This window comes from Lissotriton helveticus, chromosome 4_1 (genome assembly GCF_964261635.1).
Source record: "Lissotriton helveticus chromosome 4_1, aLisHel1.1, whole genome shotgun sequence".
NCBI classification, from domain to species: Eukaryota; Metazoa; Chordata; class Amphibia; order Caudata; family Salamandridae; genus Lissotriton; species Lissotriton helveticus.
The window spans coordinates 994,138,307-994,282,485 of NC_136063.1; positions in this window are offsets into that span (position 1 = coordinate 994,138,307).

Consider the following 144,179-nt stretch of genomic DNA (forward strand, 5'->3'; position numbering starts at 1 on the left):
CCGTTTTCTGTAAGGTGTACAGTAAATGGAAGAAAATCATTTAACTGAGGATATCACTTTTTCTCTTGATGCCTCAATTACTCTTTGCGGAAAAATCCTGCCACAGATGAAAAACAAAATTATGAGGGTAAGAAGGGAGACATGATACATTTAAAAATACATTTAAAAATACTGCATGTGTTTTTTTGAAGACATTCTTCATAACGCTTTAGATGTAGTGAAATAATTATAGTTCGTATCACGCAGTAGTTAAGTACGTGGATTTGATATTTGTCTGGGACAAAACCTTCAAAGGGAAACAGCAACTTCCCGACTAAAGGTTTCAAAACATCTTTTTAATTATTGACAATTGCCTATAGATCTGATTTTATTTTAGAATGAGTAATAGTACGCACTGTATATATTTTAAATACCATTAATCGAGGTTTAATTGGAAACAATGGAATCATCCTAGATTTTACAAAATCCACTCTTTTATAAAATCAAATAAAAAATGAAACAGTAAAGTAACACCGATATCAAACATTATTAAAAGCAATTTTCTTCTAAGGAGTGTTATTCTAATTTCACTCTGTTGACAATATAAATATATTAATCGTATGCCATTCGCCCAAATCAAATGCGTTACAGTGATAGGTACATTAGCTTTTGTAGAGAGTTTTGTGGAGTGCTGTGTGCCTCCTGTCTCTTACTTCAGAGTGCTGAGAGGCTTGAAGACAAAGGGGTCCATTAGGACCCTAACGGAGAAGTGGACCGCCCGCTAACAGTGCGGGGGTCCCGACAATGGCATTAGGATGCGCCCGCCACAGAGGCGAGCGCATCCTGTATGTTTACCATTGCGGCGGGCGGAGCAGGAATCTCCGCCCGCCGCAATGGTAAAAGTGCAAGTTGTGCTTTTCAAAGCGCAACATGACAGGCACCGCGCGGTGCCTGCCATGCTGCATTTTGAAATGCGGGGGGGGGGGGTCTCCGAATGCCTTTCCGTGGTGGCATTGCCGCCACGGAAATGCATTGTGCAGAGCCCATTGTAATATGGCGGGCGGTGTCTAAAAGACACCGCCACCATGTTACTGGTTTTCCGCCCCGGCCGCTAGGCGCGGTCCCTTCCCGCGGTCCCTCCCGCCATCCAAATCAGGCGGGGGGAATTGGGCTGATGATGTCGGGCGGATTTCCTCCGCCAGGCTGGCGGTAGCCACCGCCAGCCTGGCGGAGGAAATCCGCCCGACAACATAATGACCCCCAAAGTGTGAGTTTTCAACTCCTACAGTCTATGAAATAGAACTTCATCAATGGTTTTTCAGTTTCAAACTCTTTTCTGCACCGAAAGTAAGTTTGAAAAGTTGTGCTTTCAAAAGTTTTCTTAACTACATATAGTTCTGTTCAGCTCTTAGGGGCATATTAGCAATAACTTGCGATAAATATCGCAAACCGCGCTTAGCGGGATTTGTTTTATCGCCTCCTATCGCTGGATTTTATAGCGGAGATAATGCAGTATTACCAACGTTTATCTCCACAGCAATAAAAAATCCAGCGAATAGCGGCGAGTGCCATCTATAACGTGAGATTTCCAGCTATTAAAATCCTATTGCTAAGGCAAATCTCGCTATTAGGCAGGTGGGGACTTAGCCATAGAATCCACCTCCCATTGACTATTATGGCTAAGCCAGGTTTTTACCAGGTGTAAAATCCTGGCTGTAATCGTGGTTAGCGCGCGGTTTTGTATTGCATCGCGGGTATTGCTGATAGGCGATAGCTGTGTTAGCGACTGCTTTCAGTCGCTACTAGTTTGGGTACGCCCACTTTGCATGTAATTAGTGATAAATATCGCTGACATGCAAAGCGGGCCTCAAACCCGTCGCTATCGCCTGGAAGCTGTGCTAACTGCTGTTCGCGACAGCTTGGTAATTGAGCGATAAAAAAAGTGCTGCTTAAGCGGCGATAATGCCCTTGCTAATATGCCCCTTAGTTTTGTTCAAACTATTCTATACTGTACACAAATGCTTCATAGACTTTTGACTTCTTTGGACCCCACTGAAACTCCGCTGAAAGCTAAGGATCCAGGCCTATGCAATTTCCATGATTTGAACTACAAGCCAATTCAATAAAATACCAAAACAAATATTCACCAAATATAAGCAATATGATGTTGGTTTGTAAATTTACAAATATACAAAAATAACCCCTCTACCGTGGACCAAATACATAGACTCCAACTTATTGTTTGGAAGACGGTATCAATGGAGGGTGGTAGCCTCTACTTGATTTTTGTGGATCTGAAAACAGCTTTTGATTTGGTGCCCAGAATCAAACTTTGGGGGGTGCTAAGAGAACTGAGGATTCCCACCTATCTGCTCAGCATGCTTATTAAGCTGCATGATGCCACCTATGCTCAAGTAAGATGTGGCAAAGGAGGAGAATTAACCAACAGACTCCCAGTTGACAGAGGAGTGAGGCAGGGTTGTGTACTCAAACCAACCCTGCTTTACCTCTTTGTCAATGCACTCATTGCCCAACTTACAGAGGTTGAGGACAACGATGCCCCCAAGTTAGCAAACTCAAAGGTACCTGCATTGATATTTGCTGATGACACTCTCTTGCTGTCCATGTAGCCGATGGGCATCCAGAGGATACTGGACAGGTTTGTCAATTTCTGTAACAATAGGGGCCTGGTGATCAACACCATGAAAACTAAGTTCATGGTAGTTAATCCGCCCAAGACAACACGCCCGAATCCAAAACTAAATGGCATTGCACTGGATAGGGTGTCTGTATTTGACTATTTGGGCGTTACCCTTACTGAAAACATGGATTGGGCGCCCCAAATAGCCAAAGCCAAGCTAAAATTAGCCCAGACTTCTGGGGTATAGCTAAATTGTTAAGGGAATCGACTATCAAACCTATTGGCCCTGCCATTGAGATTTATAGGGCGCAAGTGAGGAGAGCTATGCCGTATGGGGCCAAGCTCTGGGGCCACTGTTCCTCTGCCTCTTTAAGTAAAGTTGAGGACAGTTTCCTTAGACAAATTTTGGGCCTCCCGCTCAGCACCCCGTTAAACCTTTTGCGGCTAGACTTAGGCATAGCCTCGATCGAAGATGAGGTTGCCCTACGACTCATAACTTTTTGGTGCAGGCTGTGGGTGACCCCAGAACTGGTAGAGTACCAAGCAGAAACCAAGGAGCTATTAGAAAAAAAAGTTCCTTGGTTTGCACATGTAAGGGATGAATGTGCAAGGCTAGGCAAACCAACCCTCTGGAGTAATCCTGAAGAAACTAGCTCCATAGTTTCCCAAGCCGAACTGCTGAGAACCTACCGAACCCAAAAGCTGGAGGCCATTCAGGAAAATCCGAATTTAGGGGCTCTAACTATACAATTCCTCACTGTAAAGGAGGAGTATAAACTAGAGCCCTTTCTGGATGACATCCTACCGTTCACAGCAGGGAGGAAATTATACGTCCAGTTCAGATATAGCACTCTACCCCTCCGGGCCTTCACTTCTAAATGGGCTGGAATGCCCCTACATGGGTGTCCAGCATGCAACCACCAGGAGGAGTCTGAACTGCATGTTTTATTCTTTTGCCCCGGGTACAAAGCAGCAAGGCAGTGCTGGCTTATACAACTGTGTCGGAATCTGGCGTTTGTGCAATGTAAGGCGGCATTTAGAGTTCTGAAGCACGACACCTCCAAGCCTATTGTCTTCTCTGTCACCCGATTTTTAAATGCAATGTGACGGAAGAGATGGGCATTTTTAGAAAAGGAAAAACAAATAAAAACCACCAGACAGATTACAGTATCAACACAAGCGTCCAATGCATAGACTATTTTACTGCCTAATAATGGGAAACAGCTCTTAAAATGTTTATGTTGGATGTAGTTGTTAAACTGAATCTTGTAGTTTTAATTATTTTTTGTATTAACTGCTGTTATGTCGTATGCATTGGGTTGATTTATACTAAATGAATTGATCTGCTACCTGGTATTCCTGCCCATGTATTGTGTTTTTTTTCTCTTCTTCACCACTACAGCAATGTTTTATTTTATTTATTTTTTTTTTTTTTGAAAACCTTTATTGAGAAAAAATAGGAGATACATGCGCAAGCCCACAACCATCATGGCCGGCCGCAAAGACAGTCAATAGAAACAGGAGAACCGTAGGCCAATCTATAATTCGGATATTACAAAGTACACCAGACGTGACTGCGGGGTGCGCAACACAGGATACAAGGTTTCATTTTTAAATTTAGAAGAAGAGAGGGGGCTGCAACAACCAGGACTGCACACCTTACATAAAGGGACACAAAAGAAACAAGGGGGACGCACCCCATTTACAATCGGAGATAGGCTATGAGTACAGCAGACATACAATAAACAGCCGCAGCGATAAGACTGGACAATAAGCAGCATTACAGAAAGCAACAGTTCCAAATATGATCCCAGAGAGCCCACCCCCAAGAACAGGAAACAAAGGCTAATTGAGATGCAGGAAAAGAAGAAAGAAAAAGAAAGAAAGAAAAAGATGCGAGACCCAGAGACAGCCAACCCTATTAAAGAGGAAAGAACCCTCCCGAAGCCGGAAAAGAGCGATAGGGACCATAGAACAAAACAAACTAAAATAACAAACCCCCCCCGCACCCTCCACCCTGCACCCCTGTAATGGCTACGGCCTAATCCACTAACAGCATGCCTGTCGCCCCGGAACTGCCCCAAAGTAGGGAAAAATATAAAGAGCGGAGGAGGAGGGGAACATACCCGCTCCCGGGCACCCGGTGCCCCCCGCCGGCAATCAAAACCTACACGTACAAGGGGTCATCATCGAGCAAGGTATGAACAGTCGGGACTATTGCGAGCGGAGCGTAAGCAGTAGTAAGCATGAAACAGGATTGACTATAAAACAGTACATTCCGCTCCCCAAAGCAGCAATACCCACTGTAGTAACAACGTTATGAAAGCAGTACCCCTTGCAACATAAGCCATAGACAAAAATGGAGAGCAAATCTACAGCAGTCCCTCGGCCTCTCCCTCACATAATCGTTATATCTGCACCGGATGTGAACTAAAGCAGCAAGAGTCAGACCAAAGTAAACAAGTCACAAGGCACAAAATCATCCCAGCGCAGCATGATATAAGGCGACGTGTCGCGCGACCCCCACAGCCCCCAGCACAAAAGACGAGGACCCGAAGGAGAGTCATTTATCCTTGTCCAGTCTTACGGATATCACCAGATCCAGTAACATTACCAAACTCCAGCAAGTGCGATGGGCAAGACCTGGCATGAGAACAGACCTTCCACACTTCAAGCAACGAAGTATCACAGGAGAACAACATTTCAATGTCCAAACACGGCAGGAGCAGCACCAGGATCTTCAGCAGCAGGTCGTAGGAAAAGAATCCCTCAGTCAAATCTAGTCTAGCGCCTCCAGACTGTCCAGTGCATCCAATAGTACAATCATGGAATGTCGCGAGGCACAGTGTTTCGGACCCTCCAGCTGAAGTAATGGGCGCCATCTTGAAGCATCTGGGCGCTGAAGACGGCGTCTCGCCATGTGGTAACGGATCAGCCGATCTCATTCGCTCCACCGCGAGGGTTACCATATCCAACTTGCCCCCCAGTAGTCGGGCGCCCTGCACCAAGGTGTCACGGAGGGCAGCTAGGGAGGCCATCAGATCGCCAAGGCGCAAGTCTGTTCCGTGCCCCCCGTGTACCATGTTCCCCTTCTCCATAGTAGCACGGGGCAAAGCAGGTCCGGAGCGAGGCTATGGCACAGGCGGCAAGGCAGCGAGCAGTGTAACTCCGCCGGCAGGGCCACCGAGATCAATTAAAAGTCGCCGCTGGAGTCAGTTCAGCTGAGCGGCGGCTCGCCGGAAATTCGGGAGCCTCCCGCCAGAAGCGGGACGAGTAACAAAACACTTCTCGGCGGAGAACAAGTGAAAATTGTGTCGCACTATCTATCTACACGGAGGCAGAGTGACAGTCTCGGTCCTCCCACGCGCCCACAGTCTGCCAATATGGGCCCGCCAGAAGAACCGCCGCCACACGCCACTTCGGAGCTGACCGGTCCCTCCAGGCCACCGGCGGCCGCTGTTATTCACTCAGGGACCAGCTTCACAGTATGGCCGAGTCCCCGGTCTCAGGGCCGCTGCGGGCCGCGAACGTCGCCGACCATATCTCGCCTCCACAAGCAGACACGAACCTCGGGACTTCACCCTCGGTAATCGGACGCTTTCATGTCCCCGTGCGCCCCGTCGTGCTGCGGTAGTTCATGCAGGATGTGGTCTCGGGAGGAGATGGTGATCGGAGCCGAGGGACTAGGCAGCCATTGCGGTCGCCGGCTTGGCTCCTCCTCCCACTGCAGCAATGTTACTCTACTGAGGGAAATTCTATGTTGTCATGTGTAGGCAAATTGCCTCTGATGGAATAGGTGTCCTTTTTACTGTTTGGTATGTTTTAAATTAACAACGTGACTTTTTTTTATGTCTGTACACTTTTATGGTCCTAGTGACCAAAATAAAGGTCTTTTAACTGAACTGAACTGAAATATACAAAAATATCAATTTAATTGAAAAGTTTCAGCTTTTCAAAATGTGTTTTTGTTTGTTTCTAAAAGATAAAGCACTATGCTAAACTCTAATACGTTGTTTTGTCTTTTTGCTCCTAATTTATGCTCTCTTTTAGTCAGCAGAATGCAGTGCTTCAATTGAGGCAAGCAATTATCTATACTAGATTCTATTTGCTTTATGTAAGCTGCTCTGACAAATCAAGCTAAGAACACTGTGGGGATCTGGGGCCCCAAAGGGTGCAGAACACAAAGCTGCGGAATACACGTGCGGTTGGTGACTTTTATTTCAGTCTTGTCAAAATAAACAAAGTTCATAACAGGGTTTATGGGGTGGGGTTGGAGTTCTTGTTCCTCCACCTTGTTGCCTTCTTGGTCCCTTGGTCGGTGGTCCTGCCTGGTCTCTGGTTTTGATTCCTGGATTTCTGGGCCTCAGAAGGGAAAACAAGAAGATATAGGGTCGGATTGTATGACTTAACAACTACTGACTAAACCACGACTTCTGGAACAACGAAGGCTAAACCACGACCATTACTTAACCACTACATTTTAAACCACTACTCCCTAAACCACGAAAAAATTTCAATTTTACAATTTTTAAAATCAAAGCAACACTCACATCTCCTGACATAAACTGGTAATTTAAATGTAAACTAATTTTTTTAACAACCATAACTGTATTTGAATTTTAACTATTACGATTTTATTCTTCACGTATATTTCTAACTATATATATGTTTTTTAATCGTATTTGTGGGGGGAGCCCCCCCACACCACCCATCTACCCTTTTAAACATTTTCCTAGCATGCTCCGGTGTTCTAAAAGTCGTGGTTCCGTCGTTCGTGGATGTTACCTTCGTGGTTCAGCCCCTCTACGTTGTTCACTCTTCGTTGTTCCGGTAAGTCGTTGTTTATACATCGTGGTTAAGGATGTTTCCCATGGGGTCGGGATTAGGCTGTGCTATAGTACTAGGTTAAGTGCTACCATCACCGGGCAATAGGTGAGGGGGGGTCATAGTGAGGAATGCTACCACAACCACCTGACCCACCTTTTTTCAAGTGCTCTACCTCCCACCTCCCCACACACCCCACCAAAACGCCCCTTGTAGCGGTACTTGCCTTGAGCCATGGCCCGTGTCTCGGACCGCAGTGTAGGGTCCTGGGGCCTCTCCTCCTTCTGCCGGCCCACTGGGTTTGCCAACGTTGTACAATACACTCCCCTGGCTTCTGCGTCCCTCAGGCTCCTCCGCAGGTACTCCCTCCGCTCCTCGCCTCTCCTCGCTCACCGCTCCTGACCTCTCCACTCTTCGGCTTTCCTCGCTTTCCGCTCCTCGCCTCTCCACGTTCTCCACTCTTCGGTCCTCCACGCTCTCCGCTCCTCGCCTCTCCATGCTCTCCACTCTTCGATCCTCCACGCTCTCCGCTCCACGCCTCTCCTCGCTCTCCACTCCGCCCTCCAGGTGCTTGACTCTCCGGTCCTTAACGCTGCACCCCGTTCATTCCTCTTTTTCCCTTTTTATTCTTCCTGCTTCCGCTTGTGGGCGTGGCTCCGCCCCCTCCAGCCGTCCGGCGACTAGAGTGCTGGTAATTTCCGAGTCTTGTGTTTGTGGCAATGAGGAAGTCCACAGTTGTTTCGCCCCATTGACGTCTTCCGGCGCCTCCTCCTCACACACACCAACTTCATTTTTAGCTATCAATTTAAAATTCCTTCACATTTACATTTTAGAATTGTCTACTCTAAATTTTCCTTTTTCTAATATCTATATACTTTATTAATCTGCTAATATTTAGTTTTCTAAATAGTCACAAAGTCCCTCTAGTATGTCCTTCTGACTACTAATCACATTTACCCCCCCCAAGGAAACCAAGGTTAAGACCCACTGCGCTAGAGCTCTGGACTCCCAACTAGATACTTGTACTAGACAATGACAATTAAACTCACGCCTTTCATACATTCAAAACCAAGTTCCCCTTAAAGATGGAAAGCCAAGCAGAGTCAGGATAATTCTAAACGTGAATGCCTTTTTCACTGGTGCTGAAAATATCGCCCATCTATGATACTGTCTATGCCAGAAAGAAGGCTTAACAACTGTACGCTCACTACTGAAATCTGCAGTGATTTAAGGCTCAAGGAAATTTAACATCTGGTATATTCATTACTTAGAAGAGACCAAATTGAGTGATGAAGTATTATTTAAAAAAGCATTGGTGAAGTCAATATGTCTGGCTTTAGTGCACTGTTGAGCCAGCAGTAGAGTTATGCCATTCAGCAAACCTTACTAGATGTTCCTGTTGAGCCATCAGCATAAAGGTGCAATATGAAAGGCAATTTCCCTGTTGAGTTGAACTTTTTTTTCAAACAGCACAAAAGGCATAACTGAATATGTTTCTTTTTAAAATATTTTATATACGCTTTACGAAAATCATAATAAACACAAATATACTTGTTTAATCAACTAAACCTATGAAACACTCTTCTGTGGACAAGGCAGTGCAGGTTCAGCCACGCCATACAACCTTCAGACACACAATTATATGTGCAACATCTGTATACACAGAATCATTTCCACAATTCCAAACACATTTTTACCTTCTCACCCAAAATTACACCCCTTAATAGCATTAAATACTGGATAACATTCTCACCTTTATCTGTCATATTGTTATTCTAAAAGAGCAAGGGGCATATAGATGTTCCTAAACCTGAATGATTCATAATTTTTCATATAAGTATCAGTAACAGAGAGGAAAGGAAATGCCTCTGATTCAGAATGGTTATTTTAGAAGGGGAAAGTAGTAGAATAAGGCACAAAACTATTAAAGATGCTTTTAGTGGTGAGTAATAAGAAAATATATTTTTCTCAGGAATTTGAAGATTAGGAGAGAAAGAGAGATTTTTCTACAGAAGAGATGGTGGAGACACCGCCTTATCAGAACATCGTTAGACCCATAATCCTATGTACAGTTTCTACATACCAAAACCCTTTCCACAAACCAAACAACATATTTTTCATTCTCAAGGACAAACTATATCCATTCCTTAACAGTATTAAGTGCTAGGAAATGGTTGCATCTATTTATGCTTTATTATATTTTGTGGAGGACCATGGTTCATAAAGAATCTTCTAATGCAGAGGACTCCTAATTTTCCTTATACGTATCCATTGGGTAATTTATATAAGGAAACAATAGTCATGTTATGCATTGCTCTCTTCCCAAAGAGGCAAAGAGGGTTAAATGATTTAAAAATTAAAGATGATTTTAGTGGAACATGCTTATTGCTCAGCAAAGGATCACTGCCACAAATGTTTTTGGAAACAGTAAACAGAGGTAAGTACATGCTGCCCTAAGAGTGAGACAGCAAGAAAGGACATTGCAGCACATTTGCAGAAGTAGAATCTTCTGTACAATATTTATATACTCAGAATATTTATCAGCCTCATAAACACTTATTTTCATTCTCCTTCAAAAAAAGAGTTACTTAACAGTATTTAGTACTTGGCTAGGTTTCCAACTTTGCTTCTCTATTGTGGAAAAGCATGGCCCATAAAAACTACTCTAGTAATGAGTGTGCCTTAAGTTTGCTTGTTAACATTTATTGTATATTAATAAATACATCATAAGTCAAAAGAATGCTTATTATTTAGGATGCTTATTTCCGAAGATAAAGGAACTTCCAAATAAATGCCGATTAACATTTTGAGATGTATGCGAAGTACTAGTATTCTTAGAATGGATTTTTGTTGCTGGCAATGGGAAACATAATCCTTACGTGACAGCCATTAATTCTTGATACAGCGAACTTAAATTACATACAGCAAGCAATATAGTAGAATTACATTGGTACATCCACTGGTGACATTGAAAAAGGAAGCCAGAGCATATATAACCAGAGGCTTAAAAGAAGGAACACAATGCCACATGCAATAAAGAAAAGCAATACAGGCCCAATGTAATAAGAAACCAGCCCATCCAACTTTGCGAATGAAGCAGGAGTCTGAATGACGGAGTGGCATAGATCATGAAGTAAAGTGTGTATATGCTGGATAATATTCATTAGTTGTTTTTTTAAACATATTTTTCTATAGCATATAGAAAAAATAAAACCTTCTTCATAAGATGGCTTATGTGTTAGCCAAAAAGCCCTGTCTACTTAGTGAAAACAAAGCAAATTATATATTGCAGTTGAAACACTTTGTATGATGTAGAATGATACACCAAACAGCCAATGGCATAAACTAAAAGATTTACACTCATACTGGTTGATCCAAGATTTTATTGACATTGTTTCAAAATTATATCCCAAGAATACTGAAGGAAACCAAACAAGATAGTGGCTGATGGGGCTAAACCACAGTCCAATCTTTGTATAATGGCAGGTAAATGACTGTAGACAGGAACGTTGTTAAGCCTGACCTAAAAACAAATGGGTCAGTTCACAAACTATACTTTGTAGTATGTTTATTAATAATGCAATAGTACCTCTCACGTACTACAAAATGTTATGCACAAACCTATGTGCAGAGACTACCGCCTTTTCCTCTCCTATCTACTCTATGTGGAGAGCTCAACCTGGGAAATTCATCTAAATACAAATAGGTATACATTTGTGGGAGGAATGTGGAGGAATGATTAGAAAATATGGGAAGATGTAGTACTAAATGGTAGGGAATTACAGCGAGGTAAGCAGGGGCTTAGGGAGAGCCAAATAGGGATTCAGGGAGAGACATGTTATGTTATGTTAAAAGAACTTGTACAGCGCACGGTCACCAGGCGGTTTCATGGCGCTCAAAACGGAAGGGCGAGAAACAGGTGCATGAGTTACTCATAGGCTTGTTGGAAGAGATGAGTCTTGAGCAACTTCCGGAAGGAAGCATAGCTGGAGCTAAGTCTGAGGTTGCTCGGGAGAGAGTTCCGCAACTTGGGGGCTAGGAAGGAGAAACACTGACCGCCGTGTTTTTTCCGTTTGAACCGCGGGATGACAAGCAGGTTGTAGGAGGAAGAACGCAAATCTCACAGGGGGGCATAGCGCTGGATTCTAGACGCAATGAATGCTGGGGCTAGATCAGATAAGGCCTTAAAGATGGTGCATCTGAGTTTAAACAAGCAGCGCTTAGCTACTGGGAGCCAATGAAGGTTCCTCAGTAGAGGCGAGACGTGTTGGTGTTTAGGCTGGTGGAAGACTAATCTAGCTGCCTGGTTTTGCACCAGCTGTAGCCGATGCAGTTGGTAGGCAGGGATCCCAACATAGAGGGTATTAGCATAGTCAATCCGGGAAGTAATTAAAGCGATAATGACGAGGATGAGCGCCTCTGTAGTCAGAAACCTGCAGATTTTACGAATCCTGCGAAGGTGGAAAAAGCAGGAGGAGGTAACTGCATTTATTTGAGGCTTCATTGACAAGTCACTACAGATAATTACGCCAAGACTTTTCACCGAATTGACAGGGTTGGGAGGGGAGCCAAGGGAAGAAGGCCAAAAGTTGGTGTTCCAGGGGTTGGCTGGCCCACCCAACAGAACCAGCTCCGTCTTATCGGGGTTGAGCTTCAGCTGGCTATGATACATCCACTCAGAGATGGAGAGCATGGTGGATTGAAAGTTGGCACGGGAGGAAGGGGCAGAGTCGATAGGGAAAACCAGCTGAAGGTCATCAGCATAGTTAAAGATGGTAACCGGGTTATGACGGAGGGAGGCTATGAGGGGCCGCATGTAAAGGTTAAACAAGAGCGGCGACAGGGCCGAGCCCTGCGGAACTCCACAGGTGAGGGAAAAGTGAGATGCTGAGTAGGTGGACAGGTGGACCGCCTGGGTGCGCTGGTGCAAGAAATATCTAATCCACGTCAGAGCCATGCCCTGAATGCCAGCGTTACTGACACGGTTGATCAGTATTTCGTGATCGACCGTGTCAAAAGCTGCCGACAGATCCAATAGTACAAGGGCCTGGGAGATGTTCTTGTCGGCACCTTTCCTCAGTGCGTCCATTACAGCCACGATGACAGCTTCGGTGGAGTGGGCCGGCCGGAAACCAGCCTGCTGGGCATCCAGAAAAGAAGATTCCTCAATGAACGCACTGAGGCAGCCAGTGACATGGGCCTCCAGAATCTTTCCGAGATAGGGAAGGAGGGAGATAGGCCGAAAATTGCTCAATACCGAGGGGCCGGCATTCAATTTCTTTAAAATGAGGACCACAACAGCACGTTTGAATGAGTCAGGGACGGTGCCTGTGGCTAAAGAGTTATTAAGCAATTCAAGCTGGGGATCCGGACAAGCCAAAAAAGCCTCCTTGAGGATCTGTGGGGGGCAGCAATCGTTGGGTGAGCCCGAGCTCACTTTGTTCAACAGGGATACAAAGTCAGTTGTGGAAATCGGGGGAATTACATCCAACCGGGAACAATTCACAGGAGGTAAGGCCGGGGGGGAGGGGGAGGAAGGAGAGGGAATATTATTTTTAATAGTTGCAATTTTATTAATAAAATAGGAATTGAGGGAATCGCAGAGAGCCTGTGTAGGCAGAGGTTGGGCAGTTACTCGGTCCGGTGAAGTAAGCTCATTAACGATGGAAAAGATCTCCTTGGCTTTAGAGGCTGAGTCAGTAATTTTCTGGGAAAAATAGGTGGTCTTGGCAAGCAGGATGGAATTTTTGTAAAGTTTCAGCAATACAACATAGGGGGATTTAAGTTCCAGGTCATAGTTGCGTCTCGAGCGGCGTTCTGCCTGACGGAGGGCCAATTTGTCCTTTTTTAGCTGCTCTGTAAACCACCGTTGGGCGTTATGAGGACGTTTAGTTTTTATGACATTCAGTGGGGCAACTTTGTTACTGGCGGACACCAGCCAGTGCTCAAGATGGAGAGCCTGGCAGTCAACTGGAGACTGGCCACTGGGGGCGGTGGCAGCCAGTATGGAATGGAATTCGGCCAGGTTGGCTCTTTTCCAATTACGGGTTGTGAGATTGCTGATCGGAATGGGGGGGTAAGCGGTACGTTTTTCAGGGAAAAGGAAATAAAGCAATGATCAGACCAGGAGCAAGGGGAGACTACAGGGGGAGAGATGTCGAAGTCAGAGGTCCAAACTTGGTCCAAAATATGGCCTTTACTGTGTGTCGCTACTTTAATATGTAGGCAGCAGTTCATACCGAGCAAAAGGTCGGAGAACTCTTCCGAGAGACGGCTTTCCCGGGAGTCTGAAGGCCAATAATAGCCAGCGGGAATGGCAGCGAGAATGTCTGGGGCAGAGTCGTCTGACAACCACGTTTCAGATAGAAGGAGAATATCCGTCTTATTATCCTCCAACAGCTGAAAAATCTCAAGCTGGTGCTTCACCAGTGAACGAGTATTGAGATAGGTCACCACAAAAGAATCCATCCCAGGGGGCTTGGTCCTTAGGGAGGGTGAAGGGGGTTCATTTAAATGCATGGGGATACTCGATGCAGGAGGACTTGGTAAGGGTCTCCGGGGGAGATAAATTCCACAGTCCCGAGCAGCGCTAACTGCGCGGGAGTTAGGAGGCCCTGGGTATTGGAGCTTGTGGAGATCAGCAGGCGTATAAGTGACCAGACGGACATTCTCACTGGCCCCTGGTCGCAGTTGGGCGCGGATGGGCGCAGACGGGCTTGCCGTAGGCGCGCCTTCAGCTCGCCGTCGGCCCGCCCGCTGCGCCTGCGCTTGGTCTGCATATTAAATAGATCAGGTGAGGAGAACAACTAGCACGCTAACCTGCGTGGAGAGTGTGGTAGGCAGGAAGTGGTGTGGGGCGTGTTGCTCGTAAGGAGACCCTCCACTCGATAGGCACACAGCCGCGGCGGAACGGGGTCAGGAGCAAGAAGAGCAGCAAGTAAGTTTAGTTTTAGGCAAGTTTTAAAATACAAAGATCCGCCCACAAAACAGTAAGGCTCTTGCTATTCACAAACCACACTTTTATAGTTACAATAGCCAAAAAGGACACAAAACCATTGTAAAAGCGGTCCAGTCCAATTACTATTACATATAGAATAGTACATCAGTTGTTATATTGATTTATTGATCCTGTGTTTCCGATAATTCAAAAATGGACACATCATTTTTCACACCAAACAAAAAATACATATGAACTACATCAAAAAGACAGTAGTCAATCTATAAAGGTCTATGTTTATGGTGACTAAATGAGTGTATGAGTGGTGTGTGCATGATTGGTTGTGTGCATGACTGGTGTATTGGACAGTGAATAGGTGCATCAGTAGTTGTGTGAGAGTCAATAGGTGTGTCAGTACATGTATGGGAGAGTCAATGGGGTGGATGAGTACAACATAGGTGAGTAAATGGGTGCATGAGTGGCTGCACTGGAGAGTGAATGGGTGCATGATGGCTTTTAAGGGTGAGTGAATGGGTGCATCAGTGCATGTGTACATGACAGAAGGGGTGCATCAGTGCATGCATTGGTGAGTGAATAGCTGCATGAGTACCTGTGAGGGTACATAAATGGATGGATTAGTGTGTGCATGGGTAAGTGAATGGCGGTATGACCTCCTGAATAGGAGATTGAATGGGTGCATCAGTGTATGTATGGATCAGTGAATGGCAGCATGAGTGTTTGTATGGGTGAGTGAATGAATGCCTGTATCAACCTGTGAATGTGCCCCTAAGTTCATGTATGAATGAGGGAATGGGTGCATCAGTGCCTGTGTGGTTGAGTAAATCAGTGTATCAGTGCATGTATGAGAGAGTCAATGGGTGCATGACTGCTTGTATTGGTGAGTGAAAGGCTGCATGAGTGCCTATGTGGGTGACTGAACTGGTTCATCATTACCTGTATAGGTGAGTGCCTTGCTGTGTGAGTGGTTGTATGAATGAGTGATAGGCTGTGTGAGTGGCTCTATGTATATGTAAGTGTTTGTGTGAGTTACTGAATGAATGTTTGCTTGTCTATAGTAGAAAGCTACTCTGAAACATGTTGTGGCGTTCAACTGTAACAGCTCTGGCAAAAGAAAAACAAGATAAAGATAAGTTAGTATTTGATCTTTATAGCAACATATATTACTTATACTATAACATTTATATACAAAAAAGTCAAAATATTATATTTTCTTTTTCACTGTTCTCAACTTTTATACTTCTGCACCATATACAGTGGTCTATATGAAGCATCATCCTTGAACAGTGGGGAAACAACAATGAATGAATTGGGAAACAAAATGCTGCCCAGTACATCACTAGAAATAAGTGGCAGTATGCAGTGTACTCTTTACAAAGAATTAGTGGCTTTTTCTAGACTTGCATGTTATAACATATAATCGCGACGTAGTATTCAATTTTGCAGATCCTTTTGAAAACATCCTCACTCGATGGCCAAGATATGTGTAAAGTGGGGATGATCCATGTAGATAAATTCTCACATTGTAGTGTGTAGAAGTTGATGGGGTCATTTTATTCACTTTTCAAGGCAGTTTTTTGTTCCAACTTAAGGCTGCTGTATTTGGACTATATCCATTCAGTTTTAAACAGTAATTAGACAGCATAATATTTAGACTTTATATAAACTCCTTGTTGTAGATATAGGGACCGTTCTATTTGGAACAACTTTTTGAAGACATTACTGCCAATATGCTGAATATTATATAATAAACCGATAAACCACAATTTAAATAACACTGTACACCACTTTTTTATCCATACATTGTCCTTAGAACTTTGGTTGTAGAAAGAACAGGTATGAGATTGGTAATCTCCTAGGTAGTCTTGCTTTATTTTAGAGATTGATGTCATTGTATTCTGTCCATCCAGATTGAGATCCTAAATAGACAGTGTAGTCTCCAGATGTTGAATGGACTCCTTGATGAAAGATAATAGCCAAAGTATTAAAAGTAGTCAAAGTCCTTTCTAAAATTGATATTTGTCCAGCTATGAAGTTTGTTATTTCAGTTTCCAATTGTGAACCATCTATTCTGCATCATTGAAGCATCAGTAAAATGTATTTTCCAGTTGTTTGTAGGAACAACGTAGATATAACTTCATATCTGAAGTTTGGACACTTCGTATTTCGATGGCCTTATTCAACAATTTATGAAAAGCCATTGTTTTAGAATCTCGTAACAACAAGAGGCTTAATCTTTCTAAATTAATGACAGTGCTGGGTGTGAATCCACAATCTTCACAGACATGGTCCCATTTCTAAGTCAATCCAAATAGCACATTAATATTTACTTATTCTTCCTCTAACACTCATAGCATCGCCATAACAAATTATTGTATGTCTTGCTGAATATTTGAAGAAAGCACTACTGATCCGGTACATTCATCATAAGATCTCGGATTCCTAAAGAAGAATGTATTACACTTCTGTCACTTAGTAAAAGTTGCATCAAACCATCTAGACAGAACAGATTCTCTTATATGTTGTTCGTCCAATTTGGTTTATAATATGTGGCAAATGGAACAGTACATTGAGGACCACATTCGCATAGTAGTTGACCCCTGAACTGTTGTTGAACTTGTAACCTACAATTCCTCCATCATTTAGCACTTTAGTCTTCTTTGGCCCTTGGGGATTGTCCTTCTCTCCTTCCTTTTCTCCGGCATCCAGACACTGTTTTGTTATTTTCAGCTTTGTAAAGATGACTCATTTCTCATAAACAGGGTGCAGGCTTAAATGAGGAGCATTTAGACTTCTTAACCGATTGTACTCTATTACACAGCTGGCATCAGCAGTACCCTTCTTCTCATCGAAGTAAATAAAAAACAAACAAGACAATGTTCTAATTTGCGACAATGCGACATATAACAGTCCTTCTTTGAATACAGTAGTACCAATATTTACAAAACTTGCATCTACAGTTAAACCTTGCAATTTGTGAATGGTACTGAATACCCAAGAGACAGCAGAAACTGCTTTGGCTGCAAGTAGAAGTCATTTATTGTCAAAAAACGTACAATGTATTGGCCAATCTGCTTGACACAGTCAATCTCATAAGATTTTATGACCAAGTATTACACCTCATATCTGTTTGGGTAATTAATTAAATTAATAGCTTTACCCATTTCACCATTTACTAACCCTTCTTCAATATTTAAATTCCAATGCAAAATTGTACCACAGTTTTTGAAGACATGTAACCACTTCTCTAACTCTGCAGTTTTTAATTCAGACTTCTTCAAATGATCCAGTTTTGATGGTAGTTTATCTGTGAATAGTATTATGACTCCCTGATGTTTCATTTTATCAGTAGCTGTAATTTCCAAAATATAATCTTTCTCCAGTTGCATTAATTCTTCATTGAATTGGGAACACTTTTGAAGGGTTGGCATTACACAAACTACAGACTTTTGGTCTTTAATGAAATTATACATTCGTTTTGCTGCTGAAATATTAGATGGAAATAGTTTTTTGATAAGAGGAGTCAGAATGGTAATCTCCTATTACACCAATTTTCCCTCTGATGCTCCATCGCTTGCCGGTTCTAGGGTCCCACTTTTAATGTTTGCAGACAACACTCTAATTTTGTCTAAAACTCAATCTGGTCTGTAATGGGCCCTAGACAGATTCACAGTGTTTTTGCAACGACCATGATCTGATAATTAATGTTAATAAGACAAAGTTCATGGTGCTGCATAAACAAAAAATAATAAAGGGTAGAGTTGTAATGAATAATACATCTTTGGAACAAACAGATACCTTTACTTACTTAGGAGTAACTATGGGTAGGAGGATGTACTGGAAACCCCAGCTAGACCTGCTAGTCCTCAAGCACAATCAGCTAGCAGGAGCTCTATTAAAAGAACACTGCCTCTCATACACTAAACCAGTGGGTCCAGCCCTAGCTATCTTCAATGGGAAAATTAGAGGATCTATAATCTATGGGGCAGAGCTGTGGGGATTCGACAATTTATCTCCCCTAGTTACTGCACAAAACAAGTTCCTGCAATCACTAACAGCCCTGCCTTAATCCACTCCTATCAAGCCCCTATTACTTGATTCAGGCTGTGCTCCGTTTGATCAGGATTCAGGATTTAGACCCATATCCTACGGGAGAAGGCTGTGGACGACACCAGAGTTAGCATCCTATGCCAATGCAGTAATGCATATTAAGAAGGCATATATGTCTTCGAAAATTGCATGGTTGCAAAAGATTAAGGGTAGCTCGTATGACATGGAGCTTGGCCACCTGTGAAATTACCCAATAGGGAACTCGTTTCCTAACAAAAACGAGATCAAAGCACTTTACTGGGACATGATCACTAGGAAAACCATGTCATTGGTGAATAGCAGCTCCCTAACCGGCATTTTTATGGAGCATAAGCTGGTCCAAAGACTAGAAGCCTATTGGAATTTTATCACAAGGCCTGGTGATAGGAAGCTATATCACCAATTTAGAGTGGGCACTCTTCCGTTGAAATCTTTTACGACAAAATGGAATGATGTTTTAGATATTTACTGTCACATGTGCCCCTCCAAGGTAGAGACTATAGCTTACATACTGTTTGTGTGCCCAGCATATATTGGCCCGCAAAACAGGTGGCTTAAGCGGTTGTGCTCTAATTTTGGCACCAGATCCTATGAGACGGCTCTGCGTATTTTGAAAACCAGTACTCAAGAAGACATAGCAATTGCCATGGCAAAATTTCTTAGCTGGACCTGGGAATTACGCAGAATAAATGTGAAGGCTTTCATAGTACCCGCACCCTCATCTTAATTATGTCCTTAGGAGCGGCTTGTGTTTATGATAGATTCTGTGTAAATTGTTTTATGACATTACATCGCCTGCTATAGCTCGAATTGTTAGATTCATATTAGGAAATTTTTGATAATGATGATATTTAAATTTTGCATTGAAATGTATGATTTTATGGCATGAACAAGGATACTATACCTTTTATTTTGTGTAAATTTTACTTGTATATATGAAAAACCGGTATGTTCCTCTTTTATCTCTTCTCATGCCTATATGATATTTTATGACACTTTTATGTTTGTATTGTGTCTTTTATGATTGAAATTATCGAATAAAGACTAACTTGACTTGACTTGATAAGAGGAGTTTACAAAGCACTTTTGCCTTCTTTTGTCAGCACTTTTACTGTAATGTTCTTTAGTATATATTCATATTCCACATCTGATGCTTGCTGAATATATCTTACTAAATTCTTTGTATTCAAAATGTAACCAGATAATAACGCTGCCAATACTTTCAAGAGAATTTCTTGTTTCATTATGTACAAGTGTCTTGAAAACAGGTTGTCCTTTCACAGATGTTAGTTGTGGTAGATTACCAAATACAACTGAAGATTTTCCACCAACAGTACATTGCAGTTTGTTTGAACACCTGCTGCATTCCTAACTGTATGAAGGCAAGCATTAGGTTGGAAACCATGCTTACTTTATCAATAATTCAAAGCTTCAGTTTTTTAATACTCCTGCTTCCTCATAACAGGCATCACTTGATAATTTCCGGTATTCCAATTTGTTGCCATGTTCGACAAGTAGCATAAATAGTTGTATGAAGAGTCATTCCTTTGATGGTAGGTACAGCTAATCCTGTTGGTGCAGTACCTACACATGACAAACATCTTTTGTAGTTACCTGGTGAGCTCTTTAATTCAGTAGTTTTTTCCAGTTCTGGCTTGACCACTTATGTATAGTAGAACTGGATTAAATGAAGAAAATTCACATTGTTTCTTGTCATGCAGGAATTCATGCTCTATTTTATCTTTAACTACATTAAAAATGTATTTCTGTTCATTATACAGTTACTGTACTAACTGTTGGAAATTAACAGTTTCTTCTCTTGCTTGCTGCATTACATTGTCTACCTCATTCATAGCTATTGCTGCTTTATTTTGTTTCATTGGCTCCCCAAAAGAACCTTGACTTCCTGGGGCAGAACTTTGTCTGCTTTGAGAACTTTGCATAGTTATCCCAACATCAATTGTTTCTTCATGTTGCAACTCATCTCTCAACATTTAAAGATAGGCTACAAACACTGAGCAATCAGTTATTTTTCATTTACAGCATTGCAAGAGTCTTCATAAAAGTCATAATGTCCATGTAATTCTGAATCTGAACACCATGGCTTGAGTAACTGCAAATGTGGCAAGTAGAAGAACCCTTTATTCTCAGGAGTTTGGCTACTTAGCTTCCTGTGGTTAATTAGATTTCCTTTGTTGTGCCTCACCATCAACTGTCACATCCAAGGCCTAAATATCTTCCTTCTTCATATAGAAATCGAGATTCAAGATGACGGCTCCTTCTTGGGTAGTATGTATCCAACATGTTAGTCTGCGGAATATTTATACTGTCGGGTTCAAATTCTGCAAGGTATAGTATTTCTGGGAAAGACTTACATACTCTATTACGGCTGCTTGCGAGGACTAGGCTTACACCACAGTATTCCTCTTGATTTCAATAATAAACTAGCCGAGTGTAACCTGTCTGGACATTTATCGGAAACTCTTTCTTAGTGGGAAAGCATTTTCAAGCTGAAACTGAAAATGTCTTGGTAAGACGTTTTCTTGAGAAATCTCCTCCCACGTTTCTTTCAGCTCTGTCTTCTCTGAATTTGTTTTATATGAAGTCACATTGCACCATATATGTTACAGGTTGATCCTGACATCAGATTATTGCCAGACTGATCTAGTGTTGCAATCTTGTTCATGTCATTATCTCAGTACTTCATGTTAAAATAGTACACACTGTAAATTACCCCATGGTCCCTGTACCTGTACATTCTATTATTTCCACTGCTTCTTTAATTGTAAAGGTAGCAGTGCTTGTTTCTTTGCAGAGCAGTCCTGGTCATTTGGTTATATTTAGCACATTTCCTTGCCTCTAAACACGTGGGTCTTGTGGAAACACCCCGGAATAACTGCCAGACTGATTCACGTGCAGTTTACTAGACACGTGCAACACCCATTGTCAAGTGCCTATAAAAACCCCGACCCGCTTTCCAACGGTGCTTCGCTTCGTTGCTTCACACCGCTGGAACCTTTGCTCCCACTTCCGCAGAATAGAAGCCCCGAGCCCCGCTGGAACTTACCTGGATTGACAGACACCTTCGGACCTCCTCTACTCCTGTTTCCTCACAAGGAATTCTTCCTGATTCCCAGAGAACTTCTGGAAGTCATCATTCTTCTTCCTGAGGTCGACAGCTCTCTCGAGTACATTCATCAAAGCCCTGAAAGAAAAGAAAGCGAGAGAAGTTATTTTCGAGTTTAAATAACCGCCAAATTCAGTAGTAAGGTTAAAAGACTGACATTATCCGGTAAGAATATTTAAGCATTTAAGTACAATGAAGGATTATAATTGTTGAAAGCTCAGACGAAGGATATTATTTTGACTTTTAAACTAAAGACTTTCCAAATACCAGACATTATTTGCGTTTAATGAGAGAGACATTTTATTATTGAGCTGAGAAAAGAAACACAGTGTTCTGAGTGTTTATTCAAGTTGATTTTAAGCAGCAAAGGAAGGTCTCTTTGTGAACAGTATATTTAAAGTTCCTAAATGAAAATGGGTATTAAGGAGATAAAACAAGTGGTGTGCATTGACAGCACATTTTGGTTTTGGGTTGTTTTCTTCTTATTTATCTTTTTAGAACCCCTTTTGGACACATCATCTCTGAGAATAGGAGGTATGATTTTTTTAAACACAGAATAACTAGAAAAAGCTAACATGTTAATTACTAACAGAACTAATCTTGTGGAAAAGTTTATTGAAACGACTATATATGAAAGTAATTGTTGATGAATATTATTTATTTAAGGTGATAATGGGATTCAGAAAAACATTTTCAAACCAAGTGTGTGCATGGGCTCTCCTAGATTAGGTAGGTAAATGAACCCAGTGTTAATTTGATATTAGACAGATAACCAAGAAATCTTTGCTCATACTTTGTTCTTATTTTGAAGATATAAGAGAAGAGGAAGGCCCAGAGTCACTTCTAGATGAGAAACTGATACGTGACTTCCAGAAGAAGGAGTCCAGTGTTTTGTTTGTTTCTCTTTCCAATTCCCCTTTCCCCCAGGGATCATTCGGACTGACAGGAATCATTATAATTTTGTAGGTTCGATTGATTCAGGAAGGATTTTGGAACACACAGCACCAAGAAGGAAACAATCGGAGACTTGGAAGGTTCTGGTGAGTGACATTGTAACAAAATATGCATATATGTACATATGCAGCGAGCAACAGCAATGGAGTTTCTGCAACAAATTGGAGTTCCATATTTGCATTCCACATCTTCAGAATTATATGGTTGTAGTCATTGATATATTTGGAAGCTTCTGTTCTTTTCAGGTTGTATGTATTTTTCGGTGATCTCCTTTGTGAGATAACAAGTCATGGGAATCCAAATTGCATCTCATGCAAATTTTTCATTTGGATCTGTATTTTCAATGGCAAAGTTTCCCAAATTATGATTTTGAAATCGCTGAACTTGTTGCCTCAATGCCTTGTCACAAGTATCTTTTGGTATGGCACACGTGACATTCTGCTCTATGAAAGACAACAGCTGTCAGCACTTTGTTTAACTTGGCAAATTTGCTAGAGACTAGTTAGAGAAGGACTCCACGCCCTTTTGCTTTCGTCGGGGGTTCCCTGCATTACCTCTCGTGTTTCCCGCTCCGCGGGAAACGCTCGCAGCTGGGGGACAGAGACACCGTGAAGAGGGGCGAACTACAAGGCCCACAGTCCATCGGGGCCAGCGAGGCACACCAACGCCAGGTCACGCCCCCCACAGGTGTGCACAAAACCGGACTCAGTCTCCCACAACACGGGACGCCCGCGAGCAGTGCCGGGAGAAGCCCGGGACAAGGGCGGGACCGTCTGTGGCTGTCCGGGGACGGCCTACCCCCCTAACTTCGTGATACCTATGCCTCAACGGGACTTTGTGCTTACTTAAGAGTTCCACTTGTCTGTACTATATTGTGTTAAGGGGGTTCAATATTTTAGATACGGAAAAAAAGGGTGTTCCTTTTATATACATTTTTATTTCTCCCTCTATCAATAATGAGCAAAACCAATCGAAGGGGCGGTGGTGCTGGGACAATGGATGCTTTTCTTAAACGGGCTTAAGAAGAAATCAATAAGGAGATAGTACTAGTAGAGAGAAAGCTCTCGTTAGAATCGCTACAATGCCCAAACCTTAACCTTGATTTAGCGATGGCCCCAGATGCTTCTGACAATATCTGTCCCAACCCCGATTCCCCACAGGTGCTGGCACTGCTCTCATTGGATAACAGTGCGCCAGTTCTGCCCATTTCAAATTCAGATGGCTCACCTACATTTATTCCTTTACCCTCCTCTCCTACTACACGTACTAGGCAGTCACGAATACCTCCTGGGGCTAGAAAGAAAGATCAATCAGTGAAGAGAAAAGCCTATGGTCCCCCAAAAGGTAGCCGCCAACAAGCAAAGGTAGCAAAAAATAAAAATTCCGAAACTGGGTCAGGTAAAAACTTAGAAAATTCTATCCCCAAAATGTTTTGTCCAGCGCCCAATTCCAGGTCTGATACACAGTCCCTTCCCCCAAATGGCCCCACTGAAGGAACTACGCCCAAGCTGATTGGGCATATGGAGGAGCTACTCGGAGCCTTTCTTCGTCCTGTAATGAAGAAACTTGAGATGATAGAACGCAGGCTGGAACATATGGAAAATCATCTTAGAAATGACCGCCTGCCTGATAAAGGGGCTCAGAAAATATCAGCACTAATTGCTAATATTCCTGTTCCCATAAGTCTAAAGCCCAATGACCGAGGAAGTTCGAAGATCACTAGTACCAAAGCCCTTATAGCCCCGGAGCTACCTCCAGTTACACTAACCAATAATCTCCCAGCAAAGTCCCCCACCAAGGGCCCGAGGGGGAGATTATTTTCAAATGCGAACAATTCCTCAAGGGAAGTTACCCTTCATTTACCTCCGGAGACCTGCCCCTACACTGTTATTCTGGCCAATGTCCCCAAGTTCCCAGAAGGTGAGGTAGAGCATTGGTCAGCATTGAAAAATAAAGGCCCTACACTTCCTGAGTATCAAAACAGTTCTCGGAGAACATCTATATGCCAATTTCAAGATGGTTCGCAGAGTATCTTGGTTGGGACATTCAAACAAGGGAATGCAGGGGGACTGTGTTATTGTAATTTTTGGCTCACCGGAATTGATCAGATTTATTCTTAGGCAGACTGGATCGTTTAGGATTCATCATGACTCTGTAAATGTACTTCCACTGGGCTATTTCTATCTACCACGTCCCGATTTAGGTATACATACAAAGGGTCAGGGCTTGCCATTGGTTGTTCACATAAGTAGCACTCTTCCACTAAGCAATAGATTTGAGATCTTTAACTCTTTAGATTGTAATGACTGACTCTTTAGCTGAGGGGCAGGACTACGAGGAATCATGGTCTCTCAGAAATTATATAGAACCTTCCCCACTGGCAAATATGTTGTCGGAAGATCCCATCCTCTCTGGGAATGATGGCTTAGTAAAGAATATAATCGATCCAATCCATGAGTTAGTAAAGGTTAGTAATGGTGGGGGTATAACATCAAAGGAGGGTAAGGCGGGCACTGGTTCTTCCGTACACTCTAATAGTACCAACCACCCCATGTATCCACTTTGGTCTCATGGATGTGGCAGGGCTGAGAAGTAAAGTAACATCCCTGGATTGGCTAGCCTTTCTAGATACCAGGGATATAATTCTTCTCCAGGAAACATGGCAGGTAACCCCGGAATTTAAGCAAGGATACCTAAACTTTTATATTCCAGCTAATCCCAGTTTGCGGGGGAGACCAAAGGAAGGCTTTCTCACGTGGGTAAAGCAGGATAATAGGTTTTCCACTTCTCAGGTGGCTACCAACAGCCCAGATATTTTGTTAATTAAACTTAAATGTCCCGATCGTAAGGACTTATTTATTTTTAACATTTATTCCATGGGGCTCCCAGGTGGTAAATCTAGTGAAGTAGTTGATCAATTAGACGCTCTTTTAGAGCGCTACTGCACAAAGGGTAATATTATTGTAGCAGGAGATTTTAATTGTTGCTTTGAACCTCTAGACAGCCATGATATAGATCTAACAGTGGAAGAGGATTACACCTGGAACATCCCTCAGTTGATAATACCACCTATTAAAAGATGGTCAGAGGCCGCGTTGCAACTTAAAGTCCTTTGTGTAGAGCATGGTTTACGTGCCACAAATGGAAGAACGGGTTCTGATAAACAGGGCGCCTCTACCTTTAACAACGGTGTATCCCAAAGCCGTATAGATTATATCCTCATTAACAAAGAGAATTGGGCTAGTATTGAGGATATGTGGATAGTGGTATGGGTTGAGAGCGACCATGACCCATTAATCCTATCAGTTAGGCAATGTGAGTTATCTAAAAGTGAGGGCCAACACGATTGTGTAGAAATAGCCCTCTTAAATGACTATAGACGAGTAAGATGGGCTAACTGTGCAATGAATGAAGAAAGTATTGCTGCAATGAGGGATTTGACTGTCCAGGCCATTGTAGAACTACAGAACAATTCCACTGAGGAGGAAGTCGTATCAAATGTTGGGCTGATTCATGATAAATTTTTTAATCAGTTAAGATGTTTTTTTGTTAAAAAGGTGACCAAAAAACAGAGTAGGCCTTTGAGGAAGGAAGACCAATCATATGGGAAGTCTTGTAGGATTGCGTATAAGGCCCTATCAGATGCAGTAAAAACCAAAGATATAGCTAGGATTAAGATTGCCCGAGTCATGTACAAAAAACCCCAATATAAGGCAAAACGCGATTGGGACGAAGAATACTGGAGGGAGTTGCTGAGCGCAAGCAGAGAAAGATCAATGTGCTCCTTTTGGGATATGGTTAAATGGGGAAGGGGGGTTAAAAGGGGCGAACCTACCAACTATGTTTCGCCTAATGCATGGGATTCTCACTATGCATCCCAGTTTGCGCTCACCGATAAAGATGGTGACGAGCGTGAGGTTTTTTCTAATCTAACCCAGGGCACAAAGAATCTTTCCTTCACCAGAACAGATGTCATTAAGACTTTGAATAACATCCCAAAAGCTAGAGCTCCAGGCCTAGACTCAGTTCCAGCAGACTTGTTTATGCATGACAAGGAACTTTGGGCTTCCTATATCCACTTGCTAGCCAACGTCATTGCTATGGGCTCACCTATACCGGAGTCCTGGAAGGGTGCCGAGATCATCTCAATTTTTAAGAAGGGGGAGTGCTCGGACCCAGGAAATTACAGGCCAATTAGCCTCATAACATGCATACAAAAGGTGGTGGCAAGGCTTTTACTGCAGCGTATCCAGGGTTGGATAGAGGCCAATGATGTCTTATCGCCTCTCCAGGCTGGGTTTCGCAGCCATATCAGTACGGTTGACCAAGTTTTTAGATTTGTTTTAATATATTGGTGTGTAGTCCTATTAGGGGGGGTATGCTCTTTGCAGCCTTTGTTGATCTTAAATCAGCATTTGACTTGGTGCCATGTGCAAAATTGTGGGCAGCCTTAAAAGATCAGGGCAACCCATTAGATATCCTGTCCCTCTTAATCAGACTACACAATGACAATTTTGCCCGAGTGCGCTGGAACCAGCAGGGGAGTGTAACTGATAAATTTCCTATCGCAAGGGGAGTCCGCCAAGGGTGCGTACTAGCCCCTACACTTTTCTCTCTCTACATCAACAGGGTGATCAGCTACTAAGAACAGCAACCAACTGATGCCCTGAAGTTGGATGGTAAGTTGATCCCCCTGTTGATGTTTGCAGATGACACGTTATTAATCTCAAAAACACAGCAGGGCCTCCAGTAGGCCATTGATGTTTTTGAAGTCTTCTGCAATGACCATGAACTTGTTATTAACACAACTAAGACTAAGTTCATGGTCTTACACAAAAATAAACATGTTAGAGGGAAGGTGGTTATGGATGGGGTTCAACTGGAACAGACCCAAGTATTCACCTATCTGGACATTACCCTATCATCTAATTTAGATTGGAGACATTACACTAACCAGCTGGTTACAAAGCATGCACAACTGACGGGAGCTCTTACAAAGGAATTTTACTTGTCACACACTAGGCCAATTACCCCGGTTCTAAAGATTTACGATGCCAAAGTTGGAGCGGCAGTCCTCTATGGGGTGGAATTGTAAGGTACTAGTAATCTAAGAAACTGACGGGTGCGAAAAGTAAATTCTTGCGCAACATTACAGGCCTTCCGGTTTCTACCCCACTGATTCCTCTACGCTACGATCTGGGATCTCACTGCCTCGAAGATATGGCAGATATAGATCAGCTGCCTATTGGAGGAGATTATGGGTTACCCCAGAACCCTCCCAGTACGCCCGGGCCTTTCTCGAGGTTAGAGATGCCGATAGGGGTAACAAAATACCATGGTTGAGAGAGGTAAAAGCAATATATATGGCCATGGGTCTATCCCGATTGTGGGATGACCCAATAGGGAATTCCTTTCCACCAAGAAAAACATTCAGAGACCTGTACTGGAACATACTTGAGGTAAAGAGATTTGGCCGTTGTATTGAACCATCACTTACGGCGGAATTCCTAGAACTTTAACATTCTCCACCCCTCGAGGGTTACTGGGACTGCATTACTATTCCGGGGGACAGGAAGAAATTCCACCAGTTCAGGGTGGGGACATCACCACTCAATGCCTTTACCGCAAGGTGGCGCGGGGGACAAGGCTCTGTCTGCCCCTTCTGTCCCACCCAGCGGGAAGGTTTGGGCATATATTATTCACCTGCCCTGAATATAAGGTTCCTAGGACATCTTGGTTAAAACCCATTTGTGTTCATTTAGGTCTCAAAACAGGTTCTGAGGCCGTCAGGGTCCTCCAAACTGATAATTCCCAGACCGTCGTCATAGCTGTGGCTAAGTTCCTCCACTGGATGTGGATCATCCGGGCTCATATAAATGAGCCTAAAATGACATTTTAGAGGTCTTTTTAATGCTTTTCCATGGGCTCATGTCACCTGAAACTATAGAATGTGTTTAATGATGAATTTATAGTTGTATACATTTTATAACAATAGAAATGGTTTTTAAAACAATATCTGTATAATGAAATTAATTGTATATTTATGATTTTAACTTGACTCAATTAATATTTGTTCATATGTATGCAATTTATTTGTTTAATATTTCATAAATGGCCAGCAATTGACGCGGCGTATAGTGGTCGCTACTAGCTGCTAATGGAGGGTACCCTTTTTCTTTTAAATTTTAAAGTCTTGCTGTAAATGTCTTTTATGATTCAAAAATCGAAATAAAGACTTATGAGTGTCTGTTCCAAACTTTGGGGCATCTTTTATCAATAGCAGCATGTAAATAGGTGGAGCACCCATTCCTTGGTACGTTTTGTGCCAAATAAATGAGTCACTTCCCTGGGAGGAGGATTAGTTGGCAGATGTAAGCCATCATTGCTTAAAACCTGTGGGGGAAATATATGCAAACATTTGCAGGATCCCCTGGACAGAGATTTCCTGGTGTCTTTAGGTTAGTGTTTCTTATATTTGAGTTTGCCTCTCACAAGAATTGAAACAGTTCATTCCACGCATACTGAGTGTCAGAAACCAAGTAGATGCTCCTAGGTTTCTCAACATGCATTTTAGTTCACCTTGATGATGATACCAATACTCGTTGGTGCCACGTTGACATGCCATGAGATTAATCAAGTTGCATTCCGGGTGTTCATTTTTTCCTTGAACTTTGTCAACAAATTCCCATTCTGATAGATTTTACAGGTTCAGCCCCGTTTTAAGAATGTGATTAGTGCATAAAACAGCTCAGATACGTCAACCGCAAATAGTAAGTGAAATATATGGGGAATATACTGGTAACATCTAGGGTCCTCTGAATAAAGTCTAGTTGATTTGTATTCAGCTGCTGGTATCTGTACAGGCTGGACATCATACCTACCACCTACTCCAGTGGGAAACAGTTGCAGGAAACAACAAGCTTATAAATCTTTCTCCCGAAAAACCTAAGGGAGCTCCTTTTGCTCATTTAATTTGAAACAGATCAATAGCATCACCCATGATCTCTTTAGGGGGTGGATGTTTAAATGTTCCTAAATTTCTTCTGATATAGATCAATCCACCTTTTCAATCTGACCTGATGCTAATGTATCATCCTCCATATGCGAGATATCTTAAAGAATTTCTACATCCCTATAGAAAATTTTATTTTATGCCAGATACAATGCTGCGGTTTTTATTTTACTCACATCTACTAACTCTTGCCATATTGTTTTGCTCTTAGTAAGGACACCATTCACCAGAATTACCAGTCCATATTCCAAATCTCTCCCCATTTCTACAGTTTGAATATTCTGCTTGAAATCAAATGACAAGTATGCAACTCTACCTCTAAGACCTTTCTAGAGCTCAGTTGAACGTAACTTCCCCGTCTTTGGCTCCATGCAAACTATAGCTCGGAATGGATACATACAATGGATAAGTATAGATTCATAAACATTCAAATCTTGAAGTACTTCAAGAATAGCTATTAATTCTAACTTGTTATATATTGCTCTAGCAGGCATTTTTCTTCTTAAATCTTATTATAGGAGTATTACCATATAACACATCATATGGACAAGTCAAACTGCTCTTCTACAAATAAGTAGACAGCAACCTTTTGCCACTTATTATTGTTCTGGGTTTCACTTTTTAAGTACCGATCAATATTATGAGTTTGACTTTTGTAGTGAGTGAGTCAACAGCTGATACAAACATAGTATGGTTGAACACACTGTGTTAAACGTTATAATATCTTCTTGAAAGGTACCCACTGTAATACTTGTGACCTCCTCCACATCACCTGCTGTTACCAAGTCTCTGTTTCCCCTACAATCCTGTTTGGGGCTTAAGAAACAAAACTCTACATCATCACAAACCTTTTCTACCTCTGCTAGCCTACCATGCAAAAGAGCTCCATTATTGTCGACTAAACATATTGCAGGTGTTTTCACATAGTAAAGCACCCTAACTAAAGTTCATATTTTTGAATGGTGTACACCTAACATTATGAAATGATGAAAAGTGCTTTGGCACACCTTCTTTGATAAACATGTTACTGAATGCCCCTCTAACGTTGTGTATTTCCTTACTTTGCTCAGATCTAAACCTTGCAAAAGGTCAATTGTCTGTTTAAGACTTTTGCATGGAAAAATACACAATACATTTCTCAATATATCTATGGATTGCTGTCAAACACTACTATAGTTCCATTTGTATACATTGTATATAGGGGCCTGTGTACGTCTTCCCTGTACCTCTTTAGCAATCTCTTCCTCTAAATTTCTAGCTACCATCACTTGTTTTGGAATAGGAGTACAATACTTTAGCCAATAACATTGTCCTGATTCATCAACTGCATGCACTAAGGTGTTCTCTTGAAAGTAGATTTCTTCATTGAAGAAAGGCTCAGTACTGGAAGTGTATATCCATTCTTCACTAAACATTTTGCAAAAGTTAGGTCAATTAACAGGTCTTTTCTTTTGGCTTCGTCTCGTCATAGACTACACTATTTTGTCTGGTGTGTTCATTCTGTTTGGAATCAAAATAATCTGCTTCCTCTTGAGAGCAAAGGCCTCATTAACTACAACCTCAAAATGTTCCTTTTGTCTGACTGCTTCTCTTCTTCTTTTATACTTTGTAATAAATTATTAATTACTCTACTTATAAACATTCTAACTCTGATTTCCCTAAACTGACTCTGCCTTTCGGTTAAAGTCTCTCCTTTTGTGCATTATTTTTTATTGTTCATATTACACTCATTTTGTCAATTTTTAGTTGGTCTTACATGTTGGCTTTTCTTTATTTGATTTTGTACTTTTTCATGTTGGTGACATACAATTTTAAGAAATGTCTTTGTCCTCTTACCAGCTGCTCTTTTCTGTTTTAGCACTTTTCCAACATTTTGCCCCTTTTGTTTATCAGTTGTGATAAGATAGTATCTTTGTTTCAGTTTGGCTTTTCAATAGCATTCTGATGGTCAATAGTAGTTTACAAATTGATGTCTGAAAAGAAAAAAAGAAACATAAGTAGTAAGAGGTGCTGAAGTACCATTATGAACAATTATATCACTACAATATGGCTACCATTACTCTATTAATGTTATGGTATTACTGTACCATTGGATCACTAATTGGGCACATAGCTCTGAACGAGTGCATATCCAGCAGTAAATCTTCAGATTATATGTGTTGCCTTTTAAGAACATAACACCAGGACCTATCTTTTAGCTGTAGCCTATCTCTGTGATGAGATGTACATGGTAGAACAGCAGTGTATGCCTTATGTAGACATTTTGGAGCTTGTCGTAGCAGTAAATGTGTATGCACAGGTTCAATGTTACCATTCCCGAGACAAGATGCAAGGGTTCATGTTTGCATGTTAGTCTTCATAATGTCAGATGTTAATAGATATTTGGATCAGCATCTCAGTCCCTATATGGGGCTGTCACTCCGTGTGTATATAGGTTAGTTGGTAAATAACTCCCTCTCCTTCTGACCACTATGGTTCTCTAAATATATCTGTAAGAGGCTGCAGGTTTTGGCTTCTAGGTGTGTTAGAGAGTACTGGGTTTGGGACCCTCTTGCCTTTTGTGATTGGGACCCTCTTGCCTTTTGTGAGACCTCTTTGTGGACCTTGGCGCTTCGTGGGAAGTCGGTGTACCCCTGCACGTGAGGATTTCGACAGCGCCTCGCCGGACCCGCTTCGCGGGTCCCGCAGCGCTTTGCTGACTTTGGGAGCTGCTGGCTGTGTGGAGCGCGGGGCAGGCGAGTGTGTCAGCGGGGCTGCGAGCACTGAAGCAGGGACTCCAGCGTCCAGGAGTCCCTGCGAGCCCAACCGGTCACACCTGGGCTGCTCTCCCCGCTGGCCACGCCCACCGCCTATCTGCACACCACGTGGGTGTGGCGGCATATAAAGGTGAATAGAGCTCCAGCTTCGCGGGAGCGAGCGGGAGCGCGCCGGGAGAAGCCCGGGACAAGGGCGGGACCGTCTGTGGCCGTCCGGGGCCGAAGGAGGCCGGGCTGGGCCTACCCCCTTTTGTTTGCTCATCCGATTCCTGGTCATATCTCCTGCCACAATCCCCGGCTGCATATAACTTTGTATTAGCATAATGCCGTCCCCGGCGAAGGAGAGCACTCCATTGAAGCCGGGAGGTGTCAAAAGCAGGACTCTGGAGAACTACTTCTCGCGGGCGGGTGGGGAGGGGGATAAAGAGTGTAATCTGTCTCGGTTAAGGGCAGAAAGGAGACGCTCAATAGATAATTTGAAAAATACCCCCCTTGGAGAGCAAACCATCACGCCGAGGGAGGAGTTGTCCCTAATAGACGATGTCCCACTCCTGCTGAGGGATTGTATGAACACTTCACCAGTTGAAACCATGAATATAGCTCCAGTTCCCAGTCCAAGCCCCACCAGGGTGACCATTGACTTAGTCTCTCAACCCTCCCTAGCCCCTAAGGCTAGGAAAGTTCAACCCATACCAGCCACCGTGCAAGGAGTACTTGGGCCTCCCCCTAATAAACGTAGGAGGAAATCGAAGGGAGCCCAGGGAAGGTGCAAACCAAAAACCTCTCATCTGGATTTTGGGAAGTCTTCTACTAAACCTCCCGTACTAGCTGCGAAATTACAGGCAAATTTACATCCTAAATTAGGTAGTCTGAAAATCCCGGCTGATCATCAGGGAAGGCATCCAGAACCCGCTCCCATTACCTTAGTCCCCCAACAGCCTGTAATGAGTGCTGCAAACATAGTCCCTCCACAAGCCGCAAATGCAGCGGTCTCGCAACAACCCTTAAGGAACAAGCCCGTACCTACTAAGCCCCTTAATTTTAACATTCCCATTCCCCCTCCAGGCCCGGTTTATCCGGCACAGCCGGTAGACAGTAACACACTGATCCCCCTAATGAAGCTTCCCTCGAGACCACGTAGGCCTAACCTACCCCCTGAAACTAATGATTTCACCGTAGTCATGGCAGGTGTTCCCCCACTCGACGTAGGTGAAACCGAGGATTTCTGTGCCTTGAAAAGTAGGGTCATTAAGTGGCTAAACATAAATAGACCCCTCCCGATACACCTCAATAATGAAATCATAATGGTAAGAAGGGTGCCATGGGTGGGGAGAACACATAAATCCATCATAGGGGACTATATATTGGTGAGTTTTAGGGACAAAGAAACAGTGTCCTATATATGCCAAGGGAAAAATAGGTCTAGGGAATCCACCATTCAAACCCTTCGGGTGTCTTTCTTCTTCCCCATCACTCCAGTCCCACTGCAGCCGCCACAAATGCAATACAACTGGGAGAGGGTTGCTAGGAGGGGGAGACACCAGGACTCTAATCCTAGACCTCTATTTGGTCGACCAGAACTACCCTTCCACTCCTATAATCGGTTCAATTGCCTGAACGACCTAGAGGGGGTAGATTGACAGAAGGATAATGCCTCCCAGGGTTATAGGGAAAAGGGCGCCCTGGGAGAGGTGTTGGTAGAGCGAAGCCCTCATGCTCAGCAAACTCTAATGTTTGGTGTTGGGCAACCCGGGTGTGCTGACCCTAAGGCTATAGCCATAGAATGTGTAGGTGGGGGTCATGGGCTGGCCATGCAAGGGATAACACATGAGATACCATCAAATCCACAGGAGGGGCTAGAAGGGAAGGGGGAGGGAGTGAGACTGATTTCCTGGAATGTAGCAGGGATAGCGGGTAAATTTAATAACAAGGAATGGGTTGAATTCATTAGGAAATTTCATGTTATATGTGTTCAGGAGACATGGGCTTTGGTGAACAATTACCATCTACAGGGGTACAAGTGTTTTTTTGTTCCCGCCCGAAAATCCAGATCAGGGAGAGCAATGGGCGGGTTGTCCATTTACGTAGATTTAGATCTCCCAGGTACCTGGTCTTCCCCGGATTGGAATTCACATGGGATCCAGGCAGCTCGGTTCCTTGGTAAGGGGCTAAGATTTTCTGTTTTTAACATTTATAACACTGAGACAGTAAACAACCACATCCCGCTACTAGCTGAATTAGACCAGAGGCTGGGACAAGAAACAACATTTCAAAATCAGGGGCAGTCCTATGGGCTACTTTTAATGGGAGACTTTAATTGCCATCTTTGTCCGGCATTGGTCAAGGCAAACTCAGATTGGTCACAATGCCCATTGGAGAAGGGGCCGCATTTCTCTCATACATCCACGGGGTCGGCTCTTGGTCTACTTCGGCTTAAGTATGACCTAGAACACACCATTAATATGATAGACCCACAGTCGGATGGCACACTTCCACCAACCTTTAAGGGTAGGGGTTGCTCATCTATTATAGATTACATCTTGACTTCGAGATCCCTGTTAAACAAAATAATCAGTGCAGGGATAGAATGGAGCAGCTTCAGCGACCATAACCCTCTCGTTTTGGTGCTCTCGTATAGGGTGGGTGTTGGAACTGGAGCCCATCGCACAATTGAGGAGAGGGCCACAGACCAAGGCAGGAGACTGAAATGGTCCAAAATAGACGGGGCAAAGTTTTTTAAATCCTTGGGCGACAAGGGCCTATTGGCCATTAACGATTGTCTAGACTTAGAAGTCCAGGGACCAAGGTTACTGGAAGCATTTGACCAGATCGCTAATCTGATCGATGGCCTACTTAAGTCCAGTGCGCCCACACGCAACCTGGCTAATCCCCGGTGGTTTGACAAAGACTGCTCTAAGGCACTAAGGGAGTTGAAATGCTGCCTTAAGCTAAAACCAAGGGACCTTCAAAAAATTAGGCTGTGCAGAGAAAAATATAAAAAAGAGACCAAAAGGAGGAAACTTGCCCTGCAAGCAGAAGCATGGGCAGATCTAAGAGAGGCAGGGGAAAAAAAGGATCTTGCGGGCTTCTGGAGAATCATTAACAGACCGACTTTTCAAGAAAACGATTCCCCGGATATAGGGGCTAACATCCTTCCGGAGCAGTGGGTTACACACTTTAGGGGCCTACATAATCATGAGCCCGGTACCCCTGTAGAGCCACTGGTAACCCTAAGTCAGGTTCCCCCGGTAGTATTTACCCTTAAAGAGATTACTGCAGGGATTGAGGGTCTGACCAAAAATAAAGCTCCGGGTCCGGACGGGATTCCTCCTGACTTGTTTCTTAGCAATATAGATTTATGGGCCCCACTGATGACCAGGGTCATAAATACTGCTATCTCTTGTGACCTGCCGCCATCCTGGTCAAAAGCGATTATTGTGCCAATTTTTAAAAAGGGCAACAGGGACGACCCCAAGTGTTACCGGCCGATTTCCCTGATTGACGTATCGGCCAAACTCTTGGGTAGGGCAATCCTTAACAGACTGTCCGAGTGGACCGATGAGAATAACATCTTCTCGGACACTCAATATGGGTTTAGGACAGGGAGGTCCACGAGCGACCAATGCCTGAACCTTTATATGCTGACTGCCAAATATACGTTGGCCAGTGATGAACCAATTTATATGGGATTCATGGATTTGGCAGCAGCATTTGACCACGTCAATAGGGGAAAGCTGTGGGACTTGATGTCAAGCATGGGCATTGAGAGTGGCCTAATCTCCATATTAAGGGACTTGCACAGCGATACCACGGCCAAGGTTCGATTCAACAGGGAGGGAGGTTTGTCTGACTCTTTTGCATGTAAGAGCGGAGTCAGACAGGGTTGCATCCTTGCCCCCTTTCTGTTTTCCCTTTACATTAATAATTTGGAGCAGTTTCTTTTGGGTTTAAAGGCAGATTCCCCTAGGGTCGAGCCGAGGCATATCCCTGTCCTGCTTTATGCGGACGACGCGGTCCTGCTCGCGCGAACACCGCGAAGCCTACAAATCCTGATAGATGGGTTCGTTAAGTTCATGAGCACCCTGGACCTATCTGTTAACCTGGGCAAATCCTATGTGCTCCTGGCCGGCAAAAAACCTTCCTCTAAATTTACTTATACAATAGGCACTCATATTTTAGAGGAGGTCAAAACGTTCACCTATCTCGGAGTAACCTTCGATGGCGCTTTGCAGTTTAACTCCTTGGTGGCGGAACGTTGCAGCAAAATGATTGCCTCTAATGGGGCAATAGCAGGATATGGCAGGAGGTTAGGTAGATGGAGTCTGGAACAGGTGGTGAACTTGTATTGCTCCGTATCATGCTCCAAAGTACTCTATGAGGCAGAAGTATGGGGTTTTGTGAACACCACTAGAATCCAACAGGAAGAAAACAAATATCTGAAATCTATCCTGAGGGTGCCACCCAGCACCGCTGGAATCATAGCCCATAGGGAGTTAGGGAGGCCATATTTGGATGACCTGTTAAAATTTAGGCCAATTGTGGCCTGGCTAAAAATATGGGTCAATCCAGATGCGCATCTAAGCAGAGAAATTTTATTGGACTGCTTAGATAGGTCTAACTGCATGCGCATCCCTTGGCTTAAATATGTGAAAAACACCCTTGAGGACTTAGGTTTTGTAAACCTCTTCACGAACCCTACAACAATTTCAGCCCAGCATAAGAAACAAGTAGGGGAAATTTTCCTTGAGCGGAAAATCCAATGCAGAGCTGAGGCTGAAAGAGTCAAAAAGTCTGTGAGGGCTCACAATCTGGTGAAGAGTGTGGAGGGTATGGAGCCTTATCTGTACCTCATGCACAATGCACAGGATAGATTTCTTATGTGCCGTTTCAGATTGAATTTACTTCCTTTTATGTTGGCTTCACCAGCAGGCTTTTCCTCGTCAATTGAGCAGAAGGGACCCTGCGGCTGCGACAACAGGTCTCCGCAGGACTCCCTCCATTTTGTTTTGCTTTGTCCCTATTATTCTATGCCCAGGCGTAGTTTTCTTGTAAATATTTTAAAAAATGCCCAACAGGAACATGCTAGGGATGCATTAGTCTTCTTGCAAAAAGCCTCCGACCCCCTTACCCTGTGTTGTATTATGAATTTTATTAAGGTGGCGGTCCGATTAAGGTCGACTAGGGGTCAGGAATGAAAGATTTTGGATTTTCGATTTTATGGTTATGGATTTGTAAACCGGTGTTCCTTTTACTTGTTTTAACTCTGTATAAGGATCTTGACTAAATGTTTAATAATTTTTTATCAATGTATATATATATAGGTGCTTTTATGGTGTTTTTTAATCACCGAATAAAGATTCTAATGAAATGAAATGAGTACTGGGTTTTTAAGTATGTGTCCAAGTGTCCCCATTAGCGCTAGATACATATCACTTGCCTGTCTATGTGTGTGAATGTTTAGGTGCTTCTGCCACAATGTTAGTGGGTGTTTCTGAGCATGTCTGCTTTTCTACTAAGGTGTGCCAGATTAAAGTCTGGGTAGCAGGATAGATGCTTAATGGAGTACATACGTTTATATAAATGCCCATACCTTAAGTAATGTTCAGAGCATGTGTTACCTTTTAAGCACATACCAACCTGCCCATGGCCTAGGTACACACTACCTCAAAGGAGAGCAGTTTATGACTTGTGCAGGAGTTTGAAATATGAAGGTTGACTTAGCAGTAAAACAGCATGCATAGGCTGAAGTATAAAAGGCCCAAAAAATGTTGCAAAGGCTACTTCTCTGCATATTTTACTTGAATGTGTCAACTGTTTAGCAGATATCAGAATAAGTGTCTCAGTCCCTATCTGGCGATGCCATTGCATGTATGTGTAACTTTGCTAGTAATTCCCCACCTCACTTTGTCATCTCTATGGTTTTCTAAATATATGAAATGAAATGAAATGAAAGAAGGATTTATAAAGCGCATGGCTGCCCGGAAGCGTCCCAGCGCTGGTGAGTGGATTGGCGGGATAGATGAAAGTTATGGGAAGAGCCAGGTTTTCAAGAGTTTACGGAAGGCAAGGAGGTTGGGTTCAGCGCACAGGACAATAGGAAGAGAGTTCCACAGCTTGGGAGCGTTGTGGGAAAAGAGGTGACCCCCTGTGCGGGCCCTCTTGATTCTAGGCATAAAGACTAGATGTTGGTTAGCAGACCGAAGGTTCCTGGAGGCTTTGTAGGGTTGAATAATGTCTTTTAGGATATGGGGGGGGGGGGGCCCTGCCACGGAGGATTTTGTGGGTGGTACATAAAGTTTTAAAGTGAACTCTCTCCTGTATAGGGAGCCAGTGGAGCGATCTTAGGGTGGGTTTTGCTGAACACCTATTGTTAGTGCCAGTTAGGAGCCTGGCTGCGGAGTTTTGGACAACCTGTAGTTTGGCGATGACTTTCTTTAGGGTCACCAAGATACAGGGCGTTACCATAGTCCAATCTAGACAATAGGAGGCCCTGGATTCGGAGCTTCCTGGAGTCAGGTGGGAGGAGGGGAAGGATTTTGCGGGTGGTCCGGAGGATGCCATAGCAGGCCCCCGTGGCTTTCCTGGCTTGGGTGTTGAACGTAAGGTCCTGGTCAAGCCAAATTCCCAGGCTCTTGATGTTATGTTTTGGGGTTGGTGCCGGGCCCATGCAAGACGGCCACAAGGTCTTGGGAAGGAAATGAGATTGGTTGCCCAGTACCAAAATCTCTGGTTTTTCACTATTAAGTTTGAGGTGTGAGCTGTCCATCCAATGAGTTATGTCTTGAAGACAGGAATAGAGGTTGTCAGGGGGGAGGTCAGACTGGCTCAGAGACACGATGAGCTGGGTATCGTCAGCGTAGGGCGGTTACAGTGCCCTGTCCCGGGTGGAAGCCCGTCTGGGAGGTGCGGAGTAGTCCACTGGATTCAAGGAAAGTCGAGAGCTGGTGGTTGACAAATGTTTCAGCCACCTTGCTGATTCCGGGCAGTAGAGAAATGGGGCGGTAATTACCCAGCTCAGAAGGGTCAAGATGTGGTTTTTTTAAGAGAGCTTTTACAATGACCCTCTTCCAGCTTGGGGGGGACAATGCCCTGAGAGAGGGAAGTATTGATTAATTTAACCATCCGGGGAATGATGGTAGGTGCGACAGTTTTCAGGATGTGTGGCGGAGCTGGGTCCAGAGGAGAGCCGCTTTTAATGGATTGGAGGATGGGAAGAAGAATGTCCTCCGTGATGGGAGAGAATGATTTTAGCCAAACATCCGTTTGCAGATTCTCAGAGGTCAGGGGTTCCAAGGGGCTGCACCTTTATGTCATGAGTGTTTTAGTGAATATAAGATTTTATAGGTATGTATGAAAGAGCATCCGCTAGCGTTACATACATATTACTTGTGCCTGTATGACAAGTGATTGTTTACTTGCTTGTGTCAGTACGTCAGAGGGTGTTTTAGAGCCACTCTGCTTTTTTACTTAGATATCTGAGATTAAAGTCTGGCTGGCATTGTGGATGTAACATTGGGCATGTGGTTTTCTAGGGGTGCATATAGGTCAGTCAATCTTGAGAATACATGTGTTAATTTGTAATCACAAAGCATCCTGCTCTATGTCCTAGCTACAGCCTACCCCAGGAGTGAGTTATACATACTAAAAAAGCAGTTTATGTCTTGTGTATGAATTTTATACATGAAGCTTGGCCTAGCAGTAGAATTGGATGCACACGCTCAAGTGCAGCAGGCCGAGACTTCATGCAAATGCTACTTTTCTGCATGTTTGACTTGAAAGTGCCAGTTCTTCACCGGATATCTGAATGAGTGTTTCAGTCCCTATCTGGGGCTGTGATTGCATGTGTATGTAAGTGTGTCGGTAAACGAGAGCCTCTCTTTTTGACATCTATGGTTCTCTATTTGTGTCTGTAAGGGACTGCATGGATTGCCTTCTGGGTGTGTTTGTGAGTATTGGGTTATTTAAGTGTGTGTGTGCAACTGCCTCTATTAGAACTACATACATATTAGTTATGCCTGTCTGTACAAGTGAATGTTTAGGTGCTTCTGTCACTATCTCACTGGCTGTTTTACTCTCTGTCTGCTTCTCTACTTAGGTTTGTCAAATTGACGTCTGGTTGGCAGGATAGGTGCATAATTGGGCACATGGGTGTCTAGGAGTGCATAAAGCTCAGTCAAACTTCAGAATACATGTGTTAACATTTAAGCACATGTCACCTGCCCTATGGCCCGGCTGCTGCCTACCTCAACTGTGACTTATACATGGTAGAACAGTAATGTATGCCTTGTGTAGGTATTTTGAATGTGAAGCTTGGCCTAGCAAAAAAGTGCATGGACGGGTTCAAGTGTACCAGGCCCGAGACATGATGGAAGGGTACATCTTTGCATGTTAGTCTTAAAACTGTCACAATTTAAGCAGATAATTGAATCACTGTCTCAATCCCTATGTGGGGCTGTCACTCCCTGTGGATGTAGGTGTGTTGGTAAATGACAGCTTCTCTTTCTGAACTCTATCATTTTCTAAATGTGTCTGTAAGAGGCTGCAGGATTGCCTTCTGGGTGTGTTACAGAGTACTGGGGTTTTAAGTGTGTGTCCAAGTCTCTCATTAGTGCTAGATACATATCACTTGTGCCTGTCTGTATGAGTGAATGCTTAAGTGCTTATTTCACTGTCTCACTGGGCGTTTTAGTAAGTCTGTTTCACAAATTAGATTTCTGAGATTGAAGTCTGGCTGTCAGAGTGGAAGTATAATTCCCCACATAGGTCTCTACGAGTGCATATAGCTGAGCAAATCTGCAGAGTACATGTCTTACCTTTCAAGCACTTGCCAGTCTTCCCTATATCTTAGCTACAGCCTTCCTCAGTGGTCTCTTATACATGGTAGAAAAGCTGTTTATGCTTTGTGTGGTAGTTTTAAATGTGAGCGTAGGCCTAGCAGAATAATTGCATGCACAGAGTGAGTTGTATATTGGGCAAAAAAAAAGTAAAGTGTCATGATTTGATATCGGAAGCACTAGTTGTGATAACGTTACACTGAAAGTGACATAATAACTACAGCTACCAGAAGGCTTAGTTGATAGGAAGCGTCGTCATCTATTTAGGTCTCTGCCAGAGGGGGCGCTGTGTACGTGATTTTGGTTCCTTGGATTTTGGTGCTTTGAACCAGTGGTTTCCCGCGTTTGGTAGTGCTGCCAAGCGGAGTCCTCTTACGAAGAATTACGGCGTGAGGCTTCCGCCGTGTGGCTGTTTGGCCTTTCCTGGATCCCCCTTCTCTCTCAGTCCCGGCTGGGGCTGGAGGCAGCGTTTTTGGCATCTTGGCTGGTGTCGGGGGAAGCGGCAGTGTTCCAGGCGGCTGCTTGGAAAGGCTCTTGTTCTCTCGGCTGAGAGGATACACAAGCAGGGAGCGGCGGCTTCCTGGTTAGGCGTGCAGCGGCTGCTGTACGCGGTTCAATCACCGGCTGGTGTTTGCCCATTTGGATCCTCGTGAGTAATAGCGTCTTTTTAGAGGCGCGTTCTAGTACTTTGGTTGCGTGCATTTGACTTTTCGAGAACACTGTTTATTTTGGAGTTTTCTTGGATTCTGGATTTAGAGTTTGCGAGACAGTGTTCTCTATTTGGATATTTTGGAAACCCTAAGGACATTAATCCTCTTATGGTCCAAGAGGAATTACCCTATGGATATATTTGATTATAGTAAAACCCAGGAAGGCTGGAAGGTATGCATGGAGGGAGTATAATTGTAGGAGAGCGTTTGGGGTGTGGAACCGCCTTATGTAATGCTGTTTTTGTCTTCTGTGTTACAGATTTATTTGTGTAGGAGAAAGTAGTTCCGTTTGCTACCTACCAAGAGGGAGAAGAAGAGAATACAGTTAGTAAGCATGGTAGGTGGTGTCATAGCGAGAATTACCAAGAGTAGTCAGCATTGTGTACAGATTACCAATTGTGTGTTCTTTTGTTTTTTCTCATTTCAGCCTCCCTTCCCGTTCCAGTCCCTTCCTAACCTTTCCCTCGCCTGATTTCCTTATGCTCTATGGTATTTGATATTCAGAGCTTAGGGCAGTCTGGAGGTGGACCCCTTATAGCATCGCCCTGATCCCGAGGACACGCGGTCGTGACACAAAGGCTTCTTTTTGACATATTACACTTAAAATTAAGCTCTGGAATTGGGGCATTCCAAGTCATTTATTAGACATGATTAAACTTTTATATACTGATACGTGGGTTCAGATTAAAGTCGGCTATGGCAGACATGCTACACGCCGGCTGGAAACTAATACGGACTTGAAGCAAGGCTGTGTATTAGCCCCCTGTCTTTTTAATATTTTTATGTCTGATCTACCATTTCATTTTAATGATGTTAATGCTCCCTCTCCAACTATATAAGGTAAAGAGATTAAATATTTGCAATATGATGACGATACAATATCACTGAGTCACACGGTCGTAGGTTTAAAAAGAATAGTTTATTCTTTTAATCAATATATTACTTTGAACGGTCTTAAAATAAATACTAAAAAGACAAAAAATTATGGCTATAGGAGGAAAGAAAGTTGGTTCAAAAGTATGGAACATTAAAGGGCTGTTTATTGAATCAGTAAAATCGTAAAAATACCTGGGAATTACATTTGATGAGAATATGTAATTTAGGCAGCATTATAGCAACCTTGAGGCAAAGGTAACTTCGCTATCATTTGCATTTAGAAAGTTAAGGGATAAGTTATTATCCCCAAGCTATGAGCACTTGCTGAAGGTCATGAAAGCTAAACTGATTCCATCTTTGGAATACGGTTCGATGATCTTCCGTGGCAAAGATGCAAAAATATTATATGGCATCCAGATAAAGGTTTATAAATCAGTTCACAGCATTCACAGTTATATAGGCCATGCCAACGTAAGATTAGAATTTGGACTAAAAAGACAAACTTTGGCTCGGCAATCTACTTATTTAAAATCTTTACTATCATTATCACGATCAGAAGAAGGTTCTCTCTCATGTCAGAGTTGGCATGAGATTCTGAGGAGTGATCATGCAAGCAGTTGGAGAACATATTTGAATGAGTGTTTACTTAGCTTAGAATGCCTAAATTTAGAAGAGGAAGTCAGAAGTAAACACACATTTAAAAGAACAATAAATCAATCAGTTAACCTACTGTCGACCATAACTGACAATGACGAGCTTAGGAAAAAGAACCATTCATGGTCAGTTGCTAATTCTTTTGGAAAATTGGAACCACAACCATATTTGCTGTCCTATTTAAAACCATTTTTTAAAAATAGGTTCATGTTAATACGGTTTGGGCGTTATCCTTCTAAGGATGGATTCCCAAAATAGGAAAAAAAATGGCCTTCTAAAGTATGTAGGCTGTGTGGATTATGTGATGAAACACTGGTTCATATTGTAACTTTGTGTCCCCAATTATTAGATGCGCGGAAATCTCTACTGAAAACCATTTTTAATGAACTGGGGGTAAGATCCTGTAGAAATGCCATCATCACATGTCTCACCGGCTTATCGCCACAAATGACTTTTCGCTTTGTTAAATTTATTTTATTAGCTGAAAAAAAACTATTATCTTGTGATGAGTCGTCTTATAAAATAAGCACCTACAATAATGTGGTTATAAGTATATTTAGAGAATAAAGACTCTGGAATTATATTGATATTATATTGCGATTATAACGTCAGTACAAATGTATTTTACAATTTGCTATCTTCCTCATTTGTCGACTTTACTGATATCATCTAATTTGCAGGCCTTTGTAATATATATTTTATCTGTTAAGAATGGTCGCCATTAACACTGCCCACTGATCATGCTTCTTATCATTTCTAAATTAACTGTCTTATGTGGTTTATTTGTGAATATATAATGATTATGTAAATGTTAACCTTAAGAAACTTTACGTTGTGGCTACTTAAAATAGGAATTGGACACATTTTATTCCTTTTTTTTAGTCAATTTGAAATCATAATGTTGTTTTTAAAGTTCATGTATGCTTTTTTATCGATTGTAATGATTTTAATTAATCAACAAATAAATATTTACTCACTTACACTTGAAAGTGTCAGTTGTTTAGCAGACATCTGAATATGTGTATCAGTCCATATCTGGGGATATCATTACATGTATATGTAAGTTTGTTAGTAATTCTCTCCCTCTCTTTCTGATGTCTATTGGTTGCTTAATGTATCTGTAAGGAGCTGCATGTTTTTGTCCTGGGTGTTTTAGTGACTCTAGGGTATATTGAGTATGTGTGCAAGTGCCTTCACTAGCGTTAGATACATATCACTTGTGACTGTCCGTATGAGTGAATTTTTATATGGTTCTGTCAGTATGTCAGTACGTTCAGAAAATGGTTGTGGTAGTTCATTCAATTTTTAGACATGTGAAGATAAACAATTCACCACAAAAACAATTTGCATTCTATTCAACAGAAAATAGAATTTATTTACATAAGTGAAACATTCATGATATGCTTTTGTGATTCAAAGGATTAATGTTACTCCATGTATCAACTTTGATATGTCCTTAGTACATGTGATATTTACAGTGCTCACAGTGTGACATAGAAGAGGAAGGTTTTTGGGGAATGGGGGTGAGTAGATGAGCAAGGGACACGGTAAAGGTATAGTGACATAGGCACATTTACATTAATATACAGTGAAACCTTTACAGTCTAGTTTCGGTCCGTAGTTCCCCTATAATCATAACACATAGGTACAAATTGATTTGGCTTGTTCTGTTCCTATGGGTTTGAGGGTGTATGGTAGTCTACATTTTGAACCCTGTATAAAGGAGGGTGGTTTGTTCCTCAATGTGGGGTCTTCATCAGGATGGGTTTGCGTAGAGAGCACCTGGAAGTAATAGACATAATTCAGTGCATGTAGTACAGTGTGGTGAAAAATTCAAGTTGGTGACCATGTAGGAACCTACTTGTTGTTGGATGTGCCAATCAATGGACGATCCTAGTGGGCATTCAATAGCTCCTTGGTATCTGTGGTGGAATGAAATCTCTGTGTTAGGAAGAGGAGATATTCAGGGAGTCTCATATACTTAGTGTGTGCTAGCGGGACTCACTTTACTGAACACAGGTCATCTGGGGTATTAAATCTCCTGATGTATGTTGGTCATCTGGGGTAATAAATCTCCCGATGTGTGTTGCAATCAGTCAACCGGACACGGTCTCTGGAGAAGGGACATATGGTGTAGATCTGATTATCAACAAAATGGCATGATGCTCACAGTTTGCATGGGATGGTGCTGCCAAAACTGCTAGGGTATGGATACTCATGAACTCCCTAGCAGTCGTTATAAGGTTACGGAGCTTAAATCTAAGGAGGATGCCTTGTTGGGCCGTGTTCTAGGGTGTTGACAGCTATAATAGAAGGCTTTAAGAAAATGCATTGCCCTCTCAGGGTTCGGGTAAAGGATGCCTAAATCGGCTTTGAAACAACCCGCCTTCTAGGAGAAGGACCGGGTATTAGTGTCCTGTTTGTCAATACATAGGCAGAATTAGGTAAGCTGTGCTGGAAAATTCTATGATTGTCATAGACGAGTCTCGCATCTTTCCTGTGAGTGATCCTACAGCACTGCAGCCGTATCAGAAGGCAAACAGTGGGAGCCCCGTTGGTTGAACATTTTGATACCCAAAATCACACCCCGGAAGAACTAAGATGGCTAGTGTTGGAGAAAGTAGCATTAGGTCAGAGAGGGGGTGATCTCAGCCCAGTGTGAATCAGTAGAAATTTAAACATATCTCAATATTTAAGCATACACTAACCTGCCCTCTAATTTACCAGCACCTATGCTAAAGAGTATCTAATTCTAAGCTTTCACAAGTTCCTTATTCATATATACCTACAATACATGTTTTAAGATTTCAATTTTGTCTGTTTTAGTCCTCTCTTATCGTAAATCTCGCGGTAGTGGCAGGTCCTCGCTGGTTTCAAGGGGTGAAGGTCTGCAGGGTGAAGGATGAAATCCACCCAACCTGGATTATTCTAGAAGGTGGGGGGAATGACTCATCGCCACTCCTTGCAGTGTGTTCTACTTTCCCCTCCAGCATTGCTCTCTTCTCCTGTGCCCCCAGCTTAGCCCAGTCAGTTTTTGGGCTTCCCCCTATGTCCAGCTGCTCCTGTGCACCTTTCCCCGGACATTCTCAGCTACGACTGGATTGCAGGGCCATTGCGTCTCACCACCGAGTCCCGCCTTTCTCGTGGCCCAGCTGCACCTTCCTTCAGCAGCAGTCTCAGCCTGCCCAGTCCACCGATCAGCGCATCCTCTGGGCCGTGGTGTGTCACCTACCCAGCAGCCAGGGCCCTCACGTCTCACCGCCGAGTCCCACCACTCTCTCCGCCTTGGCAGCACCCTCCTTCAGCTGCAATCTCAGCCTCCCCAGTCCGCCAGTCAGTTCTCTCTGGCAGCCGCAGGTGCACCCGGGGTCCACCTGGCTCTGTCCTTCAAGGCCAACCTCATCTCCTGATCCAGGTCTTGGCCACCATCTTGGCTCGTCTCTGATCTGGGTTATTGCCTCTCATTTCACTGGAGCTTCTGTCTTCCACAGTTCTCAGGAGCCCCCCAAAGCACTCTCAGATCCCACCGTAAGGGGTCCAGTTCCACTGACTGCTGATATCTAGGCCTGTCTGAGTTTTAGCAGGATTTTTGTCGGGCCAGCAAGGAGCAGTCTGCTCACGCATACGCCATCGGTAGAAGCCATGCCATGCCCCCCTTTAGTCCTCTTTTATAATGGAGCAAATAGGCCTACAATGCCCAGAATTCAAAGACAAAAATTCTTTCTGACCAACACATCATATATACACATGTAAACGTTCAAATCTCCTAATACATTGTTACATATAACTTGAACCATTAGGGTATAGTGTTTTTTTGACCATTTACAGAATAGAGTAAGCAGCACATGCTCAATATGCAGCTCCATGGCAACACATTGTCAACTAACTTCACAAAGACCTCGTCTACAGCTACCATAAACGGTGTCTTTGTCACCTAATAATATATACTTTAACATATTTACACTAGCACTCAAACAACATGTACATGTACTTTAAATATGTTTATGTTTATTTTAGGCTCCTGATTAAAAAAAAATTACACACACATATGACTTTTTAAATACAATATGTTATTTAAAATAAAATATAATTCACAAACCACACAATTGAGTTTGTTGATAATATACCTTTTTTTTGCTCTTATTAGATGGATGCAAGATTCTTAGGGTTTATGAAAACTTATCATAAGAATGGCACACCAATCTCATACAAAGCAACCATAAATGGCAAACTATTCAACTTTCCACTGTCTGATACTTCAGAATGCAGCAAATTAATACATTATTTTAATCTTTTCGTATTGTGACTCCACTCCTGAATGGTTAGTATGTGTAAACCCTTTCACTTACTATTACAAAGAACTTCAAAATGGATGCCTATTTCTCCACGATGGTCATGACGTTGCGATCATCACAACGATGTAGCAGAAATAAACACATATTAACCTTCATAGTTTTATATTTTTAACAGTACACTGCACTTTTTAAGCAAGTTCTCACTCTCACTAGGAAATCTAACCCTTCCTATAGTACATTGGGCCTCATTTATGAGGTTTTGCCGTAGGGAAGTGCAGCATCACTCATGACATCTCAAATGACATCACTCATGACATCACTGATAACAACATCCACAGAATCTCTGACACAGCCACTGGCACCCTATGTAACCTTTCATACACACACTGCAACTTCACAACTACCATTTTTGAAATCTTGGCAACCCATACCAGAACTTACATACCCACTCACTGATTCATAGGTCTACACACACATCCACTCAGTCACCCATACAGCCACTCACTCACTAATACATCCACTGATATGTCCACTCATAGAACCATACAGCTACTCACACACTGTAAGTCACTCATAGAGCTACTCAAACACCTACTCACTCACCTATAGAGTCAATTAGACAGCCATATACTCACCTATAAAGTTATGCATACAGCCACTCAATTATTCATACATACATATAATCAGTCACCCATACAGACCCTCAACATGTACTCACTAACCCACATAGCCACTATCACAATCCTTCACTCACACATACAGTCACTGATATACTCCAACACTCACATATGCTACCTTTTATTTATCCACTCACTCACCCATATACCACTGACACATCCATTCACTCACCGACACAGCCATAGACACACTCAGTCACTTATGCAACACTTCTCCTCTACTCGGTAACTCAGACACCGACTGATTCACGTACTCACTCATCCATGCAGGTAGTCACACACCCTCTCACCCATCACACAGACATGCATATTCCCATACAGGTACTCAGACAACCGATCAATCACCCATACACCCACACATGTACCCACTCACCAACCCATACAGCCACTTCGACACCAACTGACAGACTGATACAGACATTCAGACAACCTAGTTAGTGATCAATGCATTCACTGAAACACCTAATCGCTCACTTATACAGTCAGTCACGCACCTACTGAATCATCGATACAGGCACTCATACACCACTGATTCATCAATATACATATTTAACACTCATAAACATTTTTTTTAAAACACTCACAGTCACTAGATGATCAATGATGTCATTAGTGATGTCACTGACCATGTCATGAGTGATGTAATATGTGAGGTCATAAACAGTACATTGCAGGAGGCTAGTTATATTGAGCTCAGCTAACTACAACTGGTGAATTTCTCTGGTTTTGTGCGAGTGAAATATCAGCCTAACTATAATGTCCTTGTAACCTTTGTTTTTTCAGTGAATCTCTATTTTTAAAAAAAAATCCTATTTACTAACTATATCAGCCCAGTAACCTTTGGTTTTTTTCCAGTGCATTTCTACGGTTTTATAAATGCTAATTCCTAACTATAACTTACCTGGTTTCAGTGTAGCTACTTTTTTCCAGTGAATATCCATGTTTTTTTTAAAGTAGCAATGGTCTTTGCATAATGGTGTAGAAAGGGAGGAGGTCCTCTGACCACCTCTCAGAAATCCCGCAGTGTAGGACTAGAAGAAATTACCAGCAGGGCTTCTTGGTCGCCAAGGTCCTTTAACATCCAAGACAACTATATTCCCAACCAATAGTGTGCCAGGAGATGCGTTGGCAGAGTGGTGCAAAAAGGGTGTGTGGCCTCCGAAGACCTCTTTCCAAACTGAGTATATGGAACTAGCTGGAACTAGCTGGAGGTAACAAGAGGGATTCTTGGTCCCCAAATGCCCTCAATAGCCAAGGGGACTTTACCCCCCAACTAGTACTATCCCAGGAGGTGCGTTTTCAGAGTGATAGAGAACGGACATACTTGGTGATTGCACAGGGAGTACGAGTCTGATTCTATGAGTGCTACTTCCAAGGACAGACTGTGAATACTGGGTATTTTAACAAAGTGTAAAACATATATATACATAATTTACCTAAGGTTTCAGTGTAGCTACTTAGTAAGATACTAATTTAACTTTCCCCTTTATATTCATTTGTCGAAATGCATTTTCCTTCTTCACAGCAACACCAGAGGTCGCAATGAAGTCAGTAGTCAAGAATACAAATGACAAAGTGAAAAACATATTTATAGAAATATTTTTCACAAAGTCTGAATCTAGCTGTTTAGTAGCATATTGGTTTAACTTTCTTTTGAAAACACATTTGTAATAAAAGAACAGTTTAAAAAAATAACTCATCATCCGATCTCACAAATAGAGCATAACTACCAAACACAAATCAATCTACCCATTGTTACCCAAACTCACGGGGAAATAAGAACTGCTGCAAAACTAGTGCAATGCAAAATCTGGATACATCACATGACTGGGAAAGTAAGGAATATCATTGGATAATATGCTTTTCAGTAGAAATTAATAAAAAGTATACACCCACCCCCCCTTCTTGAATCTTCTTTTCCATAAGTTTATTGTGAGCAGGTGGTAGATTTTCACTGAGGCGTTTTTTTAGACTCATGTGGGATGATGTTGAAGGAAGTTGGAGGACCACCTACATCAGTGGCAGGAGCAATTCCCGGCCATAACGTCCCTTCAGAGGTACAGAATACTACAACAGATATGGTTCCAGAGTTTTCAAGAATGGCAATGTATTGCATGGACTCTAGTGTTGCTATAAGAGCCAGTGAGTAGTGTGTTACAGCTATTCGCATCAATGCCAAAAATCATACATGTTCATTTTTGTCCCTCTTTTATATTTTTTACACATTTTATAAGACAAATTCATAGTGAGCAGCAAGAAGGCAACTCAAAGCTGAAGGACCTTCGACTACAATAGCAGCACAACAACACCGAAGCAGAGAATCCATTCAAAAGTCCAGTCCCAAATTCAAGACTTGGCTCCACAGTTCTTCCCTTTAGCATCATACTGCATGGATTGTGGAGTTGAGGTGAGTGCTGGAGAGGAGTTCATAACGGCCCTTTGCAGCAGTAGATTTTTGGGAGGGGGACCTTCATAGTTTTTCTACATTAGCAGGTATTTTATTATCTTACAAAATGGGTATCTAATATCTATTTGATGTTCATTTTATTATCTTCTTAATTATTGTAAAACGACTTTAAATATAACTTGCCGTATAGACAAGTTAAACCATCCCTCTATAAATAAATACACTACTAACTTTTGCCAGTTATCGTTATTTACTTTTTCACTTTTTAAATAGAAGTCAACAGTCCATGTTTATATCTTCTAGTAAGTGCATCAACAACATTTCCAGACTTACTCTGCTTTTTTAGACACACTGGGGGCCATTATGATGTAGGGCGGATCGCCACAGCCCGACCGGCGCTGGCGATCCGCCCAACATCTTTCTCTGACCTCTAGCCATTTACACCCTGCCCTATTAAAATTGTGGGGGTCACAGTGGCGAATGGAAAGACCATCCACTGCTTTACCGCAGGCAGGCAATCGTTATGATTGCCTGCCTTGCGGTCCTGGCCCATAATATGGTGGGGGTGCCTAGCAGGCACCCCCCGGATATTATGATATGTGCCGATTTGTGCCTTTTGCCGTCATGGAATGGCATGCAGTCTTTGGTAATGGGGGCCCGTTGCTGGCCCCCAGGATGTTGGGGGGGTAGGGGAGCACATGAGGGGTACCTATGGTACCCCCTACATCTGCATGCACATGGTGGCAGGAACCGTGTGGTGTCATTCACGTTGTGCATGCAAATGCACAACATGCATTTTTTACATTGCGGCGGGTGCTGCTTACAGCACCGTCCGCCGCAATGTAAAAAATGTGGGATGCGACCACCATGGTGGCAGTCGCATCCTGATGGGCATGGTGGGAATGCCACACCCATGGTGCGCTGTCCCATTTGCCGTTGCGGTGGCGGGTGGACTGTTGTAATGATGCCCACTGTGTTAAATTGTATATCTTCTTTAAAACTATCAAATGTAATGTATGTATCTTGTTCTGCAACTTCTCCTCTTAACAACCCTTCATTTTGCCTAGAATCCTGCTCAGGACCAAAGAATCAAAACTTCACATCTACACAAACCTTTTCTATGTCTGCCACACTACCATCCAGAAGTGCTCTATTCATTTCTCCTAAAAATAAAACATGAGGTTTCACATAATACAGTCTCCTACCTTAAGTTTGCATTGTTGGGTGGTATAACTTATTTTGTGTGTTAAACGTTGTCATGGAAAGATACATATACGTTTTCCTAATATATCAATGGATTGCTGTCTAATATGAGAAACACTACTACAATTCCATTTGTAGACAGTACCCTGACTACGCCTTCTAACTTCTTATACGTTTCTAGGTACCATCACCTCTTTTGCTTTAGGGCTACCATTCTTCATTTCATAACACTGTCCTCTTTAATCAATAGCATAAACTAACCTGTTATCCTGCAAATATTTTTCTTCATTAAAGAAAGCCTCTGTATGAAAAGCATGTATCCATTCTCCACTAAAAACTGTACAACAGTTACTTCTATTCACTAATCGTTTCTTCTGGTTTTGTCTCCTCATGCACAACACTATTTTGTCAAGAGTCTTCATTCTATTTAGAATCACAATGAAAAGCTTCCTCTTCAAAGCAAAGGCCTTATCAACTACTGTCTCAACTTGTTCTTTCAGTTTCACTGCATTTCTCCTTCTACACTTTTTTTAATGTATCACTGAATTTACAAGGCTGTAACTATGCAATCATAATAACATTTGTGCAGAAGCTATGCAGCCATTTAAACACCCACTTAAAACCCATGCAGTCATTGAAATACTGAGGCACACATGGGAAACACTCAGGCTCTACTCGTACAATACATATCTAGCAAGTATTACTTCTTTCTAATTCACATATAGGTGGACAACATTGACTCATCTTTTATTTCTCACTACACTATTCCTGTTTAATACTGTTACTAAAAGTACTCCAACTCCCAAAATGCAAATAACAGACGTATCTCTTCTGCACGCGATGTTTAGACCTTTAAAACATTCTTAGTTTCTCATTGCAACTTTCCACAAACTATACTGTTATTTTTCAATAAAATACACAATGTAATAAAGAGGCATCAATTCATTTTTCTGTTACGTCACAAAACATTCACCACTAACCTCTTAAACAAATACCCTCTGATAGATACAGTTCATCACAAATATTTTTTCACATCACTGTGATACTCCTTTTAATCAAACTCCCATATACATCTTCATTTTTAATGTACATTTTTAAAAGAATTACAAAGTGTTCTAAATACCAGTGAATTGAGTCTGTAGATGATATTGTTGTTTTAGCACTTTCTGGATCGTTTTTGACACTGTTAATATGTCTAAAAACTAAGCACAAGATTAGTATACCACTCTCATACAAAGCAACTCTAAAATGGCAACCTCTTCAACTTTCCACTCTATCATCATGAGAAAGGCAGCAAATGAAATCAGGTCTTTCATCTACTGCATCTCCAGTTGTGAATGGTTAGCATATGTTAACCCTTTCACTCTCTTTCCAAACAAGGCTCCTGTTGGCACGTTAATAAAACGGGATTTCAAACCTAAATCTAGCCTCTTTTTTTCTGAAATTTAAATACTGCATAATAGTTTAGTTCATAGTCTTGATTTAGAAATTAAAACTTTGCATCGCTTACATTATGCCATCACTCCTCAACTAAAAGAAAATTCTGTCTTCCCCCCATATACACTCTTAGCTCAGTGTACCTTGCAACCAGTCACAAGTTCACAGCACATTCTAGAAGGAACATGCTTGTTCCAAATAAGATACAGCAGGTGTGCTTTATTCCACAGATTCAAAAGCATATGTGTTTCTTTTCTTGAACAAAAGCCAATAATAAAACTTCTTGCTACGGCATCCAACACACTACCTAATTGTATTCACTTTAAAGCCAACAGCATTCATTGAAATATATATCTTTTTTTGTAAATAAATACCTCAATTGTAACTGCTCCCATGCTCCTCACCTCATCATTGTGCACTCTGGTGGAAATGACATAGGCACATTGACTGGGGTAGGGCTGGAAAGCCTAATGAAAGACAATAGTGACTTTTCCATAAAGTCTATACCACATATCCACACATATAAGCATTCCTGCAGTACAAACAAGAACATCCTCTGCTGAATGAAATACTGCCTCTAGATCAATACAAATACATAATTTATATCAATGGATCTGCTCAGCCTGCCGTAGGGACACAACACCAATATTATGCAGCATGAGCAATCGTAAATGGATGCCTGCATGCTGGAAAGTTCAGTCATGAAAAAGCACACACCCAGTACCTAGGGGTCTGTAGTAGGCGCAGGCGGAGAGCTCTGCTCTGCTTCCGGAGTGTGCTGAGATTTGCCTACTCCGCGTTCCGTGGAGAATGCAGAGTAGGCAAATCTCTGCACACTGCACAGCGGAGCGGAGTTGACCAGCCCCCGCCAACACCCACCCTACTAAGAATTAATTAAAAAAGCATTAAAAGGTAAAAGAAAAAACGTACCTTGACTGCAGGCAGGTGAGCATGCGCAGATCACCCTGAGATGGCAAAGAAGAGGAGGATGACAGCCAGGGGACGCCGCAGTGAAGGCAAGTCTTTTTTCTTTTACCTTTAATGTATTTTTATTAATTCCTAATAGGGGTGGAGGTGGGTGGCGGAGTGGAGCGGAGCGGAGCGGAGCGGAGTTCCACAGAGTTTGTTCCCAACTTCGTGGACCTCCACGTAATCCCGCTCCACCAGCTCCATCCAGGGTTAGTCTGTATGCACAGATGGCAGAGCTCAAAGCTCTAATACTAGCACTGCAAAGTACGGATCACAAAATCCTCACACTTATAGTGTGTGATTCATCCTACTGTGTCCAGTCCTGTAATGAATATCTTCACTATTTGGGCAAAAATTGATATGGAGATTCCAAAGGTTGCACAATTAAGTACAAGCGTTTTGGGAACAAATGGCAAAGCTGAAAGAATGATTGCCACGGGCTCGTTTTATCCAGACATTGAGTCATCAACATGTTGGGGCTGACGTTGGAGGGAATTCCTTGGCTGATTAAGCCACTAAGGCAATAGTCTGCACTGCTGCAATCACTTGCTCAAGTACAAGAATAGAGAGAGGCATAATGGTGGCCGTCAGTGCTACTCGCAACAACACCCACCTGCCAAAAGGCTTTCCACTCAACTACTCCTACAAATTAAATTCACAAAACATTCTGTATGCTCAGATTCAAAAAGTGGGGGCTAGAGTAATACCCATCACTGATCTCAGATTGGAAATAATACTAGCTGCACACAAGGGCCTGGGTTCAGCACATAGGGGTTATTGTTACAGTCTTGTTACTGGAGCAGTGCTATTGGTGGCCAGGTCTAATGAAACAGACCAGGGACATTGTCCTCAAATGTGACATCTGTCAGGAAATGAAGGGTTCCATCATAGCAAGTCCTTCACAGACACCTCTATTGATTTCAGACAAACCTCTAGCGGCTGTTTATTTGGATTACTGTGGCCCCTTACATTCAGATGGGGATTACAAGTACATATTGGTAGCAGTGGATTCATGCTCCAGATTCCAGGGGGTTGGGCCGCAGCGGTCAGCTGATGCTCAAACTGTTATAAAGGATTTGCAAGTCTTCATCTGGACATACGCAATTGGCACACTACATTCTGACCAGGGTCCAGCGTTTAGCTCTCTGGCTTAAGAAGAAGCCATGGAAAGTTTGGGTTTGGCCTTGCAGTACTCCTCCCCCTACCATCCTGAGGGAAATTTGGTAGTTAAGAGAAAAAACATGATTAAAGCAGTCCTTAATAGCAAGGGCATCAAGCTTGAGCGGCAGCTGAGTCAATCACCTATATGCGGTCCAGAGGGCACTCAATAACAAGCCAAGAAAATCCCTAGGCGGACGTACTCCATATAGAATTCAGTCTGGTGTGATAATGTGGATACCAGACCTCAATCATATCAGCACAGTGGCAGGGGAAACACCATTTGACGTCAATGAACATTTGGCTGCTCTCCAGGAATAAATTCTGCGGTACCCAAAGCAACGTCCAAGTAAAACGCACCACCACTGGAGAAGTGAAGATCGTACCATCATGAACTTTTTAAGACCCAAAGACTGGGGACCTGGTCAGAGAATTGCGGACAAGAAATAATTTGGGCATCTGTACCTGTCCTGTCTATCAAAGGTATCAGAACTATACTTCTTCTGCCACTTGCCGCAGAGATAAAGGTTTTGTCTCCATTGATCTGTTCAAACGTGGGCTGCATATCTCCATTGATCTGATCAAACGTAGGCTGCATAGGCTCATGGGTAGCCACCGCACTCCTCTTGCTACCATTCAGGATGTTCATATGGAAGCTGAAATAACTACAGAAGGTTTGCCTTTTCAAAGCGAAGCTGTAAACAACAATGACGTTTTACTCCTTTCGGTTGGAGCAACAACAACTGTACATTCAACAAGAACAGAAACTGAAATTTCAATTTGAAAAATTGACATCTATGTGAATATGGCACACATTTAGTAATCTCCCTTGTCTACAAAACCTGCTGAGTTGCCAAAAATAGACCGGACGGCGGCTGGCTACTTCCTGGATTACGACAACTTTTCATCCGATTAAAGTGAAACTGAGCGTCCACCTCTGCCACGAGTATCTGCTCTCTATCTTTGGCAGAAATAGACATACTTTTGCCCCTTGAATACATCTCTGGATAACAATTGAATTACTTTTTCTGGTTCTCTTGACTGGTTTGAAACTGTCTTTTTCTTACTTCTGACTGGACACTATCTCCCAGGACCCTCTGAGAAACAACTGGTAAACTTGGTTCTGAAACCACATGCATCATTACAACCTGAACTACATTACAGCAGTTCCAGAAGAAATAGTGTGGGACAGGGTATTGTATGATGTATATCGTCCAATTCAACGTTTAGAAATACATTATTTGTTTAAAAGTTCTTTAAGTGATATCATCACCTCTAGTAATTTCTCTGATGATTGGGACATTGATACAGTGCACAATTTGCTTGCAGATCTAGAGCAATCAGCTGGATTTTCGAATGATGAATTGTATGATGCTACATTTAACTTTGGCAACATGGTTTGTTATCACCATTATGGTCACCATTTTTAACACACAGCTGGTATCCAACATGCAGTTTTTACAATGACACTCATTGGGAACACTGCCTAACACTTTCAAAAGGTAGTTCAAAAATATTTGCAAAAAGGTTTGCCTATTTTTCTGGTTTTGACACATCAGACCCAGCCTCTTAATATTATAGGCTTGCACCTAAACCTGCGAAGCAAAATGTGCTAACAAACAGCAAGCAGATGTATTCTGCTTTCTTTATTTCCCAACTGTCTGTACAGGGCTATGACTTTTGAAATGACACTATAGACACATTTGTCTAGGGCAGAAAGGACTGGCAAGTTCAGGGAACTGAAGCCTTCTTCAGAGCATGCCTCATACTACATTAAATCATTTTCCTGAATAAAACAGTGCAACAGGCTTCCTCTCTTGGGGGTAGCCAAGATGAAGGAATTGAGCAGAGCTCGCATTCCTGCATTCTCACGTTTTGAGAACTTGCAGCAATTCACACAATAGAGTGAGGATACACAAGATTCCATGTTATGTAATGGCTCTTTTAATTCATCAGCTCCCAATAGGTAAGGATGGATGGTTTGGTCTGTGGAAACAAATGGGTGTCAATCTAGATTAATAGGCAACACCAAAAGCTTTAGGATCAATAGGCCTGATCAGCGATATGTACAATCAGGACATTCTGGGGTGGTGACTTCATATAGTGTTGGGAAGTTGTGGCTTGATTGTCTAAAAACTTCAACTCTCTCCCAGGTGAAACAACACTTGTCCTTTATATCTGGTGACATGGATCTCAGGGATTCCTTACTAGGTCCATGGTACCCATGTCAAAAGCACTTCTTTTATGACATATACAACAAGCTGTGAAAATGTTTCTAGCAGAAAGCTGCTGAGAGACTGTGCTAGATCGATAGGGTTAAAGGAAAAGGCATTGGCTGTGGTTGAAAATGGCATGACCACATTAGCATCCAGAATGTATTCACTTGGCAACATAGTTTCATCTACTATTGGCATAGTACAGCAAGATATGTCTATTTCACAACATGGACAATGACAACTCTGGTCCATTGTAATATTAAGTCAGACTTTGTAAGCACTACATTTTGGTAATTTGCCATGGTGTTACATCAATAGTACAAGTCTGTTTTCCATATAAGATCTAACGTAAAGACAGATAGTAATGGCACAAAGGGATGCAAAATATAGTATGCTGCACATTGAAAAATTAGACAAATTATCATTCACTGTGGCTCAGTCACCATTCACAGACTGGATAATCCATGGTTACATCACCTACAGGTCACAACTTTCCATTTCCAACATTGTCTACAATACCAACAGGTAGGCAGATAATAAGCTCTAGGGGAAGGTTATGTGCATGAGTACTGGGAATTACCATTTAGGTTTAGATGGAGGAAAGGGGACATAGAAATATTCCTTAGTGGTTAGGACTATGGGGATGCTTTAAGTGGGTCTTTAGTCAGCAAGGACATTTCTCATCATGGGGCATGCAATTCTTCATTTGCAAACTTATCCTGTTATGTGAAGGGTTCCCCGGCTGCCGTGATTCATCCAGTATTCAGGATGCTCTAGAATGGGAGCTACTTAATGCTGAATGATCAAGCTTGCTGTGTAATGGATCCAGGCATTGTTTATCTGTTAACGGTTAATTCCATAGTCACTTGTGGAACACAAGTACTGTTTCCACCTGTCCCCACACTTAGGAAAGCAATGCTACAGCCTTCGATAAATGTTTCCAATTATGCTTTGGTTCTCCGAGCAAACTGAAAGCCATGCGTTTTCAAAAAGATGTGGCTTTAACTTCAGTCAGAAAGATGTTTGATCTCCAGTTTGCAAGGACCTCATCTGAGATACAGACGTGAGTTCACACTAACTTCTCACTACATTTGGGGAGCTGGTCCAACATATCTTTAATATGTCTGATACGAAGGGAATAGTGCACTTTTTTAAATGTATTGGCTCTGGACTGGTTAGCACCTTTCAAATGATTTTTGGAGTTAAACCATCTTTTATACACTCTGTGCTGGGAAGAGTTTTTTGAGGTCTTCCGCTTGCCATGCCACTTGTGTTGCCGGAATCCTGATTTTGAATTTTTCTGCTCTGAAATGGGCATCCCTGTTCAACCCGAGATGGGGACAGCACTGCTTGTTCAGTGATGCCGTGAGTGCATAGTGCGCATCTTCGGCAAACCTCAGCTTTGAGAACTAAATGAGCACTGGTTCTTGTTTGGGTTCTTTGCATACAACCTATATTACACTGTCTGCTTTGCAGCCATAAATGCGTATTGGATCTATGCCTCAGATCAAAATTGGTTGGTTGCGCCTTTTGACACTGAAGTACTGATGGACCCCTTAAAGGCCCATGGTTATTGCTGTCCCCAGCGTATTCCATTGCTGATGAATGCATTCTTCGAGGCACTTTAGAATGTTTGTCTCCCAATGAAATGCACACCAGCTATTCGATACGCTTACACAATGCCGGCCCATTCCTCACCGCTGCTGTAGGAACTGGATGAATTCACCTTTGCTCCATAAACATGCTTTGAGGTACGTTTCTAGAAATGTCATCTGCGCTTGTAGACAACAGCAATGTTGTGCCTACCACTCGGAACACATAAACAATTGGCTTTTTCGTGTGGTGGGAGCCATTTGGACAGTTTTTTTAAACCAAATTAATCAATCAACTTTTTGCTTTATCCTTCTAGGCACCATGGCTGGGATTTCAAATAGTATAAGACTTCAAAGCTTTTATGTGAATATTTTAAAGGGAGGCTTGCCTTTAGATGATTTTAAGAATAGTTTTTAAACCTTTTAATTTTGCATCATTTAGGCCTGCTGGAATTTAGGTAGTTTTTATGTATCAACCCTTAGTATGAGGAGTGGTTGTTAAGTCCCCAGGTTAGGACCATGTACAGAAAACGACTCATTTCTTACATTGTCCTATTTTTCACAATAACATTTCTACATTGTCCTTTTGCACATATTTACGTGCACGACAATGTTGAATTAGTCTCTCTCTTTTGTGAACACATCAAGCTTCGCACACCATTATCACAATGCCTCGAACATCATGTCAAAGGCCCTTCTACACACTATGTACAAATGTCATTCTATTTTCATCTACGGGGCAATAGGGCTGATAGAGCGCGCGAGGTCACCCAGCCAATGATTTCGCCGTTTCCGGCTTCAGGGCCCATATACTTTCAATTCACACTATTCATTGACCAGGCGACTTCACGGGCTACTACCAATTTGTGTGTTCCCTAATGTTATTACTCAGTGTACCCGACTTACCATCCACCGACACGGGTACCTATGAACTCAATGGATCAGGGGCCTAGCTGTAAAAGGAAAGGCAGCAAATGCAAATTCAAATGACATTCAATGCTATTATAAATGACCACGGACAACTGGAAGTTTTAAAAGCTTTATCTAAAGTTCGTTTTCATCAAGCATTAAACTTACAAGAATAAGGCAATCAATAACTAAGATAATGAAAAGTACATAACTATAGAGAAATAAAGTCAGGGTAATCATAGAAGCGCTAATATGAGAAGCAACAAATAACGCTATGCATTCAGGGTAAGGATTCTTTAGACAAATTAAGTAAGGCCGTTCTAGACCATATCAGAAAATGACAAACTGCAATGCAAAATATGATTTCTAAAAGGTAGGGTAACATGGGAACATATTAAGAAATATGCAAATGACTTTACGTTTCAATAGTTGCGGCAAAAGCATGGAAAAATCAACATATGCAAAGGTGTCTCTTTATTAAAGCAAAAGACAGAAAAATAGAAAGGTGCAAGTTTAAAGATTTTAGAGCAATATTTACCTAGACTGGTGTGGAAACCAAACCCTGGCCAAGGGTCAGTTAAGGACAGGAAACCCTCAAGGAAGGATACCCCTCAAAGGACAGCAGGTGAAGAATGGACACCCAGGACAGGACAGGATACCCTCAGATTAGGAATCAGGACAGGACCTCAGGACAGCAAACCCTCAGGACAGGACCGCTCAGGACAGGACCGCACCCGCAGTTTGGAAGCAACGCCTGCGCTCCACCCTCTCTTCAGTTATCGATCAAGACCCCGATTGGATCAGCGAACTCCCAGCAAAGTGCTTCGCCAGCACTTTTAAGGCTCAGTAGAACCTTAGTCTATGGTCAATTTCGGACAGAGTGCTCAGCAGCGCTCTGTATCTTCAGTCACCTATTGAGTACGATGGGTCAGTGACAGGTCAGCTAAACCAGACAAGTCGGACAAATTCCCTAGGTGAACCCAGGGTAGATATACTCTTTTGGGACAGGGTACCACCCCCCAATGTTGCAAAGTATCAAAATCCCTCAATTTGGATTGGTCCTAAGATAGGATTTGGGTAACACACCAATCATAACACACTATTTGGATGCTTCATTTACATATCTGGGTACCGCCTAGCGAGATTGGGGTTCCCATGAGAAACTGCGCAGAAATACAATGACAATTGTACAATGTATCGGAACAGGGACAAATGTCTTCGTCCAGCCGAGTTTGCAGGTCAGTTCTCAGGAGCATCTTGCCCATCACTGCCAACTGGCGGTGTTCCATCAGCCAAGGTTGTCGGTGCCCCAGAAAGTCGCACATGCGTAGAAGGAACCTCCAAGATGGCTTTCGGTACCGTCAGACCCCCATTCCCCGCGGTACATGAAAAGCAAGCGAAAACAAATTAATACATAAAAATATCATTATGAAAACACATCACAGGGCTTGTGCTTTCAACTTATTACTAAGAAATATACTTAGGCAGTCTAAATGTTAGCTACATATCAACAGTCACAAGAGCAGTGGCACGAGCAGTACCACGTTACGGGCAAAGCTATGTATTACGCATGCGCATAAATTTCCCTCCAACTCTGCAGACACGTCAGGACACGTGAGTGTGGCTGACGCATGCGCAGTAACTAAATACAAGCGGCGGCCATGTTAAATGACTCGAGTGAATTATTTTAGTAAAACACATATGCAAGCATCAAGAAACCTCGTTTAAATATAAAATAACGTTAGTAAAACGTACATGTGATTACCTTGTTACACATAGACGAGGTTCATGACTTCGGCAAGGTCGCAAAATATGCGAAGCTTTGCTTCATCAATCCCCTCTTTGATGATATTTACTATCATCACAAATTAAATGGAACCAGATGCCAACTTTTTCTCACACTTTATACAGCTCTATCTCTTCCAGCAGTCGCTCCAACTTTTCTCTTTCAGTTTTGGTAGGGTGAGAGTTCTTCACCTTTTTATAGATCTGATTATTCATCTCTTCTAATTCAAGCTCATCCACACTCCGTTTCACTCCTCTTGCATTCACTTCATGCTTCTTTGTGTGCTTACGACACTTGCAGCAGACAAATATGAAAAATAGGATGAGACCTATAATTCCAATTGGCATCAGTACCTTGAACAATAAGCTTTTACCTAAGCTAGCAAACCAGTGACCTACATTTGAGAGACCATCTACCAGTCTCTTCCAGGCACTATCAACCTCGAGTGGTTTGAGTTCCTTTGCCAAATTAGTAATGTTTTTCACATATCTTTTGATCTGTACACTTTTATCCGGAATATAAGTGCAACAATGTTGCGCCTTCAACATCCGGCAGACTCCGCCCTCCTTTGCCAATAAGGTATCAAGAGCAAGTCGATTCTGTAAAACCATTGATCTAATCGCAACCATTTCGGTATTGACCAGCAGAAATCCATGAGCTGTTTCAGTAGACAGCACATCCACTATAGTGGACAATTTGCAAATTCTGTGAGTGTTCAGAACCACTCCCACTCCAGGTATCAATGCACTGAAAATACTACCCATTATTTCACCTATACTTTCTCTTTTACTACGCACTAAGCCATTAGTATTTTCACTGCTTCCAGCAACTCCATTCACGTGGTATATTTTCTGGAAGACAATGCCAAAATAGCAGCTTCCATACCAGTGATCCGGCAATTTGAAATAAGCCTTGTCCCCACAAATATAATAAATTCCAGGAAACACAGGCTCTGACCCATTTTTGAAACCCCAACCTCCAATTACCTTGTAATTATGTTCGCATTCACTGGAACCAATGAAAATGTTATTATAATAGCTAGTCTTCTCGCGGTGAAGACATAGCTTGCCTTTTTTTTCAAAATCCAGCAACAGAGCAGGACCCGCCCCACCAGATGAGGTGCCTTCCATGTTCTCTGCCCATCTTGGCTTTTTCTGACTTTCGTCATTAGCCTTCTTTTGTATTTTAATTCTCCTTTTCTCTGCCATGTTCAGGAACATCTTTTCCTGCTCACGCAAAGAACAAGTCAAGTTATCTCTGTGTGCGTCAGCTATGTCGATATTACCTATAGTCAGAAAGTAGTCTCCCATATATCTTATTGTGTCACTTTTGGTATGTACAGGATTCAAGTTCCCACGTATAGGAAGTTCAGAAAAGATCACGTCATTGTTAGAGTAATAGTACTGTAACGGTCCTCTTTTGTAAAATAAACTAGCTAAAATGCTACAGGAGATTCCATATGTCAGCGGCAAGTGATGGTATGTCACGCCTTCAGCTACAGAGGTAGGTAGCTTCATGCAGACATAGCAATCTTCAATTTCCATAGTCTCTACATAGTGTATTAACAAGTTTGCAAAAACATTTAAGTGTGTCCGGTTCTTAACTCCATGAAAATGTAGTCCTCCTTCATCTGATGCTTCTAAGTCTTGTTTTGTTTGTCTCAGTGCTCTCTCATGTCTTGCTACACTCTGTGTTGTCAGCTCCTCACTGTCAGTATTTACAATTTCAGTAGGGACAATATTAGTATCTTTACTTACAGCAAAGGGAATGAAAATTGTTAGTCCTATCCAGAGTAATATCAGTACAACTATACTACAGACACATACTTTGCAGCATGTTTTGCAACGACTGCAACTAGGGCTACCATTTACATTTGAATCAGACATTTTGGCTTCAGAAGAAGTTTCTCGACCCCTCTTTGTGACTTTACACGAGTAGCTTACTTTGTGCAAATTCACGGTGGCTCTTCTTCTTCTTCGTCCGAGTACTCAGGGACGGGCTCTCCGTCGCTTACGTCAGTTATATCAAGATCTTCAAGTTCTTCCAACACAAGTGTCCATTCAGGTGACTTGTACTTCTTGTTTTGTCTTTTTATTCTTTCACTCCTTCTTTTGGAAGTACCTTCTTGTTGCTCTGCTATACGAGCACTTCTCCTTTCTTCTGCACGTTTTTCTTCCACCGTCTTTATCCTTAGTCTCAATTTCTTTACAAATTTAGGCTCAAGATGCTTTCTTTTCTTAAGTCTTTTGATTGGCACTTGGACTTCGTTTCCTTCTCTTGTCCTTTTGTTCTCATTAACTGTTGGCAATTCTGTTTCAGTTTCTTCTTCTTCTATCTGACTAATTCCAGGTCTCGTATCTGTTTCTTCTGCCTGGGTACTAATCTGGCCTTGTTCAGGTGAATTTTGTTTTTGCCTTTCAAATGTCTCTGTTTCTTGTTCCTGAACACGTTCTTCTACTTCTGTCTGATCCTGTTCGAGCACTTCGATCTCTGGACTTTCTTCTGCTCGAACTATTACGCTATGTCTAGTCTGTCCCTTCTCGATATCAGGAGTCAGTGGAGGAGTATCAATTTCTTGCTCTGTATTCCTCACTTGTTCAGTATCCTTCACTTGTTCAGCATCGGGCACTGGCTCCGTATCATTCACTTGTTCTGTATCAATCACGTGCTCTGTCCCTGTCTGACCTTCTCCTTCCTCAGTTTTGATGTGAATCTCAAGATCCTGAGGTTCTTCGCCTGTGCCTTTCCTTTCCTCTCTAGTCCACTCTCTACCTTCCCAAAGTCTCTCACTGGTTCGAATAGGGTCTTCAGTGAGATCAATCAATGGAATCCATTCCTCTGGCCATATGCTCGGCAGCTCGTCTTCAGCTACTTCTGGCTCAGCTTCTTGGACCCCTTCAGCAGGTTGGGCTCTTGGTAGTTCGTTGTCAACTATTCTTGGGCCAACATCTGCTGATTCTGCAGCTTGACTGGTACTGGGCTGTACGTCGTCAGCTACTTCCGGTCTGGCTCCTGCAGAGTCCTCTGCTGGACGTCCTTCTGCTTCAGGCACCTCGTCTGGTGGTACCTTCTGGGTATGGCTGGCGTGTATCCAACGCGGAACCCCTGCACACTTGACTGCTGTGGTAGTTACCAGGATTACCTGACGTTTTTCTCCCCACCTTGGCTCCAGGCAGCTCTTCCGAGTATGCTTCTTTATCTTCACCCAGTCCCCTGGGACCAGTTTGTGGAGAGGAGTCGTTGGATTGAGGATGGCGTCTTCTCCGATCTGGCGAGAGATAGAACGCACTTGGTCACCCAATCTTTTGCAGTATTCAAGCACCAAATCATCAGTAATACTCAACAGTTTGCTTCCTGGCACCCATGCTTGTCTCATCACTCTTCCCATAATGATTTCATGGGGACTTAGGCCTGTCTTGCGGTCTGGAACACTTCTGAGTCCCATCAGGACCAGGGGCAGGGCCTTCACCCAGTTCATGCCAGATGCATCACCCAGTTTTGCTAGTCTGTTTTTGATGGTTCCATTTACTTGTTCCACTATTCCAGAAGCCTCTGGACGGTAGGCACAGTGAAGTTTTTGTGAAATTCCAAAGGCCTTACAGAGTTCGTCGATCACTTCATTATGAAAATGTCGGCCTCTATCTGATTCAATAGTGCCTGGCATTCCGAACCTAGGTATCAGTTCTTTTAGTAAACACTTAGCTACTGTTATTGCGTCATTTTGGGGAGTAGGGAAAGCCTCCACCCACTTGGAAAATAAACAGACCATGACAAGGACATATCGCTTCCCTTCACACCGGGGCATGGTGATGAAATCAACCTGTATTCTTACAAAGGGACCCCCGGAACTCCCAATTTTCCCCAGTTCGACCACAGTTTTCTTTCCTGGGTTCATCCTTTGACATGACAGGCACCTCTGGCAGAGGGACTCTGCTACTTTCCTGAACTTTTTACTGTACCAAGTCTGTTGGAACACTAGAATCATGGCGTCCCTACCAATGTGTGATCCTTCATGTATCAACCTCGCCATTGTGCTAAGTAAGTGTCTAGGTAACACAGGCATACCAGTTGGGCCCAAAATGACACCATCCACACGTCTTGGTCGACACCCATCTTCCTTCCACTTCTCTCTTTCTTGCCAAGGTGCCGCCTGCTGCTACTCTTTCACTTCATCCCATGTAGGCACTTCTTCAAACACTTGAAGTTGGCAGCTGGTTCCTGGCCCCCCTCGTTTTGGATTTATGATATACCGATCTGGGGCGCACCATTGGGCCACTCGATCAGCAAAATCATTTCCCAGTGTTACAAGGTCAATGCCTTTCTTATGAGCAACACATTTTACCACTGCCAGTTCCTTTGGTAACTGGATTGCCTCTAAAAGGTCTTGAACCACTTTTCCATTTCGAATAGGGGTACCTGATGAAGTCAGGAACTCCCTTTGTAGCCACAATTGGCCAAAGTCATGCACAACCCCATAACAGTACTGACTGTCAGTATACACTGTTATGCGTAGGTTTTTTCCAATTTGGCAAGCTTTTATCATAGCGATCAATTTGGCTACTTGTGCAGACTTTATATGATATAGATAACCTGCTTCTTCAATTTTGTCTAAGGAGACTACCGCATAGGCAGCACTCAGGCCTCCTTGTTCATGTCTTAGGCATGAACCATCCACAAATAATTCTTTGTCATGCTCAGGCAATGGTGTTTCTTTGATGTCTGGACGTGGCTTGGTATTGAATTCTGTTAAATCAATGCAATCATGTTCATCATCCACCCCCCCTTCCATATCCTTTGGGTCGGGGAGTAAGGTGGCTGGGTTCAGAATACTGCATCTAACAATGTTTACATTTGCAGCACCCACAAGAATCTTCTCGTATTTAGTCAGCCGACTAGGGGTGAGATACTGAGTTTTGGTTCTGGTCAACAATATTACCACTCCATGTGGAACATACACAGTTACCGGATGTCCCATGACAATTGACTCACTCTGCTCTAAACTGGCACAGGTAGCAGCTACTGCTTTCAGACAACCTGGTAATCCAGCAGCCACTGGATCCAGGGTGGCAGAGAAATATGCCACAGGCCTTCTCGTTGTGCCATGATTTTGTGTCAGGACTGACAACGCGCAATTATCGCGAGTGTCACAGAATAGAGCAAACTCCTTGGAATAGTCTGGCATTCCTAATGCAGGGGCTGTACACAGACAATCTCGCAGTTTGGTGAAGGCTGTTAAGCTTTCATCATCCCATTCTACAATATCTGGGGTACCTCTCTTGGTCATTTTTATCAAGGGCCTAGCTAGGACTGCAAATCCCAGAATCCACTGCCTGCAGTATCCTATCACTCCCAGGAACATTCTGATCTCTTTCTGAGTACGGGGTAACTGCATCTTTTGAATTATTCTCACTCTTTCCGATGTCACTTTTCTGACACCTTTCTCTATCTGGTGCCCCAGATATTTCACCGATTTTGCACAGAACTGTAATTTGTCAGGGGCCACTTTATGTCCCTTCTCACACAGGTGATTCAATAGGGCAATGGTGTCAATCACACAATCCCTATGACTTTTAGAAGCCACCAAGAGGTCGTCAATGTATTGCACTAGGACAGAATTCCCAGGTAGGACCAAAGTTTCCAAACATTTTTTCAAGATCTGATTAAAGATAGAGGGGCTCTCTGTGTACCCTTGAGGGACCCGGTTCCAGCAATACACGTGACCGTTGAAGGCAAATGAGAAAAGAAATTTGCTATCTGGATGCAAGGGAATGGAAAAGAATGCATGACACAGGTCTATCACAGTGAACCACTCAGCATCCCAGGGAATCTGATACAGAATCACTGCTGGGTTCGGGACAATAGGGCAGCAGGGGACCACTATTTTGTTGACTTTTCGTAGGTCCTGCACTACTCTGTACTTGCCACTAGGCTTCTTGATGCCCATAATCGGGGAGTTACATGGGCTACTCATTACCTCTTGTATGATGTTTCCTTCTAGCAATTTCTGTATTTCCAGAGTAACACCAGCTTTCACTTCTGCATTCATTCTGTAGGGCTTAGTATTGGGGTATACTGCATTGTCCTTTATTGCTATTTGTATGGGGTCCACATTTTTCATTAACCCTACATCTTTCCCAGTAAAGTCCCACACCTCTGGCTTCACTGCTTCTTGGAGTTCTTTGGGCAAATCCTGTACAGTCATTCGTTTAATCTCTGAGTCCGGTCTGATCAGCATTAATTTATAAATGCCGTCTTCATCTGGGGTCTGAATTTCAACGCCCTTTGGTGTGCAAAAGATGGTACAGTTCATTTTGCACAGCAAATCACGTCCCAGTAAGTTTACTGGACTGGTGTCACAAACGACAAATCTATGCATTTCCTTAAAGTTTCCGATTGAGATCTCCATGGGCTTGGTAACAGGAGTACTAATCAATTGATTAGATACACCCACTACTTGGATGGCTTCTCCCGAGAGGGGTAGGTTTGGAACGTCCACTGTTCTCACAGTAGAACGGGTAGCGCCAGTGTCCAACAGAAAGGTGACATCATTTCCGTCAACCTTTCCTTCAATGTATGGTCCGGACTGGTCTACCGGCAAGGAGGCGCCAAGTACGCACTCCTCGTCCTCCCCTCTCAGGCCCCGTCAGTACTGATCATCACAAAGGAAGGTATCATTTAGTAGATACTGCGAAGTTGCTGCATTTCTGTTCTCATTGCTTTCCCAGACTTCTATCTCATCTCCCTCTGCTTGTTTTCCCTTGTATACTTGCTTTGGTGCTCGGGGCACCTGAACTGTTTTTACCTGTGGTTGAGTTTTTCTTGGTCTTTCTTTCTGCGTCTGTGGAGTTAAATCAGGTGTTTTGGGGTTATCGTCAGGCAAATAAGGACACTCGTTACGCCAGTGTCCAATTTCGCCGCACTGGTGACAGGGAAATTTCTTCATAGCCTCCTCCCTACTCATTTTGGGCCGGGGCTTACCTCCTCCCCCACCCCCAGGACCTTGGTTCTGAGTGTTTTTGACCATGTTACTCAACTGTTTTTCCTGCTGTTCTGCGAGCTTCACCTGAGCCCACATCACCTTCTCCTTGAGAGCCTTTTTCTTTTCTGCCATCTCGTCCTCGCAGTACTTTGCGTACCGCAGGACCTCGTCTACCTTTTTGGAGTGCCAACAGATTTTGTTATCTTTTATCCACTGACAAATTTCAGGTCTTAAACCGTTTACAAACCTGTAAATAAAGTGCGTCATATCCTTCATCTCGATGTTATCTATACCACTGTAGGTTTTAAACACCTGCAACAGCCTTTCATAATAGGAGTGCACTGTCTCATCCCTTTCCTGCGTTTTTCTATCTATCCTGGTCCAATCCGTTTCCTTTGCGGGCACCTTTTCTTTCAAGTGCTGAATTAACTGCTCATATTTTCTCATGACTTCCTTTGAAGGTTCCCCTGTCTCTTTATCTCTTGTGTACTCCTCACTAGGCCAAGCTATGGCTATTTTACACTCAGTCCATAGATCGACCGGGACCACAATGTCGAAAAACCCATCCAGGTCTTTCCACAGGCATTTTTGCACCTTTACGAACCTTTCCACTTGCCGGTACCATTCAACCGGCTTCTCGCGCAGTTTCGGGAAATCGTTAGTAAAGGACACAATATCCTGCCTGGACCATGGAACGTGCACATACCTCCCACCTGGTACTTCACGCATGGGGCATAATGTTTCGGGCTTGTCTACTTCTCTCAAAGGGAACTCAGGGGTAGCTTGTCTAGATCGAGCCTCATCTTTCTTTCGTGCCCACCTGCTTCTCCATCTTTCCACGTCTCCCCATTTTTGCAAAACTGCAAGCAATTCTTTAATCTGTACCTTCTTCCCTGACACATTCAGGTTCTCTAAATCCTTGTCTGAAAATTCAGCTCTGTAAGGCTTTTGTAGGGGCTTGGATCTTGAAATATCTACCCCCATACTAGCTGCGGTGTCTGTCAGCTTTTCGTGGAGCACCCTGGTACTTCTGGTAAGGCTTTTACACATAAACAGCAATTCTTCTTCAGAATAGGTGTTTAATCTGTCTAACCCCACATTTCCTGCCATCAATTCCTCTATTTCTACCCTCAGCTTGTAAAGGTCTAAAGGTTTCGTTTGCGGAGCCTGTTTTTCTAAATCACGACTCCAACTTTCAATCTCTTCCGGGGTTACCAAAGAAACACTCCTAGTACCTGTTGCTGATTCTAATTTAATTTCTTTCGCATCAAAAGGATCAAGCCTCTTCTGCACTCCCTTCCCAGTCTGTTTGTTTGGCAGGTCCAAGAACACAACTTCGGAGTCGCACTCACTGGACTGATCGTCTATCAATAGGGGCTCTTGCCTCGGCGGGGCCATTATCGGGTTCATAACTGGAGGGTTCAGACTTCCTTGACTATTCCCGTACAACGGAACTACTGGTCCGATTGTTACCGGAATAGTCAAAGCTTCAGGACTGGTATTTAACTGAGAGATTTTCTGAATTATTTCCGTTTTCTGTCTAGCTATGGCCTCTTGCTCCCTTTCATCTAGTACTCTTCCTAAGGTTCGGTCGGGTATTATCTGTGGGGTCAGGTGAGGAGAAAAACTCGGGGCAGTAGGATGCGTTTCACTTGGTCCCCCACCATAATTTGGTTTTGGGAACAAAGTTCCTGTGCCAAATGACCTACGCTCTTCCCCATATGGAGGCTGCAAGAAGGGCACTCCTGCACTTACTGGCTTTTCTTCGTTCTCATACAGAGGTCGGGGGAAGAAGGCTCTTTCACGGGAATATTTTTCCTCCGGGCTCACGGGCATACCAGGATATATATTTCGTACCTCCGCGGGTCCGGGAATCTCAAAATAAGGCAGTACCTGACCACCTCCCCCCCTACATAGGGATCTGTCCTCCTCCTTAATAGATGGACGCTGGGGATTCTCTCCTGCACTGGAAGGTCGGGTTCCCTCATTATAAGGTGGCGGGCTTCTCGTAAAGATGTCATCTAATAATTCATCGTCTGACTCCCCAAGGGCTCCCCAATGCTTACTCTTTTCTGTCCTTTTCTCTCCCCCAGAAGGGTTGCCTGCTGGCATCATGGGAAACAGACCCTCAACAATCATGCTCTGCCTCCACTGTTTCATCCTTTTATCCCTGGTCTCTTGTTTCAGCCTTGGGTACCACTTGGTCAGACCTTTGTCCATTCGGGGTTTCTCTCTTTCGAAAGCCTCAATCTCCCATTCCTCTAATGCCTCATACTGCGTTAGTCTCGGTCTGGTATGTAATTCATTCATTCGGGTCCTCAAATTAAATAAAATTCTGCCATTGAAAGTACCGTCTAACGGAAAAGCCAATATTCCGTCATCTTTTGTGTACTTCACCCAATTCTCCAACCACACACAGGTATTGTACCCCCGGTCAAACATCATAAATGAGGCGGGAGTATTCGGTGGCGGGACAATAACGCCCTCTCTAGACTTAATCGGTTTGTCCGTTTTAAAATAATTCTTTACCCTATTTACAAGGGACATCTTTCTCTTAGCTCCGTACATGATATCGTATCTATTAGCTTTCCACTGATCCCTTTCAAACCCTTGGTTTCTCGGATCGGGTCTAGTCTCTGGACAATATGAGTGCCACATACGATTTCTACGCTTAACTCTGTTTACAAAGTCACCTCCAATCAGAATGCGCCTTGCAATTCCGTGCGACCAATGGGGTGCACGCGTTCAAATAGTTTCGACCAATGGGTGCGCGGCCCCTTCGTGAGACAGTTCTCACTCCTCGGCGCTTCACCCCTCCTTTACAATTCCAGCCCCGCTACCCGCCCGCTGTTTCTACCAATCCCAGCGCGGCACGGAGTGACGTCAGAGGCGCTTCGCGACTGACTCCCTCCCTTCACAAGGTAACGGAAACTTTCTTTCTTTTTAAAGTGCTAGTGCTTGGTTTATTAACAACGAATACACATTCGCCACAGTGCTCAAGTGTCTAGACAGGACAGATTTCTTTTACTGCAAGTAAACTACTTCCATTTACTTTTCACGCGCTGCGGGTAGATCTCTTCCGCCTACCATTCACTCTAGCATCGGTGAACCTGTTATTCCCCTAAACTCATCCACTCTTCTGGGATATATCCGAGTCTAAGGTTTCCCAGCGGACCCCTCTGCTTTCACCCAAGCTCCGATGATCCTGCTACTCTTCCGATGTGACCCTTACTAGGTTACGCCACTATGGGATTTTTGCCAATGAACTTCGTTACTGTCATTTATTCACACATGTATTCAGAAAAACCCTAGTTAGTGCTTCCCGGTTATCCTAACCTGCACCTAACTTTCCTTAAGCCTGCGACCTCAGGACAATGGATTCTATTCACCACTTGTCCTTTCAATTCCCCGCGGAGTTCGGACAACATAAAACAATACGGTTTACAAATGCATGGATTAATACATATAACAATATAAGAACAAGAACAATAATGAAAAAACAATTCATGAATTTCAAAGCAGCGTATCCACAAGAGAATGATCAGCTCTCTCTGAACAGCCGCTCTTTTAGCAGCATTAACGTACTAGCAGCTACCGACTTAACTAGTCTAACTAGTCCTACCTAACCTTTAGCTAGTCCCTAACCATCCTCTGATCTACCAGAAAAACTGATAGAGCGCGCGAGGTCACCCAGCCAATGATTTCGCCGTTTCCGGCTTCAGGGCCCATATACTTTCAATTCACACTATTCATTGACCAGGCGACTTCACGGGCTACTACCAATTTGTGTGTTCCCTAATGTTATTACTCAGTGTACCCGACTTACCATCCACCGACACGGGTACCTATGAACTCAATGGATCAGGGGCCTAGCTGTAAAAGGAAAGGCAGCAAATGCAAATTCAAATGACATTCAATGCTATTATAAATGACCACGGACAACTGGAAGTTTTAAAAGCTTTATCTAAAGTTCGTTTTCATCAAGCATTAAACTTACAAGAATAAGGCAATCAATAACTAAGATAATGAAAAGTACATAACTATAGAGAAATAAAGTCAGGGTAATCATAGAAGCGCTAATATGAGATGCAACAAATAACGCTATGCATTCAGGGCAAGGATTCTTTAGACAAATTAAGTAAGGCCGTTCTAGACCATATCAGAAAATGACAAACTGCAATGCAAAATATGATTTCTAAAAGGTAGGGTAACATGGGAACATATTAAGAAATATGCAAATGACTTTACGTTTCAATAGTTGCGGCAAAAGCATGGAAAAATCAACATATGCAAAGGTGTCTCTTTATTAAAGCAAAAGACAGAAAAATAGAAAGGTGCAAGTTTAAAGATTTTAGAGCAATATTTACCTAGACTGGTGTGGAAACCAAACCCTGGCCAAGGGTCAGTTAAGGACAGGAAACCCTCAAGGAAGGATACCCCTCAAAGGACAGCAGGTGCAGAATGGACACCCAGGACAGGACAGGATACCCTCAGATTAGGAATCAGGACAGGACCTCAGGACAGCAAACCCTCAGGACAGGACCGCTCAGGACAGGACCGCACCTGCAGTTTGGAAGCAACGCCTGCGCTCCACCCTCTCTGCAGTTATCGATCAAGACCCCGATTGGATCAGCGAACTCCCAGCAAAGTGCTTCGCCAGCACTTTTAAGGCTCAGTAGAACCTTAGTCTATGGTCAATTTCGGACAGAGTGCTCAGCAGCGCTCTGTATCTTCAGTCACCTATTGAGTACGATGGGTCAGTGACAGGTCAGCTAAACCAGACAAGTCGGACAAATTCCCTAGGTGAACCCAGGGTAGATATACTCTTTTGGGACAGGGTACCACCCCCCAATGTTGCAAAGTGTCAAAATCCCTCAATTTGGATTGGTCCTAAGATAGGATTTGGGTAACACACCAATCATAACACACTATTTGGATGCTTCATTTACATATCTTTGTACCGCCTAGCGAGATTGGGGTTCCCATGAGAAACTGCGCAGAAATACAATGACAATTGTACAATGTATCGGAACAGGGACAAATGTCTTCGTCCAGCCGAGTTTGCAGGTCAGTTCTCAGGAGCATCTTGCCCATCACTGCCAACTGGCGGTGTTCCATCAGCCAAGGTTGTCGGTGCCCCAGAAAGTCGCACATGCGTAGAAGGGACCTCCAAGATGGCTTTCGGTACCGTCAGACCCCCATTCCCCGCGGTACATGAAAAGCAAGCGAAAACAAATTAATACATAAAAATATCATTATGAAAACACATCACAGGGCTTGTGCTTTCAACTTATTACTAAGAAATATACTTAGGCAGTCTAAATGTTAGCTACATATCAACAGTCACAAGAGCAGTGGCACGAGCAGTACCACGTTACGGGCAAAGCTATGTATTACGCATGCACATAAATTTCCCTCCAACTCTGCAGACACGTCAGGACACGTGAGTGTGGCTGACGCATGCGCAGTAACTAAATACAAGCGGCGGCCATGTTAAATGACTCGAGTGAATTATTTTAGTAAAACACATATGCAAGCATCAAGAAACCTCGTTTAAATATAAAATAACGTTAGTAAAACGTACATGTGATTACCTTGTTACACATAGACGAGGTTCATGACTTCGGCAAGGTCGCAAAATATGCGAAGCTTTGCTTCATCAGGGCTATCTACATATCCATAACATCACTAATCTATATGCACATCGCAAGGCTGCTTTCCATTATAAATGAAGAGCATTGCAAAATATTAGCAGAGGGGCTTGTCGCGGCAATGTGCTCTAGCTGGTTTCTAGGCCAACATATCATGCGGGGTTACCCAGAATCAGTAGAGAGACCTCACCCAAATGTTATGCTGTCCAACAAATGCACAGATACTACGGATTAGTAGGAACGACACAACAGTATGGGTGAGTGAGTGGCTGTGTAAGTAGATATATGGGGGAGTGAGTGACTGAGTGAGCGTTTGGTTAAGTGAGTTGGTGTATGAGTGGTTGAATTGGAGGGTGAGTGTATGTGAATAACTGGACCAGTGAATGAGCACATATGGGAGTACTTGTATGGATCTGTGATTGGGTAAGTGAGTGGTTGTGTGGGTGTGCGAGTGAGTATGTGAGTGCCTGTATGGGTAAGTGAGTGGCTGTGTTGAGAGACTATATGGGTGTGTAAGTCAGTGAGTGAGTAGCTGTATAGGTAAATACGTCTGTATGTGAGTAGCTGTATGGGTGAATGTATGGTTGTATGAGTGGCCATGTGGTGAGTGACTGGTTGTATGAGTGGCTGTATGGAAGAGTGAATAGTTATGCGAGTGACTATATGAGTGAGGGAGTAGATGTGTGAGTAGCTTTGTAGAGGAGTGAGAGGTTGTAGGTTGTATCAGTACTTGTATGGGTCTGTGAATGAGTATGTGAGTGGTTGTGCAGGTATGTGAATGGGCGCACAAGGGGTTTTAAGGGGTGTAAGTGGGTATGTGAGTGGCTCCTTGAATGATGTAATCAGTGGTGTCATTTGATATGTTATTAGTGATGTCATGAGTGATGTCACTGGCCATGTCATGAGTGATGTAATATGTGAGGTCATAAGCAGTACATTGCAGGGGCATAAGTAATAGTTAGCTCAGATAACTAAAACTGCTGAATGGTTTTGTATGAGTGAAATCTGAGCCTAACTATAATGTCTCTGTAACCTTTGTTGTTTTCAGTGAATTTCTAACTTTTTAAAAAAACTATTTCCTAACTATAACGTCCCTGTAACTTTTCGTTTTTTAAGTGAATTTCTAATGTCTTTTAATTCTATTTCCTAACTATTAAAGTCCTGTAATCTTCGTTTTTTTAGGTAAACTTAGATGGTTTTTTAACCACTAGGTGCATTTGCAGAGTGGTAGAAAAAGGGGACACCGTCTCTGACCAGTTCTCAGCATTCCTGCTGTGTGGACCTACTGCTGGTAACAGGAGAGCTTCTTGGCCACCAAGGTCCCTCAGCATCCAAAAGTACTTTATCCCCCAGCAAGTAGTGCACCAGGAGCTGTGTTTACAGAGTGGTCGAGAAAGGGGGCAGGCCTACGATGATTTCTCAGCAATCCCTATTGTGTGGGACTTCCTGGAGGTAACAGGAGGGGTTCTTGCCTCCCAAGGACCCTCAGAATGAAGAGGGACTTCATCCACCAATTATTATTGTACCAGGAGGGGCGTTTGCAGAGTGGTGGATAAAGGGAGAGGGGCCTCGGACAAATTCTCACTGTATGGGACTTACTGGAGGTAAAAGGAGAGATTGTTGGCCCAAAGAATCCACATCAGCTAAGGGGACTTCATCCCCCAACCAGTAGTGCACAAGAAGGCCTGTTTGCAAAGATGGGGTAATGGGGGCAGAGACTCCCACACACTCTCAGCAATCCCGCTGTGTGGGACTTACTGGAGGTAACAGGAGGGGTTGTTGGCCCCCAAGGACCATCAGCAGTCAAGGGTACTTTATCCCCAATGAGTAGTGCACCAGGAGATGTGTTTGCAGAGTGGTGGAGAAAGGAGGTGGGCCTTGGATGAACTCTCAGCAATCCAAATGTGTGGGACTTAGTGGATATAACAGGATGGGTTGTTGGCCCTCAATCACCCTCAGCAGCCAAGGGGACTTCATCCCCAACAAGTTGTGCACCAGGAGGCCCCTTCACAGTGTGATTGAAAAAGTGGGCAGGCTTCTGATGACTTCCTCTGTGGTCCAGCCTTTAAAACAAAATGTTTTATTAGGGCAAGAGAGGCTGCGGGACCTCCAGGCTCATTTCAGTGTCAGAGACCCCATCCTCTGGGCCAATCCTTTTTGCAATGTGGGAAGAGGGCCACATGGTCCCCCTCCCCAGGATGATTTTGGCCCTGGGGACCCTATCTTCGGGGTCCAGCCATTTAGAAATGGCAAAGGGGCTGTGTTGCAACTTACTCAATCCGATTTCAACCCCATGAACCCATTCCCCAGTGGCTGGCCATTTGTCCTGGGGGCCCCAGGGCACTCAGTCTATAGAGGGACCACAGGGGAATCCTGAAGGCCCCTGCTGACCCTACCAGCTCCCCAACTCCTGCCTGAGCCAACATTCCTTTATGACACAGGGAGCTAAAAATGCAGCTCCCTGTGTTTAAAAGCAATTCATTTGTTTTCCTGCTTGCTTGACAGAGGACAAGGAAACAGGCGAATATTCCGCTTCCAGCAAGCAAGAGCATTTTCACTGCTCTTGCTTGCTAAAAGCTGAGTGTTTGCTGTAGCTTGGTGGGTGTCGTTAAAGTTCCCACCAAGGTGCAGGAAACAGCTATGTCCCAGGAGTGGGCACCCCGGGACATAGCAGGAGCCAGTCCTCTGGTTTGGCAGCCCCCAGGGCCATATATGGCTCCACAAGGGGGCCACAGCCTCTCCATCATATAACATTGCACAGGGGAGGTGACAGTCCCTGGGCCAGGGGTCCACAAATGACCCCCTACATTCATTAATTTCATACCCATATTGTAGATTGGATAAAACCTCATTGTTTTTTACCCAGTCCATGACTTTAGCTAAGATCACTTTGTCAAATATTTTGACTGCAAAATCGATCAATGACTTTGGTCTGTAACAACGTGGATCCCCTCTCTGGGCTTTTTTAAAAACTGGTATAATTGTTGACAGGGACCAAGATGCAGGAAACCTCTGAGCATCAGAAGCATTAAAAACATTTGTTAATATCTTAGCCCAGAATTTAGGGTCACATTTAACCAGATCAGCAGGGACACAGTCAGGGCTAGGTGCATTATTACTAGATGTCACTGCTATCGCCCTTTCAGTATCCGCCTCCTTAAAGACCAACCTAGGTAAAACCCAAACATTTTCTAAGCTAGGGAAAGGGTCCGGGGTCACATTAGAAACATAGATTGCCTCAAAGTGAGAAAGCCACTGGACCTCTGTAATGTTACTTTCCAGAGCATTATTCTCTACGCTGGGAAATAAAGATGTATTAACAATAGCCCAGAATCTCAAACTATCCTTTAGGACTTCAACAGATAAAAGTGCATTCCAGGCCTCTTCTTTAATCTTGTTTTGAGTATGGACCGCAGACTTATACTGCCTCCTTACAGTAGCTATCTGTTCCCCGTCTCGAGGAGTATTTTTTAGGGCTTGAAATAGATTTTGGTGGGCCCGTGAGCAATTGTTATCAAACCATCTTTCGCCCTATTTTTAATCTGGGTTTGGATATCACAGTCAATTCGGATGCTATCTGTTCAGTAGTTTTGGCGATAGCAACTGGAAAACAAATTTGTATATCTGGGGACGTGGATTACTTACGGATCCACCAGTGGGTAATCCACGGATTCATGCACACTGGTGAACTTTTGATTGGCTGGCCACACCTTCACAGAAAAGTTGCACCCACTGTTTTGTTTCTGAGGAAAACAGTCTCCAGGGCTGAACATTTGTTTGCAAACTAAATGAAGGGATCAGGTGAGTGGTTTGTTAACCCCTTGTACATGTTATAAAAGAGGAGTGAGCATGTGTCCTTGGGTCAAAAATCAGGCCAAAATATTTTGAGCCACTTGCGAAATCTGTGGACCCCTCCCGATGCTCAGCATGGCAACCCTGTGTAACTCTATGGGGCATCTGAGGAGTTAGCGCGACAAAAAAAACAATATTTATAAATTTTTATACACACTCTTACTCTCATCCCATTCTTAACCACATAGAGATACTGTCACATCCAGTTACATTCCCATACAGAAACGTTCATACCCACTGTTATACCCATGCAGACACTGTCACAGTCATTCACATAGCTATAGGGAGACTGTCACACCCATTCTTATACCCATACAAACTTTGTGCCACAAACCTATACAGTCACAGTCACATTCATTCAGAGATCCAAACAGACAATGTGCTGGTGCAGCTTTTCAAAACATAGACTAGACAAGAACTCCCATTTAATCAAATTGTAGAGTCCCAGAAAATCTGTCACATTACTGTCCTTCACCCAATCATCCAATGACCTACAAAAATTATCTACACATTCCAACCAAGTGGATGCATCAGTTTCCCTACTGAACCTAAACTGATCCCTGCACTTGTCAGAAGTGAGACCATACCTGGTGAGAAGGGCTTACTTAATGTCAGCATAGGTGAGGCTCTGCCTCTTACCCAAAGCCACTAAAGTGTTCCTATCCTCTTCTGGGATAAGAGGCCACAAGCATGCTCCCCAATTCTTTTCAGTAGCCCCATTCATTGATATAGATGCCTCATAAAATGAAACCATCTTTGTATGTCATCCCCCTTCTTGAATGTCTTGCCTACATTCTTGGGGATGTGTACAATTATATTTGCCTGTACTAAGGAACTGCTGCAACCATCTGTGCTGGACCTACTTTTTAGCTCCAGCTCCTAAATTACACGCTCATGATCCAAGATCATCATCCTTTCTTCCATGGCTATCCTTTTGTTTGTTTCTGTTCCAGCGAAGTCCTTGCTTGGCAGTTCAGGCTGTACTTTTTCCATGGGAATCAGGTTCAACACTAATTTGCATATGGCTGAACTGGAGTGGTGAAGTGATTTAAAGAACGATGATAGAGTAAACCCAGATCTGTGACCGGGGTTGGGTGTCTGAAAAGTTTCAGTGCTCTATCATCATCTATTTGTGGTTGCTATCCTTTTGTCTTCTCTCCAGTTCTCCAGCCTGAGTTTTTCTAATTCAAACTTTCTTGTCACCTGCCTGTCCTCCAGCCTCTCTTGGGAGAAGACGCTGTTGCCTAGCCTGGAGGGTCCCCTCTCCCTAAAGAACATCCACCCTAAGAATAGGCTCCTCTTACCCCATACTGAGATCTCCAGACTGTCCACTGGCATGCCTGGCTGCTACCCAGGTCCTTATTGCCTTTTGTAACTCCTCTTTCCCGGTGGGCCCCTAATTTGGACTTTGAGGTTCTTGCAAATAGCCTTCAACTCCTTCACTTGGTAGGTTTCCAAAGCAGACAGTGGAATATAGGTTGTATGCAAAGAACCCAAAAAGGCCTGATGGATAAGAACCAGTTTCTAACCTCTCCTCATCTAAGGCCACTTCCAAGGATGCCACCAATGATATTTATGACTCAGGCATGGTGCAATAGAAAGTTCAAGTTAAAAAACAATGGGATCACAAAAATAGACCAGAAAAAAATAGTATGTAGTACATAGTGGTCTGCGATATGGTAGTAGCGTACAGCAATCACTGTAGGTCAAGTGCAAACTCAAGTCCTATCCTCACGGATGGCAACCAATGTTAGAAATGGGGGTTTCTAGTTGGCAATGGTTTGGCAATGGTTTGAAACTTTGCCCAAATAGGAATTCTTCATTCTAGTCAGGAGAAGAGTTTTACACTACTGAAATAACCCTGCCCAGTGAAAACACTATAAAAGGACACAATACCACTTTTATAAAAATAACCAATAACCAATATTTATTATTGCAAACTGGACCAAAACAATCAAAGACCAACATACAGTAATCAAAAATATGCGCTTTGGGGGGGGCATGGCCAACAGCCGAGTGAAATGGCTGTGTGAGACGAGAACTCCGTGGGTGAAGTGACCCCTTCAACGATCCGACATATAATCCGGTAATCTCCAAAGTCTCTGTGGACTGCCCCTGAGGCCCAGGACCAGGCGGCGTCGATCGGTGCTCATCCGGCGTAGATTCTTGGCCAGACACCGGAGAAGTTCGAAACGGCCGCCCAGCAGCCTACAACCAACTAGCAGCGCCGGCCCACAGTATCACAAGTGGCCGGGCGGAAGTGGAGGCAAAGCGGGCGCGGCGGACAGGAAGTCGGCCCTGACATCGACGCACCCGGTGCCCCGAGTGGGCTCTCTATCCTTCTCTGGGGTGGACAGGGTTGGAGACGGTAGCGGACCCCCTGGGCAGTGCTCCGGACCCGCTGACCGGCGGACTCTGGGCCGGGAACACACGTGAAACAGCGAAGATAACAACGCCCAGCAGCGCTGATGCAGGTAAGAAGATACCGCGTTCAGCATAAAGCAAGGCCCTTCTTACTGCAGCGCTATATCCGAAAGCAGAATATTGTGGGGCACCGTGTGTTTTCAGAGGACCTCCACAGTCTCAACAAGCGCATTCGATTCCTGTGCCGGCGCTGCAGCTAATGTGGCAGACACTGCTGACTCGTGCAAGAGGAGGATTGTGAAACTGTCAGAAGGTTACAAAATGCAGGACTGTGTCGAATAAAGATTATTATCTCAATAAAAAGGCCGTAACATCACGCAGAAGTGGGGGTTGCTCCTACAACTGCTCTCCCGCCCAGCCCACTTCCACCATACGGGGGGCCTGAAATGAAGAGCTGGTAAAAGTGCTTCTCGGCAACGTCACATAACGGCAGTCACGCCGGGGCAGGGTCATCACTGCATAAGGTGTAGTGCTAACGCTGACGACAAGAGCTCTGCAGGGTCACTCTACCTGCAAAAGGCACACGGAAAAGGGGGATATCGAAGAGAGACATACTGTCCAGATTAAGATAGCTCCTGCATGAAACGCTGGCCCTGCTAGGGTATCAGGCATTGAGATACTCGGCACTAGGCCCGCGATTTCCAGTGGAACCGGGGGAATCGCGCGCCGCCAACACCAAACGAACACGCCAGCGATGAATCCGGACAATCACTGCGGTGGTTAAGCACCCCAACACATGCGAGTACCGGACCCCCTCCCCTGGTGAGCCGCGGAGAGCCACTAAGACAGAATCACATACGCGGCCTACAACGAGGTCGCAGCCAGAAGGCATATCCGGCAGGACCTGGTACTAACCCCGACTCATTGGTGACCCACAACAGAACAGACCAGTCCACAAAAAGGAACGCTATGGCGGGCAGAGGACTGAAAACGCAGTCGGCCCAGGCTAGGCTGGACAAGTACGTATACATGAAACACAACCCACCAGTAACAGAGAACAGGACGCCCACGGGGAAAACGTCAGAGGGAGACGGAAATAAGAAAATCACACTTGAAGACGTGATGAAAGCACTGACACAGGTACAGACCACGGTGGGGACAATATCTACTGACATCACCCTGCTCCGAGCGGACTTTCACAAGATGACGGAAAGGATAAAGGAGGTGGAAATAGTCGCGAAATCACTTGTAGAGGATGTCTCAGAATTACAAACGGCAATGGTACGCATTGAACACGAAAATAAGCTGCTTAAAGAGAAGCTGGACAACCAGGAAGGACGCTCCAGAAGAAATAACGTCAGAATTTTAGGGATTCCGGAATCAGAAGGATCGCCAATGATGGATCTCTACGTGGAAGACCTGATGAAGACCAGACTACACCCTAGGGGCCTGTCACACTTCTTCTCTGTGGAGAGAGCACACAGAGTCCCTGGCGGCAAGTCGAAGCCGGGAGCGGCTCCGAGGCCGGTCCTAGCCAGGTTGTTTAATTTTTGAGACAGGGACGCGATCCTCCAAGCAGCTAGAATCTCTCCACCAATTCGGGTGCAGAACTCGACAATCGCCTTCTTCCCAGACTACACAGCTGAAGTCTCACGCCGGTGGAAGTGCTTCATGAAAGTCAAGAAGGCACTACGAGCACGGGAACTTCCATACTCAATGCTGTTTCCAGCGAGACTAAGAGTGGTTGCGGATAGCAAGACTTGGTTCTTTGACACACCGGAGGCAGCATTTGATTAGCTAGAAGGTTGGAGACAAACCGGGGTGCCTCGCCGCTCAAATAGGAATCCCAGGAACCAGCACCAGGGGGACCACACCGGTTCCCAGGCTTCGCGACATGGAACACCGGACAGCTCACAGAGGGCGACATCAAATGACGGAAAACACTGAAAAGTCCCAGAGGCACGCGGCGACTGCAGACATATCGATGGCCCACAACGCTGAAGATCGTGCTGCTGTTGGACACTGGCCTAGGGCGGGCCGAGGAGGGGTCACAGACTCTACAGGACCTTCACCCCGGCAAGCAAGTAACATGGGTTTCAATTGGGGAGAGCACTCTGCTAAGTGGGGGGGCGGGCAGTTCAAGGTCCGTTATGCAGGGAGGCAGGGGGGTGGGTGGGTTGGGGGAAACTGTTTTCAAAACTGTTGACTTGAAGTTTTAAGGCAGGACACGATGGACAAGACACACTGGCGACATCACTGAAGGGTAGGCCGCACGCTCCACTGCGCTCGATCCACTCTCATAAACACAACCACCATAAAAATGACACACGCCTCACAGAATGACACTCCTGTAGGAGGAGCTCCAGAGACGCAAGTAACACCACCACAGATAATGACGTGCAATGTACGGGGCTTGGGCGACAAAATTAAGAGGGGGTCAGTGATGCAGAATATAAAGCGAATAGGCCCGGCGCTGGTCCTCTTGCAGGAGACGCATCTTATGGCAAAGCAAGTAAGGCATTAGATAGAAGGGGCTACCACATGGCAGAACACTCAGAATTCACATCCGCTTCAAGGGGGACTGGCATTTTAATACAGAAAACATCCCCCTTAATACTTAGACACACCAAAACTGACGACCTGGCCCGCTTCGCGGCCGTCCAGGGACAATGGGAGGGCAGACCGCTAACCATAGTGTCAGTTTACATCCCTCCAGCGCTCCACTCAATCACACTGCCGGCGCTGGGGAAATTCCTCCTAGATTTGCCAGAGGGAGACCTTATCCTGGGCAGGGACTTTAACGCAGTTGCAAATGATATGCTAGATAGGTTCCCTGTCCGAACACAGACATCAGGGCCTTCCCGGTTAAGCGGATTCCTAGAAGCACTGGGTCTGACGGATGTATGGAGGCACATGCACAACAATATACCTATTATTCCGCAACGCACAGTAGCTTTTCACGCATAGATTACTTCCTGATGTTAAGTAACGGGCTCTTCACCATTGATGATGTAAGCATCAGACCCAGGGGAATATCAGACCACTCCCCAATGACACTGTCCCTGTCCTGCCAAGAGAAGACCCGCAAGAGGATATACCGGATTTATCCGGGATACCTCAAGATCCCTACGATAAGGACGGACCTACAGAAAGTGACCCGGTACTACTTCGCTGAGAACACGGCGACGATATCATCTCCCTCGGTCCTGTGGGATGCGTACAAGACAGTCTTGAGGGGGCAAGCCATAGCATCAATAGCGGGACACAAGCAAGCACAAAGACGGGAACTGACGGAGTTAGAATTGGCTCTTAATGCAGCGAACACAGCACACGCATACACTGCAATTATGTCAACGGCAATACAATGACCACGTGAAGCAGCGGACCATAGACAACATAGCAGCAACCACACATAGAATCTATGACGTGGGGGACAAGGCAGGGAAAATGCTTGCCTGGTTGGATGAGAAAGGGGGTGGCAATAAGAGCATAATGCAGCTAAGTGCTGCAGACGGGAAGCTCCTCACACGTCCTGCAGCTATAGTCAGCGAACTGGCAGACTATTTCCAAAAGATATACACCCCGAATGTAGTGGTGATGAAACAGGCGGCGCTGAACGCCCTCAACACAATACCGACGCAAACACTTACACCGGAAGCGATGGCAGACCTAGAAGCCGCACTCACGACAGATGACATACAATTGGCCATTAATGCGGTACAATCCGGAAAAGCACTAGGCCCAAATGGGATTCCCATCGAATGGTACAAGGCGATGGCGGAGGCATTGAGTGCGCCGCTCCTGGCAATGTATATGGACAGTCTGGACCTTGCTGAACTCCCACTAGACCAGCGAACAGCAAAGATCGTGGCAATCCCGAAGCCCGGCAAACCGTCAACAGAATGCACCTTCTATCGCCCAATCTCACTCCTAAATGCAGAAGCGAAGATTCTGGCGAAACTCCTGGCTAACAGATTAATGCCCCACCTCTCACAATTGATCCACCCGGATCAATCGGGCTTTATGCCGAACAGAAGTACCGCTTTAAACCTTCGCCGGGTCCATGGAGCGCCAGCACGTGCACCGCACCTTACGGCGTCGGCGGTAATACTGACCCTGGACGCTAGAATGGCATTCGACATGGTCGAATGGCAATATTTATTTGCAGTACTGACACACATGGGATTCGGTCCCAAATTTATATCCTGGATACAACTCCTCTACTCGAACCCACTAGCACAGGTCACGGCGAACGGTCATGTTTCGCACTCAATAAAACTGGCTAGGGGGACATGCCAAGGCTGTCCATTGTCACCCCTATTGTTTGCCCTGGTGCTGGAACCAGTAGCGACTTAAAGGGGATTAGCTGGGGGGAGGGATGGGAAGACAGAGTCTCCCTTTACGCGGACGATATGCTGGTCTATTTGATGGAACCAGAACGTGGTATTCCAGAACTCCTTGTGTTGTGCAACAGCCATGGGACAGCGTCCGGATATACAATAAATTGGACAAAATCAGTGATTTATGTACTGCACGGTCCAACACCAATATTGCCCCCTGACTGCCCGCTGGTGGTAGCAGGGTCCTCCTTCAAGTATCTCGGAATCCATGTCACCCAGGACTCGTCTGAATTCTACAACAAGAATTTGAAGCCGCCACTGGACCACCTGCGGCGCGATGTACAACATTGGGAGGCCCTCCCTTTGACGCTGCTGGGTAGAGCAGCGCTATTTAAAATGATGGCATTGCCACGCTTCCTTTATGCGCTTGAGAACACTCCTTTCTTGGTGTCACCGCGCTATTTTCAGCAGGTAACGGCCATGGTATCCGGTCTTCTATGGGGAAACCGCCCTGCAAGAAGTGCACAAGCAAAGCTGAACAGGAGTTGGTATGAGGGAGGGATTGCGCTGCCAAATCTACAGACGTATGACTGGGCCACACAACTAAAAATCATGAATCAATGGTTACATATACCCCAGGACGATCCAGCATATCGGACCGACCGAGCACACCTAGGCACACACAGTTTACTGGCGGCGCTTTACCACAAAGGACTGGCGGCGAAACTTATAGGACCCGCGAAACACACCGTTGCGTTGTGGCATACGGCGCAGGCGAAACTGAAATGGGGTGGCAGAATTACTAAACTGACCCCGCTGTGGGACGCCAAGGCACTGGGTCACTTAAGGCGCAGCAAGGGCTTTACGCAGTGGGACAACATCGGCATTTCAACGGTGGGAGACCTGTGGGCAGAGGGGACAGTGGTCCCCTTTGCCCAACTACAGCAACAATACGACCTAGGCCCAAATGAAACATATAGATATGTACAAATTAGGCATGCACTATTGACAGTAATTCCGGTGGGCACAGAGGTCCCCGAAGCCTCACCGATGGAAGATCGATTGCTTACTGACTTTATGCAGCATAGTGCCACCTCCATCACATATCGCAAGCTAGTAAACAAACTTCCAGACCCCACAAGCACACTGCGAGTGAAATGGGTAGGCGAACTGGGAGAAATGGATGACACAGACTGGAATGCGGCACTAGCGTCCCCAAAAGAAGCGGGCATTTCGGCCAGGTTCCGATTGGTGCAACTTAAGATACTGCATCGGATCTACTACACTAGGACCACCCTACACAAGCTCCACAGGGTGCCACATCCCTACTGTCTCAGGGGGTGTGGGGAGGAGGGAACTTTCCTACACACTATTTGGGAATGCCCCACGATAGTAGACTATTGGAGGCAGGTAATGCGCACCATCTCGCAAACACTAGACATCTCCCTACCTCCGGACCCCCGCACATGTCTGCTGAATGTATGGGACCCAAATGACCTAACGCGCCAGGGGCAGCTTTGGGCCACAATAGGCATTATGGTTGCTAAGAGGGATATAGCGCAGAAATGGGGGGCAGCGGATTCACCTACCTTAACGCAATGGTTTAAGAATATGGACATGCTAATGCTGATAGAAAGGGCGGTGTATATGACGAGGGCAAACCCACGTAAGAGGAATAAAATATGGCTGCCTTGGAATGGTTATCGGGGTGATTTATCTGACCCACTGACCGAAGAAGACATTGCCAGTTCAGATGACGAGGGAGAGGAAGACTGAGACGGCCCCACAGATAGATGAGAGAGGTAGTAACAGCGATTGACACACAATAGGGAGACGGCCTGCTAAAACGCCCCGGACGTAGCCAGTGTAAGCGAAACTTGATACGACTGTACAATCGCATTGTCAGTATACCGGTATATAGCACCGTGAACACTGCCAAGGTTTCTGTTTAAGTGTCTTTATTAATATCTCATTTGAAATATTTTGTTATATGTTTACTAGAAAACGAAAAAACAAAAAAGTAAGACAATATTCTTCTCTGAGTACGCAATGGTTTATTAATTGCTGCATATCTCCGATATCACGCCGCCGGACCTGAAGTTGTCGGCTAAAGGGCTGTGTAAATTCGGCAGTAAAGAGAGTTACCTTATATCTCGCAGCCGGCCCCCGGGTTGTAGGCTCATTGCTGTGTGATAGAATTTTGGTATAATAAAGGTCTTACAAAAAAAAAAAATATGCACTTTGCAACAATAAATTTTAAATGCAATTCCTTAAAGCCGGTAGCTCCACCCCGGGCTACTTTGGTGCTGAAAACAACTGAATCCAAGAGTTCTCTCCCACCGCGTTGATGCGGACCACAATCAGTGTGAGCAGACTCATAAACTGTACCTTTGGTCCTGGCTGTCCGTATCAGTGCGGGCTGATCATGGCAACCGTCAAAGTTGTGGTGTGAAGCGTAGCGGTGTAGCGTGCAGTGCCCTCAAGTTGCAGTACAGGCAGCGGCTCGGTTCCGGTCATCTATTGGCATTGGTAAGACCAGGGCTGCGGTGCGAAGCAGGCGGTGCTCATTGCCATGCAGACAGGTCACGGTGGCAGCGCCGGTTGATGGGAGCTGGCGTGAGTCAGCCCAGACTGTGGTGTGGGACTTACATTTGTGTAATGTACAGTCAGGAAAGATGTGTGGTATGACAAGCACAAAAGATGATGACCAAAAACATTTTAACCATAATGTTTCTGGGGATAAGATTAATGAATTACTATTTAATTTTGACCTTGCTTTTGCAAATGAGCTCTTCTCCCCTTATGACCTACGCAAGTGCACTTTTAATGGGAGAAATGCACATAGCATTATTGACCAGATTTCACAATCTATTGGGTGCGCTGCTCAGGCATTTACCTTTCCTACTCACTCAATTTCATTAAGTGATCATTTTCATCTGAGCATCAAATTGTGGTCAACTCTATACTTTAAGCAGCAGCACAATAATATTATTTCACAAGCAGAGGAAATTCATTTAGCAAGTGTTAATGGGTATACCCCTCGATGAACACAGATTGTTACCATTAAGGCTTTTTTTTGTCATTTGGCAGGGGGTGAAGGAGAACCTTTCAGCTGTAAACAGAAAAGCAAGACAGGAAAAAAAGGGTTGGTTCGATACGACATGCACCAGGGCCCATAAACGTTTAAAGGAGACTCTACATAAATCCCCCAGATGCGATCCTGAGGTTAAGACTTGTAGAACTGATTATAAGAAGGAAGTGAAGGTAAGGAAGTTACAGTTAATGGAGATGGCTTGGGAATTCTTATGTGAAGTGTGTGCCAGTAAGGACAATAGAGCTTTCTAGAAAGTAAATAACTCAGCACCTTTGACAGCAAATGAGGTTTCCAGGATCGATATGGCCATTATGGAAGAAGACTGGATAAAGCCCTTTACTAGCATTTATTCTCTACCTAATGCGACACCTGTATTGAAGCAAGGACATAGTCATATGTTAACAGCAGATTCCTCACAGACTACCACCTTGGTTCACTTTCATATGGAGGAAGTTAACAACACAATATTGGCTAGCAAAGGTGGTAAAGCCTCACGTCCAGATGCAATCCCTGTAGATCTGAATAAAGCAAATATTGCTATTTGGGGGCCCGTATTGACTTCAGTACTCAGGGCATGCTGCACAGCTAAGTTTTTACCAACATGGGCAGAATCAATCTATGTCCCTATTTATAAAAAAGAAGATCAATCAAACCCAGCTTGTTATAGGGCAATTTCTTAACTTGATTCCCTGGTGAAGATTGTAGGTCATATTATTTTAAACAGATTGCAAGATTGGCGGATACACATAACATCATTTCAGATCTACAGTATGGATTTCATATTGGGGTTGGACCAATAGAGCAGAGTCGCAATTTAAGTATACTACTTGAGAAGAAAGTCAAAATTAAAGAGGGGAACATGTACTTAGCCTTTGTTGACCTCTCTTCAGCTTTTGACTGTGTTATACATGCCAAACTGTGGACAATAATGAATGATCTGGGGGTAAAGACACCGATCATCAGTTTTCTGAAAAATCCATACCTGGGATGTAAAGCAAGGTTCAGATATGGCACTGAAGCCTTTAGAGTGGAGAGGGGGGTGAGACAGGGCTATGTCCTGGCCCCCCCTTCCTTTTCTCCCTAGATCTAAATAGCGTGGGTGCAGTACACTCTGCATCTTCTAAAGATCTCCCGCAAGTAGGAACTCGCGCTCTACCAGCCCTCCTCTATGCCGACGATGCCGTACTCTTGGCTGGTACTCCACTTGCCCTTCAGAACCAGCTTAAATACTTTGCTGAATATATGCAGGACCTTGGTCTTTTAGTAAATCAATCAAAAATCGTTGTTATGAAATGTGGGAGGAACTCCGCTAATTGTTGAATTACATGGCACAACTAAAGGCTTTACTAACAATTTTTCCTATTCGGGGATTTTATTTAATAACTAGCAGCCCGTCCCGACCTTGTCCGGGAGCAATCAGGCTTCCTGGACCCCCGCCCGCCCCGACATTGTGCAGCAGCAGCCCGGCCCCCCACCCGCCCCGTCCCGTCCCCCGCCCGCCCCGTCCCCCGCCTGCCCCGACATTGTCAAGCAGCCTGGGCCCCCGCCCACCCCGTCCAGTCCACCGCCTGCCCCCCGCCCCCGCCTGCCCCAACCCCCACCTGCCCCGACCTCCGCCTGCCCGGAGCCTTACCTCAGCCGCCGCTCCTCCCCCGCGCTCCTCATTTCACCGCTCCGCCGCTCCTCGCCGCTTACCGCTCCTCCCGCCTGTCCACCGGTCCTCACCACCATTCCGCCGTTTGTCAACGCTCCTCCCCCGCGCCATGTCCACCGCTCCTCTTCGCGTTCCTGGACGCCGCTCCTCCCCGCGCTCCTGACGTTAGCACGCAGGTCGCGGCCGGCGCTACTTCGAAGGGACTACTTTTTTTTATGTTAATTTTTTAAATAACACATATTTTTATACTTTATATAACCTATGTCCATCTGCACACCCTGACAATTACAATGATGTATCGGGTGTGTGGATTGGCACTGTGGTTCCCGAGTTTACCCGCCTCAAAGGTGCAAAGTTCTTCCTTTATAATAGTAGCATAGAAGAGTGCTTATGGAACAACACTATCTCCAATAGGAAACTACAAGTTGGTAAAACCTGTATGGCACTCAAAGGATCTGCCAGATGACTAGGTAATAATCCGCCAGTGCTGATGATGTCAATTTATAAAGTTAAATGTCTTAGTGTTGCAGTCCATGGGGCGGGTGTATGAGGACACAAGAAATGTAGTGACATATAACTGGTAGAGAACAACTTTAACTGACTGCCTTTGTAATGATGCGATGGCACAAAACATCAAGCATGTGGTGTTTTTCTGTAAACTGTATAATTATCAGAGGAAGTGCAACATTACGCAATGTCGACCTGCATATTTATACTTACAATCTCTGCCTTCCTTGAAGATTTGCAGCAGTATGGCATCTTTCTTGAGGGCTGTTCTCTACGCCATAAAAAAAAATGTAGTTAGCTCTTCTAGAGTAATGAGTAGGGCTGGGCGTAGTTTGCGAAGTAGCGCTACATGAAGCTACGCAAAGTGCACTTCGCGAGCTACACGTAGCACTATGCGAACTGCGTAGTACCCTGTTTGCACTGTGCAAGATGCCGTTTTCAATGATTGCACAGTGCGGACAAGCATCCGTGACTGTGCAATCATTGAAAACGGCATCTTGCACAGTGCGAGCTGTAGTTTTCTGCCGCTCAACTAGATATTTACTTGAGCTGCAGCTTTCTCAACACGGACTGGTAGTTTCTCGTCACGAGCGGTCGCGAGCATATGCGACCACTCGCAATGAGAAACCTGACCTCCCCGCGTTGAGAATCTCGCCGAGAGGTTTATTTTCCACGCTCGCAATCGGCAACTTGATGATGCTGATCGCGAACGAGGAAAAGGTCTCGCCGGGATGTCATTTTGCTTGCTCACGGTCACCAACTTGACGTTGAGGACCGCGAGCAAGCAAAAAATGACCGCTGCACTACGCTACACTACGCGAGTTTGCACTGTGCTACGCGTAATTCGCGTAGTGTGAAGTAGCGCAAACTTCGCAAACATTGCGAGCGTAGTGTAGTGCTTTGCCCAGGGTGAGTAATGAGACACAGTGTGAAATCTTTTATGGTGTCATGCTAGGTGGTGATATACGTTTTAAGTACACATTGTTTATTGTATTCTTATGCTCCTATAACTAAAAAGTTGTACACGTGTGTGCTAGGGTAGTTGGGCAGCACATGGCGGACCCAATATGAGGTTTTTGTTCTCCCTCTTCTCCCTCTCCACTGTAGTTCTGCTGTATTTCAGCCAATTATGCTATACAAAGTATGCACAAATGCCTGCGAAATAATTCTCCTAGATAAGATTGTGCTTTTTTCTATTTTTAACCATTAACTCTTGCACACCTGTCCTTTTATCATTGATATACTGTAGCATTATGATTTGCTTTAAAACTTCCTTTTACTACTGTGTTTTTATTGTATAATTAAGTGTATACTCTGACCTGGTCCTATGAATTGTATTTTTAATGCTTTTTATAACTCGATTGTATCTTATACTGCTTTTATGGATGGCTAATTGCCTCCAAATGAAGTTACTATTGTTACTATTGATTGATTGATTGACCTATGAGTGGTGCCCCAGTCCATGGTGCAGTCACAGGTGTCGAAGTCAGCATGCAGCGTCATCATCTGTGAGACCAGGGTGGCGGAGTGAAGAGAGGCAGTACGGAGTGCGGTGCCCACAGGTCAAGATGAAAGCAGATGCTCGGTGGAGGCAGCAGTTGTTGTCGGTGAGTCCTGGGTTGCAGTGCATAGTGCAGCACTGCCTTCTGCAGTGGCTTCAGGACATGGAGCCAGCAGCGGTGTCGGTGAAGGTGTCTGCTTCTTTCCCCCTCTGTGGAAACTGAAACCCACAGTTCCAGAGGTGGCACCCAGAGGAAAGTGAAGCCTTTGGTGTCTCTGAGACTACGTGAACATGAGGCAAGCTCTATTTCAAACCCTCGGACATACTCAGCGACAAGTGAAGAAAATTCAGTCCAGTCCTTTCACCACCCAAGGCAGAAGCAGGAACTTCAGGCCAACTCAGCAAAGCAACAACACGCAAAGGGGCAGTACACGTAAGGGGCAGAACAACCCCTGGCAGTTCTTCCAGCTCTTCATCTTTACAGGCTCCTCGATCGAAGCTAGTTCAAACTTTGTGGGGTCTGAGCCTCAATTGTTATACTTTATCTCTGTTCTCTTGGGCAGAGAATGTCTGTGCTCAGTCCAAACCAGTTTTGTCCGCTCTGGTCCAGCATTCTGGCAAGAGTTAGAGACAGCATTACCAAGGCAAACCTAGCCCATTCAGGTGCAAGAAAATCTCCTCTGACTACTCTAAATGCTGTTTTTTGTGTCTCTTTTTAACTATAGGTATGATTGGCCTCAGTCATTTACAAAGTGGAACATAGAACTACTGCTAATAACTGCACAAGTTGTGTAAGTACTCATTTGCTACATTGGTCCTCAAGAAAGCCCCATAGACCCAGCTGGGCACAGTGGGGCTGAAACATGTCGGCCTGATTTTTAATTAATAGTATAGAGGATCTAGTAACTTGATCTATAACAACACATAATATTCTTTTTATTTCCTGAATCATCTCTTTTTTGTAATAAATGACTACCTATTTAAGATGATCCAGAGAATTTTATTCACATTTTATTGAGCACTTAAAGAGACTGTCTCTGGACACTACTACACATCCAGTGGTTACCTCCAGGTGGAGGTTTGCATACAACAAATTAAAAGACCCTATGATGGTGCACTAACGCACCGTAATTGATGGAGAACCAAGATATACCGCCTTCTATCTACGTGCGTGTATGAGGGTTTTTTATCAAGGTAAAAAAAAAACTGGCTACGTAGTTACAAGTGGTCCATACCCCTCAATTGATTTTTGTTACTCTAAATGCGGCCCAGGTCTATTAAGCCCAGCCCTGACTCATCCAGGAGAGGCAGGATACACCTTGACCCCTCAGTGGCTGCCTGAAGGGAATGCACATCCCCAGCCCCTGTCACTTCCAAGTCAGACAGTCAATCCACATTCCAAGAAACACACAATTGCTAAGGAAGAAAATACCTACTTTCTTAAGTGGTATTTTGAAACACAGAACATAAAAATCATCTTTACTAAACGGTGCATTTCTACATTCTGGGTTCAGGCATACTAAACCCAATTTCTCTATCTTGTCCAAGTGGGAAGATATACTCGTAAAATGGTACCCAGTACTTGTCATTCTATCCTAAGTGACAGATAGCCTTTCAAATGTGAAAAACAATATATACTGTATTTCCCTATCAGGACATGTTGCACATACCAGTACATGTCCGACCTTTCAAATACACTGCACCCTGCCCTTAGTGCTACCTTGGGCCTACCTTAGGGATGACTCACATGTAATAAAAGGGAAGGTTAGGGCTTAGCAAGTGGGTGTACTTGCCAAGTCGACATGGCTGCAAAAACTGCATGCAGACACTGCAGTGGCAGGTCTGTGAACCCATTTAAAGGCTGCACATGTGGGTGACACAATCAGTGCTGCAGGTCCACTAGCAGCATTTGATTTACAGGCCCTGGCACTCTAAGTGCAGTTTGCTAGGGACTTAACAGTAAATCAAATATGCCAAACATGGAAACACCAATCAATAATAAAAATTACGACAGGAGCACTTGCACTTTAGCATTGAACAGCAGTGAAAAAGTACACAAAGGCACTTAACAAGCAAAAACCGAGTCAAAACCGGGAGGTCAGAAAGCAAAAAGACAGGGAAAACATGCCATAAGACACCAGGTCCAACAATTCACTTGTGAATGCTGTTAATTTAATTGGTCGTTGTTATGGAGTTAACCGCATGCGCGCTGCGGCTATTTTTGCGCTACGTGAATTTTTTCTAAAAGCCGCGTTACATGACGAGCTCAGTTCGTCATCAGCGTGCGAGCGGCGCAACTGATGACGAGCTGAACTCGTCATCAGCGCCGAAGGGGTTAATGATGGTAGCCCTGTTGCAAAAGAGGAAACAGCTTTTAGGAATGTAGAGAAAGTGATAGCTGAAGAGGTGCAAGAAAGGCATAGACAGGCCACAGTATGCAAATGGAATTGTAGTATTATGTGTAGTGTTCGTCAGGAATCAATTGATTTATTACAGAATTTCGTATGTGACTTTCCATGCAGAAGTTTGATAAAGAACATTTCAATTTTGCAAGGAATAGATCCATGCAATGCTTGAAAATATGTTAATTTACAGGGACTTTTCTTGGCATGTCTTTCAAGAAACATTTGTAGAAGTATGTTTCATAATTGCAGGATGTTAGCTGTTTACCACTCCAAAATACAAACTATGGTTAGAGAAATGTACTATGTAAAAACGTTTGCTTTACGTTTGGATAGAATGAATAGATGTTTATTGTATGGGACATTAGCAGAGGTTGAGAACTTTTGTGAAGATATTAAGCATTGGTTGTTTGGTCTAGAAAAAGAGAAACAGAGTTCAGGGAAAAGGAAGAGTTGGTAGCTGGAGGTGTAGAGGAACAATATATAGAAATTACAACTGAAAACTTTGCTCAAGTCATTGCAACGTTTAACACAGTTACTTCAGAAAGACCAACCTGTGTTTTTGTTGTCGACGCACTCACTCCATAACACAAACTCAGAATGTAGTTATTGACTCTAAATTTGAAAAAGATAACAGTAATAAGTTGTAAGAACTTGGTGCATATTTATTTGTTGAGGAAAGCTTTGATTTGTTTACAGCACAGATTATTTATAAGTTCTGTTATGATAAATCAGAAAATAATAACATGGCAACTAGAGGTATACATAGCAATCTAGAATTGGAATCCATTCCACAAGAGCTCAAAACATTGAATGTTTGTACAACACATACATCCTTTTCAAGCAATAGTTAATATGGAGCCAAAAACAGGGAAATTATTTCCAGCTGAGTTCTAGAGAGAACTAAAAGGAAGCGTTGTGTATTTACCTTTAGATTTTAAGAAGAATGGTTCGAGTGAACGGTTGAAGGCAAGATGGCGGCTGACTAGAGCGGCCGTTTCACTCCTCTCTGACCGCTCTCTGACCGCTGATACACATGGAAAATTGGCAGCGAGGAAGCTGAAGATTTGTGCAGTGTTCGCAAGCGGCAAGTGGCAAGCGGCAACGGCTCTGAGTGGTGAACAACAGTGTTTTTCTGAGAAAACCGAGTCGCGCCGACGGTGCTGTTTATGCTGAGTGTCCCGGTTGCAGGGGATGGATATCGTCGAGTCTGGGCAGCTAATCTTAAAGATCTCCCCAAAGCCCGGACCCGCCCTGCTGTTTTGCCGTGCGGAATTGGCAAGAACACTTCGGGCTTACCTGTGATCTCAGCGTCCCCCGGCACGGGAAAGGATTACCGCCTGCGACGCTCCTGTTCCTGCTAGGAGTACCCGGTGGTTAGGGCCCCAAAAATTCCCGTTGCTGTGGGGGCGAAAACTAAGACGCACCTGGGCTCGGGTTTCGGAATTTCTCCCAAAGTTAATACTGCAGCAAACCTGATTACTAACGTGGCTGCGGACTCTCAGAGCAAGCCAGGACCTAAGAATTAGACAGGAAATCTGCAAGCCAAACCAGAGGAAAGGACACCCCGACATGGAATACTGCCGAGCACTGAATCCACTGTTCTGGAGATGCTGCGAGCAACCCCTCAGTTTAAGACATTGAATGAAGACGCAGGTGCAGTAGAAGGTGAGCAGTTTCAGGGGGTGAGTATGGACAATGGAAAAGTCATCCGGGGAAAGCATGTATTGAATCTGCCAGCTGTAGATTTGACCCCAAATGCTAGTATAACCACTGACAATGCACTGAGTGTATCGCCGCAGCCGATACAAAATATCCAGGCTCTTGCTCATGATGAAACCCCCCCCTGTCTGCAGCTAGAGATACAAGCCTGTAGCATTGGGGGAACAGTAGCTACTATTAAGCCTACAGAAGCTACAGAAGACACAGAGACTTCTGAAATGCTTCTTAAACAAAGATCCAGCAATCCAGCCGAGGTCCAAGGGGGCTTAGCAGCAGGGATGGGAAACTATGCCGCATCTTCCAACCATAGCGAGCAGGATTTCTATTCATTTTCTGACGGTGTCTGGTCAGCATCTGGCTCTCCTTCTGGGTCTCAGGAAGATTCTAGCGATGAGAGCTCAGGTTCAGGCGCTGGGAAAAAAGACATGACTGCTACAATCCGCAAAACAATAAAAAGAACATCTCATCCAAGCCCACAGAAGAAAGACCTAAGGTGGGATTATCTGGAATCTGGGCTACTCAGTACAAGCAACATGAATATAAAGGTACCAGCAACGGTGGATCAACCCTCATTGCCCCCCCAACATTGGACACTGTCATTCAATGTATACTTTCTCATCAAGAAGAGACACGACAGGATAGCAAACGAGCACAAACAACAATGCGTAAAATCCAAGGGGCATTCAGAAAAGTTGCTAAATCATGTGTGGTAATTAACGAGCGACTCACAGCCCTGGAGGCTCGGACGGAAACCCTGGAGACTGATGTTACTACCACATGTACAGCTACGCTAACACATGAGGCGCAACTCGTCGATATACAGTGGAAGATTGAGGTCTTTGAAAATAGGTCACTTCGTAATAATCTACGCGTTTTAGGGGTCCCCGAGGGTAAAAGGAGAGGACACTCAGAGATACATGGTCGATGTCTTGTCTAAGGCATTCCCAGAGCTTGGGGAGTGGAATTGGGAATTGGAAATTCAAAGGGCGCATCGCATTCCCTTTAACCTTAAGTCACCTCCAAAGCCCGATACCAAGCCCGAGCAGTACTTATATACTTTGACAACTATCTGCTTCGTCAGGCAGTGTATGACAAGGCAAAACCTACAACAAAACGCAGTGGTGGAGATTATACCTTTTTTGTGCAACCAGATTATTGCCATTATACTGTTGAAAGACGCTGGCGCCTCCGACAACTAGAAAACGAATATACTGGGGCAGTCAGGCGAAAACAAGAGAGTGTTGAAAATGCAATTCGCCATAATTATCGCAATTACGAAAGCTGAAATTAACAACTATTATATTAAGAAGGGAGCAGCTATGTATCAAGCATATAAATCAGAAGGATATGAGTATGGAGAATCCATTGGCAAAGTTTTGGCTCTGCGGACAAAACAAAAAGCTGCAAAAAATAATATAACAGGAATTAAGGGCAGTGATGGGTTTTTTACAGAGTAAGCAAAGATATTATTAAAAAAATGATAAATTCTATCAGGACCTATATAAACAAGGGAATACAGAGGACATTTAAACCGATGCTGACGCGAGCGCGCAGCAGACGCGCCTAAGGCAAGCCCATCTGCGCCCGTCCGCGCCAAGGACGCACCTAGTGCCAGCCACGCTGCCCGTGGTCTTAGGGCGGTGGACACCGTCAGCGGGCACCAGTTGCTCGGTTACTCTAGGGCTGAACTTTGTCAACTGGATGTAATGGGCAAAGGTAGGGGGACTGTTTGTTTTGAGGAGTTGGCTTTGCCTCTGTCCGATTTTCTGGACAAGGGTCTCCTCTCTTGTGGGCTCCTAAATGTCAGATCATTACCTAAGCATAAGGCGGAAATTGAACTGCTGTTGGAAACTCATGAACTGGAGGTGTTGTTCATGATGGAGACCTGGACGTGCTCGGATTGTGATGTTGACCTGGGCCCAGCGTGCCCAGATTCTTCACAAACCAAGAGCCAAGGGAGGGGGGGGAGTCGGGCAAATTTACAAGGACACTTTAAAAGTGGCTACTATAGATGTTGATATGGTTCCAGGATTTAAACTTCTAGGCTTTGTCATTGAGGATGCTTCCACCCAGGCTCTAACTGGGATTATATGCTATAGACCCCCGGGGGCCTTTAGTCTTCAGCAGCAGCAAGTACTGCTGGAGACCTTCACTAATATGGCTGCTACCCACTGCAGATTGGTGATTTTAGGGGATTTTAATTTATGGCTTAATGGCCCTCTAGATGGGGGCTGTGCCAATATCCTGCAGTCATGTGAAGGCCTTGGTCTCCTCCAGCAAGTATCCAAGGTCACTCACAATGGCGGGTATATTTTAGATCTAACTTTTTTCAGAGGCTAATCATCTGGGGAAGTTTTACCTTTGGTCTGGACAGACCACTTTTTGGTTAAATTGCATGTGAACAGCGTTAGACAAGAGCCTCGTGTAGCTGATCTGAGGGGTGAATTTCTGAGCAGAGACTGGAAGACTCTGTTACGCAAAGGAGGGTTGGATCCACTGTTCCTGGTTGAAGACTGTTTTTCCTCTGATTTGCGAGTTGAGGAGAATTACTCGGCGCTCTGTTCTAAAATTACGTTGGGCCTGGACTCGTTAGCCCCTTTAAAGAAACATCGTAAGAGGGGTAGACCTTCGGCCTCCTGGTTCAATGAAAGTTTGAAAAATATGAAACTTGACTGCAAACATGCAGAGAGGAAATGGAGGTATGGGTATAATGAGGAGGACAAATGCACTTGGAAAATTAAGATGGGGGAATATAAGAAAGCGATTAATACGGCCAAGGATGAACATTTTTCCTCCCTGATCCTTAATGCTCCTAATAGCTCTAGAAGCATCTTCAACATCCTGAATAGTCTGACTAATCCAGATTGTGTCAGAAATGTGATCCCCCCTTCCCAAGAACTATGTGAGAACCTAGCGGGGTTCTTCCATAATAAAATTTAAACGATTATTGACGACCTTGGCGGGGCCTCTCCTCAACTTGAAAACTCTGGTGGGGTTTCTCCTCAACCTGAATCGGGAGAGGCTTTGAGAGAGGACACGCTCAGAACTGCGTTAGAGGGGGCAGGGGCCGCTCTAGAGGGGGGATTGGTTCACTCTCTATCTGAATTTCCCCCCCTTGAAGCAGTGGATTTTTATGGAATTGCGGAGGGGATTACTTCTGGTTCTCCCTTAGAACCACTGCCTTGCAAAATCTGGAAGGAGTTTAAGGATGAGCGATTTCCTACACTACATCAGATCTACAATCAGTCACTTACTGCTGGAACTGTCCCACCTCAATGGAAGCAAGCGGTGGTGACACCCTTGCTAAAAAAGTCGTCCCTGGACCCGAATTGTCCTAAGAACTACAAGCCCATATCCCTCCTGCCCTTTCCTGCAAAAATTGTGGAACGGGTAGTTAGCAGCACTCTCTCTCAATTCCTAGAACAACATGACCTATTGGAGGAGGTCCAATTTGGTTTTCGGCCGACTCATGGCACCGAGACGGCCCTGGTGACCATGATGGATAAACTTAGAAGGCGGTCAGACAGGGGTCAGTCAGCAGTACTCATTCTGCTTGACCTGTCGGCCGCCTTTGACACGATCAACCATGGAATTCTGTTGAGAAGGCTGAGTGAGGTGGGGGTAAAAGGGCTTGCCATGAAATGGTTCCAGTCTTTTCTACGGGACAGACAGAAAGCGGTGTCCCTTTCCCCTTTTCAATCTTGGGGACATGAGCAATAGCACGGAGGCACTTTCTCACCTGGATTGAAGCGGCATTTCCTGGACTCCACTTCACTACTCGCCGCACCCGCTCCGCGGGTGCCGCATCGCCTCGTTAGGCACTGGGGCATTTGTTGACGGACCAAGACCAGGGAACCGGGTGAGTGGGGACAGCAGGGCTGCGAGCGTGCAGGGGACTCCAGTACCCAGGAGTCCCTGCAAGACCATCTTCGACCTTCCGGTCCGCTCTCCCTGCTGCCCCGCCCCCCGCCCTTCTGCGGACTCAAAAACTCCCCTCACCTCTTCTCCTGCGGGACACGAGCAATAGCACGGAGGCACTTTCTCACCTGGATTGAAGCGGCATTTCCTGGACTTCACTTCACTACTCGCCGCACCCGCTCCGTGGGTGCCGCATCGCCTCGTTAGGCACTGGGGCATTTGTTGACGGACCAAGACCAGGGCACCGGGTGAGTGGGGACAGCAGGGCTGCGAGCGTGCAGGGGACTCCAGTACCTAGGAGTCCCTGCAAGACCATCTTCGACCTTCCGGTCCGCTCTCCCTGCTGCCCCGCCCCCCGCCCTTCTGCGGACTCAAAAACTCCCCTCACCTCTTCTCCTGCGGGACACGAGCAGTAGCACGGAGGCACTTTCTCACCTGGATTGAAGCAGCATTTCCTGGACTCCACTTCACTACTCGCCGCACCCGCTCCGCTGGTGCCGCATCGCCTCGTTAGGCACTGGGGCATTTGTTGACGGACCAAGACCAGGGCACCGGGTGAGTGGGGACAGCAGGGCTGCGAGCGTGCAGGGGACTCCAGTACCTAGGAGTCCCTGCAAGACCATCTTCGACCTTCCGGTCCGCTCTCCCTGCTGCCCCGCCCCCCGCCCTTCTGCGGACTCAAAAACTCCCCTCACCTCTTCTCCTGCGGGACACGAGCAGTAGCACGGAGGCACTTTCTCACCTGGATTGAAGCGGCATTTCCTGGACTCCACTTCACTACTCGCCGCACCCGCTCCGCGGGTGCCGCATCGCCTCGTTAGGCACTGGGGCATTTGTTGACAGACCAAGACCAGGGCACCGGGTGAGTGGGGACAGCAGGGCTGCGAGCGTGCAGGGGACTCCAGTACCCAGGAGTCCCTGCAAGACCATCTTCGACCTTCCGGTCCGTTCTCCCTGCTGCCCCGCCCCCCGCCCTTCTGCGGACTCAAAAACTCCCCTCACCTCTTCTCCTGCGGGACACGAGCAATAGCACGGAGGCACTTTCTCACCTGGATTGAAGCGGCATTTCCTGGACTCCACTTCACTACTCGCCGCACCCGCTCATTCTGCTTGACCTGTCGGCCGCCTTTGACACGATCAACCATGGAATTCTGTTGAGAAGGCTGAGTGAGGTGGGGGTAAAAGGGCTTGCCATGAAATGGTTCCAGTCTTTTCTACGGGACAGACAGAAAGCGGTGTCCCTTTCCCCTTTTCAATCTTGGGGACATGAGCAATAGCACGGAGGCACTTTCTCACCTGGATTGAAGCGGCATTTCCTGGACTCCACTTCACTACTCGCCGCACCCGCTCCGCGGGTGCCGCATCGCCTCGTTAGGCACTGGGGCATTTGTTGACGGACCAAGACCAGGGCACCGGGTGAGTGGGGACAGCAGGGCTGCGAGCGTGCAGGGGACTCCAGTACCCAGGAGTCCCTGCAAGACCATCTTCGACCTTCCGGTCCGCTCTCCCTGCTGCCCCGCCCCCCGCCCTTCTGCGGACTCAAAAACTCCCCTCACCTCTTCTCCTGCGGGACACGAGCAATAGCACGGAGGCACTTTCTCACCTGGATTGAAGCGGCATTTCCTGGACTTCACTTCACTACTCGCCGCACCCGCTCCGTGGGTGCCGCATCGCCTCGTTAGGCACTGGGGCATTTGTTGACGGACCAAGACCAGGGCACCGGGTGAGTGGGGACAGCAGGGCTGCGAGCGTGCAGGGGACTCCAGTACCTAGGAGTCCCTGCAAGACCATCTTCGACCTTCCGGTCCGCTCTCCCTGCTGCCCCGCCCCCCGCCCTTCTGCGGACTCAAAAACTCCCCTCACCTCTTCTCCTGCGGGACACGAGCAGTAGCACGGAGGCACTTTCTCACCTGGATTGAAGCGGCATTTCCTGGACTCCACTTCACTACTCGCCGCACCCGCTCCGCTGGTGCCGCATCGCCTCGTTAGGCACTGGGGCATTTGTTGACGGACCAAGACCAGGGCACCGGGTGAGTGGGGACAGCAGGGCTGCGAGCGTGCAGGGGACTCCAGTACCCAGGAGTCCCTGCAAGACCATCTTCGACCTTCCGGTCCGCTCTCCCTGCTGCCCCGCCCCCCGCCCTTCTGCGGACCTAAAAACTCCCCTCACCTCTTCTCCTGCGGGACACGAGCAATAGCACGAAGGCACTTTCTCACCTGGATTGAAGCGGCATTTCCTGGACTCCACTTCACTACTCGCCGCACCCGCTCCGCGGGTGCCGCATCGCCTCGTTAGGCACTGGGGCATTTGTTGACAGACCAAGACCAGGGCACCGGGTGAGTGGGGACAGCAGGGCTGCGAGCGTGCAGGGGACTCCAGTACCCAGGAGTCCCTGCAAGACCATCTTCGACCTTCCGGTCCGTTCTCCCTGCTGCCCCGCCCCCCGCCCTTCTGCGGACTCAAAAACTCCCCTCACCTCTTCTCCTGCGGGACACGAGCAATAGCACGGAGGCACTTTCTCACCTGGATTGAAGCGGCATTTCCTGGACTCCACTTCACTACTCGCCGCACCCGCTCCGCGGGTGCCGCACCGCCTCGTTAGGCACTGGGGCATTTGTTGACGGACCAAGACCAGGGCACCGGGTGAGTGGGGACAGCAGGGCTGCGAGCGTGCAGGGGACTCCAGTACCCAGGAGTCCCTGCAAGACCATCTTCGACCTTCCGGTCCGCACTCCCTGCTGCCCCGCCCCCCGCCTTACACGCCCTCCTATATATTGTCACACTACTCCCGCAGCGCGGGACGCAGCGCGGGGCGAAGACCGGGCTAAGAGCGGGCCGTTCGAGCACGGAGAGGACCGGACTGGCCCAACCCCCTGGCTCTTTGCCCGGTCACTTGGATGGTATCATTGTTCCCCTATTATTTGCTGAGGTGGGTTCTTTTTTCAGGTAACCATGTGTACCCGGGCAGCACGTAATAGGGCCATTAAAGGTGGATTGCAAACTAATGGCCCCATGGATGATTTCATCACTCGCACAAACTTAGCCATTGATAATGAAATTACCAAACTTCAGACTCGTGTCTCATTGGACTTGGCCGCTGCTAGAAGATTGTCCCAGGACTTTGCCAAATCCAAAAAATCTTCCTTGGGTCATCTAGCAGCTGCTGTTACTCCAGAGCGCCCGGCTAATACTTCCTGTGGAATTATGCAGCCAATTGTGCATCATACTATGATTCCACTGAGCCCAGCCCTATCCTTACATTCGGCTCACCAGATCGACAATCAGATTCTTCCTGTAGCTATATCCAGTCACCCAGCCACTACCTCTCCATTGGTAACTTCTGAAATTAGTGTATGTAATTCTACAAACGGTAATAGACGGTCTATTGAGGGAGCTATACCCGCGAACAATGTCATAGGAGAGTGTTCATCCTTGCCCCAGGCTCATTCAGAGGCAGTTGAAAAGGGAATAGCCTCTATATCTGTCAACACAACTGCCTCTACATTTGCTAATATCACTGATGAGGGAGATACCTCTCAGCTAGAGGGACATGATGGGAGGGACGAGGAATTCATAGGTCTAGTTTGGGATTCTCTAAAGAAGCTTCTATCTCCACTAGACTTGAGGCTGTCACGCATTGAAAATAATTTGTTAGAGATGGAAAAGAGCATTATAGCACTGGCTACCCTTGGCTTGCGAGGACTAGAAAACCAAGGTCTTATAGAGAAAGACCCAGTCCCGCAAGCCGTACAACCCATTTCTCCACCTCCAGCCCAAGTCCTACAACCCATTCCTCCACCATCAGTCATTGTACGGCCAGTTCCCAAACCGCGAACTATAGGTGCTGATCTAAGATTGGCTGATCCTCCAACTAGACAATCAAAGCCTGTTGTCACCCAAACCTCTGCACATCCCAATGTTGGTGCCCACTCAAGAACAACTGCTAGCAAAACAGCCTACCAACTGACCCAGGGACCACGCATTAAGAACAATTTTCGTGGGGGCTATATTGATCTCCCACCGGAGGCTAATGAGTTTGTGGTTGTGTTGACGGGTGTCCCCCAGATTGAAAATGACCAACACGAGAACCACTGGTCACTGAAGAATAAGATCATGCACTGGCTCAACGTGAACAGACCGATTCCAAACGGTCGGAAAGGCAATGTCCTAATGGTCCGTCGAGTTCCATGGGTGGGTCCCTCAAAGAAATCTAGTTCTGGGGACTGTATAGTGGTAACATTTGAAGATCCATATACAGCACACCACATTTGTTCATGGCCTACTGATGGTGAAGGCCTATCTATTGTACCTAGGCCACTGTCTTTTTTTTACCCCCCGCGCACCATGGATGGCGACTGGTCCTTGGTACGCCATCGGCCTTGGAGGGGGTACTCTAATAAAGATAAAGATCAAGAGCTCTCAAGACGCTGGCTTGGGCTCCCAACTATGAATAGGTTTGGCTGCCTCGAGGATGTCGATTGACTCCCAACACAAGTTGCTCCCCCTGTGCCAGAAAAGGCTTTAAATCCTATAGTCCTGTCGCAAGATTTTGAGGACTCTAATTTTATCGCACCCACACAACGTATAATTTCCCAACTGTTAAATGTGGGGACCTCAAATCCTTTAAACAAACTAGGAACCCAAGTAGCTCCACATGCCTCAGACGTTACCCCCATGATTGCAGTGCCACCGGATGTCCCGCGGGATGGTAGTCAACCCTCCATATTAGGGGCCCCTACCCGACCCCAGAGTGATCCACTCCCAAGACAAAATATAGCTGCTGTGGAGGCGATAGGGATAGAGTCTGATCCCAACATACCAGGTAGTGTGCCTAGACAGGCTACTTTAGGTGGAACTGAGCTAAAGATTCTAAGCTGGAATGTGGCAGGGCTTGCCCGGAATTTTGACAATCCAGATTGGAACTCTTTTTTGGATCCTTTTAGCATGTGTCTATTACAGGAGACTTGGTGCCTAGAACCCAGGCACAGGGTAGGCTTTACAACATATTTTGTTCCAGCCACCCAACAGCAGGGCAGTAAAGGTCGCCCCTCTGGCGGCCTTCTTATTTGGGTCAGTATTGCCTTGGGCTTAAGCGTAAAACATAAAACCACCCAATCCCCCGATCTCCAGAGAATATCAATATCTTGCAAAGGGGGGAGGAAATTAGAGGTGTTTAACCTATACTTAAGGGGGGCCAGAGGAGGGGTTTCAACGATACCATCAACAGGATTAAATAGCGAACTTGAATCCTGTAACGTTGATTCCTATGTAATTCTCGCGGGCGACTTTAATTGCTGCTTCGAGCCTCTGGCCAGTGAGGACATCCTGGACAACTGGGATGACGACACAAGAAGGGGTATTCCCACGCTTGCCCTAGACCCGATCCATAAATGGACGCAGAGTGCTTTAGATATTAACGCACTTTGCATGGAACACGCCCTGAGAGCAACTAATGGTCGCTCCAACTCAGATTCTGGGGGAGCGCACACTTATAATAGGGTGGGACACACCTCCAGAATAGATTACATTATGCTGAATTTCAACTTATGGCCGTTCCACCGAGACATGGAAGTTATATCGTCTTGTGATAGCGACCATAATCCCTTGTCTTTATCCCTCATTCCGCCGTGGCAAAACAGGAAATTGGATAAGGCCAACCTTGTATGGAAAACATCTCATGAGCTTGATCCTTCAAACTGTGGCAGGCGGCTAAAATGGGCAAAAGTAGCAGCTGATGAGGCCAGGATGGAACAAGCGAAGACTATAATGTCAGCAGTGGGGTTAAGTCTAGATGCTCCGGAAAATTCTGATGATACAGTTCTGGCGACATTTACACAAACCATTTCGGCCCTAAAAGAATTGTTTATTATTCGGCAAAATAGGCCTAGGGCCGCAACGAAAGGTGTCTCTAAGTCTAGAGACAAATGGTATTCTTCCGAATGTCGGGTTGCTAAATCGGATCTCATTCTCGCGGTGAAATCTAAGGACCCAGGGAAAATTAGACTTGCTAGGAAAGTACACAAGAAAACCATAGCCTCGGCTAAGGAAGTACATGATTTTAATTTTTGGAGTGACTTAATGGAGGCTAGTTCCAAAAAAGACTCTAAGGGGTTCTGGGACCTGTTGAGAGCCAGGGATAAGCCCATTGAGGCACAACTGACTTGTAACATCCCAGGAGAGTCTTGGTTTGCCCATTTTTCTAAATTATACTCTGTCCCCTTAGATGCATCACAATCTAATATGGTTTTGTCACTCAGATCACCGGATGCCTCAACAACAATTAATGACTGCCCCTTCAGTGTAAAAGAAGTAGAGAGGGCAATTAGGTGCCTTGTTTCCAATAAAGCTGCTGGCCCGGATGGCATTCCTGGCGATCTGTTGAAGGAAAATGCATGTGTGTGGAGTAGACTAATTGCCTCACTATTGAATGAGGCTGTTTTGGGTGGCTCCCTACCTGACTCTTGGAGGGGTGCTGAGGTCGTCCCGATCTTTAAGAAAGGCTGTCGGGACGACCCAGCCAACTACCACCCAATAACTCTGCTCGACTCAACCCAAAAGGTGGCGGGCAAAGTAATTTTAGGTAGGATTCTCCAATGGGCTGAAGAAAACCAGATAATATCGGATTTCCAGGCTGGATTCAGACCAGGAACAGGTACCATCGAACAGACATTTCGACTGTTAATGTTATATTGGAAAGTGGTTGTATTGGGCAGGGGCAGTCTGTATTTAGTCTTTATAGACTTGCGGACTGCCTTTGACCTGGTCCCACGAGCCCAACTATGGAATACCCTAGAAGGGTTGGGTATCCCCTCATATCTGTTGGGATTGCTTATCAAATTTCACGAACGCAGCTTTGCTAAGATTAGGTGGGGTGACCAGGGGCAAAAAACATCTTCCATTCCTGTAGATAGGGGCGTCCGCCAGGGCTGTGTGCTAGCGCCCACTCTGTTTACATTATATGTAAACGGAGTGGTTGAGCATCCATCAGATGCTTCCTCCCTGGCTGGCAGAAAAATACCCACGCTCCTATTTGCTGATGACACCCTCCTAATCTCAAAGACCCCTGCAGGCATCCAAAAGTTGCTTTCTAGCTTTAAGGATTTTTGTGACATCAAGGGCCTAGCTATAAATATAGGCAAAACCAAGTTCCTTGTTCTGAACCCCCCTAGGAAATCTGTAATCCCCCCTGTCCTAGACCTAGTCCCGCTTGAAAGGGTGAAGGAGTTTGATTACTTGGGTATACGACTCTGTGATTCGATGAATTGGAAGTCCCACCATCAAAAAATCTTTCTGAATTACAAGAGGGTTACAGGGGCACTGCTAAGAGAACAACGTGTCTCATCTTTAAAACCTATTGGGGCACTGTTGGATATCTACAGGGCAAGGGTGGTGAGCGCGGCCCTGTATGGTGCAGAACTGTGGGGTGTACAGAGGGTTAATACCTTAACATACCTTGAAAACAACTTCCATAAGGATTTAATGAAGCTGCCTCATAGTACCCCTACACTCCCCCTGTTACTAGACGCAGGTACACGTCCAATAAGTGACCAAGTCAGGTTGCGCCCTCTCTTATTATGGGCACGGATTTGGAATGTACCACAACTGTGTAGCTACGCTGATGCCCTAAGAGAACTCCTTGCCTTACCAGGCTGGTATAAGGTCGCCTGGCTTAGGGAGGTTAAGCGCCTTCTCTACGAAATAGGTTTGGGGGACGCTTGGGTTAACAGAACAGCTCCATCAAAACAGTTGCTCAAGAAACTTTACTGGTCATGGGCGTCCAATGCAAGACAGAGCAATCCCAATCTATGTAGATCAGCTGCAGAGTTTCTACTAATTAAGGAGCTCCCATGTAGAGAACCTTATCTGGACTTGATCTTTAACCCGTGGGATAGATCGCTGTATTTTAGATTCAGGGTGGGAGTTCTTCCTCTAGGGCAGCTAACCTCTAGTTGGAAGCCTCCTCTGCAAACTATTCCATTCTGCCCATTTTGTGAATCAAAAATTGAGTCCACTGCCCACCTGTTGTTTGAGTGTCCCGCATATATAACGCCCAGGTCCAGATGGCTGAAACCATTATGCAGGAGCCTTGGAACCAGATCGCATTTGGAGGCTTTAGGCATATTACGATCTGATGCACGTCCTGTGCTGGCCTGTTGCCTGGCGAAATTCTTGGGCTGGGCATGGCGGATAAGAACTGCAAGGAAACTCCTGCTTCAATAAATTGACAGTGGACTCAGCCCTTAACCTGCTTTTTACGCCTGAGCAAAAAAAATTGTAAAAATTGTATTAATGTCTTTTTATTGACTTGTAGACTTTTGATAATGTCTATTGTTAGATTTTAAATGTATTTTTATTCTCTGTATTGTAATGCTTTTATGATATGTTAATATATCGAAATAAAGCTATTCTAATTCTAATTCCTTTTCAATCTTCTTTCACGAATATTCTGCATGGTGTACCGCAGGGCTTGGCCATCAGCCCCATACTATTTAATGTCTACATGAAACCCCTAATGACGGTCATCAGAAAACATAAGATTAACATCATAAATTATGCTGATGACTCTCAGTTGATCATCTCTCTGGAAGGGGACCAGTCAACTTCATTGGAAGGGTTTCATAGTTGTTTGCGGGACACGGCATTGTGACTAAGGAAAACTCGCTGCAATTTCATGTTGACAAAACGGAGGTGCTTTACTGTACCACGGAAAGGCTTCCCCCAGGCTGCCAAGCAATTGTTGGCCCTTGGACACCCCGACCCCATTGCAGCCTATAAAGACAGTCCGTAACCTGGGTGTGATCTTTAATAGTCAGCTAACTTTGGAAGCGCAGGTGACAAAAACAGTGCTGTCTTGCATCATTAGATCATTGAGGAAGATTTTTCCTCTGCTTCCCTCCTTGGCTCGCAAATTGATAGCACGCAGCACTATTCTCAGTAGATTAGACTACTGTAATGCCCTGCTGTTGGAAGCTCCTAACTTTTTATTGGACAGGCTGCAGAGGATCCAATCCATGGCAGCCAAATTAGTCCTTGTCTGGCCTAGAAGGTCCTCTTCTTCGCAGGCATTAGCGGAACTACACTGGCTGCCGCTGAGAAATTCTCCTGGTATGTGCCCACGAGAACCTTGCGCTCTTCAGGGGCAACGATAGTGAAGGTACCTAAATTTAGGAAGGTGAGGTCAGGAGGCAGATCCTTTGAGGTGGCAGCTGCTAGGCTCTGGAGTGCCCTGCCTCTGGAACTTAGACAAGTTAATGAGCTTCTGCCTTTTAGAAAAAGGCTAAAAACCTGGCTCTTTCTGAAGATTTAGTTAACTGCTGTTGCGTTGCCACACAATTGCGCATCTCTGAAAGGGTTTAGCCCCAGGATGCCTGCAAGGTGACAGTGCGCTTTAGAAGTATAATAAATAAATAAATAAAATAAGAGCCTATGTTAGATAGTGATACTGAGTGTATCTTAGGTAGTCACCGCAGACTTACCACAGAAATGTGGCAATAGTTAGATAAGGAAATAACTGAAGCCGAGGTACTTGGTGTTTTGCAAGTAATGGCCATGGGGAAGGCGGCAGGACCAGATAGGATTCCCAGGAGCTATATAAAGCGATTCAAAAAGAAATAACCCCTATGTTATTAGATCTGTTCTTGGGGATACAATATAATGGGGTTCCCCCAGAGTCCTGGGAAAGGGCAGATTTAGTTGTGTTTCTAAAGAAAGGAAAATCCGCAAATAATCATGCCTCATACAGGCCTATATCTCTGATAAACACGGATAGAAAACTGTATTAAAAAATCTTAGCTACCCGCCTAGGAGGATCATAGCTCATCTTGTCTCTCCTTGGCAACACGGTTTTATACCACAAAAAAGCACTACTGATCATATTAGACGTGTGATAGCTTTGTTGGACATCACTGAGGCAGCAGGGGAGAAGATGGCTATGATCCTCCTATACGCGGAGAAAGCCTTTGACTGTGTCGCATGGCAATATTTATGGACAACCATGGCACAAAGGGGCTTTGTCCCTGGTATTGTAACAGCTATACAAGCCATGTATCATCGGCCATATACAAAACTGAATATTATGGGGGAAGAATCTGCTTCAATAACAATTACGAAAGGGACGAGGCAGGGGTGTCCTTGTTCGCCAATACTCTTCGCTATCTATATTGACATCTTCATAGAGCAAATTCTTCAGGACCAGACTATCACCCCAGTCCAGCGTAATATCTGTGAGACAAAAATATTGGCATATGCCGATGACTTGGTGATAACAACAACAGACCCAGACAAGGCGATAGTTCAAATCCAGAAATTAGCAGAAGAGTATGGCCGAAAATCAGGCTATTTTTTAAATGCAGGTAATACCCAGATTTTATGTAACATCAACACTTTGTGTAATGATCTTTGAAAATGAGTCGAAGTAACATATTTAGGTATTAAGATCACTAGGGATATAGATACTATCTGGAAAATAAATATGCAACCTATACGTGATCAAATTAGCATAGATCTTCAACGGTTGAACAGACTCCATCTATCGCTTATCGGACGATGCAACATCTTAAAAATGATCATGTTCCCGAAAATCTTATATTTGTTCAGATCAATACCAATTGCTATTGAAGAACAATTTTCAAGGAGAATAGATAACATCTTCATCAGTTTTGTTTGGAATTATTCTAAAATTCGCCGATCTTTCAAATTTTTAACATTACCGCAGGAACAAGGAGGATGGTCTGCCCCAAATATTAGACACTATTACTATGCGTGTTTTATGCAGCAAATGGCATATGTAATTATGCCAGGCAGCAGGGGCAGGCAATATAACTTAAACGATAATCTACCTTCAATTTATGAGTTAGCCGTAGGTAACATCACTCAAGGGATACTTTTTAGGCAAATTGAGCCCAGCTACTATAAAAAAACAAAATTCAAGATAATGTTTGCAGTTTGGAAGATCTGAAAAAGGATGCAGATTCTATTTAACATGCCTATATATATAAAATACATATACTCCATTATGGCGATCCTGTAATTTCTCACCATTGTATGATAGAACAGCTTGGCAATGGGAGGAAAAGGGAGTACTCACGGTGGGCGATTTATATACTGCTGAACGAAGATTGCCATTTTTGGAGCTTCAACAAAAATACGGTTTATCTGATAACTCGTCTTTTGAATATAACCAGATTACAAGCTATCTGAATAAAGTCCAAAAGAAGAGATTAGTGCTCCATAAGATACCCTTAATTGAAATCATCTTCAATTCACTGACAAGAATCAATAATATATATAAAGTGTTAATGGATACACTCCCAGACGATTTGATAGCGGTTGAGGCTAAATGGGCTATGAAGACAGGGGACTGTGATATTGATATATGCAGATCCCTGATTTTATCTAAGGAGATTTTTCTGGTGGCAAATCTAAAAGCCCAACTTTATTATACACTATATGATCTTTGTTTTACCCCTGAGAAACTACATCATTGGGGTAAAAGAGAAGACAATAAGTGTCCTAGATGCAAGCAAGGACCTGCAGATATGATACACATGTTCTATAGTTGCGATCAACTGAATGCAGTGATGAAACAAATGGAATCTTTTTTGACAGCAGCAGTAGAGTGTCCTATTAAAATATCTGCCACCCTAATGTTATTAGGATGCGATGAAAGTCTACAATGCGGCTGCCATGCAAGTAAATTTGTCTTTATGGCAATAGCGGTAATGAGACTCTTAATCTCTACTCATTGGAAAGATGCAGATCCTCCAAGCATGGATCGGCCACCTATTGGCTATATACCATCTGGAAAAGGAACTTTATAAATGTAAAGGCCGGGCTGCCCGAAAACAGGGTCGAGCAATGTGGGCTCCTTTTAAAAGATGGATTGCCGTTCAAACCACTGCATAATTAACCATAAGATATATAGCGATGCTTGGGGGATTGGACTGATAATAATATGTGGTTAGCCCTTTTTTTTTCTCTTCTCTCTCCTTCGGTTTCTTTTTATTTTTCTCTTTATTTTTTCATGCTGGGATTTTATAGTACTGTTTATGTGACTTAAGATATACATCATATAATATCCTAGTCTTAATCGCTGCACATGCCAGATACCACAAGATATATATTTATGGTATAATGATGAAATTATGTCTGTAAATCCTCTTCAATAAAAAAAAAAGATTTTTAGAAGAATATTGACACTGTACGAGTAGATTGAGAGATGGAAGAACCACTTATCATTTCAGTAAATGGGGCTCCAGCATATTAAAGAAAGATCTGGCAAAGTTAGTAGATGGTAATAAAGTTAAAAAAGCAACATTATACCTTGTTGAAAATAATTGTATTCTAGAAATGTAATGTTGATGTTGCTGAAAAGGAAATTTGCATCCAAGATGATGCCTTACCATCATGTTGACAAATTGAAAAAGTTGATCAATCTAGATCAGCAGAAATGTATAAACACTATAGCATCTTCCTTCTGCATTCTAAAGAAGTCATTGGTGATGCTATTGAATTGTTTCAAATGAAGCAAGCAATAGAAAGGCAAATACATTTCCGGAAAAAAAGCTTAGAGGCTGGTTTTCCACAAGTGTTTCCCACTGGAGTAGTTGGACGCTATGATGACCGACCTGTACAGATACCACCAGCTGAATACCACTCAACAAGTTTATACTCAGAGGATCCAAGATTTCTCAGTGCATTCCATATATATTTCATCTTATGCTTCTAAGACATGTGTCTGGCCTGTTATTTCACAAGGGAGAGTGGACATCTTTTTGTCTGCAGTGAGACATACAGTAACACGAAAGCCACCAAAAAACATACAATCCGAAAAGAACAGAGGCATATAAATACATTATTGATTACAAAGCATTAATTCTGAAAATGTGGATTGCAAATATAGACATACAATTTGTTGCAGGCAACTCTATTGTTATGTTAGGGCGGACTAAGGACGGACGCTGCAGGTTATCTGTCGGAGAAGCTGTAGTTTGTGACATAAGCCTTTTTGAAAATTAAAGTATCTTATCCAGAAGTACACAATAAGGGGTTTCTGTGGAAGATGTGAGAAACCATTAGTTGGGAGTACATGTGGCTTTTGCCGATTTAGAACATGTCCTACTTAGATGGAGAAACTGTGCAGGACATTACATACATCCTTTAGAAGTAACGTCGTTCTGAGTTTGTCGGAGAATATTTTTCCACATACTTATCGTTCGGAGAGTGACTTCCCAGTGACTTCCCAGTGTCTTTGTTTTGGCCCTAAGGAATGTTACCTGGGGTCAGTCAGACTTCCTTTCTAACGCAAGTGAAAATATATAACACTCTAGAACTTGAGAGCTGTATGCTGTAACCGCTCTTTGAGAAGGTGTATTTGGAGCCGTCGCATTTTTTCACGTCAGTTGGTATTGTCATATACCACAGTGGATCTACGTGTATAGTACCATTTTCCCGGGTGGAGTAGTTCATATCTGGCAGGTCCTGAAGAAGGTGGCGTTTCATCCATTCACAGCCACCGAAACGCGTCGACCACTGCCTGGATTACATCCTGCTATATGCAGTTTCTGTATTTGGTCTTGCCAATTACATTGTCACCTTGTAGTTGATTTCCCCAGATATGTGATGAATGTGAGAGTATGGTTGGGGTTATGTGAATACAGTGTGAAAGATGGTGTGTGAATATATTTCTCTACCTGGGTTTATACTAAAAATATTGCTTCTTGCTTTTTGTAATTGTATTTGAATTTATATTTAATTTTGATGAAATAAATTACAAAAAAATTATAAAGATGAATAACAGTTTTGAGAAAAGAAATTAAATGAAATAAAATAATATATTTTTTTATTTGTTGGAGTAGTTGTTGAATAACTTTGGTTTGGAGTCTCACATAAGTTAGCTCAGATTAAGTCGGTTGTAAAAGAAATTTGAGGTCTTGAGGGAGTTTTTTCTCTGTGTTGTCATTTCTGCCCCTCTTCTCCCTGACCTTGACTTGCCTTTTCAGAGGGGCCCCCATGCATTGCATAATATGGAGCCAAAGACAGGGAAATTATTTCCAGCTGAGTTCTAGAGAGAACTAAAAGGAAGCGTTGTGTATTTACCTTTAGATTTTAAGAAGAATATTGAAATTGTACGAGTAGATTGAGAGATGGAAGAACCACTATTCATTTCAAGATCCACGATTACTCAGTGTATTCCATATATATTTCATCTAATGCTTCTAAGACATTTGTCTGGCCTGTTATTTCACAAGGGAGAGTGGACATCTTTTTGTCTGCAGTAAGACATACAGTAACACGAAAGCCACCAAAAAAACATACAATCTGAAAAGAACAGAGGCATATAAATAGATTATTGATTACAAAGCAGTCATTCTGAAAATGTGGATTGCAAATATAGACACACAATTTGTTGCAGACAACTCTATTGCTGTTTCTCAATATGTAAGACCATACATTACAAAATTGGAGAAGATGGAGAAGAAAGAAATGTGTCAAGAATTCAGCGCAAAAGAGAGTCTAGCAAAAAAGTTGTACAGCTTAGATTTTAAAATGCTGTTGCATAGTTGGATTAGTTCTTATGAATGCTCGGATAAGTTGAGCTTGGCAAGTCTGTACTCTACGTCTAGGGGAATAATTTGGGTGAGTGTATGCCTTGCAAGTACACAAAATAGAGCGTTTAAGTATTTTCTGGAAATTCGGTATCCAGCACAGTTTGACCAGGTAAGCACAGACATGGTAAAAACAAACATGTTGGGGACATACAACCGAATAAGAAGAGTACAATTGGAAAACATGTGTCTATATGAAGTTCTTCAGTACTACAGGTACAGAACCAATGTAAAAGAAAGCATGGAAAAGGCAACTTTGCTATTCTCAGATGTGATGGTTGTTTAGTGAAACATGCAAAAGGAAATAGCATTAGCCACAGGAAATGAAGTTGCCAAACTCAAGAGAAAAGAGAGTTTTTCTATTTGGCACTTCTTTAACTTTTCAAACCTTGGCATACAGAATTTGAATTCCTTAAAGGCAATAATTGTTATAGAGATTCATTTAATGCTGTGAAAGGTAGTCTTCAGTATTCTGTCTTCCAAATGTATATGCAAATGTTAAGTGATGAGATTCAACTAGAAGAAGCAACAGCTGCAGAGGTAGCAAGGGACAGTTCTCAAAGCAGTCAACATTCTGCACCACTTAATCAAGATCTTCTTGGAGCACCTAATATTCACAATGAAACTGCAATAGAAATGAATGAGATGGAAACTGTAACGGAACAAGCTAGACAGGAAACTGAAGATCTGGAACAGTTAGCTGCACATCTCAACAGTGAGCAGAAAAACATTAATATATAGAAGTAAAAGAGAACGTAGAACAAGGATTTCTCCAGGACAAGAAAGAATACAGTTGCTCTTCCTTTAAACCAATGCTGCTATACATCAATGGTCAAGCTTGCACTGGGAATTTTTTTTTATTTAAGGTGCTGACTGCTTTACTACAGAGAACAACATCATTCATATTTTTTCCGCTGCAAACAATATTGAAGGAATTACTCTACATCGACTACTAATGCTATCCGTGGAACATGATAATCATCTGGAATACCTGAAGTTATCTGGTGAAGCATGCCTTGAGGTGGCAAGAGTTTTGAAGGAAATTAAGTGTTTAATCATTGATGAGGTAAGCATGGCCTCAAAATTAATGTTTGCTTTTATTCACCCATAAGTGCAATAAATATTAAGAAAAAAGTATGATGTTCTCTTTGAAGGAAAGCATTTAATTGTGTTTGATGACCTCCTGCAGCTAACTCCTGTAAAAGGAGAACCTGTTTTCAAGACACTTGTCCATGAACAAACATGTAACTCACTAGGAAGTATTGGAAATGTAAATATATGGCTGCATTTTCAAAACAAGGAACTGTTGAAAAATATGCGTCAAGCGTCTGATGTGGTACATGGAAATAGTCTAAAGGACACTAGAGTTGGAGTTCTTACCAAGGAAGGTAGGAGTACCTTACAAAGTCGATTAATAAAAAAACTATTTTCCTGTAAGAAAACACCAGCACAGTTAATGTTCAATTTAATTGAAGATGGAAAATCAATACTATGGGGCCCCTTAGGATGTTGGGCGGATTGCCCCCGCCAGGCTGGCGGTAGCCACCGCCGGCCTGGCGGGGGCAATCCGCCCGACATCCTCTCCTGAATGCCCCCCCGCCATATTAGTATGGCGGGGGTACCGCGGCGGACGGAAAGACTGTCTGCCGCTTTTCCGCCCCGGTCGCCTTGCGTCCGGGGCAGAAAAGGTTTAATATAGTGGCGGTGTCTATTAGACACCGCCAGCCATATTAAGATGGGCCAGGACAGATGCCTTTCCGTGGTGGCATTGCATGCGGTCTTCACTTTGGGGGGCCCCCTCCGGGCCCCCAAAGTGAAGGAGGGATGGGGGTGCACATGAGGGGTACCTGTGGTACCCCCTACATTTGCATAAACAAGGCGGTAGGTACCACACGGTGCCTGCCGCTTTGTTTATGCAAATGCGTCACAAGCATGTTTAGCATTGTGGTGGGCGGGGCTGAGTGCAGATCCCGCCACAATGCTAAACATGCAGGATGCGCCCACCACAGTGGCAGTAATATTTTTGCTTGTTACGCATTTGCATAAACAAAGCGGTTGGCACCACACGGTGCCTGCCGCTTTGTTTATGCAAATGTGTCACAAGCATGTTTAGCATTGTGGTGGGCGAGGCTGAGTGCACCGCCCGCCACAATGCTACACATGCAGGATGCGCCCGCCACAGTGGTGGGCGGGACCCCCGCCCTTATGGCGGGTGGTCCCATTCACCGATGGGATGGCAGGCGGACTTAGTCCGCCCCCCCATCCTAATGACCCCCTATGTGTCATGCCTACACTTCAAGAGTGCAGTAATTTCAATTAAATATTACTGAAACTTGAAAAAGGTAATTTTTTGAACTAACAGCTATTGACAAAATGGAGCACCGGGGAATAACTATACTGCTGACTGAAAAAACCGCAAGCAAAATTGGATTCTTTAGAAAGATCTTTTTCTACGACTGCTGGATTAGAAAAGTGCTTATGTGTTTGTAGAAGTAGGCGAGTAATTTTGCGGCAAAATTTAAATGCTGAGGAAAACTTAGTAAATGGAGCAATGGGTAAAGTAATTGATTTAAAAACAATTCTGAATAGAAATGAAGTTGAATATGTAGCTGTAAAATGTGATCATATTGATGGTGTGAAAGAAATTGGCCAGAGCGTTTTATGGTTTTTGTTTTTCAAACAGTAAAATAGAAGTTTCCCTTGGCAGGATTAGCTCATCAAGCCCACATGTTAATTTTGGACATTTACATTTGCAAAATACGACAAAACATGTATGTATATAAAAACTTGTATCAAATGTATTCTTGTGTTAAAAACATAGAGACATCTCACAATAAAAATAATTGTACCAAGTCACAATTAATACTAAAAAAAAAATTTCAAAAAAAATTCCAGTGTTGAATAAAAACAAAATTTATCAACATGAGATACCAATTTAAACCATAACTAACAGTGCCACATGATTTATCAATTACAAACACAACATGAACGAGAGACAAACAAAAAGACAATATGATTTGTCATTAGAACTTAGTACATCGAGTATCTTAATTTCAAACCGCCAAACCACATTTAATTCTTGCAATATACAGGATAGGCAGGATTACTCAATTGTGCAAATTGTATAGCGTCGACGCGTTTCGATGGCTTGTTTTAGTTCTGTGCCATCTTTTTCAAGACTGTATTTTTAGGTCTCTCTTGGTCAGCGGCACTGGGTGGTTGCCTTGAGGTTTAAGAAATCCTGTGAGTAAACATATTACTGTCAGTATTTGTTACTCTGTTGGTGGATTCGCATTCCTACATCTATCGGTTCATTTTAACATGTGTACATTCGATGTCATTTCATCTCAAACAGCATTTTATATTCAATATTTCCTACCAATGGATTTACACAGTTTACGTAGGATTTGGTTCGAATTGATGTAACATGCAGTATTAACTTATTGGTTTATATTACTGCGAAAGATAACCCTCATACGGTTCATAATACCTGTGAGCCATCAGTTCTATATATTACGTTTCTAAACATTACTTAAGGTCTGCAATTTTGGGTCAAAATTGATTTTCATTTTACTTCAATAGCATATACATTCTCATAGGACCTAAGTTCGCCTCAACATTTTCGGACATCCATATATCCAGCATTATCATGTGTGCTTTTGATATACATATTAGTCAACCACCCTTCCATAGACCGGGCCAATTAAAAATATGACAGAATGGTTAACATTCTGTGTGTTACATCTGACCTCCCTCCTTTTTCCAGGGCCAGTTAGATACATTATTATAATTGTGTAACAGATATTACCTTTTATCTCATGTGTACGGTACCGCTCTTCAGGATATTCAGCATCAACATCATAAAATTAAAGGCTGGTCTAGAAAAAATATAAGTTGTTCTTGTTTTTTTATTTGTCCTACAAAGGATGATTCCTAGTCATACCGAGTACTAATTAACCCTATTTTTACCTGGGTTGTTGCTATGGGTTTTTCTAATGCTTCCTCTTGTCCCAGTATGGTTGGGTCTTGCACAGGCATACACGAACAATATCTATAAGAGGAGGAGTATTTCTGTTTTTATTATACATACAACCATCCTGATTCTTGTCCTGCCTAACTGACATTTTATTGAGACATATAACTATCTTTTGGGGATTTACATGTTTGAGTTCTTGTTTCTTTTTAAATTGTCCGAGTCATATGGCTACTCCGACCATGCCTGCTTTTCTAAGGTGACGTTATTGTCTGTGCTCGAGTTTATCTGTGGGAGAGTAACATACGTTGTAAACTTGCTTAAATGATCCTTTTTTGTTGTATCAATTATTCTGTTCCATGTGTTTTATAACCCACCTCTATCCTCGAGTACCAGCGTCTTGAAGGGGTGGATAATTTACGTCGTACACCGATGTTTTATCATCTGTATGGGATAAAGTGAAGACAGGGGGGCTCGATTAAGTCTAAATATTATTACCCCCTGATTTTCAGTATTTTATATGAGAGCCGGGTGGCTCCGTAGTTATGCCGCTTCTTACCGTTTGCGTGTTACCGCTTTGGCTGCTCCACACCCGACCAGCGTTTCACTCTGCTTCGTCTGTTTTTTCAGCAAGGGCTCGAATTCCCTCCCCTTTCACTCTACCCTTATATACCCTTTTAGTTGATTTAATTATGTTTACTCAGCTGTTTACCATTACTTCCCGGCGGATTTTGTTTTGATTCAATTTCCGCTTCCTGTCATTACTCTGCGCTGCACGCCTCGTTTTCATATTATCAGCGTTGCAAGCCTCATTTTTATCCGCTATTGTATACATAAATCCAACCTAGTTTTTAATTAAGGACAAACCTCGATATGTTTAGCGTGGAACTAACACGAATAGAATATTCATCTTGTGAGCGCTTCCCGCTATTTTGTCCTCTATTTCTGTGTTAATTTTATGTTTGTATTTATTTGTTGAACCATAACGTGTTCGTCATCTGTAACATTTTTACCATTTTATTATCTTGAAGGTCCGCTTGATTTGGACTGGAACTTCATCTTTTACCGACTACTATATTTTCACATTGTCTATAGAGTTCGTGTTCTCATGTTGTTGTCCAATAGCTTTATTAATTTTTTGTCTCTGCCAGAGATATATTATGTCCCTCTGCTGTATGTCTAAATGGCCTACTTCAGTTCTTCAATTATTAGCAATAATTTTCATCCAATCTTCTTTTGAATTGAGCCCTTTTTCTACTGTAACTAGAAAACACATGTACCATTGTTCACGCGTTTTCCTAATGGCATCTACGTTCCCTCCTCTTCTACTGACATTTTTTCTTTCTAGGATGAACCATGTGAACTCATTGCAATCATGGTTCTCCTTTTGGTAATGATACGATAGGGTGCATTTTCCTTCTTATTTTTGATTGATGACCTGTGCTCCAATAGTCTTATCCGGAGCTCCCTACCTGTTTCCCCTACATAGCCTAGACCACAGGGGCAGACAAGCAAGTAAACTATATTTCTACTCCTGCAATTGTTCAGACTTTTAGGGATCAAGGTTTTTCCATTGAAAATCAATTTCTTTGTTACCATGCAATTGGAACATATTGAGCATGACCCACATTTGTGGTTGCCTATTGCTTTTTTGTTGTCCACCAAAGTAGTTTGTACATTGCTGGTCATATCTTTGTATGTTTTCACCAGGGCGTTCTTGATTGTTTTATTTCGCCTGAACGAAAACAATGGTTTTCGTATTGGTGCAGTTAGGCCAGTATTGATGATCTTCCAATTACGGTTCACTATATTTTTGATTTTGTTGCTAAGGCCAGAATACTGACTTTCAAACACAATCCTGTCTTGGGCCTTATTTGTCTTTATTCTATTTACCTCTAATAGGTTGTCTCTATTGTAAAATCTTGCCCGCTTCATGGATTGTTTCACTAATTTTTTTGGATAGCCCCTTTCACGTAATTTCTGATCCATGATTTCAGCGTGATGGTAGAAATCTGTCAGACTCGTGCAATTGCGCCGTAGTCTTAAAAATTCCCCGCAGGGGATGTTGTCCTTTTGGGATCGGGGATGGTTGCTCTGATACTGTAAGAGGGTGTTTTTGTCTGTTGGCTTTGTATATAGTTCAACTTCCAAAAACCCATTAACCTCTTTGACTTTTACGTCCAGGAATTCTACACTCTGGGCACTATAGTGAGCAGTACATTTTAAATTTCTGTCACCCAGATTGAGCCACTCCAAGAAAGTTAGTAGATCCTCACTGGCACCGTCCCAGATGAAAATAATATCATCAATGAACCGGTGCCAGTGAGAAACATTCTCGTAGAAAGGTGCCATTTCATTATAAATGTGTTGTTGTTCGAAATGACCAACATAGAGGCATGCCAGACTGGGGGCACAAGTGGCCCCCATGCTGGTCCCCTTCACCTGCTTAAATAGCTCATCTTTGAAGAGAAAAAGGTTATTTTTTAATACTAGTTCTACACATCCTAGGATGAAATCTTTGTTACCACCTCCAAGGTCCTCACCCTCAAGGATGGATGACAGAACTTGGATAGTATGGTCTTGGGGAATGTTAGTGTAAAGAGCCTCGATATCTAAGGTGACCAGTAACTGGGTCACCTTATCGAAGCTCCTCCCTTCTAGTATTGAGATGGTGTGTGCCGTATCTTTCAAGTAAGACCGTTGTTGCTGGACTAAAGGCCGCAAAAAGAAGTCAGCATATTTACTTAGGGGCTCCAGTAGAGACCCCAGGCTGCTCACTATTGGCCGCATGGGCGGATCAAGAGTGTTTTTATGGATTTTGGGCAACCCGTAGATTGCCGGGGTAATAGGGTTATTATTTGCAAGAAACTTATATTCATCTTCACAAATCCAATCATTGTCTCTGCCATACTTCAGGAAAGTGGCTACCTCTCGTTTTAGTCCCTCCAGCATTCTGAATGAAGCAGGGATATAATGTTCTTTGACATTTAACAGTGCTTTCATTCTGTTGTCGTAATCACCAGTATTAAAAACCACGACCCCACCACCCTTGTCGGTGGGTTTTATTGTTACGTGGTCGCAGTATTGTAAATTCTTCAGAGCTATTCTGTGTGACTTTGATAAATTGTTAGACTGTAGCTGGGTGTTTTCTAGGCTATTTTTGATCTCTATTTCTACTATTCTTTCAAACAATTCAACATTTTTATCAACCTGATTCAAGTTGGGAGTAAATTTCGATTTGGGTTTAAAGCCTGTTATGTTGTGACTGGGCTCATAAACCTTATCAACGAAGAACCTGTTAAGCCTGATTTTTCTAAAAAAAACTTTTGATGTCCTTCTCTATTTCAAATTTATTTGGTGGGGCAGTCGGGGCAAAGCTGAATCCCTATTTTAAAACCTCCTTTTCCTCTTTTGACAGCACTCTATCAGAAAGGTTTATAATAGGAAACTGGTTTACCTACGATATCTGGCATTCCTTGTCTTCAAAAAGTTGGGGGTGGTCTGATTTTGAGGTGCATGGTTCCTCATCGGTTCCTCCCTGGGGAAGTTCCGATATCCTCTCCGCCCTATTCCCCTGGTTGAGGGGGTCTCTCTCTTTCCAATTCAGTTTTGTTTTTCAAAGACTTAAATGTGAGGTGGCACCGGCTCCTACTCCCCCTTGCGTATGCTGTAACTATACACAGATCTCAGGGTTTAAGTGGGGATACAGCTTTTATTAACATTGATAGTAGTGTATTGAAAAAAGGTATGTCATAGGTTGCATTGACATGAGTTACAACATTGTCCGGTTTGTTTTTAGTTGATTTTGATTAAAACAAATTTGGGCTTAACCTGGTTGTGTTAGAGAGTATAATTGGTTGAGAAGTGTATATGCTCCTCATTTAGGACAGTATCCCATTTATGAGAAACAGACAATCTGTCCAAAATGGAAACCCACTAAGCAATAAATGGATGTTCTGCAAAAGATAAAGATGAGAATAAGTAGAATAAAAAAACAGCAAAATGAAAGAAAAATTGTACAGTTTCAGCTGGAAACTACAAATGGTATCAACTGCTATGCTAATGTAGTTCTGAATGTAGACTTTCATTTGTCACATCTAGTAAATGCAATTGAGCAGAAAGGAGACAGCAGGATCTGCTCAGAACTGTATCATTTGCTACAACATGTACTTAGTGATAGGACTGTACTACATTCTGACTCAGGAATAAGACATACAGTGGACACAATCAGTAGATCTGTACTATTTTCTCAGAACTCTCAACAAGATGCACAAGAGATTATTATGGTTATCCTTGTACTTTTGGAAGAAGAACAAGTGAATATTGAAAAGTTTTTTGGTCCAAGTAACAAATGGAATCATAATTGTGTGGATTGCTCTTTTACATTTGCTACTAATATAAATTCTGAAAGGTTCATCTATTTAATATGAGGAGATTCAAAAAGGTACCATTTGACAACCTGATAAGAAATGCAAACTAAAACATGACCTGCCCAAATTGCAGATCTGATTGTATTACTACATTAAAGATACACAAAAGTGGTAAATACGTTATAGTGATGCTTCAATGATGTAGAGTAGATAGATTCAAAATAGAAACTGAAATGCTAAACTTTAAAGCCGGACGAATTTCAATTCCTGGAAGAACATACACAACACTAGCTAGCATTTTTCATGAAGGGGTACATGTAAGTTCAGGACAGTATACAGTTTACAAAAAAACTCTGAGTGGATGGATGTAATGTAATGACAGTAACCTAATATTTAAACATAAACTGCCTTTCAAACTTTCAAATTCAAAACTTTTGTTTATGTAACCAAAGTTCAAATTTCTAAAAGGAAAAGGATTTTTATGTAAAAAATGGTTTACTGTGTTTGTACTGTAAGTATTCAATACATTGTTCGGCCTAGTAAGGTTTATGTCTTCAAAATGGGCTTTTACATTTGGATATATGTTACATCTATTTTTCTAAATGGAAAATTTGAATATCATACTTTTTTAATTGTTTATTTATATCAATTGAGTAAGTAGAAGTTAAATACATTTTAAACTTTTTGTAGTGAGTGTATGCATAGTATAGTATATTTACAGTGTTACACTGTGCAAGTCATTTTTTTCTACAATCCATATGATTGTTTTTTCCCTGCTGTTCATTGATGCGACTTCAATCAGTACATTGTTTAGGGTGTACCAGTATGAAACCCGAGCACAGCTGAAAAAATGAAATGTTTTAGATACATGTTTAATTGTTTCAGAGATTTGCAGCTCTGCAATGTTTTTTTATTAATTAAACTATATTGCAGAAACTTAAAGTTCACCATGTGAATCTGTACCTTATAGCTTTACCTATTCATTATGTTTTCTCTCTTTTATCACAGATCCAAGGTACTGATTTATCTCAGTAAAGAGGAGAAACATTAACAAAAGAGATAACAATGTCCTAATATTTTCAAATGATGTCTTTCAACAAGCACTATTCAAACTTCAATGCTGGTTGATAAAGTGTAATTTTCAGACATGATTGGCTGATGGTACATTTTCCTGCTTCTTTGTCACTTGAGGAACTTCAAGTTTTTTTAAAGAAGTATACGATTAGCACATGTCCTTCTGCATTTACAACATAACAGAAGAAACAAAAAGTCCCTTACTCCAGTGTCCCTTTACCTTCTCCAACATGATGATAAGGATACTGTTTTCATTCAAAACAAGTTCTTAACATTCAGAACACTGAATAACCATGGGGGCTTATTTACAAGCCCCTTGCACCGCAGGTGCGTCACTTTTAATATGGAAAAAATTAATGTTGTGTCAGCCCAAGGGGCTTGTAAATAAGACCCCATTTCTTTAAACTCTGGATAAGTTGTTGCAATGATGAGAATTGCAAAAGGTTGGTTGACCATAGATAACAGTCCTCTCATGTCAGTAGAAGATGTCATATTCTGCTTCAGGATTCTTAAATATTCATGTTCATGGTTGCTCTTTCATTGCTACCACAATGAGGATTCCGCTGGAAAGCTGTTTCCTATAGAGGTTACATTCAACATATTTGCCAGTGTTTTTTTCTCTCCTGAAGGTGCAATGAAACAGTTCCACAGTATGAGAGTGACTGTTTTGGGTGTGGTTTTCAGAACATTTTAAGTGTGGTTAAAAAGGAAGCACTGGAAGTGAAGGTTTTATCTGGTTTATTGAGTTACAGCTAAAATGTTTATAGTTGCAATATATCTATATATAGTTAAATAGAGTTTAAATCATCGTATGTAAATTATAATTTTTATCTAATTGTTTGGTTGAAATACATTTATAATTGTTATTTATATTTTGTTATCATTGTTACTCGTTTGTGATTTATTTTTCAATTCTATCTACTGCATTGTTTCATAACTTTTCCATATTGTTTCTAGTTTGATGTTATTGATTTTGTAGTATTTACAGTTCTATGAAATGTATTTTTCCATAAATGTAACACTTTCTCCTTTCTAGGCATACAATGACGTCTTCACAGACAGACCCATTTAAACACTGGTGCATACACTAACACACTCAAGTAGTAATTGAAGTATACACTGACACACCTAGTCACACACTGATGTATTCACTCACTTATTCACCCACTCACTCATACACACACTGAGATATTCTGGGACTCACTGATACATACACTGGTACACCCAAAAACACACCAATCCATTTAGTAACACATTCATGAACTCATTTAAACACTCCCTGACACATCCTAGGACTGGCTGATAGATACATTGACACACTCATGCACTCATTCATGCCTTCAAACATTCACTCAGGTTCTTGGTTTCTCTTGGTGTGCTTCCCCATCAACAATGTACCTTAACTGTACTTTTTTATAATACCTCTAGAAACCTGTTTCCCACACATCTTATACACAACATATCTAGGAGTGGCTTTCTTCTCTCCAGAAGGTATAACAAAACACTTCTGCAGAACACTACACACAGCTGAAAATGGTTATAATATATACATATATATATATATAGATATATATATATATATATATATATATATATATATATATATTTAATTAGAGTTACAAGAGTTATACAAGTTTAATGTAAGATATTCATGGTGTTTAATTGTTTTGGTAAATACATTTATTATTGTTGTCTATATTTTGGTCACTCTTTTGTCCTATGTTTTCAATTCTATCTACTGCATTGCTTTCTTTCGTTTCCATCCTTCTCACTCCTTTTACCTTATTGTTTTTGCAGTATTTACAGTACTTTTCCATTGCATTTTTTGAAAAGTGTAGCACTTGTACCTTTCCAGGCACACACTGATATATACACTAATACACCAAGTTAAACATTGATGCATACACTAACACACCCAAGTACTCATTGAAGCTCACACCCAGACACACACAAATGCATTCACTCATATATTTATCTACTCAGTTACACACACACTGAAACATTCAGAAACTTACTGATACATACACTGGCACACCATAAACACACTAATTCATTCAGTAATACATTTACACACTCATTCATACACACCCAACACACTCCAGTACTGACACATACGTTCATGCACACTGTCTTGCATTCATTGAATTGACTCATATAGTGACTCACTCATATATAGATAGAAGGGTATAGGTGCCTTCAAGGGAATTTGTTTAAACATCAATTGATAGTTAAGATTTGACTTGGAAGGATAAATCAATGATCCTTATAGAAATTAAATTCATCAAAATACATTAATAATTATAAATGAACACAATTAATCGAAGTACAAAAAGAATACATAAGATAACAAACACAAGCACAAAAGGTGTATAGGAAAATAGAGTTTATCAAGTGGTAAAACGATTAGATTTATATACAGATATATATGATGATTCCAAATTAATTAGGTCTGCCGGTATACAAACAATATGTTAATAGGTAACTCAACAGAACCTAACAGCACCTATCCAGAGTCAAAAATGCGTAACATAAAATATGGATAAGGCGAAAGTCGACGTTTCGTTCTCCTAGAGAGAACTTTGTGAGACCATCTTCAGGACTGATGTCAATTGGGAACTGTATAATAACCAGGTGTAATCTGAAACATAAATGTTGGCAGTTACACAACAATATTTCTAATTTTAGCATTTTAACTATAACACCTTTGTGACCAAACAAACATACATAACACTTTTAGAAAAAACAAACTACACCAAAAGACAATATATTTACAAAAGACATTGAACCATAAACAAAAATCATGTATGCAGACTTCGTTACTTTGACCAATACTAATGTTCACAATATTTACACGACTTGTCGTATCAGCGTAATCACATATGTTTCATTAACCACTATGCAACTGTGGTAACATCATGAGCTAGTATAGAAAACATTAATCTCATACAGTGGATATGCATCAAGTCCATATTATTAAAAGAACACCAAAGGATGTTGCCGTTATTCATAGTTGGCAAAGTTACACAGACTGCCAAATATACAAAAACACATTGATAATTCATTATGTACAAAACATATTTAGGAATTGTTGTTTGAAATGATCCACTAAAGCTGTACTGATCATACAGTTATATTAACCAAAACTCGAAAGTTGCGATTTTGTGGATGTTTTAAAGTCAGAAGAAAATCTGAAGTGGGCAACCATTTTACCTCAATGTAGATGCTTGGGCGACTCTGTTTTTCAAAAAGGACCACTAATCCACAAAACGGGTACCTAAATTTAGATGTAACATTCAGTTTTAATGGCAATGCTTATCGGTGTGGCCCAACTATGATAAATGATATTTATTACTTTTCGTCTTTAACTAATGCTACACAGAGGTCTTGAGCCTACTAAGTAACTGTTACATCTAAATGTAGGTACCCGTTTTGTGGATTAGTGGTCCTTTTTGAAAAACGGAGTCGCCCAAGCATCTACATTGAGGTAAAATGGTTGCCCACTTCAGATTTTCTTCGGACTTTAAAACATCCACAAATTCGCAACTTTCGAGTTTTGGTTAATATAACTGTATGATCAGAATAGCTTTAGTGGATTTGGAATCATCATATACATCTGTATATAAATCTAATTGTTTTACCACTTGATAAATCTATTTTCCTATACACCTTTTGTGTTTGTGTTTATTATCTTATGTATTCTTTTTGTACTTCGATTAATTGTGTTCATTTATAATTATTAATGTATTTTGATGAATTTAATTTCTGTAAGGATCATTGATTTATCCTTCCAAGTCAAATCTTAACTATCAATTGATGTTTAAACGAATTCCCTTGAAGGCACCTATACCCTTCTAACTAATTACCCAAGCCCTCAAGGGTATTTTGGGTTGCTCACTGTTCGAATCTCACTCATATATAGACTTAGGCAAACCAGCACACACTAATAGAACAACTAAGACACCCCTGCACACAGTAATGGATTAACAAAGTCACTAAGTAATTCAGTCATGGAAAAACTAAAACACCGAATGAGATATTAACACATAGACTGACATATCCGTTGGCACACTGATGCATATACTGACACAGACATAGACACACTGATGCACACACTAACTGACACAGGCATGTACTGCCACATACACTGACACACCCATGGACACACTAAGACATACACTGGCATATTCAGGCATATACTCATTTATGTAGCAACAGATGCAAATATATACTTACACATACACTGACACATGCAGGTCCACACCTACGCATTCACTAATACAGCTAGGGACACAGTCATACAGACACTGAAACACCTAGGAACACACTGATTGATAGAGTGACAGAGCCAGGCACAGACATATGCACATACACTGACATACCCAGACACACACTAACACATAAACTAGCATGCACATACATACACTCTTTCATTTAGAGAAAGACCCAAACACATGCTGATGCATAGACTGTCACACTGATATTTATACTGACAGATAGACTGACACACCCCTATGTGGTGCCCACCCCAGGGATATAGCTGTTAGCTGTGGCTTGGCTGGAGCTTTTCTGCCAAGCCACAGCAAACACTCTGCTTTCAGCTAGTGAGATCGGAGAAATGCTCTTGCTTGCTGGAAGTGGAGCATTTGATATGCCACACAGTGAGCTCCCTGTATGTAAAATTAATGCAGGCCTCCACAGAAGGTAGGGAGCTGACAGTCAGGGACCAAGAAGGCATTCAGGCTCACCCAAGGGTCCACAACAGAGATGCCACGCCTTGGGGGATGGCTGAAATCAATCTAGGGAGGAGGGCTGCAAGGCTCCCCTAACTTTTCACAATTAACACAAAAAAAGGCTGGGCCTTGGGGGATGGGGTCCCCGGGGCCAAATTCAGCCCAAGGAGGGGGGCCATGTAGCCCCTTCCTCTTTAAAATTTAAAAAAAGATAGGCCAGTCCTTGGGGGATGGGGTTCCTAAAACCAAAATTGACCCTAAATAAAAAAGAAAAAGAAAAAAGAAAGTCAGGCCCTAGTAAATGGGGTCTCCGGGGCAAATATTGGCCAAGAACATGGGTCACATGGCCCTCCTCCCATATTCAAAAGGCCTGACCCTGGGGTATGGGGTCCCTGGGTGAAAATCAGCCCAGAGAAGGGGGGGCTAAATGGCCTTCTTCACTAATAAAACTTATAACTGTAAAAAACTGAGACAGCCCTTCAATTCAGCAGAAGCCCCGCCCATTTCCCCCATCACTCTGCAAATGCACCTCCTGGGGGACTACTAGTTTGGGGATGAGGTCTCCTTGGATGTTTGGGGCCCTTGGGGGCCAACAACCCCTCCTATTACCTCTAGTAAGTCCCAAACAGCAGGACATGCACCCTTTCTCCACCACTCTGCAAATGGACCTACTGGTGTGCTACTGGTTGGAGGATGCAGCCCCCTTGAATGATGTGGGCCCTTGGGGCTAACACACCCTCCTGTTGCCTCCAGTAAGTCCCAAACACCGGCTGAGAGTCTTTAGGGGCCAAATAGTGAGATTGCTGGGATTTCTTTGGAGGCCATGCACCCGCTCTCCACCACTCCGCAAACGTGCCTCCTGGCACACTACTGGCTAGGGAAAGACGTCCCTTTGAATGCTGAGGGCTGTTGGGGGCCAAGAACCCTTCATGTTACGTCCAGTAAGTCCCACACAGCAGGATTGCTATCAGCTGGTCCAAGGCCTACCCCCTTTCTCTTTCACGCTACAATTGCACCTCCTGGTACACTACTGTTGGGAGATGAATTCCCCTTAGAGACTGTGGGTCATAGGGGGCCAAGAAACCCTCCTGTCACCTCTAGTAAGTCCCACAAAGTGGGATTGCTGAGAGCAGCTTGGAGGCTCCACCCCCTTTCTCCACCACTTTGCAAACCTGACTAATACATAAAAAAAATAGAAATTCACTTAAAAAACCAAATGCTACAGGGACGTTATAGTGAGGAAATGTAATTTTTAAATAGAATTAAAAAAAAACATAGAAATTCACTGAAAAAAACAAAGTTTACAGTGGCGTTATAGTTAAGCATTGATTTCATGTGTACAAATTATAGAACTTAGGCAGTTATAGTTACCTGAGCTTACTTTAAATTACGCCCCACAGCGCACTGCTTATGACCTCACATATTACATCACTCATGACATTGTCAGTTACATCGTTCAGACACACACTCAGGTACCCGCTCAGACACTCATGCATACACTCACTGACCCACAGAGACATTCATGTACCCACTCACATACCCAGTGAGACACTCATGCACTCACACACTGATTGAGACACTCGTGCACTCAATCTCAAAGTTTACAGGTTACAGTTAGCTAGTAACATTAAATAATCATATAAATTCACTGAAATCTTGAAAGGTTAAAGGGACATTATAGTTAGAAAACATAATAAAAAAACTTTAGAAATTCACTGAAGCAACCAAAGGTTACAGGGAAGTTTTATATCGGAAATATATTTTTTTAAAACTAAGACTGCCATTGAAAAAATCAAAGGTTACGCTATAGTTAGGCTTTGATTTCACTCGTACAAAACCATCGAAATTCAGGAGTTATAGTTACCTGAACTGACTGTAATGTATGCACCATACAATGCACGTCTTATGACCTTACACATTACATCACTAGAGACGTTGTCAGTGACAGGCCTTTAATGTTTTTATGTCCAAGGAATACACCACTCTGCTTTTGAGTATTTATTCTTGAAACTCAAAAACCTGGTTTTTGCTCTTCCCATATCCCCCACCATTTATACAGATGTTCCTCAAACATTGCTGCTCTAAGGTCTTTCATTCCAGACCTGAGCTCATTACATTTCAGAGCACTCTCACTCTCACGTTCTCTCACAGCTGCCATGTCCATAGCTGTCATGCCAAGTAACCACAGCAGAGCCCACCCAGGACACCCACACTGCAAGCATTGCTGACAGCTAAGGGGGCAGCCCCAGGGGTCCTGTGGTCACTATCGGCTCCCTGGCTAACATCCGTTGTGATGCTGGCACAAGCCGACACCCATCTCCTTTCCTCCTACCCAAGTGGGAGCATCTGAAACCACTATTCCCCCCAGGGCAGGAACAAAATAGTATTTTCATTCCAGAAGAGTGTGGGCAGAGTAGGCATTCATTCTTTCCGGCAGAAATCCTCAGTGTCCTGGGGCATGGGATCCTCAGTACACTGCTTAGCTCTGGCCCCAACAATTCGTTTCATGCTGCAACTACCCAATCAAAACACATGCTCCAGTGGGAGCCCTTACTCCTGCAGAAGCTCTCACTTCCGTGGGAGTAAAGTGACCAATCGGCCAGCCAGATGGCTCTATCTTTTAAATTACATGAGATCTGAGTGATAGGTCTGAAAGGAGAGCCCAGTTCATCCCCACACCCTACTACACATAGCCATCATCTGAAGAGGTCTGAAGGGAGAGGCCAGTCCCTCTAGAAGCCATAGTACACAATCTACTACACACACCTGTCATCTGAGAGAGGGATTTGAGAGGAGAGGCTAGTCCCTCCCCACACCCTGCTACACACACCCATCAAATGAGAGAGGGTTCAGAATGAAGAGGCTAGTCCCTCCTGGCACCCTAATACCTCTGGAAAGTAACTTGTGGCTGCCTCTGCTGAGGGTTATTGGAGCTGCTTCTGACACTTGTGTTTTATTTACCTGTAGTGCCGTGAAAGGGTACTTTTTAATCTTTTATTGTTTGGCTGCCGTGGGCCGATTCCTTGGGTACGGTAGGGGATTCCTCTGCACTCATCTTTCTCTGCGTGATACTTTTCCGCACTTCTGATTGACGGGGACCGTCTGTGCGAACGGTCCCGCCTTTCCGGAAGTTAGCAGTCTAGTTGGAGGGGCACAAGGATAAAATCGGATGTAAACGCACGCACGCAGCCTCTGTAAAGTAACTTTTGGCTGCCTCTGCTGAGGGTTATTGGAGCTGCTTCTGACACTTGTGTTTTATTTACCTGTAGTGCCGTGAGAGGGCACTTTTGAATCTTTTATTGTTGGGACTGCCGGGGGGAGATTCCTTGGGTGCCGTAGGGGATTTCTCTGCACTCATCTTTCTCCAGGTGATACTTTTCGGCTCTTCTGATTGGCGGGGACCGTACATGCGAGCGGTCCCGCCTGTCTGGAAGTTAGAGGTCTAGTTGGAGGGGCACAAGGATAAAATCGGATGCCAACGCGAGCGCGCAGCGCGTGCGCCAGCGGCGCGCCAAAGGCAAGCCCGTCTGCTCTCGTCCGCACTAAGGACGCGCTCAGCGCCAGCCCTGCTGCCTCTCCCTCGGTCTACAGTTACATAGATCCAGTAGGACGCCCGCTTTGTTACTCGGGTGCTGAACTCCACCTTATAAACAGAGGGGCTAGCTGTAGGGAAGCTCTTTGTTTTGCGGAGACCGCCTCTCCACTGTCTGACTATTTGGTTAAGGATTTTCTACCATGTGGGCTACTGAATGTTAGATCTTTGCCAAAACACAGGATTGAAATTCAGGTGCTTTTGTCAGTATACGAGGTGGAAATGCTGTTTGTGACAGAAACCTGGAACCGACAAGACTGTGAGGTCGACCTTGGTCTGGACTGCCCCCTTGGCTATAAAATCCTCCATAAGCCAAGATTAGGGGGCAGAAGGGGAGGGGTTGGGTTGATCTTTAGAGAGTCCTTGAACCTGGCCACTATCGATATTGATGGGGTTGCAGGGGTTGCAGGGGTTGAACTTCTTGGGTTTGTGAATAAAAGTGCTTTGGGCAAGTCCCTGACAGGCATTGTTTGTTATCGTCCTCCAGGGTCCTTTAGTGCGCAACAGCAGCAACTGTTACGGTAGATCTTCACCAATATGGCCGCTACACACCGGGGACTGATGATTTTGGGCGATTTTAATTTCTGGCTGAATGGGTCCCTTGACTCAGGCCTGGCCAACATCACTCAGTCATGTGAGGGTCTAGGCCTTCGTCAACAAGTATCCAAGGCCACTCATATGGGAGGACATATGTTAGATCTTATTTTTGCAGAGGATTATCAAGTGTATATTGGGGAAGTTTTGCCCATGGACTGGACTGATCATTTTTTGATCAAATTCTATTTGAACATGGCCAACTTGGATAAGCGGGCAGGTAACCGGCTGAGCGAATTTGTAGGCAGGAATTGGAAGGCCTTTATGCGTAAGAGAGGTAATGATATGGTGTTCCCGGTGGAGGACTGTTTCTCCCCGGAGGCCCAAGTGGAGGATAATTACTCCGCCCTCTGCAGGAAAATCACCTTGACTCTCGACTCTCTTGCTCCTCATAAGTACCTTCGGAGCAGGGGGAGACCCTCTGCCCCCTGGTTTGACGAGGAGCTGGAAAATCTGAAACTTGTTTGTAAACGGGCTGAGAGGAGATGGCGGCATGGCTACCTGGATGAGGAAAAGAGGTCCTGGAGAATAAAAATTGTAGAATACAGGAAGGCGATTAATAGGTCGAAAGCTGATTATTTTGCTACCCAGATACTTAATGCCCCTAATAGCACTAGAACTATTTTTTATATTCTTAACAGCTCGCTTGGGTTCAGGTGAAACAAATTATTACGCATGGGCTGAAAATTCGTTCCTCTCGCGGAATTTGCGGATTTTCCGCGATTTTGTGATCCGCGAATCCTGCGAAATCACGGTAAAATCCGCAAATCAGCGGGGACGAATTTTCAGCCAAGCACTTACAGGGTTACAGCAGCAGGTGCAAAAGTTGAAGCTAATTTTTTGTAATCTTTTACAAAAGGGTTACAAAGAAATGAACTTCAACTTGGGCACCTGCTGCTGTAAGCCTGTAAGTGCTTCCTGGTGCCTCGTTGCCTACTTGCAACTATTCTCTGACCCTGCTCTGACCCTTAAAGCAGGGTCAGAGAATAGTTACAAGTAGGCAATGAGGCGCCTGTCACGAAAATTAAACCTCAACAGGAAGCACTGACAGATATAAAAACAAGCATTTGCAATGCAATAGGTCTCGCATTAAGAAAGTTTGATCTATTGGTCTTGTAAATTACATTTTTTTTTATTTATGTGTTGGTTTTGAAAATAGCTAAATTAATAGCTTTGTCATTTACAATGCCAATAGTTATAACTTTCGCAAATGTGACACCTATAGCATTTGTAATGCAACATGTTTTGTATTTACGTGACTTGGCTGTATTGATATTACAAATTACAATGGCTTTTAATTTTTTTAAATAATTAATACTTAAATAAAAGTGATTTTAATTTAAAATGGCAATAGCTTAAACTTTTGTAAATAACTTTTGTGAAGATTATGTTCAGTGTATTTTATTGTGACGAAAATCCAAGAACAGAAGTGAAATATTAACATCTTTTTGTGACATTTGTAATAAAGTTTGAAACATTGAGAGAACATATTTGAACCAGTTGTTGTTGAATGATTGCGCAGATTGATGCTGGGATGGCGCTGAGTGGTGCTGTGGTGGTGCTGAGTGTTGCGGTGGTGGTGTTGAGTGGTGCTGTGGTGGCACTGAGTGATGCTGTGGTGGCGCTGAGTGATGCTGTGGTGGCGCTGAGTGGTGCTGTGGTGGTGCTGAGTGGTGCTGTGGTGGTGCTGAGTGATGCTGTGGTGGTGCTGAGTGGTGCTGAGTGATGCTGTGGTGGCGCTGAGTGATGCTGTGGTGGCGCTGAGTGATGCTGTGGTGGTGCTGAGTGGTGCTGAGGTGGTGCTGAGTGATAATGTGGTGGTGCTGAGTGATGCTGTGGTGGTGCTGAGTGATGCTTTGGTGGCATTGAGTGGTGCTGTGGTGGTGCTGAGTGCTGCTGTGGTGGTGCTGAGTGATGCTGTGGTGGTGCTGAGTGATGCTGTGGTGGTGCTGAGTGGTGCTGTGGTGGTGCTGAGTGATAATGTGGTGGTGCTGAGTGATAATGTGGTGGTGCTGAGTGATAATGTGGTGGTGCTGAGTGATGCTGGGGTAGCGCTGAGTGATGATATGGTGATGCAGAGGGCAGAAAGGCACAAAAAGCAGTCTACAAAGGGCAGAAGAGCAGAAAAACAAGGGAAAAACGAGTCTAACAGAGGGCAGAAGGGCACAAAAAAAAGTCTAACAGAGGACAGAAGGGCAGAAAAACAAAGGAAAAACAAGTCTAACAGAGGGCAGAAGGGCACAAAAAACGAGTCTAACGGGACAGAAAGGCACAAAAACGAGTCTAACAGAGGGCAGAAGGGCACAAAAAACTAGTCTAACAGAGGGCAGAAGGGTACAAAAACAAGGGAATAACAGAGGGCAGAAGGGCACAAAAACAAGGGAAAAATGAGTCTAACAGAGGGCACAAGGGCACAAAAAACGAGTCTAACAGGGGGCAGAAGGGAAGAAAAACAAGGGAAAAACGAGTGTAACAGAGGGCAGAAGGGCACAAAAACAAGGGAAAAACGAGTCTAACAGAGGGCAGAAGGGCACAAAAAACGAGTCTAACAGGGGGCAGAATGAATCCCGCCCTTCGTGTTTGTCCACGTAGATGCCACCTTTTTGTGCAATACCTCTACTCAACTGGAGTACTTTCTACTGTCTAATCAGTAAGTGCTCCCTCGTTGGCTAAATTTATAGGGGCAGATTTACAATAACTGGCGCATCCCCAGGGATGCGCCAGTTATTGTGCACCACAGCTCCGCCACCCATGGTGCGCCGCATTTACAATGCGGCGCATCATGTGGCAAAAATGGCACAGATGCGCCACACATCTGTGCCGTAAAAGCAGCGCATTGCTGGAGCTGCGTCACGCTTGCGACGCAGCTCCAGCAATGCTCTGGGGGCCCTATCTCCCCAATGCTGCATCAAGCCTTGCGCCTGCTTCAAGCAGGCGCATGGTTTTGACGCAGCATTGGCCTAAAAGTGACTGAGTGAAATCATGTAGATTTCACTCAGCCACTTTTAGGAGGCGTTCCTGCGCAGGAACGCCATCCCATGCGCTGGATCGCCTCCTGATGGCGCAGGGCTTTACAACGTGATGCATCTCTCAGATGCGTCACATTGTTAATACCCAGCACCATGGCGCATCTTTTGTGCTGCCGCTGCGTCACAAAAGGTCTAGGTAGAGGGTGGCAGTGGTGAACCAGAGGGTGACAGTGATGAACCAGAGGGTGGCAGGGGTGAATCAGAGGGTGACCGTGCTGAACCAGAGGGTGGCAGTGCTGAACCAGAGGGTGGCAGGGGTGAACCAGAGGGAGGCAGGGGTGAACCAGAGGGTGGCAGTGATGAATCAGATGGTGGCAGGGGTGAACCAGAGGGTGGCAGGGGTGAACCAGAGGGTGGCAGGGGTGAACCAGAGGGTGGCATGGGTGAACCAGAGGGTGGCAGTGGTGAACCAGAGAATGGCAGTGGTGAACAAGAGGGTGGCAGTGCTGAACCAGAGGGTGACAGTGGTGAACCAGAGGGTGGCAGTGGTGAACCAGAGGGTGGCAGTCATGAACCAGAGGTGCTGTGATGAACCAGAGGGTGGCAGTGCTGAACCAGAGGGTGGCAGTGCTGAACCAGAGGGTGGCAGTGCTGAACCAGAGGCTGGCAGGGGTGAACCAGAGGCTGGCAGGGGTGAACCAGAGGCTGGCAGGGCTGAACCAGAGGCTGGCAGGGCTGAACCAGAGGGTGACAGTGCTGAACCAGAGGGTGGCAGTGGTTAACCAGAGGGTGGCAGTGGTGAACCAGAGGTGCTGTGATGAACCAGAGGGTGGCAGTCGTGAACCATAGGGTGGGAGTGGTGAACCAGAGGGTGACAGTGCTGAACCAGAGGGTGGCAGGGATGAACCAGAGAGTGGCAGGGGTGAACCAGAGGGTGGCAGTGATGAACCAGAGGGTGGCAGTGATGAACCAGAGGGTGGCAGGGGTGAACCAGAGGGTGGCAGGGGTGAACCAGAGGCTCTGCTAGAACCTCGCGTAGCAAAACCACTTTTGGATCGCCTGACACTAGTGAGTACCTTTAACACCAAGTCCAATTATGTCCAGAAAGTTATCAAGAAACACAAGGGTGAACCAGAGGGTGGCAGTGATGAACCAGAGGGTGGCAGTGATGAACCAGAGGGTGGCAGGGGTGAACCAGAGGGTGGCAGGGGTGAACCAGAGGGTGGCAGGGGTGAACCAGAGGGTGGCAGTGGTGAACCAGAGGGTGGCAGTGATGAACCAGAGGGTGGCAGTGGTCAACCAGAGGGTGGCAGTGGTCAACCAGAGGGTGCTGTGCCCATACACGACCGCATGGGTAACTTGGCCATGCAAGCAGTCCACGAACACGCAAAAAGCCCCGCGAACACGCAAAAAACCCCACGAACACGCAAAAAACCCCGCGAACATGCAAAAAAATAAAAAACCGCAAATTCGCACAAATTTGTGGATTTTGCAGATTGCGAATTCGATTTCGCGCGAATTCGTGGAACGCGAATTCGCAAATTTCGCCCATACTTACAAATTATATTATAAAGAATAATTCTATTGATGAAACAAAGTTATATATATATATATTTTTTTCTTATTAAAAGAAAACATCAACAGTTACTATTGCAAGATATTACACCTATTTTGCGTTAAAGTGCCAATGTGCCATAAATTGCAATTTAATATGTCAAGAAGACATTAACAATTACTATAGCAAGATACTACACCTATTCTGTGTTAAAGTGCCAGTGTGTCATACATTTTTAACTATAACCTCCCTGAAACCTAGGGTTTTTTCAGTGAATTTAAATGTTAATTTCTAACTATGCCTACACAGGTAGGACATGTGCAGAAAGGAAGAAAAGTGCAGAAAGAAGCAAGAGAAATGCAGAAAGAGTTCACAGAAGTCCAGAAAGACGAAGAAAGGTACTGAAAGAAGCAAGAGATATGCAGAAAGAACCAACAGAGGTGCAGAAAGAGGCCTTGTTGCAAAGTCATCCTGTGCCCCCAACTTTTTTCTGACTGGTACTGGTGGTAACTGACTCTGACTAACCAGGTCCGGAGCCAGTGCTATGCTGAAACACGCTTAGAATACAGTGAAAACACCTACATTTACTAGGGTACACTATGGGTTGGGGTACCCCTGTGATTGGCATGACCTCCCCTTTAAGGCCCTGGAACATAACAGGGTAGGGGGATTAAAACTACCTCTAAGTCAGAGGTGATGAAAGAGGCAAGAGAAGTACAGAAAGAAGCAAAAGAGGTGCTGAAACAGTCAAGAGAGGTACAGAAAGAAGCAAGTGAAGTACAGAAAGAGGCCAGAGAGGTACACAAAGAGGAAACGGAGGTGCAGAAAGAGGCAGGAGGGGTGCAGAAAGAAGGAAGAGAAGTACAGAAAAAGGCAAGAGAATTGCTGAAAGAAGCAACAGAGGTGTATAGAGAAGCACAAGAAGTACAGAAAGAGGCAAGTGAGGTGCAGAAAAAAGCAAGAGCAATGCAGAAAGAACCAACAGATGTGCAAAAAGAGGCAAGAGGGGTGCAGAAAAAGGTAGGAGAGGTACAGAAAGAGGCAGCAGGGGTGCAGAAAGAAGGAAGAGAAGTGCAGAAAGAACCAAAAGAAGTGCTGAAAAAGGCGTGATTGGTGCAGAAAAAGCTAGAGAAGTGCAGAAAGTACCAATGGAGGTACAGAAAGAAGCAGGAGAGGTGCAGAAACAGGCTAGAAAGGTACAGAAAGAGGGAACAGGGGTGCAGAAAGAGGCAAGAGAGGTACAGTAAGAGAAAAGAGGAGTGCAAAAAGAGGGAAGAGGGGTGCAGAAAGAAGCAAGAGCAGTGCAGAATTGCTAGGTTTGAAAACCCCCATTCTCATTATATACTTGTTTCGTGCCATAGTAGGCTAGCAGTTGATGCAGTTTTAATGGCCAGAACCCAGCTTGATCTCCAGAAGGCCCTAAGCACTTACATTGACTTCATGGAAAATAGGGGTTTGAAGCTCAATGTTAAGAAAACATTTGTCATGTCCTGTGGTAAGAGTAAGAGCAGGTCTTGTACCCTTGTAGCTGGGGAAGATAAAATCGAACCTACAAAACCGTTTTTTATCTTGGCATCTTATTGGAGGACTTAGGTTCTTGGGGTCCAGCTATAAAGAACAGGGCCCTATTGTTCAAGAGGTCGATGGCGGTAGTAATGATTTTTTCCAAAAAGATGGGTAAGAGGCCACCGGAGATTTTACTGAAAATATATCAGGCAAAGTGTATTAGTATAGCCATATATGGAGAAGGGGTCTGGGGGTTTCATGACGTTTTATCTATTCAAGTGGTAGAGAATGCTTTTTTAAGATTTATCTTAGCTATTCCCCATAGCGCATCTGTTTTTAATTGTCATAGCGAATGGGGGATTCGCTATATCACAGATGGGATCAAAATGCAACCGATGCTATTATAGCATAGAGTCTGGACATTACCTGATCTAGGATTAAACCAAGATATAATTAAAGACGCCATGGGTCTGAATCAAGCTAGAAAGATTCCATGGTTGAATTACATCTGTAATCTTTCTAAAGATCTGGGCAGGCCTGAGTTTTATAGTAACCCTGACTCCTTACTCAATATTTCTAGAAAAGATCTTAAAGTATTGTGTCTGAACCATTTTGCGTCGATACGATTGGGGCTGGAGCTAAATAAAAAAAACGTGATCCAACATCAACTTACCCTGGTCTCTACCTCCATACAACCCAATTTAATGTGGTGTTTAGGGGGATATGATAGATATATTTTGACCTGGTTTAGGTTTGATAGTTTTTTTCGCCTAGTCACGTTCCCTAACACTAATGATTGGTCCAGACAGCTTACTAAATGTCTGTGTGGTAACTTATCAAATCAATCTTCATTGCGCATGATTTTCTTTTGTAAATTTTACGCAATAGAACGGGACAGATGGATCATACCCTTTTTAAAGCAGGGTATATGGCGGCAATGCGGACCGGCCCTTTTATTTTTGCAATTATAGAATGATATGTATTGTGTAGGAATCATGATTTTTTAAAAAAAAGTATTTTGAGGAAAAGAAAATGTATTACTTGCTCTTAACTTAATTATGTTTGTATATTTGTAATGAATTGTTGCTTTTATGATTTTATCAATTTGTGAAATCGAATAAAGCATTTTGTAAGTCAAGTCTACTAGGTTAGCAGTGTGTGGCTAAATTAGATCTCATTTGTATTCACGTTATGCAACCCACTGAGTTATCCTAGTAATGCGCAAGTTTCAGTTAGCGAGTGTGACTCCATTTTGTATTTCGCAATCCCCATTAGGCTGCGTCTGAACTAGGCCCTGTTATTCATTTTGCTTGCCTCAGCTGAACACTGTATTTAGATATTATTTTCTCTTCTGTTCAAGGTTGCCTTCTTGCTTACTAATGAATAGGCCATTCTGCCTTTGAATACCTATCCATGTGTGTAGCTCTGCTCCCACGTTAGGAGACACTGAGACTCAGCACGGCAACCTTGAAACTGTGATAGTGTGTCCCCATCTAGCAGGTGGTAGCCCATCCTTCTGTGCCTCCTTTGTACATGCTCGACCTGAGCTGATAGCTCTCCATTGCGGCCGTGGTTGGGGGGGTTCCTGTAGGAATGGTTATGCGTTATAGACTGTTGGGGGGCCAGTCCCTTGGCAGACATCCTAGGGTGCAGGTCAGATTGAACTCCTCTGCAGAGTATTACTACTAAATGCTTATTTGTATTCTCTACTGTCTGACCGACTCTTCATTACTTGTGAAGGCACAGCAGGTGGTTTCAGTAACCGGGTGACTCTTTCGGATCACTTCCTTCAGAATGAACCAATAGAGGTGCAAAAAGAGGCAAGAGGAGTGCAGAAAGAGGTAAGAGAGGTACACAAAGAGGCAAGAGAGGTAAAGAAAGAGGCAGGAGGGGTGCAGATAGAAGGTAGAGAAGTGCAGAAAAAGGCAAGTGAATTGCTGAAAGAAGCAAGAGAGGAACAGAAAGAGAAAAGAGGAGTGCAGAAAGAGGCAAGAGGAGTGCAGAAAGAAGCAAGACCAGTGCAGAATGAACCAACGGAGTTGCAAAAACAGGCGAGTGGGGTGCAGAAAAAGGAAGGAGAGGTGCACAAAGAGGCAAGAGAGGTACAGAAAGAGGCAGGAGGAGTGCAGAAAGAAGGAAGAAAAGAGCAGAAAGAAGCAAAAGGTGCTGAAAGAGGCACGAAGGGTGCAGAAAGAGCAAGAGAGGTGCATAAAGAACCAAGAGAGGTACATAAAGAGGCTAGAGGAGAGCAGAAACATGCAGGAAAGGTGCACAACAAGGTAACAGGGGAGCAGAAAGAGGCAAGAGAGGTACAGAAAGGGAAAGGATGGATACAGAAAGAGGCAAGAGGGGTGCAGAGAGAAGCAAGAGCAGTGCAGAATGAACCAACAGAGGTGTAAAAAGAGGCAGGAGTGCAGAAAGAGGTAGTAGAAGTACAGAAAGAGGCAAGAGAGGTACAGAAAGAGGCAAGAAGGGTGCAGGAAGAAGGAACAGACGTGCAGAAAGAGGCCAGAGATTTGCTGAAAGAAGCAATAGAAGTGTAGAAAAATGCAAGAGAAGTGCAGAAAGAGGCCAGTGAAGTGCAGAAAGAAGCAAGAGCAGTGCGAATATAACCAATAGAGGTGCAAAAAGAAGCAAGAGCGGTACAGAAAAAGGTAGAAGAGGTGCACAAAAAGGCAAGAGAGGTCCAGAATTGGTGCAGAAAGAAGGAAGAGACGTGCAGAAAGAGGCAAGTGAATTGCTGAAAGAAGCAAGAGAGGTACAGAAAGAGAAAAGAAGAATGCAGAAAGAGGCAAGAGGAGTGCAGAAAGAAGCAAGACCAGTGCACAATGAACCAATGGAGTTGCACAAAGAGGCGAGAGGGGTGCAGAAAAAGGAAGGAGAGGTGCACAAAGAGGCAAGAGAGGTACAGAAAGAGGCAGGAGGAGTGAAGAAAGGAGGAAGAAAAGTGCAGAAAGGAGCAAAAGGTGCTGAAAGAGGCACAAAGGGTGCAGAAAGAGCAAGAGAGGTGCATAAAGAACCAACAGAGGTACATAAAGAGGCAAGAGGGGAGCAGAAACAGACAGTAAAGGTGCACTAAAAGGGAACAGGGGAGCAGAAAGAGGCAAGAGAGGTGCAGAAAGGCAAAAGAGGGATGAAGAAAGAGGCAAGAGGGGTGCAGAGAGAAGCAAGAACAGTGCAGAATGAACCAACAGAGGTGTAAAAAGAGGCAAGAGGAATGCAGAAAGAGGTAGGAGAAGAACATAAAGAGGCAAGAGAGGTACAGAAAGAGGCAGGAAGGATGCAGGAACAAGGAAAAGAAGTGCAGAAAGAGGCAAGAGATTTCCTGAAAGAAGCAATAGAGGTGTAGAAAAAAGCAAGAGAAGTGCAGAAAGAGGCCAGTGAAGTGCAGAAAGAAGCAAGAGCAGTGCAGATAGAACCAATAGAGGTGCAAAAAGAAGCAAGAGCGGTACAGAAAAAGGTAGAAGAGGTGTAAAAAAAGGCAAGAGAGGTACAGAAAGAGGCAGGAGGGGTGCAGAAAGAAGGAAGAGAAGTACAGAAGGAAGCAACAGAGGTGCTGAAACAGGCAAGAGGAGTACAGTAAAAGGTAGGAGAGGTGCACAAAGAGGCAAGAGACATACAGAAATAGGCAGGAGGGGTGCAGTAAGAAGGAAGAAGAGTACAGAAAGAGGCAAAAGAATTGCTTAAAGAAGCAACAGATGTGTAGAAAGAAGCAAGAGAAGTGCAGCAGAAAGAGGCAAGTGAGGTAGAGAAAGAAGTAAGAGCCGTGCAGAAAGAACCAAAAGAGGTGCAAAAAGAAGCAAGAGCGGAACAGAAAAAGGTAGAAGAGGTGCACAAAGAGGCTAGAGATGTACAGAAAGAGGCAGTAGAGGTGCAGAAAGAAGTAAGAGACTGCCAGGAGGAGCGTTTGCACAGTGGTGGAGAAAGGGGAAATGGCCACCGAAGACGTCTTAACAAGCCAACTCTGTGAGACTTACTGGAGGTATCAAGAGGGGTAGTTGGCCCCCAAGGACATCCTTGGGAACCAACTACCCATCCTATTACCTCCAGTAAGCCCCACACAGCAGGATTACTAAGTTTCCATAGCAGGCCATGCCCCCTTTGCCCAACACACTGCAAACGTGCTCCCTGGTGTGCTCTTGGTTGGGCGATGATGTCCCCTTTCCTCCTGAGGGTCCCTGGGGGCCAACTAGCCCTCCTGTTACCTCCAGTATGCCCAAGACAGCGGGTTTGCTGAGAGTGCTCAAAGGCCACGCCTCCTTTTTACACCACTCTGCAAACACGGCTCCTGGCGCACTGCTGCTTGGGGGATAAAATCCACTTGTGTCCTGAGGTCACAAGAAAACTTCATCGCCCCAGCAGCAGTGCACCAAGAGGTGCGTTTGCAGAGTGTTATAAAAAGGGTTGTGGCCTTGGACCACCTCTCAGCAGTCTCACTGTGTGGGGCTTACTGGCGGTACCTGGTGGGCTAGTTGGCCCCCAGCGACCCTCAGGAATGAAGGAGACTTAATCCCCCAACCCAAAATGCTCCAGGAGGTGTGTTTGCACAATGGTGCATGGAGGGGGCAAGGCCTCCTGGAATGCTGGCTTTTCCTTTTGTGTTTGGTAGGGGGGGCTGTGTAGCCCCCATTCCCTTAATTATTTTTGGGACCTGGGTACCCCATCCCCCAGGACCTCAGCATGCTATCTGGTTTTTTTTTTAAAGGAAGAACACGATAAAAAACAAGCAGAGGAACTGATGGGTCAAAGAAGGCAAGACTACTCAAGTATAAGCAGAAAATAAATCAAATTTCGTAAACAGGAGAAATTTATCCGGGATGAAAATGATTACTTGCAGGGGAGGGTGTTAACCTTCAACTGGATGTTTGATGGCCCGAAAAGAGAACTGAGCCTACGATCCAAACAGGTACCACAAAGAGTTGAAACATCTGAGTCAAACGTCACGGAAAATGAGTCGAGTGACGAGCAACCAGGAAGATCAGTGGAAGGAAGGAATGTTCCTACCCCTTTTCACGACAAATTCAAAATCATTTGCCAATCTTGGTCAAGGGGGCAAGCACAAATCCCCGGAAGGAGGTGCAAAAAAACCCACAGAGGCGGGGCGGCAGGAAGAGGAAGGAGCAAGCACCCGGCTGGGTGAGTCGCAAGAAAAACACGAAAAGGCA